This window comes from Anolis carolinensis, unplaced genomic scaffold, assembly GCF_035594765.1.
Source record: "Anolis carolinensis isolate JA03-04 unplaced genomic scaffold, rAnoCar3.1.pri scaffold_8, whole genome shotgun sequence".
NCBI classification, from domain to species: domain Eukaryota; kingdom Metazoa; phylum Chordata; class Lepidosauria; order Squamata; family Dactyloidae; genus Anolis; species Anolis carolinensis.
Window position 1 is genome coordinate 16,718,132 of NW_026943819.1, and position 136,999 is coordinate 16,855,130.

The 136,999-nt window shown below is 40.9% G+C and overlaps 7 protein-coding genes across 16 annotated transcripts; 2 read left to right on the forward strand and 5 right to left on the reverse strand.

The window, feature by feature from the left end:
- Nucleotides 1-6,734: 6,734 nt before the first annotated feature.
- nrgn (neurogranin) lies at nucleotides 6,735-61,474 on the reverse strand. The gene is made up of 3 exons (XM_003225703.4): nucleotides 61,209-61,474; nucleotides 26,626-26,842; nucleotides 6,735-11,000 (listed from the first exon to the last, which is right to left on the reverse strand). Exons 1-2 carry the CDS (start codon nucleotides 61,221-61,223, stop codon nucleotides 26,636-26,638), a joined length of 222 nt encoding a protein of 73 aa, XP_003225751.1. The 5' UTR covers nucleotides 61,224-61,474; the 3' UTR covers nucleotides 6,735-11,000; nucleotides 26,626-26,635.
- Nucleotides 61,475-83,790: 22,316 nt separating this feature from the next.
- spa17 (sperm autoantigenic protein 17) lies at nucleotides 83,791-94,209 on the reverse strand. 3 transcript variants are annotated; one of them, XM_016996449.2, is made up of 5 exons: nucleotides 93,983-94,209; nucleotides 92,417-92,635; nucleotides 89,622-89,692; nucleotides 88,056-88,121; nucleotides 83,791-86,468 (listed from the first exon to the last, which is right to left on the reverse strand). In XM_016996449.2, exons 2-5 carry the CDS (start codon nucleotides 92,568-92,570, stop codon nucleotides 86,214-86,216), a joined length of 546 nt encoding a protein of 181 aa, XP_016851938.1. In that variant the 5' UTR covers nucleotides 92,571-92,635; nucleotides 93,983-94,209; the 3' UTR covers nucleotides 83,791-86,213. The 3 variants fall into 3 exon arrangements, with proteins under 3 accessions (XP_016851938.1, XP_008116437.1, XP_003225752.1); XM_008118230.2 differs by having other exon boundaries at nucleotides 92,417-92,602; nucleotides 93,983-94,207; XM_003225704.3 differs by lacking the exon at nucleotides 93,983-94,209 and adding an exon at nucleotides 93,809-93,892 and having other exon boundaries at nucleotides 92,417-92,602.
- A 2,246-nt stretch (nucleotides 94,210-96,455) lies between these two features.
- On the forward strand, nucleotides 96,456-109,487 carry siae (sialic acid acetylesterase). 5 transcript variants are annotated; one of them, XM_008118228.3, is made up of 10 exons: nucleotides 96,456-97,088; nucleotides 98,690-98,851; nucleotides 100,952-101,124; nucleotides 102,471-102,609; nucleotides 103,827-104,010; nucleotides 106,215-106,324; nucleotides 106,534-106,667; nucleotides 106,999-107,153; nucleotides 108,025-108,220; nucleotides 108,499-109,487. In XM_008118228.3, the coding sequence occupies exons 1-10, from the start codon at nucleotides 97,037-97,039 to the stop codon at nucleotides 108,733-108,735; spliced, it is 1,542 nt and encodes a 513-aa protein (XP_008116435.2). In that variant the 5' UTR covers nucleotides 96,456-97,036; the 3' UTR covers nucleotides 108,736-109,487. The 5 variants fall into 5 exon arrangements, with proteins under 5 accessions (XP_008116435.2, XP_008116434.3, XP_062817519.1 ...); XM_008118227.3 differs by lacking the exon at nucleotides 96,456-97,088 and adding an exon at nucleotides 97,120-97,319; XM_062961449.1 differs by lacking the exon at nucleotides 96,456-97,088 and adding an exon at nucleotides 97,785-98,211 and having other exon boundaries at nucleotides 98,690-98,844.
- Nucleotides 109,488-109,646: 159 nt separating this feature from the next.
- Nucleotides 109,647-119,584, reverse strand: panx3 (pannexin 3). Of its 2 annotated transcripts, none has more exons than XM_003225705.4 (6): nucleotides 119,446-119,584; nucleotides 117,211-117,508; nucleotides 114,592-114,734; nucleotides 113,984-114,198; nucleotides 112,107-112,759; nucleotides 109,647-110,525 (listed from the first exon to the last, which is right to left on the reverse strand). In XM_003225705.4, exons 2-6 carry the CDS (start codon nucleotides 117,389-117,391, stop codon nucleotides 110,491-110,493), a joined length of 1,227 nt encoding a protein of 408 aa, XP_003225753.1. In that variant the 5' UTR covers nucleotides 117,392-117,508; nucleotides 119,446-119,584; the 3' UTR covers nucleotides 109,647-110,490. The 2 variants fall into 2 exon arrangements, with proteins under 2 accessions (XP_003225753.1, XP_062817521.1); XM_062961451.1 differs by having other exon boundaries at nucleotides 117,211-117,336; nucleotides 119,446-119,583.
- On the reverse strand, nucleotides 119,427-125,784 carry rpusd4 (RNA pseudouridine synthase D4). The gene is made up of 7 exons (XM_008118232.3): nucleotides 125,583-125,784; nucleotides 124,392-124,557; nucleotides 122,472-122,673; nucleotides 122,053-122,146; nucleotides 121,400-121,550; nucleotides 120,446-120,543; nucleotides 119,427-120,185 (listed from the first exon to the last, which is right to left on the reverse strand). Exons 1-7 carry the CDS (start codon nucleotides 125,736-125,738, stop codon nucleotides 119,979-119,981), a joined length of 1,074 nt encoding a protein of 357 aa, XP_008116439.2. The 5' UTR covers nucleotides 125,739-125,784; the 3' UTR covers nucleotides 119,427-119,978.
- Nucleotides 125,785-125,891: 107 nt separating this feature from the next.
- On the forward strand, nucleotides 125,892-132,109 carry hyls1 (HYLS1 centriolar and ciliogenesis associated). 3 transcript variants are annotated; one of them, XM_003225707.3, is made up of 2 exons: nucleotides 125,892-126,038; nucleotides 130,907-132,109. In XM_003225707.3, exon 2 carries the CDS (start codon nucleotides 130,938-130,940, stop codon nucleotides 131,835-131,837), a length of 900 nt encoding a protein of 299 aa, XP_003225755.1. In that variant the 5' UTR covers nucleotides 125,892-126,038; nucleotides 130,907-130,937; the 3' UTR covers nucleotides 131,838-132,109. The 3 variants fall into 3 exon arrangements, with proteins under 3 accessions (XP_003225755.1, XP_008116441.1, XP_062817523.1); XM_008118234.2 differs by having other exon boundaries at nucleotides 125,906-126,034; XM_062961453.1 differs by lacking the exon at nucleotides 125,892-126,038 and adding an exon at nucleotides 127,312-127,399.
- On the reverse strand, nucleotides 126,937-133,367 carry pus3 (pseudouridine synthase 3). Its single transcript, XM_008118233.3, has 5 exons — nucleotides 133,277-133,367; nucleotides 130,041-130,470; nucleotides 128,146-128,702; nucleotides 127,547-127,737; nucleotides 126,937-127,381 (listed from the first exon to the last, which is right to left on the reverse strand). Exons 2-5 carry the CDS (start codon nucleotides 130,419-130,421, stop codon nucleotides 127,143-127,145), a joined length of 1,368 nt encoding a protein of 455 aa, XP_008116440.1. The 5' UTR covers nucleotides 130,422-130,470; nucleotides 133,277-133,367; the 3' UTR covers nucleotides 126,937-127,142.
- Between the last annotated feature and the right edge of the window lie 3,632 nt (nucleotides 133,368-136,999).

Genomic DNA, 136,999 nt, shown 5'->3' on the forward strand with positions numbered 1-136,999 from the left:
TTTTCAGTATCCCATCCTTTCCTTTTCATTTCACCATTTGGTAAAACAACAACAATACATGATGATGGAGGAGGGGCCGGGCTGTGGTGCAGGCTGGTTAGCAGCCAGCTGTAATAAATCACTCTCACCAAGAGGTCATGAGTTCGAGGCCACAGGGTGAGCATCTGACAACTAAAAATAAAATATAGCCCCTGCTCGTTGCTGACCTAAGCAACCCGAAAGATAGTTGTATCTATCAAGTAGGAAACTTAGGTACCACTTATATGTGGGGAGGCTAATTTACTACACCATAAAAATCACCCAGCCGCCGTTGGAATGAGGAAGTGCCGTCGCAGTGGATGATGAAGCAGCTGCTCCCCCTGTGGCTGGAATCAAGCATATCCTCTGGAAGCTGGAAGCTGGAGAAGGTTTAAATTGCCTCTGTGTCTGTCTCTGTCTCTGTTCTATATTATATGGCATTGAATGTTTGCCTTATATGTGTACAATGTGATCCTGAGTCCCCTTTGGGGTGAGAAGGGCGGAATATAAATACTGTAAATAAATAAATAAAATAGACATTTAACAGAATGGTACTATTAGTCAAGGGCTGGGATCACTGGTTTCACCTTGGAACCTGCTGACAGAATTGGTTCTTGTGGCATCACTCTCTCGTGGCTTTTGGATTTACAATTGGATCTAATATTTCTTCTTTTGAAATTGTTTTATTAATTCTTTGACACAAACAATCTAATATACAATCAGAAAATATACTTTCAAAAATAATGAAATGTGTCTAGATCTGTATTCAAATGGCAACTTGTGCAAAAATAAGTATAGCTTACTTTAGCATTCACTCGAATTCAAGACATTTTCAAAGTAAAATCCATGCAAACTATTCCTAACTAGAATTATTGGTTATAGGTAAAACTGTTTCCATCTGGATAATAGCAATAGTGTCACCAGCTACTTCTCCCCCCTCCATATCAAATGCAAAAATCCTAATGTATTTTTAAAGAAACTCCTTGCAAGGCAGGGAATACATCTTCATGATCAAGAGAATTTCAGAATATGCCTAAACACATAATGATATCATTTATTTCTTGACACACCTCCAAATCTGGAGTAACAAATCTAACAAACAAAGGAACCTTTGTTGCTATGCAATGATGATACTATCTTAGTTAGAAGTGAATGGTTAGGTTTGGCTTAGTTTTGCAAATGAAACCACATTCTGACACAAGTGAGGCATGTAACTGCGTGGACTACTTTTGTGATTTCTATCAGAATTATGTTTTAAAAACTGTTCAAATTGTTGATAACTTTTTGGAATCTGTTACATTTTTACTCCCTGAGATCTCTTTAAGGTCCTGTGTTTTGTATGTTTCACTAAACAGGCACCGTGAATGCTGGAGCGATTGTAGGAGCTGTTATCGGCGTCCTCTTAGCTCTCCTTCTTCTTGGTGCCATCGTGATCTATGTCCTGCGCCAGAGAAAGCGGAAGATGAATAAGAAGTCCCGGTCAATATACAGTGGGAATGAAATCAGGTCAGACCAATCATCGTTTGATTCTTCTGATGCTTTCTAGCTGAGCAAATCTTGCCAAATGTAGTTTGTAAAAGATGCATTCCTAATGGCAGGACCTCCAGAAAGAATAACACAAGGTCTAAGTCAGTGGTTCTCAACCTGGGGTCCCCAGATGTTTTTGGCCTTCAACTCCCAGAAATCCTAACAGCTGGTAAACTGGCTGGGATTTCTGGAAGTTGTAGGCCAAAAACATCTGGAGACCCCAGGTTGAGAACCACTGGTCTAAGTCAACAGCTAGCCTGGTAGCGTTGCAAAGGTAACAGAAGGACTGAAAAAGATCCTAAATCCAAATGATTGTGTAAGAAATTGTAGTACCCCAACATTTTGTTTAACAGGGGTGATGATATCATCTTCATTTTATGGAAGTAAATCTTCATAAATGTCAATCAATATTTATTATCATATTAATATTAATATTAAGAGGGCCTTCTCTCTCGTGGCCCCTCAGCTTTGGAACCTGCTCCCTAGGGAGATTAGGCTGGCCCCCACCCTCCTCTCCTTCCGGAAGAATCTGAAAACCTGGCTTTTCCGGAAAGCCTTTGATGAGTGACTTTTGTTGGTGCCTGCCTACGTAATAATAGACCCACTGATCTGCCCTCTTATTGTCACTATTGTCATTTATAGTACTTCATTGACTATGTCAATTATGTAACTATCTCCCCCCGACTTGTCACATTCACCTTTTGGCCCAGACTTGTGTTTGATATACCTGTTTTAACATTTTATCTTGTAAGATTGTCCTTTTCGATTGTTTTACCGATATTGTTGATTTATTGTTGTAAATTTGTGTTTTTGTTTTGATTTTATATTGTGATGTTGGGCAAGGCCCCATGTGAGCCGCCCCGAGTCCCTTCGGGGAGATGGGGCGGGGTACAAGAATAAAATTATTATTATTATTATTATTATTATTATTATTATTATTATTATTATTATTATCATGCCAGAAATGAGTTGCGGGTACAGTTATAATTTAAAAAAACACAAAGTTAAAAACTTGACATTATATTAGATTTCCTTTGAGTAGAGACTGGCCGCTTGGAGTGCTTCTGGTGTCACTGTGAGAAGGTCCTTCATTGTGCATGTGGCAGGGCTCAGACTGCGTTGTAGTAAGTGGTCTGTGGTTTGCTCTTCTCCACACTCACGTGTCGTGGACTCCACTTTGTAGCTCCTTTTCTTAAGGTTAGTTCTGCATCTCGTGATGCCAGAGGACAGACTGTTCAGCACCTTCCAAGTCGCCCAGTCTTCTGTGTGCCCAGAGGGGAGTCTCTCATCTGGCGTCAGCCGCTGATTGTGGTTCTGGGTTTTAGCCTGCCACTTTTGGACTCATGCTTGCCGAGGTGTTCCTGTGAATATCTCTGTAGATCTTAGGAAGCTGTTTCTTCAATAATAATTGAAGAAATCAATAACCAATGCACCACCACTTCAAGAAAATTAACCAATTTAAAATTTTAATTTTCACCATGATGAAGAAGAAAAGAGCTAGAGTTCACAATTGCTGGTGGCTTGTGAACAGGTTGTGAAACAGTGAAAATAAGCAGATAATTCAGGTGTATTTCAAGGGATTCTGGACCTTGTGCAAAATAGAAAACTAACTGAGCATATTTATGGAGAAATTGTTATATTCCTGGGAATATCTGAATAAGCATGGCGATCTCTGGGATATCTTACTGGAGTGCTTTACTGGAAAAGCAGGGAGCTAGACTGTTTAATTGATGACCTCTGGAACAATAGATAGTACTAGCTGTGCCCGGCCACGTGTTGCTGTGGCGAAGTATTGTGGTATGGGAAATAAAGTATTGAGGAATTGGTGGTAGTTAAGGTAAAGGGTAAAGGTGTGGAGTCCAGATAATCCAGTTAAAGCAGATAATATAAGATAATATAAGATGTTATATTATCTAGCTTATATATAGGGTTATATAGATGTGGAAGGGCCTTGAGTCTACACTGCCATCTAATCCAGTTAAAATCTGATAATCTGTATTTTATAGGCAGTGTGGAAGAGGCCTAAGTGAGGCCTAACTGTGCCTGTCCCCTGGGCTGAGTGGGTTGCTAGGAGACCAAGTGGGCGGAGCTTAGCCTTCTAACTGGCAGCAATTGGATAAAAACAATTATTCCTCTCCCTCTAATTAGGACTTTATTTTTCTTTTCTTTTTGTTGTATCAACCAAGAGGTGTGGATGATGGGTTGTGTTGTCAATTTTCGAGGTTGTGGAGTATTTAGTTTTGTTGTTTTGGCGGACGCCAAGATTCCATCACTCTTTTATATATATAGATAATTAGAACGGGATGGATTCAACATTGGTATTTTCATAAAGACATCCTAGTCTATATATTTGCAGAAATGCCTGCATATTATAATTTATCATGCTTTATTTTATTTAATAAAAGAACATTCCTAAAATAATAATAATAATAAATTAACCAGAAATGTATTTAAGAAGCACATATCATCAGAGGTTAGCTGTTTCAATGTCTCCTTATTTCCCTCTGTCTTCGTCCAAAGGGAGGATGCCACAGCTCCAGGGATTGCGGAGACTTCCTTGCAGGGACCAGACAGCAAGTCAGAAGAAAGCCGTCCTCTGGAAAATATTCCCTCTCGGTCTGGCTCTCCCAGCACAACCAAATCTCAGCTCAACCATTTCCTAGTCTGAACGTAACTTTGTGTGACTGCAGTTTAGAAGAGAAACAGGACTCTGTTTTATTGCACTGAGAATGCATTTCACCTGAAGACACTGCAGCATAGATTTTAAGCCATCCCTTCATCCATTCATTGTTCCCAACCCGCCTGACACGTTGTTGTGTTGTCGTCGCTTACATTGTTCCTCTGATGTTTCGTTTCAAGGTTGAGCCAACCTGCATCCTTTGTCTTAATTTCCAAGGGAAAGTGGGATCAGCCCATAAGAGAGAAAGGGGTGACCACAAAGAGAGAGGCAGAAGGTGACATAAAGAACAAAGAAAGGGGGAAGTGTCAGAAACGAGAAAGGTGTCAGAAGGAGAGAGGAAAAGTGCCAGGGAGAGAGAAGGCCGTAAGAAAGATGGGAAAAGGTGTCAGAAAGAAGTAAGGTTGGGAAGTGACAGAAAGAGGGGGAAGAAGTGGAGGGGAGTGCGAAGAAGACGTGGGAGTCGTGTCAGAGAAAGAGTAGAGGAAGGTGTTAGAATGAGAGAGGGTGGGAAGTGGGTGTCAGAAGAAAAAGAGATTGAGAAAAGCTGTGTCAGGAAACAAGAAGACGGGGGCAATCTTCTTGCCTGCTTTTGGCTCTGACCACCCTGATGCACTCTACTGGCTTCATCCCTCTCCACCACTGGTGTGTGACCCACAACAGATTACACTCAATACAATGTGGACTTCAACAGATGAAGGTTTTGCAACCCCTGTTTTATTTGTCACTAGCTGTGCCCGACCACGCGTTGCTGTGGCGTTGTCTGGTGGTGTTGGTGAGAAATTGTTGAGGTAGTGGTGGTATTGAATGTCTGTTGTATGGTTGTCTTTATGTTTAGTATGCACACTGAAGTGGATTATATGGCAGTGTGGAGTCAAGATAATCCAGTTCAAAGCAGATAATATAAGATTCTAAATAGGTTATATAGCTGTGTGGAAGGGCCTTGAGTCTACATTGTCATATAATCCAATTAAAATCTGATAATCTGTGGAAGAGGCCTAAGTGAGGCCTAACTGTGCCTGTCCCCTGGGCTGAGTAGGTTGCTAGGAGACCAAGTGGGTGGAGCTTAGCCTTCAAACTGGCAGCAATTGGATAAAAACTATTATTCCTCTCCCTGTAATTAGGACTTTATTTTTCTTTCCTTTTTGTTGTATCAACCTAGAGCCATGAATGATGGGTTGTGTTGTCAAATTTTGAGGTTGGGGAGCCTTTAGTTTTGTTGTTTTGTGCGCTGCCCTGATGCCATCACTCTTTTATATATATAGATTTCTTAACCACTATGGCACAATTACTTTTGTTTTTAGAGAGAAATCTGATCTCTCCAAAACCGGACTATGTTGCCCAATGATTCCGGTCCCTGTCTCTGTACTGTAGATAATTCAAGATATGAGCTGTGAATATTTGTGAAGAAAATGGTAACATCCATGTCATTGTAACTTCCTAAGTAGACTACTGTAGCATGTTTTCAGTGGGACTTCCCTTTAAGTCTGTATAGAAACGACAGTTTTTCATCACTAAAGCTGGGCTTTATCACAGCAGGTTAAACCACCAGCTGCAGTAAATATTGTCAATTAAAAGGTTGTCAGTTCAAAGCCCAGGTCAGGATGAGCTCCTGGCCTTTAGCCCAGCTTCCGCCTACCTACTGGTTTGAAAGCAAAAAAAAGTGAATAGATAAATAGGTACTGCTTAAAAGCGGGGAGGTATTTTAAGGCACCCATAAGGAAATGCCAGAAAAACACCAGCCATTCAGTCAAGGAGGAAGTTTACAAACAAAGCTCTTCGGCAGGGAGATGGAGCAACATCTCCCCCACAATGGCTGGAACCGAGCACAAGCCTCCAAGATGCCGAAGATGGGAAATGCCTATATATACCTCTTTCTATGTATAATTGTCTGTCCTGTCAGTGTATAAATAGCATTGAATGTTTGCCACGTATGTATGTTCTGTGATCCGCCCTGAATCCCCTTCAGGGTGAGAAGGGCAGAATATAAATACTGTAAAAAAATAAATAAATTAGCCACCAGATTGGAAACAGAAATGCTACAGACCTACCCAACCACCTCTACTGTCTAGTCTAAGTCCACATTTGATCCTGGCACTGGTTGGAAAAAGTGTTGGTGGGTCTGGTTAGTATTTCTTTGGGGACTGGCAACAAATACTTGGTGATTTGGGCCATATTTCAGAGAAGGGACCTGGCAAAGCAGCCGGTGAGCATTCCTTGCGTATGAGCACCCTATGAAATTCATGGAGGGGGGGGGGGGTTCCATATATAGACAGGTGACTTGAAGGCATATCCAAATAGAGAGATCCATTACAAAAGCCATTGAAGAAAGAGATCAAGAAGACCTCATGTATGGAAAGCAATGGCCTGCGAGCCCAGTTTCTTCAGATGCTGAAATCTGCACCAGCCATTTCGAAATGATGTCATTGCAGCTTCCGTACCACGCTACTCATGTGCTCTCCTGCAATAGAAGTGGGTGCCTGTTTAGTGTGGAAAGAATCAGAATGCGCTATAGATTTTCATAACAACATTCCTTTATTAACATTCCATTGCAGTAGAAGAAATCACATGCAAAAAGAAAAAATGGGATGAGGGATATTAGGGAAGAAGAAGAATGCACCTGTTCCCGACTACTGTATAAATGTAAGGTAAGGGGAGAGAGATGGGAGGCGTGCTCCAGGGAAAGGCGAGGAGAGGAGAGCAGGAGTGTGAGGTGTTCACAAGGCAAAGGGAAAGCAAAGGACATGATTAGAAGGGAGCTCACAATCACAACCATTGGATATGCTACGAGATGACGTTTAAAATATCTAGAGGGCTAAAGGTTAAAAATTAGAGATTGAGCAAACCGGTATTCTAGGGCAGGCATTTAGCTAGATAATAACCTTACTTATGTAACTATGTAGCCTCTCCTAGTCCAGCCACCACCCCAATCCTGATCTACTGGGTAGAAGCAGTTGCAAGCAACAAGGCTTTGTTCTCCTATTGACTGGCATACAGTAGATTGATATTTCCACCTGCTTCTGTGAGTGATCTCTAGTACAACAGTCAGAAGCAGGATTGCTGTCATAGTTCTCATTTACACCAGGTAGAATCTGTCACAACTGGATACTTGTTGACAGAAATACAGACCCCTTTCGCTCCTAGTGGCTGCTACCCAGTAAGTCTAGATTCGGAGACCTTTAACGCTATCTACATGTTCCCTACCATGTTGAATATGTAGAGATGGTGTATATGAGTCATTTACAAATGTGTGACTCTATGTTATGTATTTGTAACTGCAATTATGAATGCCAGCCCTTATTGACAAAGAGAAGATGGTCTGATTTAGCAGAAAATTTGAATAACTCCAACAGCAAGGTTTTTGAAAAATTGGTACATCTAAAAACATTCCAAAGTTGGGACATGTCCTCATAGTCACCCCACGCCCAAATTTGTCCACTTTAGGAAAAAAAATCCCTCCACATGGGTCCTTCCTATTTAAAGAAGCAGATAAAGACTATTGTCCTAGTGGATAGGGAGATCTATATCAAAGAAGTGTACAGTCACTTCCAAGATTAGAAGTTATGGGCTACTCCTTACCCAGTCTACGAAACACATTGCCTCAATCATTATGGCTACAGTTAGTAGGGACAAAATGATTCAATAGGGCTACATAAACATTTTTGCAAACTTGGAGCAGAGGGTCAGGTAGCCAGTATGAACAGTGTGCATGGAGGGTGTGTTGAAATTAAATAGGTGATGACTGTCCTAGTAATTCCATGCAACTCCAAAACCTGAAGGCTGATAAAAAGAGGCAGATGATGGGATTAGAGCAACTAGGAGAGCTTTAGTGGACCAAAGAACCTAGGAATCAGTGCATGTCCTGACAGCTACCATTTTAGGATCATTTAAAAAGAGCTCACTGCACTACATTTGAAAAAAAAATTGTAACAATGGAGGACACTGAAAGAATTAATATCTCAGACTTGAGTCTCATATAGAAGAAAACAACCCAAAACAAGCCAGACAGATTGAAAGAAGGCTAGCAGCATGATATTTATGAAGGTGTGTCTAACACTCTTGAGCCCCAAGGAGTAAACCAGCATGCAACACGCAAACAAAGGGCTTTGTGGAACACCAGTCTACATGGGAGAGTATTACCATATCTGGTTAGAAACAGAATCTTCAGTGTATTAAAGAGCTGTCAGTGACTAACAGGCCTTTCATGGGGTTTCTGTGAAGTTTTCAAAGTTTAAGCATCTGTGGTGATGGACAGACACAGAGGCGGTTCAACCACCAGGTCAACTAGGCAGTTGCCTGTGGCGCCATCTTGTTTGGGGTGCCATCGAGGCAACTCCTGTCTCCTGCCGCCTGCCTCCGCAAGGTATTGAACTGCTTTTTCTGTTGATTTGTTGTAAAACATGATGTTTTAGTGCTTAATTTGTAAAATCTTAATGTAATTTGATGTTTAATAGGCTTTTCCTTAATCCCTCCTTATTATCAAACATTTTTGCTTATCCAACACTTTTATTTTTCAGTGATTGGTTGGGGGGGGGTGCCAAAATTCTGTTTGCCTACACTTGAAAAATACCTAGGGCTGGCTCTGGACAGACATAACACTTTTTTCCAGACATGGTCCATAAAGGTGTTCCATTTCATCCATGGATGTCTCCAAACAGCCCCGGTCACTGATTGGGAATGATAGAGATGCCCTTCCTAACTTTGTTCTGCCTCTCCATTGTTTTCGCAGGAAAAGAAGCTGGGATAAGATCAGCTGTGCTATCAGACAATACAATACCTGCAAGCATCAGTGTTCCTTCTTTTCTTTCTGGTCTGCCTGAGGAATGGAGAAAAGGGTCAAAGCTAGGTCTTTAGCCAATGTTGTGGATGGGAAAGCTACATGGGGTATGTGTTGTCGAAGGCTTTCATGGCCGGGATCACAGGGGTGTTGTATGTTTTTCGGGCTGTGTGGCCATGTTCCAGAAGTATTCTGGAAGTTTCGCCCACATCTATGGCAGGCATCCTCAGAGGTTATGAGGTATGTCCCAACCTCTGAGGATGCCTGCCATAGATGTGGGCGAAACGTCAGGAGAGAATATTTCTGGAACATGGCCACACAGCCCAAAAGACATACAACAACCCTACATGGGGTATTTTAGCTAGAGATCAAATGACACCAGGAACCAAGACCGTGTCCTTCAGCCTTCAGAAGTTTGTCCGTATCCAATTCAAGTTCCATTGCCTGACTTTGAGAGCTTGTGAATAGAGCTTTCATTCAAGTGAAAGCTCTATTCACTACAAGAAGCCTAGCACTCAAGTGAATAGATAAGAAGGTTGTCATTTTAGGAAAGGTGATTTGAATGCATCCTTATTTTCCCCAAAGCTTATTAACATTTTCTGTCTTGGCGTGTGGAGGAGCTAGGGAAAGGGGAAAGAAATGGATTGGTGGTCTTCCAGTGCTTGAGGGAGAAGCTAAAGCAAATGCAAACAAAGGCAGGTGATGTATATCTGGTACCTTCCTATGTCTCCACAGCTACATCTCTCAGTGCTACTCCCCCCCTTAACTCCACCTTTTAAGTTTCCACACCAAAACTGCCATTTCTGTGACATTGGAGTGGGGGAAGGTTTCAGTGGAGGTGTGTCCATCATTCTTAGGAGCCTCTAGGGGTCCTTGGAAGGTCTCTCCAGAGGACGTCCTTGTTGGAAGTACAACAAAGATGTCTCAAGGCAAGGCTCTTTCTATCAGTTCTTGGAGTGTGACTAGCTATGGCAAAATGTCTGGTAACATCTCCACCGATCCCCACACTTTTCATTCACATGGTAATTGCTATATAAACTGGGGCATTGTTTAAAAGTGAGCTTGGTGGTAATTCTGACCTCCACAATAACCAAAAAAAGTGGGTTATGATACTATATGTTGGTCCTATAATATTGTAACTCACTAAAATGACACCAACATAGTCTGCTAGTCAGTGGTAATGTCCAAAACATCCCAAACGTGTTTCTCTTCCCATTCTCAGAACCCTTTTCTCTTTGTTGTTAAAATGGTCTTCAGTTTAATTTTAGTAAGATAATTCCAACCTTCATGTATTCAAAGGCCTGGTAAAGAACACACATTGACTACCATTTGCAGTGTTATGTCTGTCTTCCAACCAAGTTAGCCAGAGGTTAATGGGGCAAAACACAATTTTCTGTTATATCACTTGAAACCAGGGGTTGGAATCATTACTATTTTGGATTTTAACTTCCAGAATTCTCCCATTTGTGAACTTGGGGATATGTAGTACCCTCAGTGTAAAATCTTCCAAAGCCTAAAAGTTGCAAACCCAGTGTTATCAGGCATGATATATTAAAGTTGATGGGAAAGAACACAAAGGATGTAACAGGTTATGCACCTGGTAAGATGTATATTTTCCATCACTATGTATAACACAGTATGGGTGAATGTATGTGTGTGTTACGTATTTAGTGTTCTTAAACTATGGGGATGGAGAAAAACCAACATGTGCGGAGGGAGGGGCACAGAATGAATGCCAGGAAGGGATGCATGATCTATACTACAAGAAAAAGCAGGGAGCGCCAACAGCGTATCTTGGACAGAAGTGAAAGAGGATGACACAGTTCTGAAAAGAAGGGCAATCCAAGAAAGAAATGGGAGAGCATTGTATCTTGTCTGTGATCAGACTCCTTGGGGCATCATGGGATGGGGATAGTTCTTCTGGAAGCAGAAGGGTGCTGTTCAAAGGACCAACTGGAAATCTATTTGGATGCTGCTCTTCCATCCATTTCTTCTTTGCTGCTGTAGGAAGAAAGAGACAGATTGAATCTGGCATTTGCAGACCTTGCACAACAGCTTCCTTCCTGCTGCCTACTACAGATGTTTCCAAAACATACCTACTCCAACATTTCTGGGGTCAGTTTGGAATCATAGAATAGTAGAGTTGGAAGAGACCTCATGGGCCATCCAGTCCAACCCCCTGTTAAGAAGCAGGAAATTGCATTCAAAGCACCCCCGACAGATGGCCATCCAGCCTCTGCTTAAAAGCCTCCAAAGAAGGAGCCTCCACCACAGTCCAGGGAAGAGAGTTCCACTGCCGAACAGCCCTCACTGTGAGGAAGTTCTCAGCGAATGAATCATACTTTGCATTCACTTTAAGAAGTTCAATAATTCAGATCAAATCATGCAGACTATTTTACATGATGAGGAGCATGTGGCCCTGATGTCGCTGAACTGTAACTCCCGCCATTCCTCACCATTTCCTTTGCTGGTTAGGGTTGATGGAGCTTAGAATCATAGAGTTGGAAGAGACCTCATGGGCCATCCAGTCCAACCCATTTCTGCCAAGAAGCAGGAAATCATGTTCAAAGCACCTCTGACAGATGGCCATCCAGCCTCTGCTTAAAAGCCTCCAGAAAAGGAACCTACATCACACTCCAGGGCAGAGAGTTACACTGCTGAACAGCTCTCACAGTGAGGAAGTTCTTCCTGATGTTCAGGTGGAATCTCCTTTCCTGTAGTTTGAAGCCATTGTTCCGCGTCCTAGTCTGCAGGGCAGCAGAAAACAAGCTTGCTCCCTCCTCCCTATGACTTCCCCTCACATATTTGTACATGGCTATCATGTCTCCTCTCAGCCTTCTCTTCTGCAGGCTAAACATGCCCAGCTCTTTAAGCCGCTCCTCATAGGGCTTGTTCTCCAGACCCTTTTTTAGTCGCCCTCCTCTGGACGCTTTCCAGCTTGTCAACATCTCCCTTCAACTGCGGTGCCGAAAATTGGACACAGTGTGATTCCAGGTGTGGTCTGACCAAGGCAGAATAGAGGGGAGCATGACTTCCCTGGATCTAGACGCTATTCCCCTATTGATGCAGGCCAGAATCCCGGAAGGACCACAATTTTGCTTTCTCTCTCTTGGATACATCCTTGCCAATGGGCTTTAAAGGTCTTGGAAAGCTCATACGGATACAAAAATAATGACATTTACGAATCAACGCTTGCAGCCTTGAGTACGCTTAATAGCTTCTCCTCTTGCTTCAAGAGCTGCACTTTATAGGGAAATCAGCAGGATATCTACAATATTAATGGCACTACTTATTTCTAAAGGGAAAAGACCACAGCCTGAGATAATCTCCCCTAATTAGCAAAAACGGTTATGCAGAGAAGGAAGGAAGGGTTATAGAAAGAAAAATGGACTGTTTTGAGTTTATCCAGATGTTTAGTTCAAAGGAAGCCTGGGACACAGTTTAGCATTTGTTGAACAGTTCTGCATGATCTAGAAGCAATTAAAAACATTCTTTTGCACATTGGCTTTCGGAGAAGAAGATTAGCTTCTTACTCCTTTTATCTTAACTGATGATCCTGACACAGACTACATTACCTCAATTTATTAGAGAACCACATTTTATCTTTGTGTGTGTATATATTATATACAGTGTTCCCTCACTACTTCGCGGTTCACTTTTCGTGGATTCGCTGTTTTGCGGTTTTTCAATAAACTCTAAAAGACTATTATAAATTTTTAAAAATTACAATTTACAGCCTAAGGAAGAGAGGAAGGAGAAGCCAAAGGGAGAGAAAAGGATACCAAGTGGCAACGGGCGGATTTATCAACACACGATTGGTTGATAAAGACTTAAAATAGTATATAACTATTAAAATATAAATATAATAAGTATAAGTATAAATATTAAAATAAATATAGTGTCTCTACTTCGCGGATTTTCACTTATTGCGGGTGGTCCTGGAACCTAACCCCAGCAATAAGTGAGGGAACACTGTATACACACACACTCACAGATTTTATTTATTTATTTACAGTATTTATATTCCGCCCTTCTCACCCCGAAGGGGACTCAGGGCGGATCGCATTATATACATATAGGGCAAACATTCAAGGCCCATCAACACATCGAACCGAGACAGAGACAGACAGACGCAGAAGCAATTTAACCTTCTCCTGAGGGGATGTTCGATTCTGGCCACGGGGGAGCAGCTGCTTCATCATCCACTCTGACGGCACTTCCTCATTCCAACGTCATAAATTAGTTAAACTTGCCTCCCCACTTTTATAAGTGGTACCTTATTTCCTACTTGATAGATGCAACTATCTTTCGGGTTGCTAGGTCAGCAACGAGCAGGAACTATTTTTTATTTTTAATTGACGGGTGCTCACCCCGCCACTGGCTGGCCTCGAACTCATGACCTCATGGTCAGAGTGATTTATTGCAGCAGGCTGCTCACCAGTCTGCGCCACAGCCCGGCCCCTGTTCTGTGATTTATGAGGTTGGTCAGCCACATGTTTAGCCTAAGTTAGTTTATTTGGTTTATTTTTTAACTGTTGTTTTTAACTGTCTCCTTGTTTTTGTTTTGTTCCTATCTTTGTTCCTATAGTGCATGGCATTGAATGCTTGCCATCTTTGTTTTCATTTTTGGAAGCCGCCTTGAGCCCCTTCGTGGGAAAGAGGGTGGGTTAAAAATAAAGTTACTCTGTTGTTGCAACAACTCCACTGAGCACAATTCAAAGTACTGATTTTGACCTAGTAAAGGTATTCCCCTGACATTAAGTCCAGTCGTGACCGACTCTGGGGGTTGATGCTCATCTCCATTTCTAAGCCGAAGAGCTGGTGTTGTCCGTAGACATCTCCACGGTCATGTGGCCAGCATGACTGCATGAAGCACCGTTACCTTCCCGCCGGAGCGGTACCTATTGATCTACTCACATTGACATGTTTTCGAACTGCTAGGTTAGCAGGAGCTGGGGCTAACAGCGGGGGCTCATTCCGCTCCCAGGATTTGAACCTGGGACCTTTTGGTCTGCAATTTCAGCAGCTCAGCGCTTTAACACACTGCGCCATCACCAGGGGCCCCTAAGGTTAATAATACTTCTTAGGAAAAATTCAGAGATGTTTGGAGCAGCCTGGCTGGATCAAGCTCAGGGGGTTGGTTACTGCTGTCTAATAAGAAATAATAATAAACTTTATTTTTATATCCCACCCCATCTCCCCAAAGGGACTCGGGGCGGCTCAGAACAGGGACAAGCCCGAAACAACAACACAACATATTTGACAAAAACTTAAAACATTCCAACAATACACAAAATAAAATAATGGACAATACAATAAAATCCAAGCAGATAAAATCAGAGCAATTAAAAGTAAACCAGTGGGGACAGGTTTCATAAAGTGCTGTATCATGGAAATAAGTAACAGTGATAAAGTGCCATATGCTTTTAAAACAGAAAGAAGTAGTATTCTGATGACAGCTCTATTGGGCCTATTCATCCAAACGCACTCTGGAACAAGCATGTTTTCAATTCCCGGCAGAAAATGGGCAGAGAAGGAGCTAACCTGATCCAGCAACCCTCAAATTTATTTATTTATTTATTTACAACATTTATACCCTGCCCTTCTCACCCGAAGGGACTCAGGGCGGCTTACAAAAATTGGCAAAATTTAATGCCCAAAATGCAATCATAAAAACAAAACAATATAAACAAATCACATTAAAACACATTATAAAAACCTTAAAAACGTATATATAATTAATTCCATTCGTCCGAGATCCTCATGCTTCATCCTTAAATCAGGCCATGTCAACTTTGTCATTTAGTCTGCTTGCTTTTGGAACAATCTGGGAGATTTTCCATCTGGAGAAGCACCATTCCCCTCCAGGCCCAGAGGACTGGCTGTGCCGAATCCGGAGTGGGAAGGAAGTCAGTGTTCTCTCTTGGAAAGGACAGTAGGAGAGAAGCAGGAAAGAGGCTGGACTCTGAGACAGGAAGCTGGGTAAAGCATTCAGAGAAGGACTTGCTGTCTCCATTTGCGTGAGGAAGTGTAGGAGAGAGGACTTTTGCTCAGAAAAACAGCTTTTGCAGAGGGTGTGGGGGCGTTGTGGGACTCTGGCTCCTGCTTGTTTTCTGCCAGATGGCTGCTGAGAACTACTCTCCTTCTCTCCGTTCAGGGCTCTTGTTTTTCGTATTCTTCTTACTACATCAAACCCTGGCACCTTGACACAGAAGGAGAGCTTCCGCACAACTGTGCTCAGCAGAGAGTAAAAATCATCATTAACCCCCATGAGTTTTTCAATGGGTGTTGATACCGCTTGACGCACCACCTGCCAAATCTGCTCCTTAAATGTGCCTTTAAAACAAGGTGCAAGCCCACATTCTGTTTACAGGTTTAATTCTACTACTGTGATTTTGTTTTGTATTGCATTGCATTGCTAGAAAAAGGGGTATTTATTGGATCGAATCAGGATTCCCTCGTATCAGCATCACAACTATTTTGATGCAGTGGTACGGTGTGGAGGGATGTAAACTTTTCACTATCTCAAGGATGAATATTTCGCTATTTTAATATTTTAATATTTCAGGCAGTTATTGCCCTTAGCTTCAAGTGACTTTTTAATAGCTACAGTAGAGTCTCACTTATCCAATAAACGGGCCAGCAGAATGTTGGATGAGCAAATATGTTGGATAATAAGGAGGGATTAAGGAAAAGCCTATTAAACATCAAATTAGGTTATGATTTTACAAATTAAGCATCAAAACATAATGTTATACAACACATTTGACAGAAAAAGCAGTTCAATATGCAGTAATGCTATGTAGTACAGTAGAGTCTCACTTATCCAACACTCGCTTATCCAACATTCTGGATTATCCAATGCATTTTTGTAGTCAATGTTTTCAATACAGCATGATATTTTGGTGCTAAATTCGTAAATACAGTAATTACTACATAGCATTACTGCGTATTGAACTGCTAAAAAATTAGGGGCTGGGCTGTGGTGCAGGCTGTTGAACAGCCTGCTGCAATAAGTCACACTGACCATGAGGTCATGAGTTCGAGGCCTTCCCGTAGCGGGGTGAGCACCCGTCAATTTAAAAAAAATAGCCCCTGCTCGTTGCTGACCTAGCAACCCGAAAGGTAATTGCATCTATCAAGTAGGAAATAAGGTACCACTTATAAAAGTGGGGAGGCAAGTTTAACTAATTTACGATGTTGGAATGAGGAAGTTCCATCAGAGTAGATGATGAAGCAGCTGCTGCCCCCTGTGGCCAGAATCGAACATCCCCTCAGGAGAAGGTTAAATTGCCTCTGCGTCTGTCTGTCTCTGTTTGATGTGTTTATGGGCATTGAATGTTTGCCCTATGTGTGTATAATGTGATCCCCCCTGAGTCCCCTTCGGGGTGAGAAGGGCGGAATATATGAGGTAAGTACCGTAAGTAAATAAATAAATAAATACGCACACCCTCGTCTTCTGCATAATAGTCTCTCAGTGTGAAGATGTACACACAAACACTGAGTTTCTTCCACTTTATCTGGCTTTCATTTACTTCATTTTATGTACCACTTCCTTGGCAGGAGATGGGGTTTAAAAATAGCATGTGCTGATGTGAGGCATGAAGCCTGGTGTTGCTAAGGAAGAAATTAAAATCAAATCCAGGTCCTTCATCTCCTTTGGGAAGTTACTCTTGGTTTCCATGCTAACATCCAGTGTGTAGGATTAAAAACTAGGACATACAGCTGTGAATCTTCCATAGTTTTATATTTGGGGAGCTTGAGGGAGGAAAAAAAAAGGTTGGGTCTAAAAGAACAGACCAAAGTCATCATTAAAAATAAAACTGTTCAGAGCGAGATTTGTATTTCTAGCAAGACCTCTTCCACAGGGATCAGGCCCAATTAGAAGAAAAATTGATTTTTGAAAGCTTTAAAATTAGAAATGCAAAACAAAAAACTAAAGTGAAGGAGAACAGATGTAATGGAGGACAGGTGCACAGAAATGTAAATGTTGACATATTCAATTTTATAAGAGTCCAGGTTCCAGATGGAGAGGACAAAGAAGCAGGTCATGAACAAGACATCTCTATCTATGACATTGGATTGCTAGTGTCAAAAAGGAACCCGAGAAGTTGTGTTGTTGAAGGCTTTCATGGCCGGAATCACTGGGTTGCTGTGAGTTTTCTGGGCTGTATGGCCATGTGCCTGAAGCATTCTCTCCTGACATTTAACCCATATCTCACAACCTCCGAGGATGCCTGCCATAGATGTGGGTGAAAAGTCCAGAGTTACATTGTTATATTGTTCAAGATAGTTTAAAAATTTCCCACAGCAAGTGACAAAACGCTCTCAATCTACCGTACTTTTGTTCCCTTGTGTATGTGCATCAACTCATTAGCAAATTTGGCTCTAGGAATTTTGAAAGGATGAAAGAAAACATACTCTGGTGCTTTTTTCCGTACATCAAATACAGTAATATCTTTAATTTGTCAGAAGGCGAATTCCCCCCCCCCCTTTAAATGTCTTTCCTCCCCCGCAAACCTGTACCCATAATTTGGTGTGCAAATGCTTTCAGGAGAAAGCTTTAAGTTGCATATGTAAATTATATTCATGTGAAGAAAAAACCGAAGCTCTGAGTGGCATGAGCCACTAAAATTTGCATAAGATAAACTTTGCAGGCACAGAATGGAAAAGATAATTTCAGACACCTTAAAAAAGAAATCTCAATCAGACATATTCATGGCATCGAATGTATAAGGATATTTCTCCTCGTTTCAGTAGTAACTGAAAAGTAATAATGAGATCCAGCCATTCTAGCTTATGGGGACGTTATCAAAACATGGCAGTATAGTCATGGTAGAGCCCTTGGTGGCACAGCGGGTTAAACCGCTGAGCTGCTGAACTTGCTGACCCATAGGTCGGTGGTTTGATTCCGGGGAGCAGAGTGAGCTCCTGCTGTTAGCCCCAGCTTCTGCCAACCTAGCAGTTCGAAAACATGTAAACGTGAGTAGATCAATAGGTACTGCCACTGACATCAGGAAAGAAAATAATAACCAAAATTTACAAAAAACTATTGGAGTGGGATAAGGAGAAAGAAAACACAAAGAAATATCAAGAAAAATGGTCTGAAAATATAGAGAGAACAATAAGAAAAGAAGAATGGGAGGAAATTTGGAAAAAGAAATTGAAATACAGTAGAGTCTCACTTATCCAAGCTAAACGGGCCGGCAGAAGCTTGGATAAGTTAATATCTTGGATAATAAGGAGGGATTAAGGAAAAGCCTATGAAACATTAAATTAGGTTATGATTTTACAAATTAAGCACCAAAACTTCATGTTATACAACAAATTTGACAGAAAAAAGTAGTTCAATACGCAGTAATGTTATGTTGTAATTACTGTATTTGTGAATTTAGCACCAAAATATTATGATATATTGAAAACATTGACTACAAAAATGGCTTGGATTATCCAGAGGCTTGGATAAGCGAGGCTTGGATAAGTGAGACTCTACTGTATACATATGCAACCGACCTAAAGGAAAATTGGATAAAGATAGCCCAAAAAGACTAAGAAATTATTTCAAAAATATAAACACAATGTGTTGGAAATGTGGAGAAAGAGAAGGATCGCTGTACCACATGTGGTGGACATGAAAAAAAGCGAAAAACTATTGGGGGGAAATCAGAAGGAGATTACAAGAAATGCTAGAAATAAGAATACCATTAAGACGAGAGACCTTCCTATTAGGTATAAATGACCAGAAATTAGGGGGAAAAACAAGGACAAACTCCTCTTCCTATTAACTATAGCAGCAAGGATATGCTTTGCAAAAAGATGGAAAGAAAAATCAATTCCAGAAGAATGGATAATAAGAATCTTGGAAATAAGAAACATGGATAGACTTACGTACCTCATATCAAAAAATAAAGGAGAAGCAATGAAAGAGACAGATTGGACCCAAATCACCAACTATCTGAACAAAGATTATGGAAAGACAGAATAAGAAGAAAAGAAAATATAGACACCAACTTAAACAACAGAAAGAAGATAGGAGAACGGAGAAGAAAGAGAAGACAATCAAGTAAAGGGAAAGGCCGGATCCTCAGGGAAGATGATCGGAAGTCGTTTTTTTTCTTTTTAATCTCTCTCTCTCTTTTTTTTTTTTTGCTTTTTCTCATCTGTCCCTCCCCTACTTTCCCTTATCTAACCCCCAATCCCATAACCTAGTATCTGATTTTAACATGTACAGTAGAGTCTCACTTATCCAACGTTCTGGATTATCCAACGCATTTTTGTAATCAATGTTTTCAATACATCGTGATATTTTGGTGCCTAATTCGTAAATACAGTAATTACTACATAGCATTACTGTGTATTGAACTACTTTTTCTGTCAAATTTGTTGTATAACATGATGTTTTGGTGCTTAATTTGTAAAATCATAACCTAATTTAATGTTTAATAGGCTTTTCCTTAATCCCTCCTTATTATCCAACATATTCGCTTATCCAACTTTCTGCTGGCCCGTTTACGTTGGATAAGCGAGACTCTACTGTATATAAAATCTAATAAAGATGGTTTAAAAAAAAAGGTACTGCTCCAGTGGGAAGGTAATGGTGCTCCATGCAGTCATGCCGGCCACGTGACCTTGGAGGTGTCTACGGACAATGTCGACTCTTCAGCTTAGAAATGGAGATGAGCAGCAACCCCCAGAGTCAGACATGACTAGATGTAATGTCGGGGGAAACCTTAATCTTTACCATAGTCATGGTAGTCCGAGGATATTTCTGCGCATCCTGAAACTTTCAGAGATTCTCCCTTTAGTTCCCCACAACTAGAGAAAAAGACCACTGAGACATCAAATGTCCAAGAAAAATGACACAATCGTGCATATTGCCCAGCTCACATTGTGCCTTTCGGTTTCCCTTCATGCAATTGCACACTTGAAGGAACTCAGTCTCCCAAGGTGCCTTCATGTCGCTAATTTTCTCTCTGAGTTTGATTCTCCAGCACAGCTTTCTTGAGGCAGTGAGTAGGAGAAAAGAAACCTCATCACCATTTGAAACAAATTGCTTCTAATGTGCATGCACACTATTTCAAAATATTGTTGCTTCACACAAACACTATGGGTGCACAAGCTCAAGCACTTGTGCAAAGGGCTACCAAACAAAGCTCAAGACTGATGTTTCTAAATGAGTGTAGAGAAAAATTTGCCCAGAAATGGCGAAAAATTTTCCATGACTTGCAAGGATTTGTAAGTAAGGAGACATTTGTGGGATGTTTCCACCACCTTAGCAATAAAGTAGTTGAAAAAGCAGCTCATTAGTTTCTCCCACCATGATATCAATCAAACAATAATTTTGCAGAATACAAAAGGTGACTTTCTTGGACCAGCCATGTAGTTATGCAGGAAAGCGATGCAACCCTTCACTATTACTTCCCTCGACACTATACTCCTATTGATGCCGCCTAGAATTGCACTGGCTTTGTTAGCTACCACATCACACTGCTGACTAATTTTCAGCTTGCACTCAATTTAAGTCTTCTAGATCCCTTTCACGTATACTTCTGGCAAAGCAGATGTCACCCATTCTATATGTCTGTTTTTCTTTTTTTTCTTTTCTTTTTTTTTGCCCTGTGTTGAAAATTATTTTGTTAATTTTGGTCCAGCTCTCCAATCTGTCAAAATTATTTTGAATTCTGATCGTGTCTTCTGCGGTATTAACTATCCCTCCTAATTTGGTCTCATATGCAAACTTGATAAGCATGCCCTCTATTATGTCATCCAAGTCATTGATAAAGATGTTGAATAGCAGTTCCTAATGTTTAGGTGGAATCTCTCAATTTTCTCAGTTCAATCCATTGGCTCAACTTCAAATTAGTAGAGCTCCAGAAAGAGGTTCATTCCATATTGTATATGACATCCCTTCAGAAACTCAAAAAAAAAACTGTGTTGTTGAAGGCTTTTATGGCTGGAGTCACTGGGGTACTGTGAGTTTTCTAGGCTTTATGGCCATGTTCCACAAGCATTCTCTCCTGATGTTTCACTCACATCTTTGGCAGACATCCTCAGAGGTTGTGAACTCAGGAAGCAGCCAGGCTTTGAAGCTACAACACTATTCAATGCTAATCAAGGTGGCTAATTGCAACAATCACACTTGCCTCAAACAGGCAAGAGTTCTTTCTCCCACCCTGGACACTCCACAGATACCATGTTTCCCTGAAAATAAGACAGTGTCTTATATTAATTTTTGCTCCCACAGATGTGCTAGGTCTTATTTTAGGGGATGTCTTATTTTTCCATGAAGAAGAATTCACATTTATTGTTGAACAAAAAAAAAATGAACATTTATTATGTACTGTACAGTAGCTGTTATCACAAACCAGCATGACCAGACAAACTGTGAATCCTATCAAGAATGTCTTGTTACTACCAATATTTCCATGTACAACACTCTATGGTACGTACATTTACCAGTCCTGCATGCTCTGGTGTTCTGTTCGTTGGCCATGCTTCCAAACAAAAGCTTTGCTAGGTCTTATTATATTTAGCAATTCAGCAAAACCTTTACTAGGTCTTATTTTCTGGGGATGTCTTATTTTAGGGGAAACAGGGTATATAAACCCTACTTGCCTAGTTTCCAACAGACCTCACAACCTCTGATGATGCCTGACATAGATGTGAGTGTAACGTCAGGAGAGAATGCTTCTGAAACATGGCCATACAGCCGAAAAACACTAAAGTATACAGAAATCTATAATACGTGTAAAGATACAGTTGTCCTATTACTAATATATCGAATAAAACAATGGTAACCGACAAATTATAATCCTTACAGGCGCATGAGTAATACACAAATACAAACTGTTTACAGCATTACATCAAACATTATATTCATGTTTGTATGTTTTTTCAGTAACAAATAAGTCTGTTCAATAACTGACTACAACACTTTAAATTCCAGTATTGTCCCACGTAGGGAAGCCTTTTGGATATTTAAATTTCATACAGTCCATCCACATGGCTTAAATGATAAATTAGATCTCTCTTGTTTTTTGTAATTACCCTTAATGAGTGCTCCAAGTAGCTAGCAATCCTTAAAAAGGGAGCTACCTCCATGAGCGAATTGCTCACAAATGGAAGGCAGTAGGATCATTATCCACAACTGAAGTGCTACAGCAGAGCCACAAACTCCTTAGTGGAAGTAAGTGTTTTTCTTTGTTTAAATGAGTGTTAAACCAATGAGAAATTGTTTAATGTTACTGGGTGCTGGCAACAGCAAATCTATTATGTTGTCTTTTTAAAATATAGTTTACAAAAGATGCAGAAAAGTCTACAACAAATGCTTGAAAGAACCTTCAGAAGCTACCTGAAGAAGGGATTTTGATCCAGAAACAAGGGTTAAAAAATACCCGGGAATCCTTGTTGTTTCTACATTCCTTTGTTTCTACATTCCTTTGTTCTACATTCCTTTATGGTTTATATTCCTTTTGCGCATCTCCAAAACATTAACTTACATGGGACTATGATAAAGTTATCTAAAGTGTGAACCACAGTACACGGTTGTTTACTCCTTTGAACAAGCATTTCTAAGACGTTTATCTACGTGGGACAATACTGGAATTTAAAGTGTTGTAGTCAGTTATTGAACAGACTTATTTGTTACTGAAAAAACATACAAACATGAATATAATGTTTGATGTAATGCTGTAAACAGTTTGTATTTGTGTATTACTCATGCGCCTGTAAGGATTATAATTTGTCGGTTACCATTGTTTTATTCTATATATTAGTTAGTAATAGGACAACTGTATCTTTACACATACAGCCGGAAAACTCACAGCAACCCACTCAAAAAAGACTATATGTTAGAGTGCATGCAGTGGTTAGAGATCTTGATCTAAGAAGCAAACACACCAATGACCTGGAGAAAGAAACTAAGCTTTACTGTAGGAACTCCATGTTAAGATTGTAAAGTTACTGCTCTATCCTCGCTACATCTTGGAAGGTCAAGAGAGGACTCATGAGAAGAAGAAGAGGTGGAGAAACATCCCTAAAAATATCGGGTTACATCACGTTCCAACACTATCATGTAACCTCTCAGTCTTCTCTTCTTCAAGCGAACATGCCATAACATGTGCAATTTTGCTCCGTGGCCCCAAAGGGCAAAGAGTGGCAGGGCACAGTTACTTTTTGGGAAGGCAACAGCTTGAATCGGTGGCCATGCTGGACGGAGGATTTGGAGGGGATGGTAACCCCGAACGTTGCCACGCTGTGTGCCAGGGACATGCTCTGACCCATTTCTTCCACGGCTATTTCTGTTCCGATCTCCTCTTGCTTTGCGCAGCCACCTCCTTCTACTCCCCTGCAGCCCATCAAGTAGGCAGGCAGCCTATCCTGCTCCCGCCTCAACAGGAGAAAATTCTCCAGGCAGCTGAAGAGAGACGACAGGCTGATGATAACTTGCTAAAAGCAGCAAAAGAACAGGGGCTGGTGGTGCGAGTGGCTGATCTAATTACACATCTAATTTTGGGCGTAAGGAAAGGACAACCAGTTCTTCATTATTTAATACCTTATTGTTATTCTACTTTTATTGCCAATTTTGAGAAGAGGTGGAGGTGGGCTTTTCTGGAGTTTTTTTAAACTCGGGATCCCAATCAGTGTGGTCTTGGTTTCTTCCCTCCCCTTTGAAGTAAGCGCTTCAAAGGACTTGATACCCTGTTTCCCCTAAAATAAGACATCCCCAGAAAATAAGACCTAGTCGTGGTTTTGCTGAATTGCTAAATATAAGGCCTCCCCCAAAAGTAAGACATAGCAAAGTTTTTGTTTGGAAGCATCCCCACCAAACAGAACACCAGAGTATGCGGGATTGGTAAATGTACATACCATAGAGTGTTGTACATGGAAATATTGGTAGTAACAAGAAATTATTTCTCCTTTTTTTTTTTTTTTTGACATTCCGTTTGCTTTATTTCAGTGATACGGCAGCTGTACCTTATAGTTTACAGTAGTTCTTTTTTTTAATAAATATTTTTATTGAAAATTTTGTATATAAGGTTAGAATGAGAATATAGGTTAGCAAGTAATAAAGCTTTCACATCGAAAGTGGGAGAACACTGATTGTTTATAGAAAAGTAGGAAATAAGATATAAAGAAGAGAAAAGACAGAAAAAAATTAATATATATATATATATATATATATATATAAATTGACTTCCATCTAACTTTAACTGGTTCATCATAAAGAAAAAGAAAATGTATATATGTGTGTGTGTGTGTGTGTGTGTGTGTGTGTAATTAAATGTTCGTAATGAATTTATAAATCACCACATCCCCTTCGCCCTCCAAAGTCTCAAAGATTGTGTCTAATTCAACAGATAGGGTCCAATTTCATTTGTTTTAAATAATCCTTTACCAGGTCCCGGTTGGTTTCTTTCTTTGGTAAACCTTGGCTTGGAGATAACCAATATGTAAGTTTATCCATGTTCATCACCTCCATGACTTTATTTAACCAGTCCTTCTTATTCGGTAATAAGAAATTCTTGATAGGATTCACAGTTTGACTGGTTATGCTGGTTTGTGATGACAACTACTGTACAATATATAATAAATGTTCATTTTTTTTTGTTCAACAATAAATGTGAATTCTTCATGGAAAAATAAGACATCCCCTGAAAATAAAACCTAGCGCATCTTTGGGAGCAAAAATTAATATAAGACATTGTCTTATTTTCGGGGAAACACGGTAGCAGACAGAGCTATACTCTGGCTCAATCCGTGACATCTCTTTCTCTGTTATAACCTTATCTTCTCCATGATAAACATACTCAGCTCCTTCAGCCACTCCTCATAGGGCTTGGCTTCCAAACCTTTAAACATTTGGGTTGCCTTTCTGTTGACATGTTCCAAATTGTCAATATCTTTCCTGAACTGTGGTGCCCAGAAGTGGACATGGTATTCTAGGTAAGGTTTGAGACTCTTAGATGGCCAACATGAAATGAAATATGGAATAATGTTATATGATCATGGCTGTATCCACAAAAAGTGGAAAGAGACAGAAATCCAGTTAATAGAAAATTGGCAGTTCAATATGAACAAATTGATGAAGAACGTTAGAACACAGAAATTTAACAAGCTTGGCAATCAGTGTTTACATGTTTCAAAGATCATTGGAGCAGATCATCTGTTATAATGATTGAAGAATAACAGACATGATTTTGAGCAGAAGTTAGCTTATGTTATTCATCTTGATAAATAATATGATAAAGTTGTTATTAGGAAAAGTAGGTTAAGAGTGCAAACATTACCATCATCTGTGGGGGATGGTTGGAGGGTCCTTTCCCCCTTTTTAGTACAGTAGAGTCTCACTTATCCAACATAAACGGGCTGACAGAATGTTGGATAAGCGAATATGTTGGATAATAAGGAGAGATTAAGGAAAAGCCTATTAAACATCAAATTAGGTTATGATTTTACAAATTAAGCACCAGAACATTATGCTATACAACAAATTTTACAGAAAAAGTAGTTCAATACGCAGTAATGCTATGTAGTAATTATTGTATTTATGAATTTAGCACCAAAATATCATGATATATTGAAAACATTGACTACAAAAATGCGTTGGATAATCCAGAACATTGGATAAGCGAGTGTTGGATAAGTGAGACTCTACTGTATTAATATATTAGAGTAGTTTATTGTTCGTTAGTATTAATTCTTAGGTGGGCTTTATATAGTTTTAGGTTTTCTCCTGACATTAAGTTTAGTCGTGTCCGACTCTGGGGGTTGGTGCTCATCTCCATTTCTAAGCTGAAAAGCCGGCGTTGTCCGTAGACACCTCCAAGGTCATGTGGCTGGCATGACTGCATGGAACGTCATTACCTTCCCTTTGGAGCGATACCTATTGATCTGCATGTTTTTGAACTACTAAGTTAGCAGGGGAGCCTCTGATGGCACAGTGGATTAAATCGCTGAGCTGCTGAATTTGCTGACGAAAGGATCAGTGGTTTGAATCCGGGGGTGGGGTGAGCTCCCGCTGTTAGCCCCAGCTTCTGCCAACCTAGCTTTTCGAAAGCATGCAAATGTGAGTAGATCAATAGGTACCTCTTCGGCAGGAAGGTAAGGGTGCTCCATGCAGTCATGCCGGCCACATGACCTTGGAGGTGTCTACGGACAACACCAGCTCTTCAGTTTAGAAATAGAGATGAGCACCAACCCCCAGAATCGGACATGACTAGACTTAACGCCAGGGGAAAACATTTGCCTTTATCTTAGGTTTGCCGGAGCTGGGGCTAACAGCAGGAGCTCACTCTGTTCCCCAGATTCAAATCATCACCCTTTCAGACAGCAAGTTCAGCAGCTCAGCGGCTTAACCCATTGCGCCAACTGGGGCAGTTGTTATTTCAGTATGTGTGTTTAATATTAAAATAACTTGTTTTTAAAAGAGAGACTCTGATATAGAAGTTACTCCATTAAAATTCCACGAACAACACAGAGAACTGTTTGCATTAAAAACAAACTCATCTGCATTTTCAAGTCTGTTAACCTTGAAGATGCCAAACAATCTTATTGTATCGAAATATGAACTAACCGTTCCATTTCACACCTGCCTGGCACAAGCAAGCATGCTCTGCATCCATACCTGGCCTTATTTAGTCTCCGTTGCGTAGGTCGCCTGCACGGGTGCTGCTCGTGCACTCTGCGTCCTTGCCTTTGCGGTCTATTTCCCCTCCTTTGATCTTCTTCCTGGTCATATGCCCACGGAAACTGGCCTGGATCTTGGCAGCCGCCGCGTTAGCATCAGGGTCATCCAGTGGAATGTCCAAGATGTCTTCATCGAGTTTAGTGCAAGCCCCTTCCTGAGACAAGAGGTAAGAAACCAAACATCAACACCCAGGGGTCTGCATCATATCACAGCAACCTTGATCAAAGGTAAATCAGATGAATTCCAGTAGACTTCCTCACCTATGTTTAGAGGATCAAGACCAGTGTGTCCACAAGTCATCATGGGTAGTGGCCTTAAACAATGAGATAGCTAAAATTGGCCTTCCTTTACAATTTTTGAATGATCTAGGACCTAGGGCAAAACAAGTGCTTATGCAACGCACTCATGATATCTATGCTCAATTGGACCTAGCAAGTATAGGTAGGTCTTCTGCCACAAAGTTTTTAGCCTCCCACAAAATGAATATTCATTTAGAACACTATTTGACTATTCCAGTTCCGTTGCCCTTAAGAAGAATATATACCAGGGCTAGGTTTGAACAACTCGGTATTATGATGCAAACTGGTCGCTACTGTAACATCCCAAGAAATGAGAGATTTTGTGTCTGGGGAGAACAAATAGTGGAAGATATCAAACATTTTTTGATTACCTGCCCAGCATATGCTGAACTTCGACACAGATATTTACATCCATTACTATCTAATTTTGGGTCCCCCAACAGAAATGATCTTCTGACAGTCCTCTTGCAAGGACAAGAAAGATCCACCATAATCAGAGTAAGCCATTTTATCCTGAAAGCTATCAAGAAAAGAGCACATTTCCTAAAGGAGAATCAGAAAAATAAGATTTTGACGGCAAACAGAAGTTCAGCTGCCTGTCCTCCCATCCTTTTTGCCTTGTTTTTATTTATGTTGCACTTTGAAATGGTCATATGGCTGGTCAAACAAATAAATTACTACTACTACTATTATTATTACTTTATTATGACACAGCAAACAAGATAGATATGCTGGATTTCTTATCACAAAATCACAAGTCGAACACTTCCCAAGTGTCTAGGACTGTGTGATGTATTTTCGGATGATGCGTGCAGATCCCAGCAGGGTGGCCTTTTGCAGTTGGCAGATCGTAATTTTGTCAATGTGTATTGTTTCCAAATGCCAGCTGAGATCTTTTGGCACGGCACCCAATGTGCCCATCACCACCGGGACCACCTGTACTGGTTTCTGCCAGAGTCTTTGAAGTTCAATCTTGAGGTCCTGATAGCGGCTGAGTTTTTCCTGTTGTTTTTCATCAATGCGACTGTCACCTGGGATGGCGACATCAATGATCCAAACCTTTTTCTTTTCCACAACTGTGATGTCTGGTGTGTTGTGTTCCAGAACTTTGTCAGTCTGGATTCGGAAGTTCCATAGTATCTTTGCATGCTCATTTTCCAATACTTTTGCAGGTTTGTGATCCCACCAGTTCTTTGCTGCTGGGAGGTGTTACTTGAGGCATAAGTTCCAATGAATCATTTGGGCCACATAGTTGTGCCTCTGTTGTTGTTATTATTATTATTATTATTATTATTATTATTATTATTATTATTATTATTATATCACAGCAATTTCAGCTTGATGCCTTCTTTACAAGCCTTAATAGTAAGACACAGCTATGTATCTGCTCATTCACACTACACAATTATAGTACTATGACTCCACTTTAACTTCCATGACAACTTCTGATGGAATTCTGCAATTTACCATTTAGGGAGATGTTTTTTTAGTATTTTTTTTTTTAGAAATTCCATACAATGAGACTAAGACAATTGGAATCATGGAATCATAGAAATAAAACCTTCATGCTATGGCTGTGTAGTGGGAATGGGCTGAAAGTACGGCCAACAATGGAGAGCATACAAGTGTCCTTTTTTAGAGGATCTAGTATTTGAGGGCGGGAAAGCTTGACATTTACAAGACATCTAAAACACTATATTTGAGTTGTGGGAGCGATGAAAGGAAGAGATTATCTGTAAACCTAAGCAATTTTGAGATTCAAGCTTGAATTTTAATCATAACTGTCAAGCAGTTTTGATGTGATTAAAAAGAAGTGGGGATTATTGATGCATGTCATAAAAAGAAGGAGGAGGAGGCAGCTTATAAAGTGCACCATAAAATAACTTATGTTTGAAGAGTGTGGGCAAAATGTTCATTTTACCAAGAAATGCATGGATAGGGAAACTTTAATACAGTAGAGTCTCACTTATCCAACATAAACGGGCCGGCAGAATGTTGTAAGCGAATATGTTGGATAATAAGGAGCGATCAAGCAGATGCCTATTAAACATCAAATTAGGTTATGATTTTACAAATTAGGCACCAAAACATGTTAATACAACAAATTTGGCAGAAAAAGTAGTTCAATATGCAGTAATGCTACATAGTAATTACTGTATTTACGAATTTAGCACCAAAATATCATGATGTATTGAAAACATTGACTACAAAAATGCATTGGATAATCCAGAACGTTGGATAAGCGAGACTCTACTGTACTTTTATATGGTATTAGGTAGGGGGGGAAACTTGTTAAAATGCTGCTTTCAGCTAGGCTTCGAGTTGGAGACACCAATATGAGTAAGATTCCATTATACGAGGAATACCCTTTTTGGACATGTGTGGGCATCATTCTTGGGATGTTATGGATATTCTCTTCCTCTTGCTGGACCAAAAATCCCCTTCCCAATTTATTGAAACCTCCCAAAGCTGCCCTGGGTTCTGTGCATCATAAGGAATGGGTAAGATTGTAGAAGCATGTTCACATAGCCAAACACAAAATGATGACATCTGTCTCAAGATGCAAGAGGTACTATAGATTGTTGTACATAGAAATAATGGTAGTAAATGGTTTTTGATTTATTAAATACAGTTATATATTACAATTATATATTTTTGTTATTTAAACTATACATATTGCGAAATTATGGTTTTTTTCTCAAAGTGACATACCACCCACGTCATGTTAGTTTTTTTTTGGTGAATTTTGACATACTAAGCACAAAAGGTTGCCCATCATTGATGTATGACATAAAATGGGCTGTACGTTGGCTGAAATGTTCATAAATACAGAGATACATTGTAGTTTCAACATGGCAAAACTGCATTGTATCTCTGAGATTGTAAACCCAATTACTGCTCATATTTAAAGTTGATCAATTGAGATAATGGTACTCCTACAGTATTTACTCATGATTTATCAATTGCTTGAATGCATTTACTCTGGTTGGAATGAGCAGTTGGATTTATAGCCAACTAGGCCTGATGAGAATGGCTATTGCTGTTCCTATGTGCTGTTTTCTGGAATTATGGGAGGTGCCATTCAATACATATGGAGGGCACCAGGCTAGCAGAAATTATCAGTGTATTAATTCACTTCATCATATGTCAAGAAGGCTCCAGTGGTGCAATGGGTTAAACCCTTGTGCTGGCTGGACTGCCAGCACAATGACAACAGCCCCTCACCTTGGTTTTCAGGTTCTTCATTTGGAAAACAATGTGTTTGAAGTTTCTGCTCACATCATGGTTCTTCACGTAAGGAAGAACTCTGAAGAGCCAGGGACCATATTTTAAGAAATAGTTTTCACAAGAAAAGGAACTTCTTTTCAAACATATTGCTCTTTATGCAAGGAAGGTGAAAACAGAAGAACAGAGTTATGGATTAGAAGTAATATCTAGACAGAATTCTTCTCTAAAATGTTGCATGGTTGTTCAATAGCACAGCACCAGCTATTTCTGCTTCCTTATTGGCATGATCAAATCAAATACGCTTACTTATGTAAGGTTCTCTGGACCACCAACTGCAAGTTGGAGCTCTCTGTAAATGTGTGAAATCATATTATATATGCCTTCTTCCTTTGATATGTGGTTGGTGATTCAAATTCGGGGAGAGTGAGTGAGCTCCCTCTGTCAGCTCCAGCTCCATGTGGGGACATGAGAGAAGTCACCCACAGGATGGTAAAACATCAAACATCTGGGCGTCCCCTGGGCAACATCCTTGCATACGGCCAATTCCCTCACACCAGAAGCTACTTGCAGTTTCTACTTCAACTGGGTGAAAAATGGAGGAGCCAACAATTACATCAAAGAAAAAATTCAAAGACTTTATCTGTGGCTGAACCTGCAAGATTAGTAGAAATATACTGTGGTTGAGGAGGGAGGGTGCAGGAGGGAGGGGAAAAAATAGATGATTTGGAAGACAAATGTTAAAGAAAGGGAAATACTACTGTTATGATTATGAATATAAAATACAACAAAAACATTTAAAAAGTTGCTTCTGACACATACACAAAAAATCATATGTCAAGCAGTTTCTTGTGGCCACAGTGTAACCTGGCATTCTATTATTTCACAACTTAAATTATGAAATCACGGAGTTGGGAAAACACACTGCTAATGCAATAATGCACTGATAGGAGGGAGTTCCAATCTAGGCAGTCAAAACTATGAATACATGATCCATGAGTCATGCTTGACAGCAATTTCCTCCTTTCCACTGGGATTCTGTTCATAGGAGGAATAACCATGACAATGAAGAAATTGTGGGGAATCCAATCCGTTTGAAGTTTTTGTCAGCAAAATCCAACAAAATCTAAAAGAGCAAAAACTATTAGCACAAAGTTCCAATGGTTTCTTCCTCAGCCAAAAGTTGTCAAAATCACACAGGAGAAGAAAGCTGTTGATGGTAGAGTCGCAAGGCTACAAGAAGAAGACACATCAAGCCAACCCTTGTCGGGACCTTCATCCATCTGGAAACTGATGTCCTCACTGCAAAAGAACATGTGGATCTAGAATAGGTCTCTACAGAAAGTCACCTACAGACCCACTGCCAAGACTCTACACTTGGAAGGCAATCATACTCTGCCACTAGTGATAGCCGATGATGATGATGACAAGCCCACATTTTGTATCAGAAGTTGTTTCTGTTGCAGTTTAGTTGGAGGGATCTCAATGCAGGCAAAGGCCATTCCCCTTCTTGGCCATGTTGGAACCAGGCACAAAGGGTAATGAAAGACATGTAATGAAATTTCAACTCCATTTGCAAGAGAAAAATAACTTCTTGAGACCCAGGTTGCTCTTGTCGTGTACAAAGCTAACTGCTCCTTTCTTAGGCAGAGGACATTGAACCCTTGGAGGGAAAGAGACACAAACCTTAGATGCAAGTAGTGATATCCACATCACCAGAACATTTGACTTGGTCCTACAAAGGAATTATTCTTTAAGATAGGTCCTTCTTTTCGTGTTGTTTGGATTGACTGGCCTTATATGGAAATAAATGGGAGTGGTTGGATGGAGATGGGAGTCCTGCAGCCCAGTATCATTTAGTTGCAACTCCCAACATTCATCAGCATTGGTTGTTACAGCTGTGGCTGCTAGGACTTGCAATCCAACAACGTCAAGAGGGCTACAGGATGGAAAGAGTTGAATTGAGTGTGTTCATACAAATGTTAATTGTCTAGGTTTTAAGGAATATTACAATGTTCTGAACACAGAGGATTAATTCTAATTGCTAAGCCCTTCTTACTCCGCTGCTGAATGGTATATTAACAAATGATGCAAATCCTATTGAATTAGTGAAATTCATGGAGCCATAATCAGTTGATAGGCAGCACAAAAGCACATATGTAGATTTACGTCTTGAGCATTCAAAATTGCAGCATTTTGTTACAAGATTCAATCATTTATATCCCCCCCCCCCAAAATTTACATAACAAAGCTATGGATCAATGGTTGCAATTTCACATTAAAGCAAGCATACAAAACCAGATATGAACTAATTCCTATCTTTTCCCCAGAGTTTCTGACAGTGGCTGAATTTGTATAATAATAATTACAGCTTGGAAGTGACTTCAACCCACCATAACTTCACACTGTGAACACTGATAGGTTTTCTGGAAGTGACTCGCTTTTGTTGTAGTTTTGTCAGACAAGTGTTTTCCCCTTTCAAAACAAAGGAAGCAGCCAAGACTGAGGTGACAGAAAAAGAAAGAACAATGAAAAGAAAGGGAAATGTCTGAAAAAGAAAAGTGTTTGACATACATGCATCTTAGTAGTCAGACCTGACGGGCTGGACTGTTTTCAGTGACGCAAGTAGCTTTTTGGAATGAGAGCTTTGAAAAGAAATATCAGCGAATGAATCATACTTTGCATTCACCTTAAGAAGTTCAATAATTCAGATCAAATCATGCAGACTATTTTACATGATGAGGAGCATGTGGCCCTGATGTTGCTGAACTGTAACTCCCACCATTCCTCACCATTTCCTTTGCCACTTAGGGCTGATGGAACTTAGAATCATAGAGATGGAAGAGACCTCAAGGGCCATCCAGTCCAATCCCATTCTGCCAAGAAGCAGGAAATCGTATTCAAAGCACCCCTGACAGATGGCCATCCAGCCTCTGCTTAAAAGCCTCCAAAGAAGGAACCTACATCACACTCCAGGGCAGAGAGTTCCACTGCTGAACAGCTCTCACAGTGAGGAAGTTCTTCCTGATGTTCAGATAGAATCTCCTTTCCTGTAGTTTGAAGCCATTGTTCCGCGTCCTAGTCTGCAGGGCAGCAGAAAACAAGTTTGCTCCCTCCTCCCTATAACTTCCCCTCACATATTTATGCATGGCCACATATCTCCTCTCAGCCTTCTCCTCTGCAAGCTAAACATGCCCAGCTCTTTAAGCCGCTCCTTATAGGGCTTGTTCTTCAGACCCTTGATCATTTGAGTTGCCCTCCAGCTTGTCAACATCTCCCTTCAACTGCAGTGCCCAGGATTGGACACAGTGTGATTCCAGGTGTGGTCTGACCAAGGCAGAATAAAGGGGTAGCATGACTTCCCTGGATCTAGATACTAGATTCCTATTGATGCAGGCCAAAATCCCATTGGCTTTTTTGGCTGCTGCATTACATTGTTGGCTCATGTTTACCTTCCTGTCCACGAGGACTCCAAGATCTTTTTCACACATACTGCAGTACAATACCGTCTCGGAGGGCCATGCTTTCCAAGATGTCCATGACAGATTCTTTCATAATAATTTAGGTGGTCAATGTGTATGAATATATTTGTTTCATATGGGAAAACCCAGAGGCAAGAGGACAATACTATGCTTCCTGCTTAGCTCTTGTGTTTTATAGAGCATGAGAGTGACAAGCTACGAAAATCTGGCTTTTCCGATCATCCAGAAAGGCTCTTGGTCCCCAAATTATTCACATTATACTTCATTTTGGAGAAGGAAAATGTGATTCTGCCAAAGCTGCTAAAACATTGTAATGAGATAATTGGTTACCTGCCAGAACAGCTTGCTGACAGAAAACTGTGCTTGCGTGTACCAGGATATGTGTGCCATTCTTTGACAGATATATATTGTATGCACCTTAACATTGTGTATGAAATGACGCTTTCTCTTCCTCCTGCTCTTATTCCTAGAAACCCAGTGCTAAAATTGGATGTATCTGTGTGCATTTAAAACAACTTACTGGTTGCGATCTACCCTAAAGGTTTAATTAATCTAGAAGCCTGCTTTGCCAACAAGATGGTAGTGTGGGAATGTAATCTATGCATTGAGTGTTGCCTAGCTGCATAAGCAAACGTATCCTGTTCTAAAAAGATTAGGCGTCTACTTTTCTTGGCTGCACAATAACCTGATTGTTGTCTCAAAAACACTTTCCTGTTCATAACTGAATCTCTTCATACTGCTTAATCCATATTATTGTTACAATCTTGGCAGGAGACCAAGTGAATAGAAAAAAGTCCACATAACTGGAGTTCATGGATTCTTTTCATTTAGAACAGTAGAAATAGCAAACATCTTATTTGTCAAGCATCTCGCACAGATTTCTATCTCCTTAACTGCCAGCACATACATTGGTACCATATAGCCAATTTTATTTACCAGCATATGTGATGTGATATTAGCAGTTAAGAAGATAGAAATCTATATGAGGATTGCTGTGGCATGTGGAGCGGCTGGAACGGGTCTTTCACAGAAAGAAAGAGACAAAAAGAGAGAGAAAGATCCTGAAATAAGCTGTTATTTTCCTGCTGACATTAGTAGTAGCTGGCAGTGGAGAACAATAGCTACAAAAGGCTGCGCAAACAGTGGGCTATACTCTAATAGAATGATCAACTAAATACTTCCACCCCAAGAAATCCAGAATCTAAATCACATTTATTCTTGAGAAAACCTCAGTAAACAAAATGAGTCTTTCATTTGACATAGGGTTATGCTATGCTATAGTATATTTGAGGTTGATTGCAGTGGCGCAATGGGGTAAACCCTTATGCTGCTGAACTGCCAACCTGAAGGTTGGCAGTTCAAATCCGTGGGACAGGTGAGCTCCTTCTATTAGCTCTAGCTCCTGCCAACCTTGCAGTTCAAAAATATGCAAACGTGAGTAGATAAATAGGCACTGCTTCAGTGGGAAAGGCATAAGATACTCCAAGCAGTCATGCTGGTCACATGACCAGGAGGTGACAATGCAGGCTTCTAGGCTTGAAAAACAGCCAGAGATTAGCACTGCCTCCAAAGCCAGAAATGAAAAGAGAAGGCTTTGCCTTTGTTTGCATATGTGTGTCTCATTGTATTGTAACAAGACATTGAATGTTTGCCTGTCTCTGTTTATACTGTAATCTGCTCTGAATCTCCATGGGGGGGGAAGGGTGGAATATAAATAAAGTATTATTATTATTATTATTCATTACCATGTATATTTGGGAGGACCCCACTCCCTGAAATAACTGGACCACTAAGACTCATGTAATTGAGCCCCATCGGCTGTTATCAATCAAAAGTAGACTAAGTGATAAAGGACTAAACAACATCAAAGCAACTGTCATTGAGCTCTCCTTGGAATAATAAAGGCAGCCCGATATCTTCCCTATCCACACTTACTTGGGAGTAAGCTGCACTGAACGCATAGAGAGTACTTCTAAGTGTACGCCATGATGGTCTGCATATCTAAGAATGATCAAATGAAGAAGAATGAGGAAAGTTACTTCCATCTCCAAGCACCAATAGGAGCCTTGGTGGTGCAATGGGTTAAACCCTCGTGCCAGCTGGACTGCTGACCTGAAAGTTGGGTTGCTGACCTGAAGATTGGCAGTTCAAATCTGCAAGATGGGGTAGCTCCCGTCTGTCAGCTCTAGTTTGTGGGGACATGACAGAGGCCTCCCAGCAGGATGGTAACACATCCGGGAGTCCCCTGAGCAACGTCTCTGTAGACGGCCAATTCTCTAACACCAGAAACAACTCGCAGTATGTTCTCAAGTCACTTGTGACACAATATAAAAAAGCACCTGCAATGAGGCAAATTTTCTAACATGTCTATGTTGAGCCTCCAACTTTAAAAACAAGTCTTAGTTTCTTCTAAACACAGTTCTCAACAATTAAAAATCAAGTATGAATACACTCCAGATTTAAGGTAAAGGTAAAGGTTTCCCCTGATGTTAAGTCCAGTCATGTCTGACTCTGGGGGTTGGTGCTCATCTCTATTTCTAAACCGAAGAGCCGGCATTGTCCATAGACACCTCCAAGGTCATGTGGCCGGCATGACTGCATGGAGCGCCGTTATCTTCCTGCCGGAGTGGTACCTATTGATCTACTCACATTGGCATGTTTTCAAACTGCTAGGTTGACAGAAGCTGGAGCTAACAGCGGGTGCTCACTCCGCTCCCGGGATTTGAACCTGGGACCTTTCAGTCTGCAAGTTCAGCAGCTTAGTGCTTTAACACACTTTGCCACCGGGGTTCCTTACTCCAGATTTAGGCTCCTTACCATCAGCACCAGGAACCATTGATCACATAGCAGGTACATTTATCCTTGTCAAAGTATTCTGGAAGTAGGTGTGCTTTGTTCTAATATTATTTACAGCCCTGTCATCCATCCCCTCTAAGGAATTAATCCACTTCTTGGGGGTCAACAGTGGGTGAATAGATTACTTCCTCAAAATGCTTTCTATTGCAGTATGCAAACACTGTTGAATCATAAACACCTCCAGAGTCTTCTGTTATCTTGTTAAATTGCATGAAGCTAAGTAGTGTCTCTTTGAGTTTAATTGACCTATATGCTAGCAGCAGGGCCGGTTATAATATTGTAAATGCAGTTTACAAGAAGCTCTTTGTCCTCCTCCCTTAAAGTAATTTCTGGTTCTGAGTAATTGGGATGCAATTGTAATCTTCTGTTTTAAGGGTACCTTGGATCCAGCAGATACCCCCAGACGTAAAAGAAGAAGGAATCATAGAATTATGGATGCAAAGAGGTACTACAAAATCCTTTTGTATCAGGGTTGTCTAGTTCGATCCCGTCATGAAAAACATTCAAATAAAATACCTGAAAGATTCCCATAAATTTCTCCTCCACCATACAATGCAATTGATTCAATTTTATGAGCACCTCTTATAATCAATACTTAAGTGGAATTTATTTTCTTGTAATTTGAATCCATTAGTTTGTGTCCTAGTCTCTGGAGCAGCAGAAAATAAGATCACTGCATCTTCTACATGACATCTCTTCAAATATTTAGAGATGGCGATCACATTGCTTCTCAGCCTACTCTTCTCCATGCAGAACTCTCTAAAATGTTCCTCCTAGGGCTTGGTTTCCATCCTGTGTACAGACTGCAGTTTGACATCTCTTCAAATATTTAGAAATGGCTATCGTGTTGCTTCTTAGTCTTTTCCATGCAAACCTCACTAAGATGTTTCTCCCGGGGGTTGGTTTCCAGAGCTATGACCGTTGCGGCCTTTCTCCTTTGTACAGACTGCAGCTTATCAATATGCTTTTTGGGAGAATATCTGTCCATTCTTTTTCAATTGCAGTCCCTCTTATATCAAACTCAGAGGGTTGGGGAGAACATGGAAAGTCACAGGCAAAGGGGACCAATAGGACCTCTCCTTCCTTCCTCTTCCACTAACAGATTCATCTTCTAAATCCAAAGCCCTTCTGTAAATTGAAAGCCATAGCTATGTTAACCCTATGTAAACATCCCTAGTTCAGTGTATCTTTATATTCTGGAGAGGACATTTTGGGGCCCTGTGAATTGTATGTTTTCACACATTTTCAACTCAAAGGGCTCCCAAAACAGGCGAAAATGATCAGAAATTAGTACCATAATCCCTGTAAGCCTTTTCAGCTTGCACGGGGAAGAAGCCAAGTGGCCACAGCTCACTTGTCAAGAGTCCCTTTGTACCTGCCACCTCCTTGCCTTTTCTTTCTAACAGGTTCCTCCCTGAGCCCTTTCTTGGTTGGAAAACCTCAACAATACAGAATGTTCCTGGCTATTTTGTCCTTGCCACCGGCCAAAAAAGGCATTAGCTTCCTACCTGCTGCTGCCTTTTGTAATGACATTTGGCAATGCAACATATTATAAATGACAGATGCTAAGCAACTGAAAAGAATTCTGCCTGTGCTTTTTTTTTTCTTCTGTCATTGCAACCGAAGGGGCTAGAAACTGTTATGGCACAGGGCAGGAAAGAAAATCTTAAGGTGACCTCAAAAAGAATCTGAAACATTCTAAATATGCCCAAGATGAATTGGCTCCTACAGTCCTCCTTTGTGCTACAGACCAGTTTGGAAGTGAGATCTTTGAATGCTAACAAACACCTAGAACACTGTTGGGCAACCTTTTGCGCTTGGTGTGTCAAAATTCACCAAAAAACTGAGTATGATTTGGGTGGTGTGTCACTTCGAGAAAAAAACCATAACTTCGCAATATGTATAGTTTAAATAACAAAAATATATAATTGTAATATATAACTGTATTCAATAAATCAAAAACTATTTACTACCATTATTTCCATGTACAACAATCTATGGTACCTCTTGCAGTTTCCATGCTGATTTCTCTCTATTCTAGTTTCAATGTAGTCATGAGCAATGAATAATATAATAATAATATAATAGTAATAATAAGGCCGAGCGAAGGAAGATAGACGCTTTTGAACTCTGGTGCTGGAGGAAAATCCTGAGAGTGCCTTGGACCTTTTGCAAGAAGATCCAACCAGTCCATCCTCCAGGAAATAATGCCCGGCTGCTCACTGGAGGGAAGGATATTAGAAGCAAAGCTGAAGTATTTTGGCCACATCATGAGGAGACAGGAAAGCTTGGAGAAGATCACGATGCTGGGGAAAATGGAAGGAAAAAGGAAGAGAGGCCGGCCAAGGGCGAGATGGATGGACGGTATCCTTGAAGTGACTGGCTTGACCTTGAAGGAACTGGAGGCGGTGACAGCCGACAGGGAGCTCTGGCGTGGACTGGTCCATGCGGTCACAAAGAGTCGGAGATGACTGAACGAGTGAGACGACGATGAGTAATAATATGATAATATACTACAATAATAATAGAATAATAATATAAATTATATATACACACACACACACACACACACACACACACACACACACACCCTGTTTCCCCTAAAATAAGACCTAGTAGAGATTTTGCTGAATTGCTAAATATAAGGCCTCCCCTGAAAGTAAGACCTAGCAAAGTTTTTGTTTGGAAGCATGCCAGCCAAACAGAATACCCGAGCATGCAGGCTTTGAAAATGTATGTACCATAGATTGCTCTACATGAAAATAATGGTAGTAACAAGAAATTCTTGATAGGATTTAGTTTATCTGGTTATGCTGGTTTGTGATGATATCTACTGTACAGTGTATAATAAATGTTCATTTTTTTGTTCAACATTAAAAATGAATTCTTCTTTGTGGAAAAATAAGACATTCCCTGAAAATAAGACCTAGCACATCTTTGGGAGCAAAAAATAATATAAGGCACTGTCTTATTTTCGGGGAAACATTATATATATGTGTGTGTGTGTGTGTGTGTGTGTGTGTGTAAATGTAATGTGTATAATTCCCATGGAGTAAACAACAAAACCACTGAACCAAATCACACCAAATTTGGCCACAAAAAGACATAGTCATGCAATCAATTTGCATGCAGCAGTGTGTCAGCAAAAATGGCTAGGCGTGTCAGTGCTGACATGCGTGTCATAGGTTGGCCATCACTGACCTAGAATAAACCCCTCCCTTCCCTTCCCTCCTCTGTTGACAGCTGATGTACTAGTACTGCAAATCCAACAACTTCAATGGCACTCCATTGGTGTAAAACTTTTGCTGCTCTGAAAACTGTTTGCATGTTAGATGTGCCAAGTTTGTATTTAAAACTTATCGCACCTTTGAAGGTGTGATATTTTGGAGAGGAGCTATTTTGAGATGCCTTTAAAACCAAAGAGTGCCATATGCATTTCTATTGAGTGTTTGGCACATTAAAATTTCAGTCAGGAATTATTGTATACTCCCATCTCTTTTGGTGAGTAACAATCATTCAAATGCCCTGCTATTTACACTCCCTTGTAAATGCGAATGCGATTTCCTGCTTCTTGGCAGGGGGTTGGACTGGATGGCCCAGGAGGTCTCTTCCAAGTCTACTATTCTATGATTCTATGATTCCTTGTTCCCCCCTGTGTTCAGAGTTCATCTGATTTTTGCTTTATCCATGAAGAGTGGAAGTAGGCAGTCAACATCAAGTTGAATTACCAAATTCGATCCAGGTGAGGTAGATAAGGACCAACCCAGCCATTCAGTGACTCATCAAGGAGACAAAGTTGTTTATTGATTGGTTGATGATTCAGGAAAGCTATTTGTCATCCAGTACTGAATTTATTTTTCTAGGATTTGTTATCAGAAGACAATGGTGCTGGCCATTTTTCTTGGCTAGCCTTACACAAAGATTTGAAAAAACAATGCAAGCTCAATCTTGTCAGCTGTTTACTAGGATTGTTTATCCATTTTTCAGCCTCTCTTGACCTGTCACCTTTCCAATGATAACTTCGAACCACAACATGTCAAAGTGCAGTATTATTTGCTGGGGGTGATGAGAATTCTATATAGATACGGTACAATATCGAAATTTATTACCAGTATTGTACTATGCTAATATAATATTGTATGTAAATTTAATTTGTAAGCCGCTCTGAGTCCCCTTCGGGGTGAGTAGGGCAGCATATAAATGTAGCAAATAAATAAATAAATAAATTCTTGCCCAACTCATCTCAACAGTGCCAAGTTTGAGGAAGTTGGCATATCCCAATGACATCAATATATATGTGTCAGCTCACCACAGCCGCTCCTGAATGAACACACGAGACTCTCTGTGGTATCACCAGGAACTTTTACTGTAGGAAACATGAACATCAGAAAAGCCAAGAATGGGAGGCTCCGGCCAACCCTCCTTTATATACCCTCCCCCTCATTTGAACAGTCTCTTCCCGCTCAGTAAAACCCCGCGCAAATTCCCCGCCAAGTCCATCAGCCGTTTCTCCTCCGAGTCCTGGGACGCAGGTGTCTTATCACTGTCAGTGACCCTGAAACTCAGAGCCACATCCAGGCTCTAGTAGCAGGGTTCTGACATATATGTAGGCTTAAAAACCCTAAAATCACCAATTCCTGCCCAATCTTGAAAGCTAAGCATGGTAGGTCCTTGCTAGTATTTAGATGCAAGGCCACCAATGACTACCAGGTGCTGTAGATTGTAAATTTCAGAAGAAAGAATTAGCCAACCAACTTTGAGCATTCCTCATCTAAAAAAAACTCTATGAAATGCATAGAGGTGCTGTCATATGGCATGAAACTTACACACAAATGGATGTAGTTTAAATAATGGCACCTCTGTAGGTGGGACCATGTGTTCTACTTTACAGATGCTAGCCCTCTTTTTGGAAGATGCCTCTTGCTTGAAGGATTGTCAGGTCCAAGTCCAATGGAAAGATAAAGAGACATAAGAAAAGAAAATGTGTGAAGGGAGGAGCTGAGCAAGCTGGGTTGGTTCCAGAGGACAAAAAATGGAGGCTAACAAAAGCCAGGTTTAGGAAACGGTGAACCTGCATCTTCAGATGGAGTGTAATCTATCTAGCAATGACTGGACCCCTATTCCCTGGTCTGCCTTCTGACCAACTAAGAACACCTTTGTCTTGTCTGAATTAGGTTTCAAACTTTGTTCTTATCAAGTACATTGACAACCTCCATGACTTGGGATGGAAAGTAATAGTAGTGTTGGGTATTGTAAAGATGCAACCACCAAAGACGCAGGGAGATGTTTACTTTTACTTTAAGGGTAGCGTAACTTGGTTTAGAATATATGCGACAGAGGCTTAGATGTTGGAAGAACAATAACAAGTTTATTCAGGCACAGAGCTTTGTGGTTACAATGTTGTTTCTCACTTAGAGGTATTCTTATTAACAGTTACAATACTAGAATGAGATGAATCAACTCTCTAAAGTATCACTTCTTTTACTTAAAGTAGTTAAATCCTATTTCTCTGCTTCTTTCTAACTGTTACTTCAATGGATCTCTGTGAGTCCAGCTGGGATTGGTTCCCAAAGTCTGAAACTTGGACTATCCAGTGACTTCAAACCACAGTCACCCTTGTGATATACTATCACAGATTCTCTGTGCCTTTCCAGGACAGACTACATTAAATAAGTCACCAAACTTATTTAAAACCGACTCAAAATGAACAATTGCGTCTCCTTGATCCCATCAACCTAGAATCAATCTTCCCTGTGCCTCATCAGAGCACAGACTGACTTTCTTTTTTAAACTCTGCACTTTCTTCAACTAAACGGCAGTTGGCTCCGCCTACTTCTCCATGGCAACCAGCCTCTGAGTGCTGAGATGCAATAACTGTAATACCCTTTTAAAACATAAACACACAATTAAACATAACATCTGTAAACCAAAATTCATACTTCATTACAGGTATCATCTGGATATAGATGGCACCTCATTCCAAAACTCTAGGCTGTTTAGACTTACCCCACAGAAACTGTACATAAAATATTAATTCCTCTAATTAAAAAGGACTTAACTAGGGGTAAGCAGTGAGGGTCTTCATGGGGAACAGCAGGTACCATAGTCAGCTGCTAAGAGGTCCAGCAGAATCAAAGGGAAATACTCTTTGGGGCCAGGCTGTGGCACAGCTGGTTAATAGTCAGCAGCAATAAAGCACCACTGATTGAGAGATTATTAGTTCAAAGCCCAGGTCAGGGTTAAGCTCCTGACCATTAATAGCCTAGCTTGCTGCCCACCTAAGCAGCTTGAAAACAGCTGTGTCTGTAAGTAGAGAATTCTAGGTACCGCTTAATGCGGGGAGGCTAATTTAACTTAATTTATGATACCATAAAACTGCTGGTGGCATGCGAAGAACATGAGGAAGTACTACCATCAAAAAGGACTCCGCTTCACAGAGGATGATGAAGCGGCAGCTCCCCCTGTGGCCAGAATCGAGCATACCCTCATGAAGCCAGAAGCTGGAAAATGGGCATTGTAATCTGCCCCGGTGGCAAAGTGTGTTAAAGCACTGAGCTGCTGAACTTGCAGACCAAAAGGTTGCAGGTTCAAATCCTGGGAGTGGCTTGAGCACCCGCTGTTAGCTCCAGCTCCTGCCAACCTAGCAGTTCGAAAACATGCAAATGTGAGTAGATCAATAGGCAGGAAGGTAACGGCGCTCCATGCAGTCATGCTGGCCACATGATCTTGGAGGTGTCTACGGACAACGCCGGCTCTTCGGCTTAGAAATGGAGATGAGCACCAACCACCAGAGTCAGACATGACTGGACTTAACATCAGGGGAAACCTTTACCTTTACTTAATCTGCCCTGACTTGCAACTGCTTAACAAAAACAAAAGCAACTCGAAACTCATCCTTTATCTTTAACTTCCTTTGCACTGGCTGGTTAATCTAGGCCGGTCTTGAACAGAAATGCTCCAAACCATTCCCCAAGGCAAGTCCACACCTGAACCCATGATGATGTTGAATCATTTGGTCTAGCTAGACCGAGACGGGTTCCTCTTGTGTCATTATTAGAAAGTGCAGTTCAATAACATCTGGAAACTCTGCTGGCACTATTTGGATGTGCATCTAATAACATCTGGAGACTCTCATGATCCTTACATCTGTTCTGTTTTGTGGCTCTTTGCATCTATTATCACACATACACCAGGTGTCTGTCAATCCCAGAAAATAAAGGCATAGGGAAAAGGTGAGAAGAAAGTGACTAATAAACATACGTGCTGTATAGATTTTCACTGTTGAAGAGAAACTTGTAGTCTCCCTTGCTTTAAAAGCGATTGAATTTCTTGAAGTTGTGTTATTAGTTGCCTCTGACAAAGTGTCGTTATACTTGGGAGTGCATTAAGCACAAGAATGGAAAACTAGAGTGCTTTTGTAAATAATTCACACAATTTCCTTCAGCGCCACTTAGGCTTTTGCTGGTTTTCTTTTCCCTGTGTCCTTGGACACGGTTGCAGCAGGGAATTCAACCTTCTTCCTGACTCAGCTATATAAAGTCAAGCCATCTCTTCTCTGCATGGTGCCATCATTTAATTTGCTTAACCACATACTGAGTCCTTCTGCTGGCCACACTGGATTGTGAGAGAATATTGGGAAGTGATGCAGAGAGGCTCAAATAGACACAAATTTTCTGGACTTTTGTGGCTAAACAAAGCACAATAAGAAGGTAAAAAGAGTCTTGTTGGGCCAGACCAAAGGCCTAAAAAGTCTAGCATTCTACAATGGCCAACTAGATGCCCATAGGAAGTTCTGGAGCATGACATGAGAGCAATAGAACTGTTTCTGGGAAACATATTGCCTCTGATTGTGGAGACAGTCTATATAGCAGTGATGGCCAACCTATGACACACGTGTCAGCACTGACACGCCTAGCTATTTTTGCTGACACGCTCCTGCATGCAGATTGATTGGATGACTAATGTCTTTTGTGGGCAAATTTGGTGTGATTTGGTCCAGTGGTTTTGTTGTTTACTCCATGGGAATTATGCACATTACACATACACACACACACACACATATATATAAAATCATTTTATTATTCTATTATTATTGTAGTATATTATTATATTATTACTATTATATTATTATTATATTATTCATTATTCATGACTACATTGAAACTACAATAGAGAGAAATCAGCGTGGAAATTGCAAGAGGTACCATAGATTGTTGTACATGGAAATAATGGTAAATTTATTAAATACAGTTACAGTAGAGTCTCACTTATCCAACATAAACGGGCCGGCAGAATGTTGGATAAGCGAATATGTTGGATAATAAGGAGGGTTTAAGGAAAAACCTATTAAACATCAAATTAGGTTATGATTTTACAAATTAAGCACCAAAACATCATGTTTTACAACAAATTTGACAGAAAAAGTAGTTCAATACAAAATAATGCTATGTAGTAATTACTGTATTTACGAATTTAGCACCCAAATATTACGATATATTGAAAACATAGACTACAAAAATGCGTTGGATAATCCAGAACGTTGGATAAGTGAGACTCTACTGTATATATTACAATTATATATTTTTGTTATTTAAACTATATATATTGTGAAATTATGGGTTTTTTCTCAAAGTGACACACCACCCAAGTCATGCTGGGGTTTTTGGTGAATTTTGACACACCAAGTGCAAAAGGTTGCCCATCATTGGTCTATAGCCATCATGACTAGTAGCTACTAAGAGCCTGGTCTTCCAGAAACCGGAGAATGCAAAGGAATACACCTTGGCAGCTATTACTGACAGTTACAAATTCTGTAAGTTAGACTTTGTTTAAAGAACTACTACCTTGTCATTGTGTTGACATTCTGTTTGCACCATTACAAGAATTCCAATGTGTCTGGCCATGTGTGGGAATTGTTTCCTGCCAGAGACACTCAAAAATCAAACAGAAAAAAACAGGATTTGCATAGAGATGTGAATATGTCTGTGTTTTTACAGACCACCCTTCCTCCAATCCTGGGAAATAAGCCATTTTACTCCCAATGGTTACAGTTTCTCTACAGGAAATACATTTCTATTTTGAAACAACCACAAGAAAAGTTGTCTGCATTTTCATGAGCATTTTTTAAAATATTCATTTTCTCTTCGCAGTATTTCCTTTGCAAGATGTTTTCCCTGATGTAATATACTTTCGTAAGTTAGTTTAAGGAATTGACTCATTTTATACACATGTTGCTCTGCGACACAGAAAGGAAACTGGCAGATCGAGGGGTTCCTCTGGAAGCAAACACAGGCTACCGTGTTTCCCCAAAAATAAGACAGTGTCTTATATTAATTTTTGCTCCCACAGATGTGCTAGGTCTTATTTTCAGGGGATGTCTTATTTTTCCATGAAGAAGAATTCACATTTATTATTGAACAAAAAAATGAACATTTTATATATACTGTACAGTAGTTGTCATCACAAACCAGCATAACCAGACAAACTGTGAATCCTATCAAGAATTTCTTGTTACTACCATTATTTCCATGTACAACACTCTATGGTACGTACATTTACCAATCCTGCATGCTCTGGTGTTCTGTTCGGTAGGCATGCTTCCAAACACAAACGGTGCTAGATCTTACTTTCAGGGGAGGCCTTATATTTAGAAATTCAGCAAAACCTCTACTAGGTCTTATTTTCTGAAGATGTCTTATTTTAGGGGAAACAGGGTATGAATGTGCACATTTAGACGCCACATTTCTATTTCAGTTCAGGGGCGAATGGAGGAAAGGGATTTACATAGCTGCCAAAATTCACACTAAAACAACAACCACTTTAAATCAAGCACATTCTGTTTGCTTTAAAAGCCTTTGGAATAGTTTGTCCACAAAATTCAATGTCAGGGTCTTCTTGGGCTGTGTGTAAAAGAACAGGTGCAAGGCCTTTGAGTAATGAGTTGACAACCTCCTTTTAGTATATGCATATTATTTTCTTTTGTTTTCTAAAAAAAAAAATAGAGAACTGGATTGCTGTGAGTTTTCCGGGCTGTATGGCCATGTTCCAGAAGTATTTTCTCCTGATGTTCCATCCACATCTATGGCAGGCATCCTTACAACCTCTGAGGATGCCTGCCATAGATGTTAGTGAAACCTCAGGAGAGAATGCTTCTCAAACATGCCCATACAGCCTGTAAATCTCACAGCACCCAAGTGTTTCCAGCCACGAAAGTTTTGACAACAGAAAGAGAACTGTGTCATAAAGCTCTGACATCTGTGACTACCTGAAACTATTTTTGTATATTGGCTTGGAAAGTAAAAATTACATTGGTTCAATTTAAACTGAAAGCCAAACAAATTTCCTCTCCATCTTTAACAGTTCCAACTAGCACTTAAAATTTCTATTTTCCTTGCAGGAGCCTCTGGTAGCTGCTGAGCCAATAAAGTTATTTACTCACTCTAGGTTTTAATCCAGATGTTAAACAACAACAACAACGTATCTGTTACCCGCCTCTCCTCACAGCTTGAGGCAGGACACAACACAATCAAAACACATATCATAAAATACATATTATAAAATACATAAAGAATCAATCCATGAGATTGGAATTAGTTTGCAGATAAGTTCAGCACCTTGGATAACTCTTTTAAAGCGCTTCACACAGAGAGAGGGGATTTAAATGTCTGAGTGCGTATTGGGATCATGCTATGTTTTGTTTTGTGTTAAATTAAAATAGTGTCCCGCAGATGCAAATACTAAAGGGGGCCAACTTTCTCAGAAATATCTAATTTTGAACATGCAAAAGCGGGATGCTATTTGGGAGATCACTTAAACGTGAACTATTTTGAGTGTTGGTGCCATGAATGCATATTACCTGGGAACTGAGAACTTCCCAATGAGAGTCATATCCTCCAACTTTCTACAGATTCTTTAAAAATAGTGTCAGAAGCAACTTGAGAACATACTGCAAGTCGCTTCTCGTGTGAGAGAATGGGCCGTATGCAGAGAAGTTGCTCGGGGACACTCGGATGTGTCACCATCCTGCTGGGAGGCTTCTCTCATGTCCCTGCAAGCTAGAGCTGACGGATGGGAGCTCATCACCATCTTGCGGATTTGAACTGGCAACCTTTAGGTCAGCAACCCAACTTTCAGGTCAGTGGTCCAACCGGCACAGGGTTTAACCATTGCACCACTGCAAACGAAAGGGCCTGAGGGATTGTGGGAGTTGAAGTTCAAAACACCTGAAGGGCCAAAGTTTGCCCATGCCTGTACCAGAGCATTCTAGTGGAATCACAACTGTTAACGTGTGATCATAGTGCTATAACAGTGTGGTTAAATCACCCTTCCCGCTGATTTCTGGGCCTGAATATATTGCACAAGATTTTCCTAGCCTAAAATTATACATTTTAATATATTGGGTTTATGGTTCCCATCCCCTTGATCTGGTCATGTAAGTGTTATTTATTGTTATAATTCTATTATTTTACTTTGTTTAATAATGTATTATTACGTTGTTATGTAATGTTTGTGTTGCTTTTATGACTGTAAACCGCCCTGAGTCCCATCCGGGAGATAGGGCAGTATATAAATAAAGTTTTATTATTATTATTATTATTCCCATAACTAATGGAGAATCATAACAAGCAATAGAGCCAGAACAGACAAGATGATGCTACAGAGTGAATTTTCTGGAATGCCAGCAACAGCACTAGAAAATACTAGTTGCACTGCAGAGAATATAACTCGCCAATGCAAAGGTCAGCCTTCTGCGAGCCTCCGCTATTCAACATTTGTAAACAAAACTCTTTCCACCAATGAACATGAATGCCTGAACATTTCTATGCCCTTTCTTCTAGGGTCGTTTGAGTGTTTCTTTCAGTCTGGTTGACTCCCCTGTAGCAGCCACAGAGCATACAAGCTAGGAGTGGCAGCTTTTCTTCTCCTCCAGAAGAGCTCTTTAGCCTGAAATAGCTTTGTAATAACATGAATTCAGCCAACAACACTTTTCATGCCAGCAACATTGTGTGCCAGTAAAAAAAAAAAGTCCCTTGTAAGATTTCTTTTTTGTCATACAGACACACAGCTTCCTTGGCAGGAGCGAAGCAGGACTTGTTGGTCTGATAAGACTTGACGTCAACTCTGACTTATGGCGAACCTCTCCTTTTGCCCCGCTTAGTTACTTGAGTTCAAACTGTTTTTACACAGTTTACAGCAATGGAAGCAAGCTGAGGACAACGAGGGAAAGTGAGACGAGGAGATAAAAACTGGGACATTGTCAAAGATGATGAGAAAAGGTGGAACATTGCGGGAGTTATTTAGATTGTCACTGCTGCAAAAGGACACTTGGAAAATATGATACTGTGAGTACTGACCCTGGTCAGGTTTAGTTGCTGTGTTACGACTCTGCCAAAGTAAAAAAAACTGGGACCATAGATATCTTCGGAGCTGAATTGGAGGAGACTTCTCTCATTATTATTATTATTATTATTATTATTATTATTATTATTATTATTATTATTATTATTATTTTATTATGACACAGCAAACAAGATAGATATGCTGGATTTAATAATAATAATTATTATATAATTATTATTATTAATTATTATTATTATTATTATTATTATTATTATTATTATTATTATTATTATTATTATTATTATTATTATTATTGTGTTCCTGTGAGTTTTCTGGGCTGTATGGCCATGTTCCAGAAGCATTCTCTCCTGATGTTTCACCCACATCTATGGCAGACATCCTCAGAATTGGACACAGTGTGATTCCAGGTGTGATTTGACCAAAGCAGAATAGAAGTAGCATGACTTCCCTGGATCTAAGCACTATACTCCTATTTATGCAAGCCAAAATCCCATTGGCTTTTTAAGCTGTCGCATCACATTGTTGGCTCATGTTTAACTTGTTGTCCACAAGGACATACTTCTGTCAAGCCAGGCGTCCAACATTCTGGAATACATAGAAGACTTTCTAGGCATGAACAGTTTTTATTTTCACTGGCTGTGATGCTAAATAAATAGGATCTAAGAAAATTTCATTTGCTGAGGACAGCAATTGATTTGGCATGTCCTCATCCCCCCCACCTGCATAACTCCACCTATGTAAATTTGTGTATGTGTGCACACATGTGTCCTTGCATACTTATATAGTTTCATGATGCTGCATGGCAGGTGACAACAGATTGTGGTGATCCAGAGAAGGCAGCCTGAAATCTGCCATGGAGGAAGCAACCAAGGGAGTGAGAAGAAGATCAACAGGCATGGAACAGAAGGGCACATTTCCAAATATCTAAATAAAAACCAAGCTTGAAAAAATAACCTTCCAGAAGTCCATAAAAGTAACTTCTAAAGCTTTGCATAAAAAGCTTAGAAAAGTGCTGAAATTTACTTGGAACAGAAAGTTCTCTAACAAAAAAGTTTCCTTTTACCTGCTATTGAAACTGGAAATGAAGGAACTGATATCTATCTGTCTGTCTATCCATCCACCCATCCCGCCTTTCGTCCAGCATGGGATCCAATGTGGTGTAAAACATTTTAAGAGCATGATGCAATTTTAAAACTCAATAGAAAACAAGTTAAAAACAGCATTAAAAGAAACGGCACTAAAATTTAAACAGCATTAAAATTCAATAAGATAAACACACTGGAGGCCTTTAGGCATAAAAAGCCAGCACTTTACTTTTGTGTTAAAAAGTGTTTCCTGCAAATTAGTCATTTTGATTTCAGCATGGATGAATATTCAAAGACAAATCTTTAAACATGATTTATTACAATGGATTCCAAGTTTGGTCATCCAGGAGTGTTGGACTTCTGCTCCAAGAAACTAGCTAACTTGGCCAGCAATCACAAATTCTGGGAGCTGAACTCCACAACAACCAAAGGACTAAAACTGGGGAACCTCTGCTATATGGGAAAGACTGGTTTTGAGATGAGCATTTGTCTCCTAAGGAAGACATTATATTCATCTGAGTACTCTTCCAAACGACAAATATTTCAGGGGGTTGCAGTATTTGTGACTGTGGTTTGGTTTCTTGATTTGTTTTTAATATCCAGTTACAGATATATAAACCTCACTTGTCTAGTTTCCAACAGACCTCACAACCTCTGAGGATGCCTGCCATAGATGTGGGCGAAACGTCAGGAGATAATGCTTCTGGAACATGGCCATACAGCCCGGAAACTCACAGCAACCCAGTGATTCCAGCCATGAAAGCCTTCAACAACATATCTAATCAATGTTTCTGTAGTCTTGGGTTGTTTTCTGGCAAATTCAGAAATATTGCACCAGTTACATTTCATTCCCACCCCAAATGCATTTCTGTTTCATTCACTGGAACCAAAATGTCTTTTCCTCCCTTCTCTTCCTTTCTTTATGCTTTTGAAGTTATAGTGAGGCTTTTGCGCTACCATACAATAATTCTAAGAACAAAAATAAAAGAAAGGAGATATTTTGCCCTTCAAACCATGGCATCGTCTCAGCCAACCACACCCCACCATCATTGTTCTCTTTTTTAAAAATCCTTTGGAAGAGCTAAGTTTACATCTAAGCAATCACTACAGTCATCCCCCCCCCCCTCCAAAAATGGGAATGGAGCGAATGGACATAAAAATGACAAGCTGCAAAACCCAAGGTGTGATCTTGTGAGAACTCATGCTCTTGAGACCAATTTGGAAGAACCCGCCATGATTCATCCCCTGAGGTCCCCGTGACAACAAAGCAGAGTTGCTTGAAGATTCTGAAAGATTCTTCCTTTCTTTGAGGGAGGTGGACTGACTATAAGATATGGCTGACCTGTTTTCTGACTGTATTTAATAATTAAGAGGATGGATCCAGTACCCATAATTACACTGCAGATACAGTAACCCTCCTGATATCCTATGACTTTTGGCCCATGAATGGAACAAACAGATAAGTTGTCTGTAACATACCAGGCCAGAAGCTAGTAAGTTATCTGCCTTTTTGCTCTATTTCTACCTCTTTATGTCAAACACCTCTGACTACAGTCATCTTATCTAGGCTGCCATTACTTTTAACCCTGATCCTATAAGTTCTTTTGATCATGCTTCATTCTCCGCCATGGGAAAGTATGGCTTCCTGATTTCTGGAGATCTCTCCTTTTTTTATTCTGGAGCTGGCCAAAAATTATTTATTTATTTATTTATTTATTTATTTACAGCATTTATATTCCGCCCTTCTCACCCCAAAGGTGACTCAGGGCGGATCACATTACACATATAGGCAAACATTCAATGCCTTTTAACATACAACAAAGACAAGACAAACATAGGCTCCGAGCGGGCCTCGAATTCATGACCTCCTGGTCAGAATGATTCATTGCAGTGATTCATTGCAGCTGCTCTCCAGCCTGCGCCACAGCCCAAGCCTAATGGCATTTCTGTTCGGTTAGCTCAGCGTTTCTCAACCTGGGGCGTTGGGACCACTGGAGGGTGTCAGAGGGATCGACAAAGAACATCAGAAAACACATATTTCTGATGGTCTTAGGAACCCCTTTGGAAGAGAAGGCTGGACGTAGGTGAACTACAATTCCAAAACACAAGGTCAATGCCCACCAAACCTTTCCAGAATTTTCTGTTAGTCGTGGGAGTTCTGTGTGCCAAGTTTGGTTCAATTCTATTGTTGGTGGAATTCAGAATGCTCTTTGATTGTAGGTTAACTATAAATCCCAGCAACTACAACTCCCAAATGAAAAAAAATCAATCCCTCCCTCAGGGTCCGGGCTGTGGCGCAGGCTGTTGAGAAGCTGCAATAAATCACTCTGACCATGAGATCATGAGTTCGAGGCCAGCCCGTGGCGGGGTGAGCACCCGTCAATTAAAAATAAAAAATAGCCCCTGCTCGTTGCTGACCTGGCAACCTGAAAGATAGTTGCATCTATCAAGTAGGAAATAAGGTACCATTTATAAAAAAAAAAGTGGGGAGGCAAGTTTAACTAATTTACCACCTGGAATGAGGAAATGCCGTCAGAGTGGATGATGAAGCAGCTCCTCCCCCCTGTGGCCAGAATCAAACATCCCCTCAGGAGAAGGTTAAATTGCCTCTGCGTCTGTCTGTCTCGGTCTCCGTTTGATGTGTTTATGGGCATTGAATGTTTGCCCTATGTGTGTATAATGTGATCCGCCCTGAGTCCCCTTCGGGGTGAGAAGGGCGGAATATAAATACTGTAAATAAATAAATAAATAAACCCCACCAGTATTCAAATTTGGGTGTATTGGGTATTTGGGCCAATTTTGGTCCAGTGAATGAAAATACACCCTGCATATCAGATATTTACGTCACAACATGAGGAACTGTATTAAGGGATCACAAGGCCCTTCCACACAGCTATATAACCCATTTATAATGGAATTAATGTAAGGTAAAACCTTTACCCTTTACCTTAACTACCACCAATTCCACAATACTTTATTTCCCATACCACCATACTTCGCCACAGCAACGCGTGGCCGGGCACAGCTAGTTAGATATATTAGATTCCACCTCCTATCATGCCCAGCCAGCAGTGGCCTATGATGGCAGGGTCTGGTAGGAATTGTAGTCCAACCCCTTTGTAATGTGTGTGCATCAGACTGAGAAAGGCTAATCTCGACCAGAACTACCAGAGAAGCCCAGAGAAGCGGGGCATGTGGTGGCAACTTACTGCCAAGAGCCGCTGCCAAAGATATTATGAGGTGGTTAGAGAATAGGGTTGGCTCTGTTAGGTAGTCCTTCTTCTTGGCATGTCTAAGGGTGCATTTACATTGTAGAATTAATGCAGTTTGACACCACTCTCACTGCCATGGCCCAGTGCTATGGAATCCTGAGATTTGTAGTTTGGCGAGACACCAGCACTCTTTGGCAGAGAAAGCTTGTGAATATGCAACTGCCATGATTCCATACCAGTTAAAGTGGTGTCAAACTTCATTAATTCTAAAGTATAGATGTACCCAAGGACAAAAGAAGAAGAATGAAACTGGGACATCTGTAAAAGTGGGGCAACAGAAAATTAATAAGGATTGTCTTTGTCAAATTGGGACAGTTGGAAGGTTGCATCTTTCTGTCTTATTTTTTGGCAACCTGTGTGGTCCGTGTTAGGTTTTGAGGGCAGCAAATAGGGCCCTGGATTCACTGCATTGCCCAGCCTGGCAGCCTCTATGCTTGGCCATAACCTGCCCTTGAAGGAGAGATGCAGAAGAAGTGGCACAAGGTTCTGCTTTCTGCAAAAAGGGAGCTTGGTTTTGATCCCACTTAATGCAATGTAATATGACTCTGAGATCTCTTAATTGAAGTTGCTGAAAACAAACTCAAGTCCTCTGGGAACCACCAACAAGCAGATCAGTGGGAACGTCTCATGGCTTGGCAAAGCGGATTATAGGGAAAGTCCAAGCTCTGTGCTCAGTACAGTAGGCATGTCACCTGCTTCCTCATCCACTTCTGTGGAGAAGGGAGGGGAGGGCTTGGGGTCAAGCCATTAGAAAACCATTCAGGCTTCCTCTTGACTGGTGTGGTTACTTACTCTGCTTTTGACATTACACTGTAACTACAATTAGCTGTTGGTTTTTGGCAAAATGAGGACATGGCCTTCCCAATAAGCACTCTGCCTCAACAAATGACATTTTCCATAAGTAATAATAATAATAATAATAATAATAATAATAATAATAATAATAATAATACTTTATTTATACCCCGCCACCATCTCCCCAATAGGGCCTCGGGGCGGCTTACATGGGGCCATGCCCAGAACAATACAATATCACAGAATATAAATAGAACAACAAATCATAATACATTAAACAATACAATAAAAGATAATATACACTACATTAAGCAAAATCAAAAGAACAATAAAACCACAAGAACACTAGATTAAAAACTCGGGGTGAGAAAGGGAATAGGAATAAACCACAGAAGTACACAAATTTCTATCCTTGCAGTAATTTAAAAGTTAGGTGAGCATTTAGAAATATAGTTGAGGTAACCAAAGAAAGGGGCAGGTAAAGTTAGGAGCCCCCGGTGTCATAGTGGGTAAAACCACTGAGCTGCTGAACTTGCTGACTGAAAGGTTGGTGGTTTGAATCCGGGGGGGGGGGGGGGGTGAGCTCCCGTTGTTAGCCCCAGCTTCTGACAACCTAGCAGTTTGAAAACATGCAAATGTGATAGCTTAATAGGTACCGCTCCAGCAGAAAGGTAATGGTGCTCCATGCAGTCATGCCAGCCCCATGACCTTGCAGGTGTCTATGGACAACGCTGGCTCTTCGGCTTAGAAATGGAGATGAGCACCAACCTCCAGAGTTGGACCCGATGTCAGGGGGAAACCTTTACTTTTACCTTAAAGTTACCAAGGGAATGCAAACACAGCAAATCAAAGCTGTGAACGTTGTCGTACTTCATTGTCTTACTCTCTGCAATCTGAAAAATGTGGGGACTGAAGGACGATTTTGTGGGGGTGATACCATCACTCTTGGGAATCCGCAAATGTGCATTACGTAATCCTGCAGCCAGACTGGAAAACAAAGGTAGATCCTTGTCTTTTCCCAAAGCAAGGCCCATGCAAAAACGGGACACTATCACTCACAATAACCTCCAGGACCTGCAGATTCTTGCTGTCGCCCTCCTTGAGGAGAGCAGAGCTTCAGGGATGGAAAAGGGCAAGGAGTCCTCTACGAACATAGAATAAAATCATAGGAGTTGGAAGAGGCCACAAAGAACATCATCTAGTCCAACACTCCCAACAGATCACCATTTAGTTTTTGTTCAAAAATCTCCAGAAAGGGATACCCACTGCACCATGAAGCAGCATATTCCGTTGCCAAATAGATCTTACCATCAAAAAGTTCCTTCTAATCTCTTTTCCTGTAGTTTGAATCTGATCACAGAATACAAGCTTGTTCCCACATCAGTAGGGCATCCTGGGGCCTTTCGCGCTACACAGTTATAAGCACTGCAATTCCACTTTTAACTATGCTATATAAAATCTTGGCACATGCAGTTTGGTGAGGAATTGGAGTTCTCTGGCAGAGACTTTGCATAGCCCTCTGTAAACTACAAACAAAACGATTGTTTGGATGCAAGAGCAGAAATCCAGACGATAGCGGGGGATATTTCTTTATTTACAGTATTTATATTCCGCCCTTCTCACCCCGAAGGGGACTCAGGGCGGATCACATTATACACACATAGAGCAAACATTCAATGCCCATAAACACATCAAACAGAGACAGACGGACGCAGAGGCAATTTAATCTTCTCCTGAGGGGATGTTCGATTCTGGCCACAGGGGGGAGCAGCTGCTTCATCATCCACTCTGATGGCACTTCCTCATTCCAAGTCGTAAATTAGTTAAACTTGCCTCCCCACTTTTATAAGTGGTACCTTATTTCCTACTTGATAGATGCAACTTGGGTTGATAGGTCAGCGATGAGCAGGGGCTATTTTTTATTTTTTAATTGACAGGTGCTCACCCCGCCATGGGCTGGCCTCGAATTCATGACCTCGTGGTCAGAGTGATTTATTGCAGCAGGCTGCTCAACAGCCTGCGTCACAGCCCGGCCACAGATCATGGCTAATCTGGCATGGGGAACCCATCACCTCATGTCCCGCATTATCTGCACCACCCCTCACTTCATCCCACAAGGAAAAGCATCGCCGCCCGGCTTCTCCCTATTGTAATCTATGCAACACAGGAAGCTTCTCATGTTGCCAGCACTGCCTTTTGAGACACTTGGACTTCACTTCAGGCACGGAGCCCCTCTGGAAGTAGATCGGCATCATGTGATGGGATCCAGCAGGCCCCGTGCTTGAAGAGAGGTCCAAATGTCACAGAACAGGCAATTTTGCCCATCTGATGAGGTCCTAAATCCCTGCTCAGCGATGGAAGAACACAGGGTGATCTTGGGCAAGTCACACTCTCTCAGCTTCAAAGGAAGGCAATGGCAAAACCCCTCCGAATAAGTCTTGCTGAGAAACCCCATGATAGAACTTTGGTTTGCTTTAAAGTCACAAAAGGACTTGAAAGCACACAATGACAATGATAACAACAGGCAACACAAACTCCAGGATTCCATAATAAAAAACAATATACCATATATACTCGAGTATAAGCCGACCCGAATATAAGCTGAGGCACCTAATTTTACCACAAAAAACTGGGAAAACATTGACTCAAGTATAAGCCGAGGGTGGTAAATTTCAGAAATAAAAATAGATACCAATCAAATTGCATTAATTGAGGCATCAGTAGGTTAAATGTTTTTGAATATTTACATAAAGCTGAAATTTAAGATAAGACTGTCCAAGTCTGATCAAATCATTATTCTCATCTTCAATGTAAATGTGCTTATGTATCCTTTTAATAATAATAGAGTAAAATAATACATGTAATAATAATAATAATAAATAAGGAAAATAATACATGTAATAATAAATACAGTAAAATAATAAATGCAATAATAATAATAAGATCAGATTGAAATAATAAATGTATTAATAATGATAATAAAAATAGAGTAAAATAAATGTAATAGTAGCAACAATAATAGAGAAAAATAATAAATGTACCATATATTCTCGAGTATAAGCTGACCCAAATATAAGCCAACCAGGACCCTCACCCAAGTATAAGCCGAGGGGGCCTTTTTCAGTCTTAAAAAAGGGGCTGAAAAACTAGGCTTATACTCGAATATATACAGTAATCATTTAGTTTGAATGGGCCCCTGGAAACCTACTGATGCTTTTGCTCTTTGCTGTAGTAGCCTTCTCTTCCCATCTCCATGAAAGAAGTAGCAAGAAATGTAGGAAAAAGAAATGGATACTTCCATGGCACTTGCCTTTTTTTGGTCTCTGGGAAGAGACAGTGGCAAAATGGCAATAGTGGCTAATAATAATAATAATAATAATAATAATAATAATAATAATAATAATTGTGCGGTTTTCTGGCATTGTATATTTCTGCCGCTTCTGTGATTGATCATTTGTATTTTGATTCCGTAGCCCACTTGTCGATGGATGTCCCGAATCAGCAGCATCCACCGCAGTCCTTTTTATCCTGGGTGACAACCGAGCCAGTATAGACTTCATTTTGGTTTGATTTTCCATAATGCTAATGGGTTAGGTGCTCTTAGTTCTACTCCTCAGCTGAGACCTCTCTGGCTTACACTACTGCCAGCACAGCCCTCAGTCATCATTGGAGTAGTTAAGCCCCCCCACCACGTCAAGGTGGCACCTACGGGGGGTGGTGCCCCATGACATCACATTTGTGGAAAAGAAAAAGGTTTTGATCATTGATGTCGCTATACCAGGTGACAGTCACATTGATGAAAAACAACAGGAAAAACTCAGCCGCTGTCAGGACCTCAAGATTGAACTTCAAAGACTCTGGCAGAAACCAGTACAGGTGGTCCCGGTGGTGATCGGCACATTGGATGCTGTGCCAAAAGATCTCAGCCAGCATTTGGAAACAATAGACATTGACAAAATCATGATCTGCCAACTGCAAAAGGCCACCCTATTGGGATCTGCACGCATTATCCGAAAATACATCACACAGTCCTAGACACTTGGGAAGTGTTCGACTTGTGATTTTGTGATACGAAATCAAGCATATCTATTCTGTTTGCTGTGTCATACAATAATAATAATAATAATAATAATAATAATAATAATAATAATAATCAACTGATGACCCAAAATGCAGACTGTGCAAGGAAGCTGATGAAATCATTGATCATATCCTCAGCTGCTGTAAGAAAATCGCACAGACAGACTACAAACAGAGGCACAACTATGTGGCTCAAATGATTCACTGGAACTTATGCCTCAAGTACACCTGCCAGCAGCAAAGAACTGGTGGGATCACAAACCTGCAAAAGTATTGGAAAATGAGCACGCAAATATACTGTGGGACTACCGAATCCAGACTGACAAAGTTCTGGAACACAACACACCAGACATCACAGTTGTGGAAAAGAAAAAGGTTTGGATCATTGATGTCGCCATCCCAGGTGACAGTCGCATTGACAAAAAACAACAGGAAAAACTAAGCTGCTATCAGGACCTCAAGATTGAACTTCAAAGACTCTGGCAGAAACCAGTACAGGTGGTCCCGCTGGTGATCGGCACATTGGGTGCTGTGCCAAAAGATCTCAGCCAGCATTTGGAAACAATAGACATTGACAAAATCATGATCTGTCAACTGCAAAAGGCCACCCTACTGGGATCTGCACACATCATCTGAAAATACATCACACAGTCCTAAACGCTTGGGAAGTGTTCGACTTGTGATTTTGTGATACGAAATCCAGCATATCTATCTTGTTTGCTGTGTCAGACTATGTCGTTGTGTCAATAATAATAATAATAATAATAATAATAATAATAATAATAATAATTATTTCTAGACCGCCCTCTCTCCTCCAAGAGGCACAGCGGTTTACAGACACAATAGGCAAACATTCAATGTCTCAAATGATTACAAACAAATGAAAAATAATACAGGATAATGCACAATAACCAACAACAGTAAATTTAAAGCTGAATTTAGAAGTGGGGTACATTCCAAAGAAATATGAAACCCCAAGGAATGCCCAAAAACTTGGAACTGGCATGTGTACTACAACTCCCAGAATCTTGCTAACTGGGGAATCCCGGTGGCTGTAGTCCAAAACGAACTTGGGCGCATTCAAGTTATAGGGATAGCAGGACAAAGAAAAACACTGTGTCTTTATTGTCCTATTGTGTCCTTCACGGTTAGAAATGAACCTCCATGGCTGCTGAATGTGAAATGAAAAAAAAATGCATATTAAGCATATTAAGCTTAATATGCTTAATATGCTTAAGCGGCTGAGGGGGAAAAGGAAAGGGCCTGAGGCTGTTAGGAATGGTGGGAGTTGCAGTCCAAAACACCTGAAGGGCCAAAGTTTGTCCATGCCTGCTCTAGAGGAGTGTATGATTCCCACCCTACTCTGGTGCTATAATCATATTTATTACCCGCCTCTTTTGATGGCTCAAGGTGGGGTACAACAAAGTCAAAAACATATGAATATAAAATATATGCAATTCATTAAAAAAGGTAAAGGTTTCCCTGACGTTAAGTCCAGTCGTGACCGACTATGGGGGTTGGTGCTCATCTCCATTTCTAAGCTGAAAAGCCGGCGTTGTCCGTAGACACCTCCAAGGTCATGTGGCCGGCATGACTGCATGGAGCACCGTTACCTTCCTGCCGGAGCGGTACCTATTGATCTACTCACATTTGCATGTTTTCGAACTGCTAGGTTGGCAGGAGCTGGGGCTAACAGCGGGCGCTCACTCCGCTCCCAGACTTTTGGTCCGCAAGTTCAGCAGCTCAGCGCTTTAACACACTGTACCACCAGGGGCCCCATACAATTCATTACATAGATAAAAATAACAAAAATTCAAAAATCTGCACCAAACACATACAGAATTAGCATATACAGTAGAGTCTCACTTATCCAACATCAACGGACCGGCAGAATGTTGGATAAGCGAATGTGTTGGATAATAAGGAGGGATTAAGGAAAAGCCTATTAAACATCAAATTAGGTTATGATTTTACAAATTAAGCACCAAAACATCATGTTCGACAGAAAAAGTAGTTCAATACGAAATAATGCTATGTAGTAATTACTGTATTTACGAATTTAGCACCCAAATATTACGATATATTGAAAACACAGACTACAAACATGCGTTGGATAATCCAGAACGTTGGATAAGTGAGTGTTGGATAAGTGAGACTCTACTGTAGTTACAATAGAATGTAAATAGAATTCAAATCAAAACTCATGATGGGGAGACCTGCAATAGGGAAGGCTGCAATAAAGACGTTAGAGTGGAATAGCATGGTGTGTTTGTGTGTTAAATCACACAAAACATGTTTATCTCCCTTCTATATGCAAAATTAGGTTCCTTTGCCTTTCAAAAGTACAAATCTGATTATAGTCCAAAGTTCAACATTTCCGTGACTTGTAATGGGTGGAGGTGGAGGTGGGATGAAAGCCTTGCTCTTTGCCTTTAGGTACCAATTTCTGTCTGTTCTTCCCTCTCAGCCCCTTCAATAAAAAGCCGTTGTTTTCCTTCCTCTCTTTTTTCTCTTCAGCACGGCAACAGAAATAAGCAGCAACTCCCACACAGAAACTAACAGTTAGGCTGGTCCTATTATTTCCTACTCAGCAACTAGAAATTGCGGTGCCACGCAGAGAAGCTGCCTTAGATATGTTAAAATGCAACCTTTTTAAACAATTAAAAATCTACTTAAAACTGAATTTTAAGTTTCAATCAAGGTGGAGAAGTGAGTACAGCGTTCACATTCGTTCAATGTAAAGCTAAGTCCAAAATGCTACTGAATTTAGGTAAACGGTGGCTCTGTGTTAAAGCCAGTCCTTTCCTTGCTTGCTCCTAATACACTCTCCACACCTATAGAAAACCTAAAGTGTCTTGTTCCCTTCATTATATCATAAAAGCAGAGAATTTCAATACTGTTCAAATAGTCCACTAGAATATCAGGTTGTTCAGAGCTACAAGACAATCCCTTTTCTACCACTTGAGTTCGGACTTTCTCTCCAGCTTCTTACATTGATGTGCAGGTTCTCAGTAACACACAAACACATGTATATATGGAAATACAAAATTGCAAGCATGTACGTACATTACAGCAGTCCATCTTGGGTGCTAACAGGAGGTTGAGAGAGGCTTTCTGCTCCACTTGGTGAGAAGTTGCTGTCCTTTTCCCCCTCCTGCCTTTGGATCCGTGCTTTCTGCAGGTGATGAAGTTGAGCGCAGCTCCTTGCCTACGCAACCCAGTTACTCTCCACTGGGGAGAGCCTATCAGACCTACTCGAGCAGCTCGAGTCCTTCTTGTGCTTTCCAATTTCTCTCTTCCTCGCTCCAGCTTATTTTACAGCAACCCCCCTTGCTTCTAACTAACACATTTTAATACTTAAAGAGACAGGCAGTCTGGCATGAGATCCTTCCTGTGCTGCTCTTACATGCACACTGTACACAGCACTGCATGGCCAATCTACAGGTTTCTTTCATTAGAGTTCAGGCCTGCAGTTTATCCTCAGTTTACTCTCACTTATTTTTTATTTATTTATTTATTTGCTACATTTATATGCCGCCCTTCTCACCCCGAAGGGGACTCAGAGCAGCTTACAAATTCAATTTACATACAATATTATATTATTAGCATAGTACAATACTGGCAATGAATTACTATATTGTACTATATCAATATATGGTAATACTATTAGTAATATTTGCATCAGCTGGAGGGCCCTCCCCGCAATAACATGCTATGCTAGTTTTATTTATTTATTTATTTATTTATTTCCAACATTTATATCCCGCCCTTCTCACCCGAAGAGACTCAGGGCGGCGTACAAAATTGGCAACAATTCGATGCCTACACATAATTAAAACAGCAATAAAAATCCAATAAAACAATTAAAACAATATAAAGTAGTTCATTACACATTAATGCTATGTAGTAATTACTGTATTTACGAATTTAGCACCAAAATATCATGATATATTGAAAACATTGACTACAAACCTGTGCTGGACGGGGTCGCACTCCCCCTGAAATCACAGGTCCGCAGTTTGGGGGTCCTCCTGGACTCAGCGCTGACGCTTGAGGCGCAGGTGTCGGCGGTGGCCGGGAGGGCCTTCGCACAACTCAAGCTTGTGTACCAACTGCGACCATACCTCGTGAAGTCTGACTTGACCATGGTGGTGCATGCCTTAGTTACCTCTAGACTGGACTACTGTAATGCGCTCTACGTGGGGCTTCCCTTGAAGACGGCCCGGAAACTACAATTGGTCCAGCACTCGGCTGCCAGGTTAATTACGGGGGCGAGTTACAGGGAGAGATCTACTCCCCTGTTCAAGGAGCTCCACTGGCTGCCTTTTATTTTCCGGTCCCAATTCAAGGTGTATACCATCACATATAAAGCCCTAAACGGTTTGGGACCCACCTACCTTCGTGACCGTATCTCCTATCACAAGCCTACACGTTCCCTTCGTTCATCAGGGGAAGCTTTTCTGTCCCCACTCCCGATATCCCAGACCCGCCTTGTGGGAACAAGGGAGAGGGCCTTTTCTGCTGTGGCCCCCCGATTGTAGAATTCTCTGCCTGCGGAGATTAGGCAAGCCCCCACACTAGCAGCCTTCAAGAAAGACTTGAAAACATGGCTCTTTCGCTGCGCTTTTGGAGAGTAACCATTTTATATTTCTTTTCCGTTGCTCCCCCTAATATCTATCCTCCAGAATACCCCACTCCCTTATGACCCTGTTCGCTGTGGTTTTTATTTTTATGTCTTTCTCACCCAGAGTTTTAACTTAATGTCCATGTGGTCTGCCCTTGTTTTTATTGTCTCCTTGTTTTATTTTGTAATGGATATTATTTACTGTATTGTTTATTGTATTGTATTGTGTTGTGCTGTTCTTTTATATGCTGTTTACATTGTATTGTTTTAGGAGTGGCCCCATGTAAGCCGCCCCGAGTCCCCATTGGGGAGATGGTGGCGGGGTATAAATAAAGTTTTTTTATTATTATTATTACAAAAATGCCTTGGATAAGCGAGTGTTGGATAAATGAGACTCTACTGTATATGGTAATATTATTAGTAATATTTGCATCAGCTGGAGGACCCTCCCCGCAATAACATGCTATGGTAGTTTTATATATATATATATATATATATATACTAGCTGTGCCCGGCCACGCGTTGCTGTGGCGAAGTATGGTGGTATGGGAAATAAAGTACAGTAGAGTCTCACTTATCCAACATAAACGGGCCGGCAGAATGTTGGATAAGTGAATATGTTGGATAATAAGGAGAGATTAAGAAAAAGCCTATTAAACATCAAAATAGGTTATGATTTTACAAATTAAGCACCAAAACATCATGTTATACAACAAATTTGACAGAAAAAGTAGTTCATTACACATTCATGCTATGTAGTAATTACTGTATTTACGAATTTAGCACCAAAATATCATGATATATTGAAAACATTGACTACAAAAATGCCTTGGATAATCCAGAACGTTGGATAAGTGAGACTCTACTCTATTGAGGAACTGGTGGTAGTTAAGGTAAAAGGTAAAGGTTTTATGTTACATTAAGTCCATTATAAATGGGTTATATAGCTGTGTGGAAGGGCCTTGAGCCCACACTGCCATATAATCCAGTTCAAATTTTCTAATCTGTATTTTATAGGCAGTGTGGAAGAGGCCTAAGTGAGGCCTAACTCTGCCTGTCCCCTGAGCTGAGTGAGTTGCTAGGAGACCAAGTGGGTGGAGCTTAGCCTTCTAACTGGCAGCAATTGGATAAAAACAATTATTCCTCTCCCTCTAATTAGGACTTTATTTTTCTTTTCTTTTTGTTGTATGAACGTAGAGGCATGGATGAGGGGTTGTGCTGCCACGTTTAGTGTTTCTGGGATGTGTAGTTTTGTTGTTTTGTCCTAGGCCGAAATTTCATTACCCTTTTATATATATATATATACACACACACACACACACACACACACACACACGTGTGTGTGTGTTTATATATATGTATGTATGTATGTGTGTGTATATATATATATATATATAAAATTTACAATAATATATAATAATTATAACATATTATATATACATATAATATTCATATTGTATTGTAATACGATATAATACTAATAATACAATTTAATATTTATGTATTATATTTTACATGTAATATTACTAATAATATTACAAAATATTGATACAGTACAATATAGTAATTTATTACCAGTATTGTACTATGCTAATATAATATTGTATGTAAATTTAATTTGTAAGCCGCTCTGAGTCCCCTGTTTGATGGGGATGTTAAACCAACAATACAGACACATACAAATAATTATAACGAAATGTATGGGGACATATCTAATGTCTTATTTCTTATTTTACCTAGACTCGTTATGTTTGTGTGACACACCTACGCACTAACATGTCACAGCAAGCAGTTCAGAAAGTCTGCTGAAACATCATCCTTGCTGAGTCTAAGTCAGTGGTTCCCAACCTTTTATTCTCTACCAGGGACCATTTTGACCAGGACCACTTTGACTCTCCAAAATTAGTTTTTGGTCAACTTTAGATTCGGTGTGGTTATTTGGTGTGCTGATTCAGAAAACTACATTGGACCAAGCACATCAGCTTTAGTTTCTGATACAGAACATAAGCCACCCAGTAATCACCATCTGCTTGCCCATAGAAAACCATAATTTAATAATCTAGAGCTCACAACCTCTGAGGATGCCTGCCATAGATGTGGGCGAAACGTCAGGAGAGAATACTTCTGGAACATGGCCGTACAGCCTGAAAAACATACAACAACCCTATCATCTGATGTACTTCCCCACCTGCCTTTTCTGTTATTTCCCTCATTCTGAGCAGTTAAAATGCCTCTCCTAAAGTATAGTGAATCACAGTAAGAGCTTTCAACTAAAATACACTGGTATCTTTGATCCCACCCTTTTTGCCTCTAGACCTGGAATTCAGCCCTAAGATTTCCCCTAAAATTGAATTTGGCACACTGTGTGACAAAGTGCTTTGAGTGTGATTTTCCTGCTTCTTGGCAGGAGGTTGGATTGGATGGCTCGTGAGGTGTCTTCTGACTCTATGATTCTATGATTCTATCATGGGGCTTCTGGTGTAAAATTATGCCAAATTTGCTACCGTGTTTCCCCGAAAATAAAACAGTCTCTTATAATAATAATAATAATAATAATAATAATAATAATAATAATAATAATAATAATAATAATAATAAAACTTTATTTATACCCCGCCACCATCTCCCCAATGGGGACTCGGGGCAGCTTACATGGGGCCATGCCCAGGACAATACAATATAACCATATCATAATGCAATTAAATAATACAATACATAAAATAAACAGTACAACATAAGATCAAAACAGCAATATAACAAGGGCGGGCCGCATGAACACTACATTTAAAAACTAGATTAAAAAATATATTTATATTACATTATATTATTTAGATTATATTAATTTTTGTTCCCAAAGATGCTCTAGGTCTTATTTTCAGGGGATGTCTTATTCTTCCATGAAGAAGAATTCACATTTATTGTTGAACAAAAAAATGAACATTTATTATTGTACAGTAGTTGTCACCACAAACCAGCATAACCAGACAAACTGTGAATCCTATCAAGAATTTCTTGTTACTACCATTATTTCCATGTACAACAATCTATGGTACGTACATTTACCAATCCTGCAAGCTCTGGTGTTCTGTTCGGCAGGCATGCTTCCAAATAAAACCTTTGCTAGGTCTTACTTTCAGGGGAGGCCTTATATTTAGCAATTCAGCAAAACTTCTACTAGGTCTTATTTTCTGAGGATGTCTTATTTTAGGGGAAACAGGGTATATATCAAAGTAATTTGTTTAGGTATGCATTGTGTATAAGGTGAAAAGGACAAAGAGCTGTCAGGATGAGATGAGAGAATGGAATACCTATCAGCTAACACCTCCCAACAAAGGATTTCCCCAGGCAGAAAGCAATCAGGCTTTGAAGCAAGGCCATTCAATGCTAATCAAGCTGGCCAATTGCAACAGTCTCACTTTCCCCCAACAGACAAGAATTCTTTCTCCCATCCTGGACGTTCTACAGATATATAAACCCCACTTGCCTAATTTCCAACAGACCTCACAACCTTTGAGGATGTCTGCATAGATGTGGGTGAAACGTCAGGAGAGAATGCTTCTGGAGCATGGCCATACAGCTCAGAAAACTCACAGTAACCCAGAACCTATTTTGTCTGTAAAGTTGAAAGTGGAAGCACCCCCAATCTTTTAATTTTATTAAAGTTTCCTTATATTAAAATTGCACCAACACTCCTATAAGCAACAAGCTGCTAACAAACTACTTACACATACAAAATAATTACTAACAAAGTTACAACAATTCCAATTTGCCCTGTCTTGAGTTGCTGGCACAGGGCAGATTTCTTTAGATAGCTTCAAACCGAGCCATTTATGGTGTCTCGTTAGAACTTAAGTCAGCATCAGTGCAAGGAGTTCAGCTTCATCTCCCTTCCTGACATGAGACCTTATTGCTAAGATGCCAATTAAACCCATTCAGAGAAAGTGTGAGTGTTGTTTGTGCTTGTCTGCGAGTGTAGCAAGAGAGTGAGAATTAGCACAACCCAACAGTGTGTGTGTGTTTCCCCATCTGAGCGCTCTGCCTACATTTAAAATATTACTTCTATAACATAATGGCTTGGAGGTTGCTAAGCAACTTTACAATGCTCCCACTCTTTTTGCAGCTTTTCCATAGCTTGTCTTTTCTTATTGCCAAGGGACTTGTGTCGCCAAAATCTTTGCATTACCAGGTGTTGGAATTTGTGGGGTTTTTTAAAAAAAAAGAAATCTGACACATTTGCCTGGAAATCATACAAAAAGAACCAAAAGATACTATTTATTTTGTAAAGAGCTACCGTGTTTCCCCGAAAATAAGACAGTGTCTTATATTCATTTTTGCTACCAAAGATGTGCTAGGTCTTATTTTCAGGTGATGTCTTATTTTTCCATGAAGAAGAATTCACATTAATTGTTGAACAAAAAATGAACATTTACATTTACATGTTTCTGCAGGCCTTTGGTGAGACAGTCACTGGATGACCAGTCTCAGTTGGCATTATAACTCTATCCTAAAGTTTATTAGGTCCCTTTTATTCTGGTATTTTAACTGATGATGTTATTTTTATATTGCTGCTGCAGTCCCCCACCACCAATGAAGTCGACTGAATTTTACTTGGTGGTTGATTGATATTATTAACTCTTGTTTTATTGTCTTACTGTGTTTCCTTTTTTTTGTATATTGTTCAATGTATTTATGCTGTTGTTTTTGTAAATTGTGCTAGTCGGGCCTTGCCCCATGTGAGCCGCCCCGAGTCCCCATGGGGAGATGGTGGCGGGGTATAAACAAAGTGTTATTATTATTATTTATTGTATGACACAGCAAACAAGATAGACATGCTGGATTTCGTATCACAAAATCACAAGTCGAACACTTCCCAAGTGTCTAGGACTGTGTGATGTATTTTCGGATGATGCGCGCAGATCCCAGCAGGGTGGCCTTTTGCAGTTGGCAGATCGTGATTTTGTCAATGTCTATTGTTTCCAAATGCCGGCTGAAATCTTTTGGCACGGCACCCAGTGTGCCCATCACCACCGGGACCACCTGCACTGGTTTCTGCCAGAGTCTTTGAAGTTCAATCTTGAGGTCCTGATAGCGGCTGAGTTTTTCCTGTTGTTTTTCGTCAATGCGACTGTCACCTGGGATCCAAACCTTTTTCTTTTCCACAACTGTGATGTCTGGTGTGTTGTGTTCCAGAACTTTGTCAGTCTGGATTTGGAAGTCCCACAGTATCTTTGCGTGCTCATTTTCCAATACTTTTGCAGGTTCGTGATCCCACCAGTTCTGTGCTGCTGGAAGGTGGTACTTGAGGCATAAGTTCCAATGAATCATTTGGGCCACATAGTTGTGCCTCTGTTTGTAGTCTGTCTGTGCAATTTTCTTACAGCAGCTGAGGATATGATCAATGGTTTCGTCAGTTTCCTTGCACAGTCTGCATTTTGGGTCATCAGCTGATTTTTCGATCTTGACCTTAATTGCATTTGTTCTGATGGCTTGCTCCTGGGCTGCAAGGATCAGGCCTTTTGTATTATTATTATTATTATTATTATTATTATTATTATTATTATTACTATATACTATACAGTAGTTGTCATCACAAACCAACATAACCAAACAGACTGTGAATCCTATCAAGAACTTCTTGTGATTACCATTTACAACAATCTATGGTATGTACATTTACCGATCCTGCATGCTCTGGCATTCTGTTTGGCGGGCATGCTTCCAAATAAAAACTTTGCTAGGTCTTACTTTCGGGGGAGGCCTTATATTTAGCAATTCAGCAAAAGCCCTACTAGGTCTTATTTTCTGGGGATGTCTTATTTTCGGGAAAACAGGGTATGCAAACTAGGAAATGTATTTAGTTTATTGAGACACATCTAAGTAAGCAGAAGTATGATTTTTATGTGTGTTTAGAAGCTGGTTATTGCATTTGTCACCCATGCTTTATCATATGTTTTAAACATATGTTGTTAGTCTTGAAGATTGTTTTATTCTGAGAAGCAGAACAGAGATCTGTTTAATAGATACGCAAATAAATGAGAACATATGAAGATCTATGCATTATATCTGGTTTATAAATATTTTCTCCACCCCCAGCTTGTTTGTCTGGTTGATGTTCTGCTTTTCTCCTGAATGGGATTCAAAGCAGCTTACAATATACATTACGTAAAACGGAACATCTCAAATAATATGGAGCACAAATGTTAAAAAAGCAATGAAACATATGCCCAATTAAAATACTACATTTAAAAAATGAACTTTGAAACAACTGAAACACTTGGATTGAAGGATTTAAATTCCTGTTTGCCTTGTTGACACATATCAGAATCGAATCAGATATATGAAGAGATGCAGTGCTATGGCAATGGTGAGCAGGCAGGATAGGGCTGGATGCATCATCTCTCACAATTGCTACAGCTCTTGGTATGTCTGCCTATATTTTAACATGGATTTTGGGGGATCAGATCAGGAGCTGAGCCATAGTCAGGTGTTCATAGCTATATGTCCAGTGCAGGATCTCAGCCACTTTTGGGGCCGGGCTGTGGCACAGGCTGGTCAGTAGCCAACTGCAATAAATCACTCTGACGAAGAGGTCATGAGTTTGAGGCCAGCCCATCGGAGCGAGCACCCAACCATTAAAATAAAAATAGCCCTGCTCGTTGTTGACCTAAGCAACCCGAAAGATAGTTGCATTTATCAAGTAGGAAATTTAGGTATCACTTATGTGGCGAGGCTAATTTAACTACCGTATATACTCAAGTATAAGCCGACCTGAATATAAGCCGAGGCACCTAATTTTACCACAAAAAAACGGGAAAACATTGACTCCAGTATAAGCCGAGATACCAATAAAATTACATTAATTGAGGCATCAAGTAGTTTAAATGTTTTTGAATCTTTACATCAAACTGTAATTTATGTCTGTTCAACTCTGATCAAATCATTATTTTCATCTTCTTCAATGTAAATGTGCTTATGTATCCTTTTAATAATAATAGAGTAAAATAATAAATGTAATAATAATAATAAATGCAGTAAAATAATAAATAGAGTAAAATATTAAATGTATTAATAATAATAATAATAATAATAATAATAATAATAATAATAATAATAATAGAGTAAAATAAATGTAAAAGTAACTGTGGCGCAGGCTGGTAAACAGCTGCTGCAATAAATCACTCTGACCATGAGGTCATGAGTTTGAGGCCAGCCCGTGGCGGGGTGAGCACCCGTCAATTAAAAATAAAATATAGCCCCTGCTCGTTGCTGACCTAGCAATCCGAAAGATAGTTGCATCTATCAAGTAGGAAATAAGGTACCACTTATAAAAAGTGGGGAGGCAAGTTTAACTAATTTACAACGTTGGAATGAGGAAGTGCCATCAGAGTGGATGATGAAGCAGCTGCTCCCCCCTGTGGCCAGAATGGAACATCCCCTCAGGAGAAGGTTAAATTGCCTCTGTGTCTGTCTGTCTGTTGTCTCTGTCTCGGTTCGATGTGTTTATGGGCATTGAATGTTTGCCTTATATGTGTAATGTGATCCGCCCTGAGTCCCCTTCGGGGTGAGAAGGGCGGAATATAAATGCTGTAAATAAATAAATAAATAAATAAATAAATAAATAAATAAATAAATAACAACAATAATAGAGTAAATAAATAAATGTAATAATAATAATAATTAATAGAGTAAAATAATAAATGTAACAATACCAATAATAATAGAGAAAATTAATAAATATACCATATATACTTGAGGAAAGCTGACCTGAATATAAGCCCACCAGGACCCTCACCCGAGTATAAGCCGAGGATGTTTTTTTTTCAGTCCTAAAAAAGGGCTGAAAAACTAGGCTTATACTCAAGTATATACAGTAATTTACAACAGCATAAAAATCGTCCAGTAGCGTTTAGAATGAGAAAATATCCAAGGACTCAACATCACAGTGGATAATGAAGCAGCTGCTCCTCCTGTGGCTGGAATCAAGCATATCCTCAGGAAGCTGGAGAAGGTTAAATTGCCTCTGTGTCTCTGTCTTTGTCTCTGTTTCTAGGTTCATATTTCATTGAATGTTTGCCATGTATGTGTACATTGTGATCCACCCTGAGTCCCCTTCGGGTTGAGAAGGGCAGAATATAAATACTGTAAATAAATAAATAATACTTTTACTAAGGCTATGATCCTGTGCATGCTTCTTCTTCTTCTTCTTCTTCTTCTTCTTCTTCTTATTATTATTATTATTATTATTATGTTTATTTATATCCCGCTTTTTCCCTCCATAAGGAGACTTAATACAGAGGAGGTTACTTCTGCGTGAAAATGCACACAATTAGGCGGCACACCATATGCTTTTAGGCATATGTGTGTGCGGGCTCCTTTGTGTGTTACTCGGGCTCCCTTTCCAAACAGCCAAACCTGTGTGCAGGATTGCAGCTGTCATAAACACTTGTGTAATTACTGTCATGTTCATCCACTCCTTGGCAAGTTCCATCTGTATTTATGTATAATGCCCCTGAGTAGCATGATGTGCTGAAAATGTGATGATGTTTTAAGAATTAGTGTTATCTCCCCCCATATATATATATATATATATATATATATATATATATATATATATATAAAAGAGTGATGGCATCACGGCAATTCACAAAACAACAAAAGTACAGGCCCCCCAACCTCAAAATTTGACAACACAACCCATCATCCACGCCTCAAGGTTGATACAACAAAAAGAAAAGAAAAATAAAATCCTAATTAGAGGGAGAGCAATAATTTTTTTTATCCAATTGCTGCCAGTTTAGAGGGCTAATCTGTGCCCACTTGGTTGCCTAGCAACCAAGGGACAGCCAGGTTTCAGTTAGGGGACAGGCCGATTTAGGCCTCACTTAGACTTCTTCCACAGATTATCTAATTTGCACTGGATTATATGGCAGTGTAGACTCAAGGCCCTTCCACACAGCTATATAACCCATTTATAATCTTATATTATCTGCTTTGCACTGGATTATCTTGACTCCACACTGCCATATAATCCACTTCAGTGGGCATTTTATACAGCTGTGAAGAAGGAGCCTCATATAATCCAGTTCTGAGCAGATAATATAAGATTAGAAATATACAGTAGAGTCTCACTTATCCAACGTAAACAGGCCGGCAGGATCAGTGAATATGTTGGATAATAAGAAGGGATTCAGGAAAAGCCAATTAAACATCAAATTAGGTAATCGTTATACAAATTAAGCACCAAAACATCATATTATACAACAAATTTGACAGAAAAAGTAGTTCCATGCACAGTAATGCTATGTAGTATTTACAGTAGAGTCTCACTTATCCAACACTCGCTTATCCAATGTTCTGGATTATCCAACACATTTTTGTAGTCAATGCTTTCAATATATCGTGATATTTTGGTGCTAAATTCATAAATACAGTAATTACTATATAGCATTACTGTGTACTGAACTACTTTTTCTGACAAATTTGTTGTCTTAACATGATGTTTTGGTGCTTAATTTGTAAAATCATAACTTAATTTGATGTTTAATAGGGTTATCCTTAATTCCTCATTATCCAACATATTCGCTTATCCAACGTTCTGCCGGCCCGTTTATGTTGGATAAGTGAGACTCTACTGTACTGTATTTACAAATTATCACTAAAATATCACAATGAATTTAAAACACTGACTACAAAAACATTGATTATGAAAAGGCAGACTGCGTTGGATAATCCAGAACATTGTATAAGCGAATGTTGGATAAGTGAGATTCTTCTTTAATATGAAATAATTACTGGGATAGAATAATGCAGAACAATATAATCTCTAAAACCAGGACAGTAAATAAACAGGGGAATTCCAGACAGGAAACAATCAGGGCCAGCTAACACCTCCCAACAAAGTATTCCCATCATCAAAGTCTGGCAAATCCTCTGTTTTCTCAGGGCCACAGACAGTAGAAGCACATAAAATATCGCAAACAATACCACTCTGAAAACAAGGGAATTCCAGACAGGAAACAATCAGGGCAAGCTAACACCTCCCAACAAAAAATTCACTCAGGGAGGAAACAGCCAGGCTTTAAAGCTGCAAGGCCATTTCATCCTAATCATTTTTCCTAATTGCAGCATTCATACTTGCCTCCAACAAACAAAAAAAACCAATCAGAAATATTGTATATTCACAACCTTTAGGAAATAATATCCCCTGATGCCGCAGCGTGTTAAAGCGCTGAGCTGCTGAACTTCTGGACCGAAAGGCTTGAATTGGGGATCAGAGTGAGCCCTCACTGTTAGCCCCAGCTTCTGCCAACCCAGAAGTTTGAAAACATGCAAATGTGAGTGCATCAATAGGTACTGCTCTGGCGGGAAGGTAACGCCGCTCCATGCAGTCATCCCACATGACTTTGGAGGAGTCTACGGACAACGCCGGCTCTTCGGCTTAGAAATGGAGATGAGCACCAACCTCCAGAGTCAGACAAGACTGGACTTAATGTCTGGGGAAAACCTTTACCCTTGACCTTAACTACCACCAATTCCTCAATACTTTATTTCCCATACCACCAGACTTCGCCACAGCAACGCGTGGCCGGGCACAGCTAGTATATATATATATATATCTGTGCCCGGCCACGCGTTGCTGTGGCGAAATATGGTGGTATGGGAAATAAAGTATTGAGGATTTGGTGGTAGTTAAAGTAAAGAGTAAAGGTTTTCCCCTGTAGAGTAAAATCTCACTTATTCAACATTCGCTTATCCAATATTCTGGATTATCCAAAGCAGTCTGTCTTTTAGTAGGCAATGTTTTTGTAGTCAGTGTTTTAAATTCATTGTGATATTTTGGTGGTAAATTTGTAAATACAGTAATTACTACATAGCATTACTGCACATGGAACTACTTTTTCTGTCAAATTTGTTGTATAACATGATGTTTGGTGCTTAATTTGTATAATGATTACCTAATTTGATGTTTAATTGGCTTTTCCTGAATCCCTTCTTATTATCCAACATATTCACTTATCTAACTTTCTGCTGGCCTGTTTATGTTGGATGAGTGAGACTCTTCTGTATATTTATAATCTTATATTATCTGCTTAGAACTGAATTATATGAGGCCCCTTCTACACAGCTGGATAAAATGCACACTGAAGTGGATTATATGGCAGTGTGGAGTCAAGATAATCCAGTTCAAAGCAGATAATATAAGACTATATATAGCTGTGTGAAAGGGCCTTGAGTCTATACTGCTATATAATCCAGTTCAAATTTTCTAATCTGTAGTTTATAGGCAGTGGGGAAGAGGCCTAAGTGAGGCCTAACTCTGCCTGTCCCCTGGGCTGAGTGGGTTGCTGGGAGATCAAATGGGCGGAGTTTAGCCTTCTAACTGGCAGCAATTGGATAAAAACAATTATTCCTCTCCCTCTAATTAGGACTTTATTTTTCTTTTCTTTTTGTTGTATGAACACAGAGGCATGGATGAGGGGTTGTGATGCCAAGTTTAGTGTTTCTGGGATGTGTAGTTTTGTTGTTTTGTCCTAGGCCGAAATTTCATTACCCTTTTATATATATAGATATATATATGGCAATTATTACTGTGTATACTCAAGCAAAAGGTGGTCTCACACCAGTTTTGCTGTCATAATGGTAGATTTTGATAAGATGATGATGATGATGATACTTTATTTTTCTATCTCCCTCAAAGGGACTCGGGGCGGCTAACATGGGGCCAAGTCCAAAGAAGAAACAAAATATGACAAGTTAAAACGAATATAAACAACTAGCTGTGCCCGGCCACGCGTTGCTGTGGCTAGGACTTACTTTTTCTTTTCTTTTTGTTGTATGAACGTAGAGGCATGGATGAGAGGTTGTGCTGTCAATTTTTGAGGTTGTGGGGCATTTAGTTTAGTTGTTTTGTCCGGTGCCGTGATTCCATTGCCCTTTTATATATATAGATATCATCATAACATAAGATCAGGGATAAGACACAGTTGATTGCTGCTTGGATTGATGATCGCAACCCATTGAAAAGCATTTCTCAACCAAGTTGCTCTGTGATTCTTTTTTATATATAATATCTTTATTAAGAATTTTATGTTTGGAAAATAAAAAAAAAGAAATATATATTAGTAAAAGATAATATTTTCACATCAAAAGTGGGGGAACACTTTTTGTTATTAATAACAAACAAAAAGTGCTCTGTGATTCTTTGAACAGCGAGGAATTTTGGAGAAGATAAAACACCAGAGGCTTATAATGAGTATATTTGACGTGAGAGCCAGTGTGGTATAGTCAAAGTTAACCTGTTAACAACATGTGTTTTGGTCTATTTGTAACCATAGTCCCAAGGGGTCTAGCAGCTTAGTTTTTATTTATTCCCTTGTTAATCAAATGCCTTGGGGATGAAAATCCCTTGGTAACTTAGCTTATAAAGCTCCATGTTCTAGTGTTTGAAGGCCATAGGTCCCTCCACACACTGTTTTAAAAAGAAATTCAGTATCGCCTCTTTTCACACTTTCATAAATAATTTTAGATACCAGGCAAGAGATAAAATTGAGTTTCTTAGGTTGTCTACATGCCCTTGCAGAGAGAAAAAAATACACCACCATCTTGGAATGGTCAATATGCTGGCAGACTCACTTGGCATTCATTCTGGAGATAGCAATGATCTTAAAATCTTTCAGCTATATTCTTGTTTTTCTTCTCAGTTACGAATTGATCCAAAGGTTAAAATTCCCCTTGGTACCAATTACAGTTTTGAAGCTATTTGCTTGATGAACACTTAGAAAAGCAACATCATAGAAAAGTACTGTTCTCTATTAATCTTGTGGGAAAAGGCAGTGATTAGAAGGCAAATGTGGGTTTTGTGGACTGGGATGAGGAGCAGCAGTATGGATCTTCTTGTGAACTCAGGATGGAATGCTATACAACTAGACTTAGAGTTGGCTCCTATTTAGGGATACTTCGGGATTTTATGTAAAGTGTTGCATAACGGCAGAGAACGTGAGATTCAGCTATGTACACGAGCCTTAGTTTTGGTTTTGAATGGTCTTGCTTCGATGCAGGATATTTGGCTTCTTGAAGTCATCAACTAGATCAGGGGTCCTCAAACTTTTGAAGCAGAGGGCCATTCCACAATCCTTCAGACTGTTGAGGGGCCAAATTATCATTTGAAAAAAAAATACAAATTCCTATGCATACTGCACATGTCTTATTTGTAATGTAACAACAACAACAAACAACATAAACCTATCAGGATTTCAATGGAAAGTGTGGGCCTGCTCCTGCCCAATGAGATAGTCAAGTTAATTAGGATTGTTGTTGTTGTTGTTGTTGTGTGCCTTCAAGTCATTTTAGACTTTGGGCGAGCCTAAGTCTAAAATTATTTATTTACTGCATTTATTTACTACATTTATATCCCACCTTTCTCACGCCGAAGGGGACTCAAGCAGCTGTATGTACATACAATATATTATATTATTAGCATAGCACAATATTAGCACTATATATTACTATATTGAACTATACCACTATAGTATTATATAATATTAATTAAATAATTAATTTTATTATATGGTATTATTATTAGTATTATATTGTATAACATAATATTATTATCAATAGTATATGTATATACAATATATTATATTATTAAAAGTGATGTAAAAATATATTATAAAACTGAGGGCGGGGGCCAGGTAAATGACCTTGGAGGGCCGCATCCGGCCCCCAGGCGTTAGTTTGGGGACCCCTGAATTAGATACTGGGGAGTATCCAATGAAATCCACAGAAGAAACTGGCAACAGTGAGTTGCTGTGAGTTTTCCGGGCTTTATGGCCATGTTCCAGTAGCATTCACTCCTGACATTTCACCCACATCTATGGCAGACATCCTCAGAGGTTGTGAGGTGTGCTGGAAACTAGGCAAGTGGGGTTTATATATCTGTGGAATATCCAGGGTCGTAGAAAGAACTCTTGTCTGTTGGAGGCAAGTGGGAATGGTCTAATTGGCCACATTTGTTTTATGTCAGGAGCAACTGGAGTTGCTTCTGGAGTGAGAGAATTGGCCATCTGCAAGGACGTTGCCCAGGGGATGCCCAGATGTTTTGATGTTTTATCACCCTTGCGGGAGGCTTCTCTCATGTCCCCGCATGGAGCTGGAGCTGATAGAGGGAGCTCATCCGTGCTCTCCCCGGGTGGGATTCGAACCTGGCAGCCTTCAGGTCAGCAACCCAACCTTCAAGACACGAGGCTTTTATCCCCTAGGCCACCGGAGGCATTAAATGGCCTTGCAGCTTCAAAGCCTGACTGCTTCCTGCATGGGGGAATCCTTTGTTGGGAGGTGCTAGCTGGCCCTGGTTGTTTCTTGTCTGGAATTCCCATGATTTCTGAGTGTTGTTCTATATTTCCTGTCCTGATTTTGGAGTTTTTTTAAAAAATACTGATAGCTAGATTTTGTTCATTTTCATAGTTTCCTCCTTTCTGTTGAAATTGTCTAACACAGGGTACCTTAACCATTTTAGTAATATTTGACTTTTTACAAATTTCTCCACAAAGATGTGGCCCCTACAAAAAGCGTTGTTCTTCCGATGGGTCTGACCAAACACATCTTGCTACTTGAGGAAAGGGCACGAGGGCACCAGCTCTTTGGTGAATGTACAGGGACTGACAGGATGGAAGCGATAATATTATCAACAGAGCACAATGCAGGCTTTTGCAAAGGTCGAAGTGCAATGGAATGTTTTGTTCCTTTTGTTAACGAAATTAAATCCATACGGAGACATTCTAGAAGTCCGTTTGCCATCTTTAATAGTTTAATTCAGCAAAAAGGACCCATCTTTGATAGCCATTAATAACATGAGAAGATCTTATTTTGGTTAATCAAAAATCTATCTTTCAAAGAATGTTATCAAGGTACGAGTGGGATTAAATGTGAAACTCACAGAGGGCAGACTGCCGGGCACCCGTTTTGATGATAAAATGAGTAAGAAAATGCATTTAAAAGCCATCAAATTAGTTAGTATTTATAAAAAGGCTGAGTTTCATAGCTGAATGGGAACTTGAACCTGGATCTTCCAAAAGCCAATTGGTGGAATTTCTTGCAACTGTGGTCCCATCTACACTGCCATATAAAATCCAGATGATCTGCTTTGAATTGGATTGTAAGGCAGTGTAGACAAATATAATCCAGTTCAAAGCAGATAGTTTGGATTTTATATGGCTGTATAAATGAAGCCTCTGAGGTTTTTATTGTTTCAGAAGCGACTTGAGAACATGCTGCAAGTCGCTTCTGGTGTGAGAGAATTGGCCGTCAACAGAGACGTTGCCCAGGGGACGCCCGGATGCTTTACCATCCTGTTGGGAGGCTTCTCTCATATCTCCACAAGGTAGAGCTGACAAGACAGGAGCTCACCCCTTTTCATGGATTCGAACCAGCAACCTTCAGTTCAGCAACCCAACCTTAAGATCAGCAGTCCAGCTGGCACAAAGTTTCAACCCATTGCGCCACCGTGGCTCCCATTGCCTTAGAATGATTGGATGGGCACAGATTAATCCAAATTACAACATTTATGGTGAAATTGCACATACCTAATCTACCTATGGGGCCCCTGGTGGCGAAGTGTGTTAAAGTGCTGAGCTGCTGAACTTGTGGGCCAAAAGGTGCCAGGTTCAAATCCCGGGAGCGGAATGAGCGCCCGTTGTTAGCCTCAGCTCCTGCCAACCTAGCAGTTCGAAAACATGAAAATGTGAGTAGATTAATAGGTACCGCTCCGGCAGGAAGGTAACGGCGCTCCATGCAGTCATGCTGGCCACATGACCTTGGAGGTGTCTACGGACAACGACGGCTCTTTGGCTTAGAAATGGAGATGAGCACCAACCCCCAGAGTCGGTCACGACTGGACTTAACGTCAGGGGAAAACCTTTACCTTTTAATCCACCTAGATCATTGTTTGTCCAATTAACTAAACTGATTTGGCAAGATACAGGGCATAATGCATGGCCCTTTCTAGGGTTTTGAAATTGTTTTTTATTGCTAGGGAAAGAAAGTCAAATATCAGCGTGTTCCACCATGGAAATGCTCTGCTTGCTAGTTCCAAAGCTAGCCTCTTTCTTCCGGCTGTGTTCCTCACTGTGATTAAGTGAATTCCCACAGAGCCCCTCATTGTTGTTTTGTAGTGAGAGGAGGCACAACAGAGCTCCCCATTGAGCCCCTAATCCAAATCCCAAATCTGTTCTTAAATTAATTCCCGTTTTCTTGCCTACCAGAGAACCACAGGTCCTTCCCCCCCTTTACTTACAAACTAATCCCAAACAAAGCATATGCCCTTAACACATTTCATCTCCTCTTGAATATACATCAGAGCATACAGTTGCACATGACTTGTAAATAATACCCGGGACATTTTGAATTATGTTATCATCCGTAAGATGACAAGCTTTTCACTTTTAATTTTCATCTCCAACAAAGCTCAGCACATTTGTTTACATCTGGGAAGGGGCTGTCGTTCCACAGGAAGGCTTGTACCTGGGATGAAGATGGTACCAGGCAAATAAATCTTTCTTCCATTCTAACATGCAAGAAGATAGAAGAGCAGTTCAAGGGATGCAGCGCAAGCCATCTGCTTCCCTTCATCCTCCAACATCGGGATGTTGTCTCCTGTATTTCTCTTTCTAGTGGATGGGTTTGCTTGCCCCATGATCACCTGAGATGGGGACAAACGTGAGATTTTCATGCTCAGAGGTCTTGTAGGACACACTCTCTGTAAGTGTTGTGGAATTGCAACTTCCAGCAGCTCTAGAACCAGTGATAAGGAATACTGGGAGCTACACCATTCTTATTCCTGTCATTTATATGTTACTAGCTGTGCCCGGCCACGCGTTGCTGTGGCAAAGTATGGTGCTATGGGAAATAAAGTATTGGGGAATTGGTGGTAGTTAAGGTAAAGGGTAAAAGTTTTCTCCTGACATTAAGTCCAGTTGTGTCCAACTGCACACTGAAGTGGATTATATGACAGTGTGGAGTCAGGATAATCCAGTTCAAAGCAGATAATATAAGATTATAAATGGGTTATATAGCTGTGTGGAAGGGCCTTGAGTCTACACTGCCATATAATCCAGTTCAAATCTGATAATCTGTATTTTATAGGCAATGTGGAAGAGGCCTAAGTGAGGCCTAACTCTGCCTGTCCCCTGGGCTGAGTGGGTTGCTAGGAGACCAAGTGGGCTGCCTTTTAACTGGCAGCAATTGGATAAAAACAATTAGTCCTCTCTCTCTAATTAGGACTTTATTTTTCTTTTCTTTTTTTGTTGTATGAACGTAGAGGCATGGATGAGGGGTTGTGCTGCCAAGTTTAGTGTTTCTGGGATGTGTAGTTTTGTTGTTTTGTCCTAGGCCAAAATTTCACTACCCTTTTATATATATATAGAAGATCTGTGCCCTGTTTTATATTCAGCTAAATGGGAAATGCTTTGGACTGGAGAAGAATATCTGATGCAGTACATAGACTGTGATCTCCACCTGCTGAATATCCCTTTGTGCCAACCTCCTACCAGTATGGGCTATTGCCTCCTGTTCCCACGTCTGTAAACTGACTTTAATAACAAAAGTGGTATCAGGCTGTCTCCTTTTTGACAAACTCTTTTGGTTACTTTGAAACACATTCATGCATACCGTTCCTGAGTGCAATTTCCCAAAACAAGCAAAGTCCTGCTAATAAACCCAAATATACCCTTGTAATTGGTTGCTATACTGTCTATTAGTTAGATCTGGATTCATTTTAAAAGGAAGTTTTAAAAAATCCAAAAATGTTGCTGCCAGATGCCCAGGATGAAAAGGTCATTCTTCCTCCCATTCTATATGCAAAGGCCAACCAGACTGAGTACTGAAATGCTGTTATTTGCATGTTGTTATTGCAGAGATATCATTGTCCACCACAGATGAAAACAGCAGGTTGCATGATACACACAATTCTTATCACCCAACAAATGGATACGGCTTGATGTCTTATTTTTCCATGAGGAAGAATTCACATTTATTGTTGAACAAAAAATGAACATTATGTACTGTACAGTAGTTGTCATCACAAACCAGCATAACCAGACAAACTGTGAATCCTACCAAGAATTTCTTGTTACTACCATTATTTCCATGTACAACACTCTATGGTATGTAAATTTACCAATACCGCATACTCTGGTGTTCTGTTTGGCGGGCATGCTTCCAAACAAAAACTTTGCTAGGTCTTACTTTCAGGGGAGGCCTTATATTTAGCAATTCAGCAAAACCTCTACTAGGTCTTATTTTCTGGGGATGTCTTATTTTCAGGGAAACAGGGTAGATAAAGTAGCTTCTTCACTATATCTAATGGTAGGTCACCCCTACATAGAATAAAGTAAAGGTAAAGGTTTCCCCTTGACATTAAGTCTAGTCGAGTCCAAATCTGGGGGGTGGTGCTCATCTCACTTTCTAAGCTAAAGAGCCGGCGTTGTTCGCAGACACCTCCTAAGTCATGTGGCCAACATGACTGCATGGAGTGCCATTACCTTCCCGGCAAAGAGGTACCTATTGATCTACTCACATTTGCATGTTTTTGAATTGCTAGGTTGGCAGAAGCTGGGGCTAATAACAGGTGCTCACTCTGTCTTGCAGATTTCTGATCTCCTCCATTTTAACCCTTTTTAAAATTCTTCTTTTTCCTATAATATTCATGATGCTTGTGATAATAGCAGATGCCACATGCCTCCCTAATAAAGAGAACTGTGACTGCCTCCTGGGAAGCGGTGAAACTAAAATTAGAAGTATTAGCTGGGGAGAGAAGCACATGTAGATCACTTTCCTCTCTCCTTAAGATATGTCGCAGCAGGACAAGGGCCCTTTGAGGCCACCGCATGAATGTTCTTATCCTTCGAAGAAAAAAAGGAACAAGAAAGGTATGAATCAGAAATCTCAGCTGATCGTGTGTAATAATTGCAGAGACCTTGGGGATATATCTCATTATTGGTGGCAATTTATTAAGTTTTCATTAAACAAACGCCTTGATGAGCTAATATTCCTCCCCAAGAGCACAAGAAGGAGGGAAAGAGCTCTTTTGTTCTTCTGTCATTGTTTTAGATAGAGCTGTTAAGAGAGGATGGAAAGGGAAGTGTTGCTCAAAGAAAAACCGCCACCCTGTTGGCTCAGTTTTGGCAGGTTGTGCCTTTCACAAGGCAGACACAGAAGAAGCTGAAAACATTTAACACACTTCGTATGATTAGGAAAAGTCCCCAGCTTGTTACTTCAAACTGAAAGGATATATCACTCTTCCAGCTGAAAATGTTTGTGTTTTAGTAATAACTGCCCATCTCTAAGGAGCCCCGGTGGCGAAGTGGGTTAAAGCGCTGAGCTGCTGAACTTGCAGACCGAAAGGTCCCAGGTTCAAACCCCGGGAGCGGAATGAGCGCTCGCTGTTAGCTCCAGCTTCTGCCAACCTAGCAGTTTGAAAACATGCCAATGTGAGTAGATCAATAGGTACCGCTCCAGGGGGAAAGGTAATGGCGCTCCATGCAGTCATGCTGGCCACATGACCTTGGAGGTGTCTATGGACAATGCTGGTTCTTCAGCTTAGAAATGGAGATGAGCACCAACCCCCAGAGTCAGACATGACTGGACTTAACGTCAGGGGAAACCTTTACCTTTACCTTTGCCCATCTCTAGCCTGGTCCCCACATATCTTAAGGTGAAGTAACTGTTGGGCAGAAGTCCTTCTCAGCCAAGAGGTTCACTGGGCACCTTTGGGTCAACCACAATCTCTCACAGCCTAACCAATACCACAAGATTGTTGTGAGGCTAAAAGATGGGATATGTGTAATGGCATGGATGATATACATTGTGTCTTAAACTCTCTGGAAGAAAGGTGATGTACATATCACAAATAATGATAGGTACATTATTTGGGGGTGCTTTGAATACGATTTTCCTGCTTCTTAGCAGGGGGTTGGACTGGATGGCCCACGAGGTCTCTTCCAACAGTGATTCTATGAATAGGACATTGTTACATGAATTCCAGTTGTCTCTTTCGGAGACTCTAGTATAAGGATTTCATTAGCAAGATTTATTCAGAAGAGGTTTGATACTAGCTTCCTCTGAACTTCTAAGCAACAAAATATTTTTCTACAACTGACACATCCTCAAAACTACTATTGAGCTGAAAAGTAGCACATAATAAATGAGTCAAGGAGCATATGTAATTCTTAAAGTAGAATGCCTAGTGTTCCAAGTCATGAAGGTTGACCTTTGTCAGAGCTCAAGAACACCCAAAAGTGGTGGTCAGTCAGTACTCCAAACCCCTCAGATAAGCTCATTTATGACACATCTCCTTGTGTTTCTTTGTGAGTCACTGTTCTTGTCTTCACTGCAGTCAGTCAGCTCTGTATTGCCTTTACATTAGGAGGGACTGATACAAATATTCCTTATGTCCAAATGTGGAATGATATCCTGCTTTCAGCCATGGCCAGCTTCAGGTTTCCTTAGCAAGGTACCTTCTGATGGAGCTCTTACAATGCTGGATGTATCTGGGATTGGGAATAAGAGCATGAGAAAAATGGGAGGGGACAGGTTTCCAGGTCATAATTATTCGTGAGCTTGGACACACCACAGTAGCTCTCAAGGCTGGCAAAACACATCTGGACCATGCAGCTGAGGACTGTCTTAGGGCACCACATTTTAGTTGATAGAAACTAGCCCAACAGAATAATTGCATTGCATTAGGCTGTATCCTCTGTTGGCAGATAACTTTTGTCTGGTAGCAGGACCTTTGAGTTATTTTGTGCAACTCACAAGTATTCTGTAACAGCCTGCAATTTGCAAATGACTGAATAAAGAATTTATGGAAGTCTGTAAGCCTCTTTATACAGGTTGGAAACTTAAAGGGGAAATAATAGGCTCACATCGTACCAAGAGCTTTTTGCTTCTCTGTTGAAAGATAGCACAAAGCCTGGAAAGGGCAGTAAGAGCCGATGAATAATATTCCACACTGTATTTGGAAGAAGAGCATTCATGTAAAGAGGATCTTTATTACCGCTTTGGATTGATAGTCTGCTCCAACCCTGAAAGTTTAAGGAACAAGAGAAGACTAGAATAGTATGCAAATTACAAAAAAGCAACATTTGTAGGTTTCTTAAAAATATGGCTAGAGAATACACACTCCATCGGCAACAGAGAAGCCCTTGACAATGCCTCCCACCTCAAGTGCCCCATATCATGGCTGTAATCATGTATAGGAGAATTCACAGATTTGCATGGAGTTTTGACATCCTTTTGGGGGCATTTTGTAAGGAAATTATTTTAGAAAAGGAGACAATCCACCCAAGATAATATGTATGTAGCATATATATTGTTTTGGAGAAGTATGCAGCATACATATTTTCTTGGGTGGATTGTCTCATTTTCTGAGATAATTTCCTCCCCAAATACCCCGAAAGAAAGCCAAGACTCCATGCAAATCTGCACATCTGGGAATTGTGCTAATTCTCCTTTTTCTGCAGAGTGCATCCCATGATGCAAGTCTAGCTTAATTCTTCCCTCAAACAACTGTAACACAACACCGGAAACAATTTGGTCTACAAAATTGTAGCTCTTGTATGCTACTTTGGGGGATTAATAACAAGTTTGAATGCTTTATAGTGGTGTTTGAGACCATTAATGCAACCAGATGAATTGCGATTATAATTAAACTTACACAATCTGTTCTGGTTCCATGTGGAGTTTAGAGAAAGGCAGGATACCATATTGGAGGTAACAAAGTGCTTTCTTCCTGCTTGCAGAGACCAAACTCTATGACAAGCACCATCTGCTGGTTGCAGTTTTATCAACAGCTAATATCACAGTTTTATCTAGGATATTCCTAACACAAAAGCATTAAAGGGCTTTGGTACAGAACGAGATACATAAAACCAAGACAACAAAATCATATACACAATAATATAATCAGTGGGTGTGAGGTTTACAAAATTACATGGCAAAAGTAAAGCATTTCGAAAACATGAAATCAAAACCTACACTGTAGGAGGGAGATGTGATGGCAGGAAGAGAAACTGAGGGGAATTGTGTTGTCGCAGAGGGAAAACAATACAATCCTGTGGATCCTATCCAACTTTGGTTGTGGTTCTGCCCATCATCGACTGCCGCTCCTGACTGACTTTTTCCAAGGATCCAAACCGTTCAGAGGAAAAAGCTTCTGCATTCCTGAAGCTGTTCATTAGCTTGGGAGGAAGATGGGAGGGCACAAAGCAAGTTTTTTGTATGATAAATGACATGAGGGTCCTCCCTGCCTGTCAGCGTGGCCACTGTTCATGCTAGTTGTGAAATTTTGGAAACTCGTCTTCAAATACAGCTTTTCCAATCTTACATAGGCAAAAGCTTCTGCTTGTTTTTTGGTTTATGGAAATGGAAATTCAACCATGCCTCACTCTTATCTTGTTTGTGAAATACCAACAGCATTTTATCATCCTATGGCAATGTCATTAGCCACATACTCCACCTAGATGATACCTCCCTATAAATTAATCTTGTAACCGAGATTGAGGCTACACTCTTAAACACAACTACAGAGTGTGTACCTCCAAGGAAGCATACACAAAATGGACCTCCGTCTTGTCAAAAATAAATCAACAGACTTCACAGGTCACATGGATTGGCCTTTCAAAAGGAACCTAGAATACAAATTCTGCCATGGAACAGGACAGGAAGATAAAGCAGAAACTGGGATTGGGAAGAAACCAGTGATAATAACTGAGACAAAAGGAAACATATGTGCCTCTTCAGAGCAGAGGTCATCACATTCCTTCTGATCTGACTGCTGTGAAAATCAAGGCTAATATTGTATGTAAATACTTTACCAGCCCTATATATTAGGGATAGAAGGTACAGTATTAACATTCAAAATCAATATAAATAATCTTGGATGTTTTTAAAGGCAGATAGCAAAACCCCTGACTCTGGGAGTGGGGATCTTTGTTGTTTAGATTTCATGGCTTCAAAGAAACTGAAACGCATATGGAAATGTGTAATAACTTCTGCACAACACTTCCCCCATTTCAATCCCAATAAATCCAACCAAAAAGAGGTCAAGAATATGGAACACATGGGCATAACAAGGGAGGGAGATCACAAAAAGAATAATCTAAGTGGGTCTTTGATATCCAGAATACCAAGAACATCAAATATCCTTTTCTTCTTTATCACACTTAAAATAAAGGAATGGTATGAATCCCAGTATAGGTAGTCACCCAAAATGGCATGTTAATCCAATTCAGTTTATTGATCTGCCGGCAAGCACCAAGAATGACATGATGCATTTTTTTAAGTCTGTGGTTTATATCATAAACTTGGGACACGCTTCTAAAGCAGACCAATGGGGCTTTTGGCTTCAGACAATTTTAAAACTTGACTGGTGGCAGAATTGCTGTATCCGATTACTATTGCACTTTATTGTCAGGTTCGCTGGCCTCTTTCTCCTCTCCAGTTTCTCTTCCAGCTTCTTGCCCAGTTTCCTTTTTTTCCTCCTTTCCTTCTTCCTTTCCTTCCTCCTTTCCTTCTTCCTCTCCTTCTTTCAAATCTTGTTTTGGGAATTTCACATCTTTCCGAGTTTTGAACCCTCTGTAAGTTGCCTGGATTTTTACAGCAGCTTGTTCTTCTGTTAAATTGACTCCGCTTGCCTTAGTTCCCGCCTCCTTTACAATTAAAAAACAAAGTTGCACATTCAAAACTTTGAATTTCATCAGTAACAGTATTGAAGTGTGTGTGTGTAATAAATACACTTATATTTTCACTAGTCAAATGCCTTTTAGAAATTGGCTTATGACAAATGGCTGTGGTCCAAATTCAGCCCACTATGTCATTTTACATGGCCCTCCAGATGCTGGATTACAACTCCTATATTCCTCATCATTAGACATTATGACTAGATAGGATGGGAGATGTGATACAGTAACATCTAGAGGTTGTAGTTTGCTCTGTTTAGTTGGGATAATGGGGTTAGGATTCAGACACAGGTCCTGTTGGATTGCAATTCCCATTACCCCAGGCCACATGGAAGATATGGATGTAAGAACTATAACACACACACATATATAATCTCCCCAAACCCCTTCCTCTTCTTCAGTGATACAGCAGATATTTATACAACTCTAATTTACTAACTTGAGCTCCACAACCCCCATCCCCGTTTTTATTTTTATCTTCTTTTTGTGTGTGTGAACAATATTATATGTTTCTTTTTTAAAGGTATAATAATAAAAACTATTATTTAAAAAGTGATGGGATCAAAACTGGGTAAAAACTAAAGATCAGTGACCACTATGTAAAATATTATAGTTGGTGCTTTGTTTTTATGGATTCTCTGTCCATGGATTCAGTGGCCCTTTGAAGGACACTATAAGGCCCCGGTGGCGAAATGTGTTAAAGTGCTGAGCTGCTGAATTTGCAGACCAAAAGGTCCCAGGTTCAAACCCCGGGAGCGGCGTGAGCGGCCACTGTTAGCTCCAGCTCCTGCCAACCGAGCAGTTTGAAAACATGCAAATGTGAGTAGATCAGTAGGTCAGATCTGGCGGGAAGGTAACGGCGCTCCATGCAGTCATGCTGGCCACATGACCTTGGAGGTGTCTACGGACAACGCCGGCTCTTTGGCTTAAAAATGGAGATGAGCACCAACCCCCAGAGTCAAACATGACTGGACTTAACAGGGGAAACCTTTACCTTTTATAAGGCTGATGTGGCCATTGAGGAAAATGAGTTTGAAAATGAGTTTGGTTTATGATATCCAGGGTGGGTGGAAAAACAAATTGCATCTTGTTTTGTCACATTTAAAAATACATATTTCCTACAAGAAACCAGTAGGGCTATTTTTAATACTGGATCTTGTGAATGTCACTTGGACAGCATTCAGTCATCCTTCAGAAGGACATTTTGCCTGCTAAGAATTTTTGAATTTAGCACTTAAAATAATGCCAATGGGATGCAATGTATTGGTGACACTGCACTCCCAAATTGCAGATGACCTCTCCCAGTGGTTTTGTGTAGATGTTAAGCAGTGTGGAGAATGAAATAGAACCCCGAGGGACCTCACAGATAAATCACCAGCGCCACCTTTTGATTCATTCTCCTCAGAAAGACTGAAGCTACTGTACAATAATGGCCCCAAATCCCATCCCAAAGGGATATCAAGATCAATGGCATTGAAAGCTGCCGAGATGTCCATCAAAACCAACAAGGACACAGTCAGGAAAAATATGTAATACATATTTGGAAAGATTCCTTACTGGCTCTGCCGCAGACTTTTCCCCACTATCCTCCAGTTTATCACCACCACCTGGTGGTGCAAGTTCCTGCAAAGACAAAGGCCACCTGTGTTTTATATCATGCTATAAGAACGCTAGATGTAGATAATGCAAATGGTACTTTATTTAAAATCTTTTTCCAATGAAGACATTCGCTGAGCAGGTCAGGGCAATGTTAAATAGAAATCACAGATAAATGGCTGAGGGCAGGTAATATGTAGCCCTCTAAATGTTGTTGAACTGCAACATTTATAATTCACCAGCACTAGCTAATATAGATAGAAATTGTGATGAATCCTGACATTTTGATAACTCTGACCATTGCAAAGCAAACACATAATTTGCTTTTTCTCTTCTTCACCTTCATGGTGTTATAGCAATCTCTTAAGAGAGCCTCATATATTACTCATGACATAGCTTCAATTATTTTTCAGCTTAAAGCTGAAATCATAGATGCTGCAAAAGATTGCAGGAACTCTAACTTTAATTTGATATGAGACATCTAATCTGATTAGCCAATGAATTGAAACCCCACATTGACCAAACAGATTTGAAAGCCACCACTGGTTTGAAGTGATCAACAGTGTTTATAAACTGTTACTTCACCTCAGGAAGGAACAGCATCATAGACAAAGAAGTGCAGAGTGGACAGACAATAAAAACAGATAAACAACACTAAATGACAGGTTGCCTGAACATTTAAGACCCACAATTGTTTGGTGGAGCGACTGAACAAAGTTTGCATATAAAATCATCCTTAGATGATTGGGCACAGGAGGCTAAAGACTTCATCAGACAGAATGGGAGGGGGGGGGACAGGGAAAGTGGAGGGAACCACCTTACCCCGTTGTCTCCCGTCTTTCCCCACCTTCTGAGATGGCCAGCCATCTCATGTGCTTATCGCAACTTTCTCTACCTTTCCCTCCCCTTACTAAGCCTTGAAGTCGGGTAACACCTCTATAAGACAGCTGATAGGCTTCACTTTCATGCACTGTAAAAACAGAGCCCCGGGGTCCCACCGGAAGTGCCTGATGTCATGTGATGTCCTCCATGGGATGCCTGTTCCACAGTGCATAGAAATGGAGCCTAGCAGTTGTCTGATGAGATACTAAGTCTAGCTACACTATGTCCCATGCAGAATTCCACCTGATGCAAAATGTAATCTGACAAAGAAGGAAACTGCCAGAAAAATCCACAAGTGAAATAATTAGATATGACAGGAAAGATTCTCAGTGCCACACTCCTGACTATCGGGTCTCCCAACACAGCATTGTTGCCACTGAAATTGTTTTCCATGCAGACCTCATTCCTGTTCCAATTTATATCTGCCTCCCATTCCAAGCTGCTAATGACCATGTAGCTTCAATAAGATAACTTACAGTGAGAAAAGGGACATTCTCAATCTCATGACATTCCCTATGCACTCAGCTCACTTTCTCGTCACTACCAGAAACCTTTTTCTTGATCATTGATGTACAATGTCAAGTTCAGTTTTGTCAAGTCTGCAGAGTAAAGGGAAATAAATGCCCCCAACACAGTAATACTTACATTAAAAGCATGATTGTTGTAGTATCTATCATCTAGCTTTGCTCCCCATTCACTTGGATCATATCCAGTTTCTGAAAAATATATATATATATATATTACAAAATTAACTACACATAAAAAATAAAACCAGTTTCCTGGTCAAGATGTGCTTATTTGAAGGGGCAGCTGCAACAAAATACACTTATGTACCACCAAATATCTGATGGTACATTGGATGTACCAAAATAAATCCGAAGGCCTGTTAAAACCAAGGAGGGAAAGAAGCAATCTTACTCCAAGCAAAAAAAAAAGTAGATTTCCACCTAGAACAGGCAGAGCTGATTGACTCAGTTGGGAAAATGAAAAAAAAATGTGTATACTGTATGTTATGCAGAGGGATGCTCTCTTGCATTTCCCAGTAATTTGCATATTGCAGACTACCATTCTCTAGATGCCTCTACTATACTTTTCAAAGCACACAAAAAATAGCCAAGCCATGTTGAGCTGCCTGTCAAGAAAATAACTTCTGTCTGAGTAAAGTCAGAATGATATAATAGATTGTTTGCCAAAGACTGGCGAACCTGAGCTCAATTCTCCTCTCACCTATGCAATTGCCTTAGCTCACTTGTGCGGGTCACCAATTCTCATCCTAACTTATGCAACAGTATTATTATGATAATACAATTGGTAGGGGAGAGAAGAATATTCTTCTCAGCTGAAGCCCAGCTTTAAGGACCATGGGCCCGCCATTTCCTGTGCTGCATTACAAACTCCAGTAATAGTCTGCAAGGGAAAGGAGGAAGCAAAGGCAAGACAATAAATCAGGGGGCCTCAAACTTTTTAAATGGAGGGGCGGTTCACGGTCCCTCAGACTGTTGGGGGGCCGGACTATGATGAAATAGTCCAAAATTAGGATTATTGTTGTGTGCCTTCAAGTCGTTTCAGACTTAGGTCAACTCTAAGTCTAAAGTTTAGGACAGGGGCCAGGTAAATGACCTTGGAGAGCCGCTTCCAGCTCAGGGGCCTTAGTTTGGGGACCCCTGCACTAAACAGTAAAGGACATATTAAAAACCACATACTCCTTTCGAAGGAATAGCAGAGGAAACAAAAGGCAGGGGTGGACAGCCTCTAAGTTTGTGAGATATTCCAATTCAGTAAAATTCTTCACCAAAACAAAAAGGTAAAAAAAGATGCAATATGACTTTTAAAATGTTTAACACATACAACTGCTGTAGTGAAAAAAGTCAAGAAAAGTCAGAACTGCATACAAGATCATGTATTTGCCTGTTTCCTGTTCTTACCTATGCTCCCACTAATGCTTGCTGGCCTCTTTTTAAAATTATGTATGAGCGTGCACGCGCATACAGGGGAACAATTCGTCCTAGCACTGGAAATATTCTTGCCCTGCTATTTTTCTAGAATCTGCACACTGTTCTTAAATGGTATAATATATGCTCAGGCTTCAAAATTTGGATTTTGGGGCAAGAAGAATTTATTTTGGTGCCGAATTCATAGAACTCTGTTATGTAAGAGCTGCTACTGTGCCCTATGCAATTAAAATCATTCCCTTCGATGTCAATCTGCTTAGCAACATCTTCACATAACAAAAACCAAAATAAATCCGAAGGCCTGTTAAAACCAAGGAGGGAAAGAAGCAATCTTACTGCAAGCAAAAAAAAAAAAGTAGATTTCCACCTAGAACAGGCAGAGCTGATTGACTCAGTTGGGAAAATGAAAAAAAAATGTGTATACTGTATGTTATGCAGAGGGATGCTCTCTTGCATTTCCCAGTAATTTGCATATTGCAGACTACCATTCTCTAGACGCCTCTACTATACTTTTCAAAGCACACAAAAAATAGCCAAGCCATGTTGAGCTGCCTGTCAAGAAAATAACTTCTGTCTAAGTAAAGTCAGAATGATATAATAGATTGTTTGCCAAAGACCGGCGAACCTGAGCTCAATTCTCCTCTCACCTATGCAATTGCCTTAGCTCACTTGTGCCAGTCACCAATTCTCATCCTAACTTATGCAACAGTATTATTATGATAATACAATTGGTAGGGAAGAGAAAAATATTTGGTATCTCATTCTAAGAGTGTTTAAGCCAATATAGGACACGAAACAGATAAAAAGAGGCTATGGACTTGGAAGTAAAGCAAATACATTCCAAAAGGATAAACTTCTACTACAAATGCATAAGACTAAGCTGACCCAATATTATCTCATAATTGACATCAGGCCTATGTCTTATTATATCATCCTCAAATAATGACTATCCACCAGTTAATACTTTGATTGGCTATTCTCCACAATTATGAGAGTCCAGAACTTTTGCAAACAAAATGAGAATGGGACTTTTAAAGATACCAGATTTTATACCAGACAGCAGACTGTGTCTTTGATTTTATAGATCGGACAATCAAATGCTGCGTCATAAGAGATCCAGTCGCATTTCAAATTAAAAACAAAGGTTATGCCTTTCAGACTACAGTCTTTTGCACAGTTTACATGGCAGACTAAGCCCCAGTACAGCAATGGGAAAACTTCAGTTCTCCAGGTGTTTTGGACTCCAGCTCTCACAATTCCTAATAGCAGGTAGGCTGTTGTGGGAGTTGAATGTGGGAATTGTGGGAGTTGAAGTCTGAAACATCTGGAAGGCGGAAGTTTGCCCATGCCTGCCCCAGTGACATACTTCTGAGTAAACATACATAGAGATACTCTCTTAAGACCTCAGAGTCTCTCTTAGGTCTGGCCGAAGATTTACATGTGTTAATTTCATGAACTTCTTAAGAAGCTAACTCAATTGATGCTCACTTTCTCTTTCGATGAGAAGAGTTTCAAAGTACTTGGCTGCAAAGCTTGGAATATCTTCAGGCTGGCTTCTCAAGACTTCCCTGGCAAGGCCTTCGAGCAGATTTGCAAACCCTGGAGGAATGCGTTGTGTGGTATTGGAGAATGGAATCGACATTGCAGCTCAGTAGGCTTCCGTCTCACCTGCAGCTTCATTTATAAGACCAATGGAAGAATCATAATCTGAAAATTGGGAGTATTCTTTATTTTATTTATTTATTTATATCCCGCTTTATCTCTCCATACGGAGACTCAAAGCGGCTCACAATCAAAAACATTACAACTTAAAATATACAAATATACAATAATAAAATGATATATCATTATATATTATCAGTAGTAATTATATTTAATTTATTAGTATTACAATATTATTATATTGTATTATTATTAGCATTATATTATATTATCAATATCATAAGTATATGTAATATATTATTACCATAGCACAATATTAGCATTATATATTACTATAATGTAGTATACCACTATACTCATAGAATCATAGCGTTGGAAGAGACATTGTGGGCCATCCAGTCCAACCCCCTGCTAAGAAGCAGGAAAATCATATTCATAGCACCCCCGACAGATGGCCATCCAGCCTCTGTTTAAAATCCTCCAAAAAAAGGAGACTCCACCACACTCTGGGGTAGAAAGAGAGTTCCACTGCTAAACACTTCTCACAGTTAGGAACATTAAGAAGTTCTTCCTAATGTTCAAATGGAATCTCCTTTCCTGTAGTTTGAAGCCGTTGTTCCGCGTCCTAGTCTCCAGGGCAGCAGAAAACATGTTTGCTCCCTCCTCCCTATGACTTCCCTTCATATCTTGATACATGGTCCTCATCATGCCTCCTCTCGGCCTTCTCTTTTGCAGGTTAAACATGTCTAGCTCTTTAAGCCGCTCCTCATGGGGCTTGTTCTCCAGATCAATGTTCTCCAAAGCCTAGATGCAATATTATCAGTAATATAACATGTAATATATAATATACAATTGTTATTATATATTTAAGCCTGCCTGAGTGGACTTGGGGCAAGTCGCAAGGTGCATCTTCACTGTAGAACTGATGCAGTTTGGCACCACTTTGGGCCCTTCCACATAGCCATGTAACCCAGAATATCAAGGCAGATAACCCACATTATCTGCATTGAACTGGGTTATCTGAGGCGCTGAATAAAATCCCACATTATCTGCATTGAACTGGGTTATATGGCTGTGTACAAGGGCCCTGAGTCCACACAGCCATATAATCCAGGGCCCTTCCATACAGCCATATAATCCAACTCATCCTTCTGGGCCTTGGTTCCCCAACTTGGCCTGGCCCGGCGGCGACAGGCAGCAGCGCAGGCCCCGCTTTACCTCTTCAGCATAGAATGGGAAACAAGGGAAGGAGCTTGGCCTTTGTTGCCAGTTGCCTTAGCAACGGCGTCGGGGAGGGACAAAACTCTCACCGGTTAGATTCGCCTTTCCAAGCGTGGCCCCGCCCTTTCACCAACCTATTGGCCGAAGCCCCCGCTATTCAGTGACGCTCACCCAATCGCGCTGCCGCTCGGCTTTTGTTTCCGCCTGCCTTGAATCCTTGGCCTCTGCTCACCTCCCGAGGCCCGGCTCGAGTTGTTCGGGGGACGAAGCTGTGGAGGCTCGAGGCGGGATGTAGCAGTCAGGCTAGGCCCTTTGGACTCAGGGGCGGAGCTCGGGCCCCAAGCGCGACTACTCCGGGGCCATTGGCTTGGGACTAAGGGGCGCCGAGGGAGGGAGGGGAAGGCGACGCCATAGAAGACCGTGTTGACGTCACAGGCCCGGCGTATGACGTCATCGCTAGCTTTAATGGCGTCGCCCAGGGCTAAGCCACACAAGTACAAACTGGTAGGACTAAGCCAGTCCAATGGGGCGCATCTAGGATGATTATTGCTATTATTTTTATTATTTTATTATGACACAGCAAACAAGATAGATATGCTGGATTTCATATCACAAAATCACAAGTCGAACACTTCCCAAGTGTCTGGGACTGTGTGATGTATGTTCGGATGATGCGTGCAGAGTCCAGCAGGATGGCCTTTTGCAGTTGGCAGATCGTAATTTTGTCAATGTCTATTGTTTCCAAATGCCGGCTGAGATCTTTTGGCACGGCACCCAATGTGCCGATCACCACCGGGACCACCTGCTCTGGTTTCTGCCAGGGTCTTTGAAGTTCAATCTTGAGGTCCTGAGTTTTTCCTGTTGTTTTTCGTCAGTGCGACTGTCACCTGGGATGGCAACATCAATGATCCAAACCTTTTTCTTTTCCACAACTGTGATGTCTGGTGTGTTGTGTTCCAGAACTTTGTCAGTCTGGATTCGGAAGTCCCACAGTATCTTTGCGTGTTCATTTCCCATGACCTTTGCAGGTTTGTGATCCCGCCAGTTCTTTACTGCTGGGAGGTGGTACTTGAGGCATAACTTCCGATGAATCATTTGGGCCACATAGTTGTGCCTCTGTTTGTAGTCTGTCTGTGCAATTTTCTTACAGCAGCTGAGGATATGATCAATGGTTTCGTCGGTTTCCTTGCACAGTCTGCATTTCGGGTCATCAGCTGATTTTTCGATCTTGGCCTTAATTGCATTTGTTCTGATGGCTTGCTCCTGGGCTGCAAAGATCAGGGCTTCTGTCTCCTTCTTCAGGGTCCCATTCGTGAGCCAGAGCCAGGTCTTCTCCTTATCAGCTTTTCCTTCAATTTTGTCAAGGAACTTTCCATGCAGTGTTTTGTTGTGCCAGCTGTCTGCTCTAGTTTGTAGTGTGGTTTTCTTGTACTGGTTTTTTGTCTGCTGTGCTTTGAGGAGTTTCTGATTTTTGACTTCAATCAAAGCAGGTTCTTCACTTTGCTTTACATTTTCTGCCAGGACATGTTCTTCTTCTTTGACTGCTTGTTTACTATTATTACTATTTGTGTTGTCGAAGGCTTTCATGGGCGAAATTACTGGGTTGTTCGTGGCCTTGCAGTTCTTCCGATACAGTAGAGTCTCACTTATCCAAGCTAAATGGGCCAGCAGAAGCTTGGATAAGCGAATATCTTGGATAATAAGGAGGGATTAAGGAAAAGCCTATTAAACATCAAATTAGGTTATGATTTTACAAATTAAGCACCAAAACATCATGTTATACAACAAATTTGACAGAAAGAGCAGTTCAATATGCAGTAATGTTATGTTGTAATTACTGGATTTACGAATTTAGCACCAAAATATCACGATATATTGAAAACATTAACTACAAAAATGGCTTGGATAATCCAGAAACTTGGATAAGCGAGGCTTGGATAAGTGAGACTCTACTGTAGGGGTCCCCAAACTAAGGCCCGGGGGCCACATGCGGCCCATCCAAGCCATTTATCCGGCCCCCGCTGCGGCAGCTCCCTCCTCCTTCACTTGGTGCGTGCCTTCCAAAGCTTTGCTTATTTATAATGGCATTTTTATTATTATTTAATTAATTATTAATTATTAAGGGGTGCTTTGCTAGTGTTTTTGGTGCACAAAAGCAGAAGGGGGTTGGACTAAATAGCACAAGGGGTCTCTTCCAACTCTCTTTGTTGTTGTTGTTGTTGTTGTTGTTGTTGGTACAAAGACATAGTATAACACAGGAAATGAGATCCATATGCTGGATTTCGAATCACAAAATCACAAGTCGAATGCTTCCCAAGCGTTTAGGACTCTGTGATATTATTATTATTATTATTATTATTATTATTATTATTATTATTATTATTATCAACAACATCGAGGCTGGGTGGCCATCTGTCAGGGGTGCTTTGTTTGTGCTTTTGGTGCACAAAGGCAGAAGGGGTTGAACTAAATGGCCCAAAGGGTCTCTTCCAACCCCCTTTATTATTTTGATGATGATGATGATTAACATTGACGCTGTATTTGTTCCCATTTTGTTTTTTTTGGTTTCAAAATAATATATGTGCAATGTGCATATGAATTTGTTCATAGTTTTTTTAAAAACTATAATCCGGCCCTCCAACGGTTTGAGAGACCGTGAACTGGCCCCGTTTAAAAGGTTTGGGGACCCCTGCTCTACTGTATCTGTAGTGGAGTCTCCATTAAACTATAGAGCTCAGTTTAGGTGGTTCAGCTTAATAAACGTTTTCCTTGTTTTGATGACAGAATGGATTCGGAAATGATATTTATAACCCTGGAACAGAATCGTGTTGCATAGTGCAAACTGGATTATATGGCAGTGTAGATCCAGCCTAAACTATAGCGCTCACAGCACCTAATATTCACGGGTGACTTCCCATCCATGCACTAACCAGGGCCAGCGCTTTTGAGGTCCCAAGAGCAGATGGGCTCTGCTGTCTGTGGGCAGTGATTGCCATTCTCTCGCCCTGGACTTCATTTCCCAGAAGCCTCGGCTGCTGTAGCCAATGGCCAGGGCTCCTGGGAGCTGAAGTCCAGAGCCGCGGGCGCTTCTGTCTGCTTCCTTCCCTCCGGGCTTGCTCCAGCCCAGTGTGAGGTCACACAAGGCGGCTCCTCCCTCCCAGCCGCGCGTCAACCCTCGGAGGATTGTCCCGGGCTCTTGGAAGCGTTGGCTGGATCGTGAGGGCCATGGTGGTCCCGTGGCTCTTCCTCGCCCCCGTCCTCCTCGCTTGGAGCGCAGGTGAGGGCAGAGCGACTGCGCATGTGCAGAGGGCGCCCCCATAGAGCCTAATGCTTGAGAGGACTCCATCTCCCAGAATCCCTGGTCGCTCACCAAGGTGGCTGGGATTTCTGGGAGTTGAAGTCTCCAAAACCTAGAAGACCAAGCTTTGGGAACCACTGATTGAATGAATGCCGTTTGAGAGCATTGAGAACATGGCTCGAGGCAATGAATTCCTGGATCTGGGCTGCTGTGAGTGTTCTGGGCTGTCTGGCCATGTTCCAGAAGCATTCTCTCCTGACGTTTTGCCCACATCTATGGCAGGCATCCTCAGAGGTTGTGAGATCTATTGGAAACTAGACAAGTGGGAATAATGTTCCGGGAGGAAGAAAGGACCCTTGTCTGTTGGAGGCAGGTGTGAATGTTGCAATTGTCTAACTTGATTAGCATTTAATAGCCTTGCAGCTTCAAGCCTGGCTGCTTCCTGCCTGGGGGAATCCTTTGTTGGGAGGTGTTAGCAGGCCCTGATTGTTTCTTGTCTGGAATTCCCCTGTTTTCCGAGTGTTGTTCTTTATTTACTGTCCTGATTTTAGAGCTAATCACCTCCCAACAAAGGATTCCCCCAGGCAAGAAGCAGCCAGGCCTTAAAGCTGCCAGGCTATTCAATGCTAATTTCCCAGGACATTATTCCCACTTGCCTAGTTTCCAACAGACCTCAAAATCGCTCAGGATGCCTGCCATAGATGTGGGTGAAACTTCAGGAGAGAATGCTTCTGGAACATGCCCGGATAACTCACAGCAACCCAGTGATTCCGGCTAGGAAAGCCTTCGACAACACCTCCTGGGATCTGTCATTTTTGCAAGGTCTTTGGCCTACTCTGCCAAAGTGTGTTGGTGCCTCACCAAACTATAACTCCCAGGATTCCATAGCATTGAGCAATGGCTGTTAAAGTGCTGTCAAACTGCATTATTTTTTATAAGAGTTAAGATGTGGTACTCACAATGACCCCTGGAGAAATCGACCCAGATTTTTGTGTTGACTCAAATGTCTCTAGACTTATACATGAGCGTATAGGATAATATGTCTGGCGATAGTTTTTTCCTTGCATTATATAGGCGGTCCTCATGTTATGAACAAGATCGGGTCCGTAAGTTTGTTCTTAAGTTGAATTTGTATGTAATTCAGAACAGGTAGATTTTTAAGTGTAACACCAGCCATATATAATACTAGCTGTGCCCAGCCACGCGTTGCTGTGGCGAAGTATGGTGGTATGGGAAATTGAGTATTAAGGAATTGGTGGTAGTTAAGTTTAGTGTTTCTGGGATGTGTAGTTTTGTTGTTTTGTCCTAGGCCGAAATTTCATTACCCTTTTATATATATAGATGGCTGGTGTTACACTTTAAAATGGCCATCACACACACACACACGCATACACACACACACACACACACACACACACATATATATATATATATATATCAGATTTGGATAGCATAGAGAAGGGTTAACACCCCTGTGGGGTTTGTTTTGCAGTCTGTGTCCCTGTTCAGAAGAATTGACCTCACTTTCTGTCCCTGTGAAAATTGGATTTTGCAAAATATTTCTCTTTTGTGCCTTCCAGGTGCCCAGTTTCGCTTTGCAAACTATTATGGCGATCACATGGTGCTGCAGAAGGAACCCAGCTGTGCAATCCTCTGGGGCTATGGAACCCCCGGGGCCAATGTTACCGTGACTGTTTCCCTGGAGCAGAACTTTACTATGAAAGAAATTGCAGAAGTGCGCGGTAATCAATCAAAGAAATGACATGACTCTGTTTTCCACCCTTTGAATTGCACGTAGGGCTGATAACATTATTAGTTCAGTAGCTCTCATTCCAGAATCTCTGATCACTGGCCATTGTTTAGGACTTGGAGCCAAGGTTCAAAACAATGAAGGACTAAAGGTTAAGAGCAATTGCTCAATAGATGGCTATTACCTAAGTCATCAACCAGCGGAGTACAAAGAAGTAGGGAAAAAAAGCATAATGGTAATAAGTAACAAATAGTAACAAGTAATAAGTAACAAATAGTACTCCACTTAGGCAGAAAAAATGAAATGCAAAGATACAGAATGCGGGATGCCTGGCTTGACAACAGTACGTGTGAAAAAGATATTGGAGTCCTCGTGGACAGGAAGGTGTACATGAGCCAAAATGTCATGTGGCATCTTAAAAAGCCAATAGGATTCTGGCCTGCATAAATAAGAGTCTAGTGTCTAGATCCAGTTAAGTCATGCTCCCCCTCTATTCTGCCTTGGTCAGACCACACCTGGAATCACACTGTGTCCAATTCTAGGCACTGCAATTGAAGGGAGATATTGACTAGCTGGAAAGCGTCCAGAGGAGGGCAACTAAAATGATCAAAGGTCTGGAGAACAAGCCCTATGAGGAGTGGCTGGAGAGCTGGGCATGTTTAGCCTGCAGAAGAGAAGGCTGAGAGGAGGCATGATGAGGGCCATGTATCAATATGTGAGGGGAAGTCATAGGGAGGAGGGAGAAAGCTTGTTTTCTGCTGCCCTGGAGACTACGATTTAGAACAATGGCTTCAAATTACAGGGAAGGAGATTATTTCCACCTGAACATTAGGAAGAACTTCCTAACTGTGACACCTATTCAGCAGTGGAACTCTCTGCCCCAGAGTGTGGTGGAGGCTCCTTCTTTGGAGGCTTTTAAGCAAAGGCTGGATGGCCATCTGTCAGGGGTGCTTTGAATGTGTTTTTCCTGCATCTTAACATAATGGAGTTGGCTTGGATGGCCCACGAGGTCTCTTCCAACTCTCTGATTCTATTATTCTACTACTATTAATAATAATAATAACACTATATAACATGATTTTTGAGTTATAAATGTCATTTCCTGATTGGTCCTATCATAAAAACATGGGAAAAGTTTATTAAACTCCAAAAATGTTTTTGGTGGAACATCCTGAAATACATTTTGTTCTAGTTTTTTTAATGACTATCTCATCGAGTCTCAACCAATTAAACATAAGTTTGTGGCAGCCACAAAAACAAATTTTCTGGAGTAGAATAATTACTTTCAAAGTAAGGGCTGCACATTTAAACATAAAATAACGCTTTAAACAGGAACAGATTTTTCCCCCAAATTTTGTTACATAATGTAGTAGTTATTATTTTATTTGTTACCTACCTCTCCTCACAACCTGAGCCAAGGTACAGCAGAGTCCAAATACATCGGTATAAAACATCAAATGCATACATTAAAACAGATTGCTCTTAAATAAACATATTAAAATATGTCTTCTGGACAGATTCAACTTTGGATGAACTCCAGATAACATACTGAAATTGTTTATATTCTAATGGGGGAAGGATCTTTATTCTTTATAAGTGGGGTAGCTTTTCATTTGGTCCATCCGATCCAATATTGTTGAAACTGGCTGGTAGGTGTTCTCTAGGATTCCAAGCAGGTTCCTTTCCAGCCCTGTTTGAAGATGTCAGGGTCTTAAAGGACTAAGTTATCTGAGAAGTTACCTGGTTACAAATCTTGGAGAGGCAGGTAAGAAATAAAATTGTTGTTGTTGTTGTTGTTGGCATCATCCTAGCTGATTGTGCTTGACCATATGTAAGATCAGGTGGCTGCATGAAAAAATATACTTTCTCAGTCACGGAGCCATGATCTCCTGGTAGAGTTATGCATCTTCGTGGCATTTCCTGACAACCTGAACTGTATACAAAATATGTTCATTTTGGGGTATTTATAATGACCAGTATATTTTTGCAAATAAAACTTGGCTTGACCTAGATCTGTCTTATCACTTTAAATGGCTTTCAAGCTGATAGCAAAACTTGAAATCTTAAAGTTTTTGTTTTCAATGCTTCTCAGCAGACTCTAAGTGGAAAGTTATCCTGAGACCCATAGCCCCCGGTGGCCCTTACAGGATAGAGGCCAGGCAGTGCTACGAACAAGAGGTATCAAATGTGACCCTGAACGATGTCTATTTCGGAGACGTCTGGCTTTGCAGTGGACAAAGTAACATGGAGATGACCGTTTCCCAGGTGGGTGATTTGTATACAGTTTACAAAGATGTTGTGACTGAGTAGAGAATAGGGAGCATTACCAGGTTTTCAGCGCATCAGTAAATGATAGGTAGAATTCAGGACTGCAGAATCAATAATGAGGAAGTAGCTATTGACAAGTTTGTGTTCTATTTGAATACCAAGTGAAAGCATTTATTTTACTTAACCTAGCCATGTATTTCCCTATAAAAACTAACATATTGTCCAGATTCATGAATTATGTAGTGCACACATTTTATAAAAAGACCAGCACCCCCAAATCAGGACTTCTGTCTTCTCAATAAACCCTTGTGCCGGCAGGATTGTTGACCGAAAGGTCAGCGGTTCAAATCCAGGGAGTGGGGTGAGTTCCCATCTGTCAGCTCCAGCTTCCCATGTGGGGCCATGAGAGAAGCCTCCCACAGGATGGTAAAACATCAAATGTCTGGGCAATGTCTCCTGGGCAACATCCTTGCAGACAGCCAATTCTCTCACACCAGAAGCAACTTGCAGTTTCTCAAGTCGCTCCTGACACGGAAAAAAAAAATCAATATAGAAGGAAAAGCTTTCTAATCCTCAAATAGTGGTTAGTCTTGTTTTTGTAAACCTCCTATGATTTCTTGCTTCTTGTCTATATATATAAAAGAGTGATGGCATCAGGGCAGCGGACAAAACAACAAAACTACAGGCCCCCCAAACTCGAAATTTGACAACACAACCCATCATTCACGGCACTAGGTTGATATAACAAAAAAGAAAAGAAAAATAAAGTCCTAATTACAGGGAGAGGAATAATAGTTTTTATCCAATTGCTGCCAGTTTGAAGGCTAAGCTCTACCCACTTGGTCTCCTAGCAACCTACTCAGCCAAGGGGACAGGCAATGTTAGGCCTCACTTAGGCCTCTTCCACAGATTATCAGATTTTAACTGGATTATATGGCAGTGTAGACTCAAGGCCCTTCCACACAGCTATATAACCCATTTAGAATCTTATATTATCTGCTTTGAACTTGACTCCACACTGCCATATAATCCACTTCAGTGTGCATACTAAACATAAAGACAACCATACAACAGACATTCAATACCACCACTACCTCAACAATTTCTCACCAACACCACCAGACAATGCCACAGCAACGCATGGCCGGGCACAGCTAGTTATATATAAACTAGGAATTAGATAAAATGCATCCTAAGGATGCGCTATTTCATTATTTGTCTTAAGAAACCAGAATTTGTTTCAAACTACAATTATTTTGTGCATTCATGGACTAAACTCTCATTGAAATGAACCCCAGTTTAGTTTAGTTTTGAACTAAGTGGTGTTTTGTCCCATTTCCTAGATATTCAATGCCAGTCAGGAGCTTGCAGAGGCCAAACAATATCCCCTTGTGCGAGTTTTTGCAGCTGGTCTTGTCGAATCTGATGCAGAACTAGAGGAACTGGGAGCTATCGACTTGCCATGGTCTGTCCCAACAGCTGGTAAGAGAGTTTGTCACGAAGCATGTCTAACACACTTATCTGCAAAAATTGGCACCTTGGTTTGGCTGTTGGGGGTAAAAGATTCAAAATGTTGGTTTTCTAAAAAGTTAGGGTAGGACCGGGGAAATTTGTGTATTTCATCTGTTGATAAACTACTGGCTTCTATCATGCCTCAGCACTGAAACAGGCTGGCTAGTTGTGTTAAATTGGTTATTGGTTTTCACCAAATCTGAAGAGCTGCTTATTTCCCAGTCCTGCCTCAGTATATCTAGAGAATTGGAGTGATTATCATAGCCCAACCAAAAAAAATATGTTGGTGGGTTGCTGCGAGTTTTCTGGGCTGTATGGCCATGTTCCAGAAACATTCTCTCCTGACGTTTCGTCAACATCTGTGGCAGGCATCCTCAGAGGTTGTGAGGTCTGTTGGAAATTAGGCAAATGGGGTTTATATATCTGTGGAATAATGTCCAGGGTGGGAGAAAGAACTCTTGTCTGTTGAAGGCAAGTGTGAATGCTGCAATTGACCACCTTGATTAGCATTGAATAGCCTTGCAGATTCAAAGCCTGGTTGCTTCTTGCCTGGGGGAATCCTTTGTTGGGAGGTGTTAGCTGTCCCTGATTGTTTCCTGTCCAGAATACCTCTCAACAAAGGATTTTCTCAGGAAAATCAGCCAGGCTTCTACTCTGAAAGGCCATTAAAAGCTAATATATCTTTAAATGAATTAATCTTACTACAGTAGTCAATTATTATGTGTGTATGTGCCTTTGAGTCACCTTTTGACTCATGGTGACCCCATGAATTTCAAAGTGTTTCCTTAGGCAAGGAATACTCAGAGAGGTGGGTTTGCCTGTTCCTTCCTCTGAAATATAGTCTGCTTAGCTTCCAAGTTCAGATTTGATGTCTTTGGGATATTTAGGTCAGAGTCAAATATTATAGTGTCAGTGGCCAAAATATGTTTGAGCACAATTCTTTTCAGTGTAAAACAATGACACTCTGTATTCAATTCAACACAGCATTGACATACAGTTTTCAAAAGTCAACAAAATGCTGTGGCAGAAGTATGTGTTACCGACATATAGCAGTACTCTGTACTAGATATCTGTAGAACAGCTGAAAATTCATCAGAAGTAGGAATTTTGTCTCACTGCAGTTAGATTGCTTTATGTCTCAACCTTATACATGTTCTTACTTTATAAACAAAATCTCAATTGAACAGAAAACCTTGGCCATGGAGACTTCCGCTACTTCTCTGCCGTGTGCTGGCTTTTTGGCCGACATTTGTTTGATGCGCTGCAGCATCCTATAGGACTAATAGACTCCACTTGGGGAGGGACTCCAATTGAAGCCTGGTCTTCTAATAGAGTACTGCATGAATGTGGACTCTCAAAAGACACCCAAAGGTAAGGAGGACTGAGAGTAATAACAGTAGGCATCCTTCACTCCCCTGCATTTCTTTCATAGCTGCTCTTCCAAGCTTCTAACAATTCCACATACAGTACTTCATTATCCACTTTAAACATTATATAAATCTGTCGTCATTTCTCCTTTGCATTCAGCCATAACTCTGCTTTTGCACTTTCTTCCTTAGCTTTCATTAGATGCTCTAAAGACTGCATTTGCAGGTAAGAGGGAGAAAGTACCTTTTAATGAGTTGATGCTTTTGTTGTCTCCATTTGGCGATCTAGGAAAGTTTGTGGGTTTTTTCCCTAAGCGTTTTCTTATTTAGCTGCTTCTGAAACCCACTTTATGTTAACTTCCTCCAGATGAGATGTTATCCTCCAATTAAAATAACATCAAAGTGTTAGTATTAGTTTTTACGACAAGTTCCCAGACGTTCCTTGTAATTCAGAGTTTTAAAGTTGCCTCTTCACATTTTCAACTTGATGGGCATTTGAGGTGCGCTTGTGGGACCGTTGCACCTTAAAGTACCACTAAAACGCACAATAAGCATTGCTTCTGTGCATTGCCTTTGTACATTTAGCATTGTACAGTACTTATGCAATTGGTTGTCAACAGGGCACATTTTTCCATTTCTCCACATACCTTGTGCTGCAGTAGTATCCGTTATAGGGTTTGCTGGTGGATATTTTTGTAATTCTGGAGCAATAATGTGCTCAGCCATAATATGTCTTGTAAAATATAGAAGACACTTGTTGAAATTATGGTCTGAAGTTGTGTTGTATTGTCTTGTTTTTGTTTGGCCATTACTGAAAAGGTTTTCCATAATTTTCATAAGTCCTCCAGATTGTATAGATGGGACACAATGTCTGGTTTTAGTTGAATGATTCCTTCATTCCATATTGTAAATGAGACAAGAGGAAGATCAGTTATTGAGTCTTGTGATGCTTAGCCATTCCTTAACCCAGTGTATTTCACTGGGATTACTTTTGAGTAAGAGTTTGGGACTCATGACCTAAATCTTGTAATTCCACAAGGCTGAAAGAGCAGCAAAACGTAAAAAGTTGTTTTGCATCAATCCCAGGAGCTGGGCTTTTGGTATAAGACCAAGTGAGGTACTTAGCACACCAGTCAATTGTTTTGAGATGTTCCATTTGACAGCTGCTTCTCCTATACACAGAAATGTACTGGAATAAGAATGCACTCTTTTGCAGCATCTCTGCATGTGGCCTTCAGTAGTGTTCCTTGTCATACCTGTTTCCTTTCACTTAAACTATAACAACACGACTGGCACTGTTCTGTTTGTTCCATGATTACTTTTTAAAGGCAACCCCAATTTTGCAATTAAACCATTACAATACTATTATGGAACCACCTCTTGCCCTGACTGGTAACATCGTCACTTCCATCATTTTCCCTATGCTTTTCCCCATGGACCAACACTTGCCTGGTTTTCGATTTGTATAGTACTCTTTGTGTATTTACTCATTCTTTACTCTTCAAACTTCGCCATTTCTCTATGCATTAATCCTTCATAGAATTCCATTGGGAATACGCTATTGAGTGACTCCCCTTGGTTTTTTTTTGGTTTTTTTAAAAAAACATGTGAAATAGTGTTAAAATGCATGCTAGAGAGCCAATATACAGACAGTGATTCTCTTGGGAATCCTGATATCCCTGCAGCTCAACCAAAAGAAGTTTCTTTGCAGGAGATTGCTGGGAAATCTGCAAAGGAGGAGCCATAAAATCATGCTCATGCTATGCCCACTATGTTCCCAATATTGCAGTGAAGCTGAATGAGACATTTGCAGACAAAGTGGTTGTTAAACCGCAACAGGCTTGTACTTGGAGGCTATTAATGGATTAGTCCAAGGAGGAAAAGAATCCGTTTCCAAAGTACAGCACATTATCATGTGATGACGATACTAACGCAGTGCAATTGTGGTATAACAGTGTTGTGTGATAAGCTCCTGGTTGATATAAAATGTGTTCTCTCTTTCTCCCTGGAGCTCATTGAATTAATTGTTTCGTTAACCACTTTTTTCTGGAGAAATATTCAGCTTGATCACTTTTGTTTAGAAATAAATCTAATGAATTAATTAACTCCTTTTTGTTAGATAATTCCCGACAACTCATACATTTCATCCGTTGGTTCATGTCGCTGGCTTTGCTGCCAGACATAAGTGTCCCGTGTGTTATGTTGCAGAAATCTTTCCTTGGTTCCTAATGGCGGCCCCAAAAGTCCATCTGTGCTCTGGAATGCCATGATCCATCCTTTTGCCGACATGACCCTCCGAGGGGCTATTTGGTATCAAGGTAGGTCCATCCAGAACTCGTCAGCATTACTTGTTTGGAATACAACTCCCAGAATCCACTAGCCAGCATAGCCACTCAGAATGCTGGGAGCTGCCATCCAAAAAGTAACCTTTTCAAGCTGTGAGTAAACCCCATAGTGCGACTGGGCACACAGATACCAATACTTCTATATTTTTTTACTGTTTTTCGTCTCTCTGTGCATATACCAGGTGAAGAAAACACACACATGAACACAGATCTGTACAACTGTACATTCCCTACCCTCATTGAAGACTGGCGGAGGACCTTCCACGAAGGCTCCATGAGACAAACTCAACTGTATTTTCCCTTTGGTTTTGTCCAGGTAAGTAATTATAGCACAAAGCTATGAGTGCTAGATGGGTTAGTGGACTCTGTTAATAACAGGACAATTGGGGAAAGACAACCAGTCAAGTGGATCCCGCAACAAATGGAAAAATTTACATCATCAACCCGTGTAAAGATAGAAAGTACTTTGCTTGTGTGTCAGAAGGATCCCTATCATGGTCCATCGCATTCTTCAATACAAGCTAAATGGTCAATGTAGATGGAGCCTATAAGGTCAATTCAAGAAAGAAAAACGGCACTATAGACCTTGTTTTCCTGATCCAAAATCTACAGCTGCACCAACTGTTGTTCCCCATTTTGTATTGCAGTTATGCACAAATCACCACATAGCACCCGATGACAACTTCGCACGTATCCGGTGGCATCAAACTGCAGACTTTGGCTATGCTCCTAATAAGAAAATGCCCAATACCTTTATGGCTGTGACCATAGATCTTGGTGATAATAGTTCTCCCTATGGCAGGTAATAAAATTGCCATTTGCTTTAACCAGCCTATATTTGCTTGGTGGTCTAGTAAGATTAAGGCTGGACTAAGGTGCTTGGGAGCCTGGAGCAACCGCAAAAGCAGGGCTGCTATTGTGCAGGTGTGCAAACTTCACTATTGGAGCCCCTACACTTATGCTCCAATTCCTTGAGGGGGTTGGATCCAATTGGAGTATTATCATTTGCTCTACGTATGGATGCGTGTATATATGTACTAGCTGTGCCCGGCCACGTGTTGCTGTGGCGTTGTCTGGTGGTGTTGGTGAGAAATTGTTGAGGTAGTGGTGGTATTGAATGTCTGTTGTATGGTTGTCTTTATGTTTAGTATGCACACTGAAGTGGATTATATGGTAGTGTGGAGTCAAGATAATCCAATTCAAAGCAGATAAGATTATAAATGGGTTATATAGCTGTTTGGAAGGGCCTTGAGTTTATACTGCCATATAATCCAGTTAAAATCTGATAATCTGTGGAAGAGACCTAAGTGAGGCCTAACTGTGCCTGTCCCCTGAGTTGAGTAGGTTGCTAGGAGACCAAGTGGGTGGAGCTTAGCCTTCAAACTGGCAGCAATTGGATAAAAACTATTATTCCTCTCCCTGTAATTAGGACTTTATTTTTCTTTTCTTTTTGTTGTATCAACCTAGAGCCGTGAATGATGGGTTGTGTTGTCAAATTTCGAGGTTGGGAGGTCTGTAGTTTTGTTGTTTTGTCCGCTGCCCTGATGCCATCACTCTTTTATATATATAGATATATTGAGGTGATTTTCTTGATTTACACTAGATACCTATGAACCAGTAGAGATGTGGTCTACATATTGCCCCAGTGATAATCCTCCCCTTCTATTTCCCAGCATCCACCCCAGAGATAAGCAGTCTGTGGCCTATAGATTATACCTTGGGGCACTGGCAGTTGCTTATGGTAAGAAAAGCCTGGTCTTCCAAGGGCCTTACCCTCAGACGGTGGAGGTGAACGCACAGCTTGGACTCATCAAAGTCACCTACAATGAGCCCATTGAGCTTCGGCAATTGAATGATAACATATTTGAGGTAGGTTTTGCAGTGGTTGAGGTATTCCTTTGCCTGAGAAGGATATGAACTCTGTTACTCAGTGGAAAAAAATCAACAATGCCATCTTGTTTGTTCCCTATGAAGAAGGGGCCGGACAGCTACCTGCTGGGCATGCTCTTGCTAAAGATCCTGCATTGACTTGATGGGGCCCCTTCCAGTTGAATCTTATCTAGTTGGTGGGCCATGAGTTCCCTATTGATATTTTATTTTCCAGGACTCCTAGTTGGAGTAAATGTTAACTTTTCTCTCTCTGGCAGGTGTGTTGCTCAGATCAACCTGTGTGCAAGTGGAGCCCAGTGTCGATGAAGGTATCCATGTACTACTCAGTGTTTCTACTCAATACAGTTTGCCCCAAAACTGTGGGTGGCCTGCGCTATGCATGGATGGAGTGGCCCTGCGAATACATGCTGTGTCCCTTGTACAACGTACAGAACTTGCCAGCCCCTCCATTTATTACGTTTGCCAAAGATAACCCTGCCTGGATTATATGGTAAACAGGGCAATCCCAGGAGGTCTCTTGGATCAGAGTGCCAAGGAAGGCAGAACAGAGACAGAGATTATTTTTTAACGAATGTAGCAAACTTCTCAGGTCAGTAACTGCAGAGCCAAAAATCTTCAGATTGCGAAGAATGGCTGTTTGCGCATCAGAAAAGGGAAAAATCGAATCAGTTGATTTTGCAAGCAGTTTCTTGCACTTTGCACCCCCCCTGAACTTTCGCCCTTAACTTTTGTGATAACGTAACATTTTTTAGCAACTTCACTGGGAATCAACCAAGCCACTTAGCAAACTATAACTACTACCTCTACTTGGTTACTTCCTTGTTTCAATGTCAATCATGTTGGTGTTGGTATATAAAGCAGGAAAATATTTCAAATGTAAGTTTTATTAGGTAACCCATTGGTCTTGGCCTGGCGTCAGAGATCCTTCCGGCAACCTATCATAGTGCAATAAACGTGTCTTTTGGTAGTGGCACAAAAACTGGTGAAATCCCACCAAAGAAAGATCTGTTGGTAGAGATCTCCAATTGTAAATAGTGCTAATCAGCATTTAGTATGTGATCTGTTATAAGGGTTTTGTAGCCTGCTGTTCTTCATATCATGTTTTAGTATCTTTCACTGTTTACAATTTACATGGTTCCATGTTTGCATTCTTCCTGAAAGCCATTTTCCTTGTTTATTGGCACGAATGAGAAATAAATGTTGATTTTAAAACAAAGGAATAAAATGAGCTGTCGGTACCTGGAAACAGTTGTATGGTAAATTATTAAAATCCATTTATAGATTATATTAAAGCAGAACTGACTGTGGACTAGCATTCAATTGAATACTTATGGAGTATATGCTGATATTTGCAGTGAAGGTCTCACTTCAAAACCAACTGAAACAGGACCATGTCACAAACATATTACTTTAACATTAAATTTAATAGAGTCTAATCAGCAGAATTAACATAAGTCCATCGTATACAGTTAACCAATTAGATGCAATGTAAGTTGCCACTTTTTCCCACTCTGGCAAGACACATAAAACAGTTCTCTTAACAGCTAATTTAATTTAATGCTGTTGAACTGTTTTGCCCATCAGTTTTAGCTAATGCTGAAGATTGATGGGATGAACAAGGCACTTTTAAAGTAAGAATATTGTATCTGAATGGACACAAATTTCAACCAATGATCTATGGAAACAGAGATTGGAAGTGCCACCTTTAAAATAGCATATAACATGAGTAAAGATGTTAGTATATCTGTATTTAATATCTGGCTTTTGAAGTCATTTTCTTCTTAATCTGAATGTCAGGACCGTATGAAACAAAGAAGCATCATTCCATGCCTGTGAATATGGACATCCAGCAAGAAACTCTTTAAAATGTCTTGACTAAGATGCTGCCTCTCTCTGTATTGAGATTCCCAAGACCTTGCAAAGAATGAATGCCTGTTTAACTTATCAAAAGAGCCATAAAACAATGCAATAGCATCTGATCAAAAACTTATAGGCATCACAACTTAATTAAATTCATTATGCACTGTAAATGTAATGAACTTGGGACATATTAAATAAGCATTTAGGATAAAATATGCACATTGTGCCACATGTTACTATTTGGAAAGACCATGAGGACCCCATGCACTTCAATGACTGGGTACAACAATAAATGACTTGGTGACTTTATTGGTAACTTTCCAAGGATTCCACACCATTCATTAACTGTGTTTCCTCTGCTTTTTGCCATTCCATCAAGTTGACCACGGTCAATCTTCTTTTGATTCCACGGCTGGTTTCATTTCTAAAAACAGGAAAGAAAATAACATTGTGATTCACTGATGACCCGTCAATTGCATGGATGTTACTCTATTAATATAGCTGGAAGAAGTGCATGCCTTGGCTGAACTCATAGTAGCGAGTAAGCTTACAAGCTGTAGTTGTTCAGGAAAACTATAATTGTAGAAGTTAGAGAAATACTTTTAAGCAAATCACAGTGACTCTTTGGGGAAAACCTTCCCAAGATACGAGTATTTTAAATACTGTCATAGCACAATTCTATTTTTTTTCTTAAAAACATCACTATGTTTGCAAATCCATTACAACTTGTACCCTCAGTTCGCTTTTGACACAAGAAATAAATAAATAACTATTCTATATATTTTATTTCCATTGCCTATTCACCAACACATAACTCATGGACATTAAAGCACCACGTAGAACAGTCTTCGCGAAACGGATGCTCTGTCAGATACTTAAGCTTACATCCTTGCCATGCTTCTTTGAGATATATTATTACTATATTGTATCAGTTCCTCAATATGTATTCTGGATAATACATGTTTGGCCAGGTGTTATTCTAGAGTTAATACTCTATTGAAGAGAGACTTTTAACCAGTATCAGGTTTTCTAAAAGTTGTTTGATGTTGCTTTAAAAAGCAAAAGCTTCAGAGGAAGCTTCTTGTCGGCCAAGATTCTCCTGAGGCAGAGTTTGCCATGTTGGCGGCAGAATCACACCTTCAACATAGCAGCAGATGATACATATTTTCATGATGCTTATGTCACACTTTGCTTGTTCATAAACAACATGGATTTTTTCCACCCACAGAAACGGACACCATTCCCTTCAGGCCATTTTCACTGGTGATTGCTATCAATGATGACCAGCCTTGGTGGGGCACCATTTGACATCTCTTATATTTTGTATGGGATTTGATCTTCAGAAGATTGGGTATGATATGTAATTATGATTGCTATGAGGTAACACTAAGAAAAACCCAGAAGGGGCTAATCTGTTGAATGTCTAATGGGATCCTGTATAATTTTTAAAAACTTAATGTGGAAGCATCCAGTGCTTAGACATAGGACTAGAATGGCTGTACATTAGTGCTTTGCAAATAAATTTGCCAGAAAAGGAACAAAATAATGCCTGCTCTGAGATACTTAGAGTATAAAGGAAAGAAGACAATGTGCAATGAGTCTAACAAAGTTTTAAGGCAGTCCAAAGCATTATCCATAGGGGATAAGGCTATCAATAGCTGCTAGTCACAATGGCTGTATACATCATATAGCAGGAGTAGTAATCTTCTCAGTACCGTTTGCTGGGGAACGTGCAAATAAAGTACCAAGTTTGTTCCTAAACCAAGTAACTCTTCATATGTTCTTAAAAACTAACACATTCTTAAAGCATTAGTATCTGGAACAGGATGGATACAAGTAGGACTGAGCAGACACAGTCCAGAAAAATTAGAAAACCTTCATTCTGAGTCACTACAGTTAGTGTGTTGAAATGGGATTTGGGAGAACCCAAAAAACAAAAGCCCATTGGACAAAAGGTGTGGTCAAATGTAACTATCAAAGAATGTTTTCTGTTAATACCACCTACCAATAATCTCACTGTTGGGATGCAATGAATTTCCCTCTGTGCCAAAGGGCCTTGGCTTGGACATCTCCAAGCCAGCCAGGAGGGTCATGAAATCCACCACGGTGTCAATGTTTTCCTTGTCTGCTGTAACGTCCCTCAGTGTGCACAGGACACTCAGCCGGCTGAAGGATTTGATTTCTGAGATGTTGGCTCTCAGGAACAACAAGATGATATTCAGGTCATTCATAGGGCAAGTCAGCATCTTCCTGCTGAGAAGGTCGAAAGCTGGGAGCATCTCATAGATGGACAAAAGTCGCTTATCCCAATGGAAGAGGTGGAGCAAATGGTAGATCACAACAGGGCCCAGGAGGACATACATGGTCCCAAGGCAGATACTGGTCATTTGGAAGACTGAGAAAAATAGGAGCTTGCAGGGAACTGAATCTGGGATATGCGGTTCATTCCGTAGAAGTCCTGCTTTGATTGCGCAACCAAATTCATCTTGGAAGAAGACACTCACGTGGCAGTAACCGAGGTAGATACAAGTGGCAACCATGAGGGAGAGGAGAACAAGGTTCCTCAAAATGTAGATGCCCACGAGGTAGTGAGAGCGCTGCTTGCAAGTCAAGTACCTCTCCAGTAGAGGGAATTCGAAGTATCGTTCCCGACGAGCTCTTTATAGCAAACACACACAAATAAGGGCTGTTAATATGGCACTCTGACCTTTCCACATGACCACTTCCAATACTAGACAGATCCAACTATTTGCCACCAGTGCTAAACTCATCTTCACTGGAGGACAGCCTAGTGTCCTGGAATGGTTAGGGTGGGAATCTCATGGCTCTCTAGATGTTATCGAATTCCAACTCTTGGGCTTCTTTATGTTTGATAGGGCAGTTGGGAGTTAACATCTGAGGGAATGTGCAATTCCTATTCCTGGGTTGAATGGTGGTAGTAGGGCTTCTATGCAGAGAACATGGTTGAGGGGAGAGGGAACTACACGGCGCATATGGACAGGGGTGGCATAAGTATTTTGCTGCTTAAATACCCAGATCCATCAACAACGTAAAGTGCTAAGGATTCAAGGCCAACCATGTTATTTTGCAAGTACCTTTGCTCTCTTCCTAGGAGTACAAATTATAACAATAAAGAAAATAAACTAACCATATGGTGCGTTGTTGTGGCACCAAAAAATAAGCTACCCGAGGCAAACATGATATCAAAAACAGGCTGTTCAGTCTCTGTCTAAAAGTGGGGACAATTCTGTCAACATAGATGGTTGGGGGGATCCATGAGACATTATCCTAAATGCCCAGCATTCTTTATCTCAACCCCCACCCCCACCCCGGCTCCATGGTATGTCTTGGGCTTTGCTATAAGAACCCTAGCTTCTGTTCTTGGAAAACACTACATATACATTCACTCCATCTGTTAAAACACCTTTCTTCATGCAAATCAAATGAATAGACCCTGCAGAAAGAAAGCTAGACACCATCTTATGCAAGTGTATGGATATGTTACTTCTTGGACTAAAACATCCTGGCAGAGTCAGAAGTCAAAGGGGTAATTTTCCATTTCTGTTTCATTACCAGAGCCATGCCACTCATCCATCTGGCTTAGTGATGAGTATTTCAGACCCACCAAAGTGATAGCTCACTATTCCCTAATGGCAAATAGACTGGTGATGATAGGATAATACAATACAGGATGACAAAAGATAGCACCCTGGGATGGTATCAGTTCAAGAAAGGTGGCTGAACTTTGCTTGGTATTGGCTTTGGAAAAGAGGTTCTTCCCCATAACTCCAGATATTGTAACTGGAAATCAGTAATGAATGAAATCTTCTGTATTCTGCTCTGCCACAGAACTATGCCGCCCCACATCCAGTTTGAGCTTACTTGTCATACTCCTCCCAGAGTTCCTCTGGGTCAGTTCCAGACTGCTGGAGTTTCACCATGTGCTGCACCAGCCTGATGGAACGGTTATACGATTTATCCAGCTCATCAATGATGAAGAACAAATCACAGTTAAGGGATGGGGCAGCAGCGTATCTCCAGATCAGATAAGGTATGTACATGGCAACAGCAATCACTAGTAAAGAATATGGAAATACCTGTTGAGAGAGAGAGAATGTAAAATACAGGTTGTGGAGGCAATTATGATCATGGAATTGGAAGACAGAACATGTTTTGCTCGAGGCCCTTAAGGTGAGAGGGCAGAATCAACAAGAGACATACCCTTATAAAGAAATACCTTTGAAAGAATACCTACCTGTGGTGGTCAATGAATATATAATATATGCATTCCATTGCTTGGGAGGACTCATGGACTTTGTGCAAAACCACCCCATGTCTCCTCATTTGTGCAGATTTTTATAATCTTTGTTTTCTAACCTTCCCAACCCATTCCTGTTTTAGCCAGTGGTCCAAGTAAATGTTGGGGCACCTGCCAAAAAGGCATCAGATTCATGGTCAAGTGCATGTCCTTCTTTTGAAACATGCTGTACCTTCAGAACCCAGAGGGGCTTGGGTCTCAAGTCTTCCACAAGGTCCGCATCATAGTGAAGCAAGGAATCCCAGCACAAAGCATCCACATAGGCAGCCTGCTTTCCTGTAAAGTTGCTAGGAGAGAAGCAGCTGATCTGGGTGCCTAGAAAGGAGAACAGGGAAGAAACATTGGCCTCAAGTACCAATCCCACTTTCCCAACATTGACTACTTGTTCCATTGACTAAAGTACTTCATTGCCACAGTTCTGCAGCATGGACTAATTGATGGTTCTCCTTCACAAAGAGCAGAGCTATTTTGATACCGTAGGAGTTGCACCCTGCTCTCAAGAACTAACTTCAAAGCATTTGCAGGTTCCCCCAGTCTCTCATTTGCCATCAGACATAGTAACCATTCATGTGCAGAGCTTCAATAGAAATGTAAATCCAATTGCTGTTCCCAGCTAAATCAAACCCATTGAGTGAATGAGATTTTTCACAGTTAATTCAGTCAGAAAATACAGTATTAGCTCTCTTCAAAAGACAGTAAAGGAACCAGGGTAATTAGAAGATGTTTTTGCTCCTGACACAAAATACAAGACGACACCCACTTCTTCCTTTTACATATAGAAACTTCCTGGATGGTATCAATGCTGCTTAAGGGATATTGGGAGCAGTAATTAAAACACTGAACTTTTCTAAGCTTTGGTTGAAATCTACTCCCAACAGTGACAATCAGGTAATGTCCTCCATGACACCAGAAGCAGCAGATTACAGTCTGCCCTCCACATTTGCAGGTTTCACTTTTGAGGATGTGCTTATTTACAAATTGGATTATTATGTTATCTCTGTTAATCTCTCACTGATCCAACTCAACTTTATGGGCAACATCTGGTGGAAACTTACCCTAGAGTTGCCCTGGAGAACCTAGAGATTTCTAGAGAGGGGTTTTTCATGTATTAAAAACACAGTTTTATAAAAAAAAACTGGGTAAAATCACAACTGATCTAGGATTGCAAAAGATATTTCTTTAGGGATTAAAAAAAGATTGGTTTGTAATAATTTCCGGAAGGCATTAAAATAGAGTTGGGAACTACACCATTCATTGATTAAATTGCATGTGTACTTTTGCCTCAACCAAGTATCCAAAAGCCAGGAGCGGGAGTCTGTTTGGACACACAAGCCTCTTTTAAAAATGCTTTGCATACCAACAAGAGAAGCGTTCCACAGTTTGTTTTTAAAATACTGTGCATATACTCTGGGTGCTATCTAAATAAATGTACCACTAATCATCTATCTTGAAGGTATGCTCAAACCCCACAAATGGTTCTGTATGAGTCAGGACAGGCTAGAGGGAAGATATTTTTATTTATTCCCCCAGGTCTGTCCAACCTCACATAGGCATTCCCTACCTTAAAAAAAATCCAGAAGTAGGCTGGGAATAGCAAGCAACTATGCAACCTCAGCTAAATTACTGCCAGGCTTCTGCAAAGTTACATTTAGATTGCTACATAGCCTTTGCACATTGGTGCAACCCAGATTGTACACTGGAGATATTATACCAGATGTGGTTACTACTGCAGCTTCTTTCTTGTACATAGGCAGTCATATACTTCACAGCTTCTTAAAGTGTGGGTCCTGAACTCAAATGGGATTTCCTTAGTTCAGTGATATGGTCCCAAAAATTTGGCAACAGTAAAAGTTTTCTGAAGGTCACCTAGTAGCTATTTTAGACATTTACACAAATCTGTTGTGCATAGTTTACAGTGGACTCTGAAGAAGCTGCTCCCGCTGGACTTCATAAAAAGGGAAATCAGCCTGTTTAGCAAACCTTGCAAATGCCAATTTGCTATCAGTAAATTTTAGATGTTTATACTTATTGATATACCTATATACTGAGGGTCGCGTAAACTTTTATTTGGCCAAAAGGAGTTGCAAGTGGTCTATGCTGTGTAAGCCGCCCTGAGTCCCCCCGGGTGAGAAGGGCGGGGTATAAATTCTGGAAATAAATAAATAAATATGCTGGCCATATAACGCAGTTCATTATATGGAAGGTAGATACAGCCTGAATGACAGAAACTTTTAATAATACTGTCATAGATAAAATCCTAGCAATATGACTACAAAATAGCAGAACTACTTGGAACAGGTAACATTAATCTAGGGATACCTCACTGTTTCCTAGGTTATTGGATAAAACCTAAATAACAGACAAGAATTCCAGCCTGGTAGACTATGAAACCAAAAATAACAATACATTGGTAAGTGTTCCTTTCCTCCATTGGGCTAAAGGCAGCATATGTGATTCTCTTCTTCTTAACTTTACCCATGCAACAACACTAAGATACATTAAATTGTTACTTAACCCAAAATCATCCAATAATCTCATAATACACTGGGAACTACATCCTCTTTCTCCCCATTTCCAATCAAATACTCTTTACTATTATACTACACTAAAGATCCTTAACCAATTGATTTCAGTCTTCTCCAAGTATCACTATGCCTTTATCTAACCCATTGTAAGAATACCGAATTAACTTAATCTGGATCCATTTTACTGATTTAAATAAAAGGTTTTCCCACAACAAATAATACAAAAACAGCAGCCTTGAAGTACCTCAGACACATTTAAAGCCTACCTGCAGAAAACTCCCGAGCAAACGCCAAAGACATCAACACTAGAGGCAATCCCACTGTCACAAACTTCACCATGCGGTCGCAAGGTAATTCTAGGCGAAGTCCTTTAGCCCTGGAGCCATTTGGATCTGGAAGCAGAGCATCTGAGAGCATATACTGACCAGCTGTGTGGGCGATCGACATGATTACTTAGGATGGGGAGCGTGCAAAACACAGGAAAGGTCAAGGCAGTGCTGCTGCTACTGCTCCAGGCAGCTCTCAAATGGCATCTCAAGCCCTTTACTGCTTTCCCCTTTGTGCCTGTTGAATGGAAATGTGTTATATGTAGAAAATTAAGTCCTGGGCAGTTGTCAATAAGAGCCTTGGCTGCCTGCTAAACAAAATTACAGGGCTTGCCTATAAACTAGCCCGTCCCAGAAATAGCGCAAAATGAAGAGCAACATCTTTTGATTGCTGGGGACAACACGTCCTGCAGTTTTCCATAAGGCTGGGTCTTTGTGGTTTTTCCTTCCCCTTTCATAAACAGAAGTTATTTTCAGCAGGCCTTGGCAGGATTGTGGGTTTGGTTTTACGTTTGAGAACATCCAGGAATGGGCTTAGGGGATGGATAGATGGCTGATGGGTAAGCCTGGGCCAGGCTTTCATTTTCAGAGAAGCATGGGTGGAGGGAAGCTCTGAACACCTGTGTTTGGAAGATATTTTGAGCCCTGTGGTACATGGCCACACTATGGGGCAAAATGAACAGAACCTTTTCCAGATTTGATGTTAAATGCTTTGCAAACGTCAGAAGTCCACAAGTATATTGAATTCACCACCAAGACCCCTGCCATGCAAGAATATACAAATCACTCATGACAGATGGCTATTTAGTCTGTTTGAAATCCTCCAGGGGAGACTCCATCACAATCTGATTTAAGTTAAAGACAGCTTTCAGGATTCTCCCCTTACTATCCTGTTATAATATAAAGGAAGCAGTACTATGATAAAACCTTACACAAGGCCATACAAGGGCTGTGTGTGTAGATGCCAACACCTTCAAATTGACTGTTGACTTGAAGTGACCCCATGAGTTTCATAGGGCTTTCTCAGAAAAGGATTACTAAAGCAACGGGTTTGCCATTGCCTTCCTATAGCTTGGTATTTTTTGGTAGTGCTCCACTAACTGGGTCTGATTCTGCTTAATTTACAAAAAGAAATCTTGGTGCCTTTAAGGTATTTATGCCATGTGTACCTTCAGGTTTTGCTAAGTGTTTGCACTAAAATACCGTGGATGCTCCAAAACCTCGCAACATATCCTTAAATGAATTAATCTAAGTTTGTGGTCAACTGTTGTGTGTAATCAAGTCATCTATCAACTTATGGTGAGACAATAAATTTAAGTTACTCAGAGGTGTTTTTGCCAATTCATTCCTTTCAAATACAGCCTCGTAGTTGTTGGTGATCTCCTATTCAAGTATTAAAAGCACATCTCTTGGACTTTCTATCCAAAACACATTCCAGGTATTCCGTACCTACTGAATGGCACATCTGTTCTAGTTTGTCTGCTATTTATTTTTAAATAAATGAATCAATTTTAAAATAACCTTTTAAAAGCCCAGCGCCGGCAATAAAAAAGCCAAATAAAATGAATAGTGATAATAAAAACAAAATAAAAACCAACAGCAAGGCTAAAACAGCACAAATGTCTTGATAAATGAAACAGCTGCTAAAAAATCTGGTACAGTAGGGTATTTATGTAGTACTGAAGGAAATCTCATGTTGGTATAAGGTGGCATTCTACAAAAAGGGCACTGTCACTGAAAAAAGTTCTATGCCTAGCTGTCTTGCTGCATTTGGCAGGAACATTTTGAGCTGGATCTCACATCTTCTAAGAAGATAAGGAGGAAGTTTAGCAGCCTGAGGCCAAGTTAAGGATTTCAAGCTTAAAACCAGCGCTTTCAATTGACCACAAAACAAGAATGGCAGCAGCTGAAAATGATAAAAGCACCGGCATAATGTGAAAATGAGGAGTCTCCGTTTGCTCAGATCTGACTACAGGCATACCTCTGTTAACATGCAAGTCTCAATTTGTATTGCTCCAAATTATATTTTAAATGCATATTTTCCTAAATGTATTGGACAAGATGGCCCAATTCCATGTTATTGTTTTGGGTGAAAAGAGGCATACAAATTAATTAAATAAATCGCCAGCACCAATGATATATAATGACTTCAACTATTAGCTTTGCATATATTACCTTTTAATCCTTGCAACAGTTTATTCAAATTAACTGCCTGATGTGTGAAGTATATACTGTTGACTGAAAGAATAAACAGGCTTCAAATCAGCAATACTTTTCTCCACAGCTCAAAGTCTGAGTCACTTTCTTCCAAAAGTAAATCAATCCTTATCTAGTTTAAGTATAGATCAAGTTATTTGTAAACAGATGTTGATAGGGTTATATTTCAGATGTCCCAGATCCTAACCCATAGCATTTTCACATGAGTAACTGTTGTTTCAGGAACCATTAGGTGACACAAGGTCTGCTAAATCCTTCAAACAATTCCTTTGCTTCCGATCTAGAATGTAGGCCTTGGAATCACCAACTTCTCCCCTCAGGGCTGCTTTCCATTGTTGGAGGTACACACACCTCTGGGGAGGTTATATGTTTCTTGGAGAAGCAAATCTCCCAATTTTAGCTTGTGCTGCAATTTGTAGAACCCACACAAAGTACCAGCAGTTCAAAATGCAGTGCTTCACTGAAGCAAGAGGCTATTACAACTCGGTCGTTTATTTTTCTGATTCAGGAAACTCCAGTTTCAAACGCTTTAAGGAGCGACTGAAGAAGAGGGGTGGCTTGCAGACCAAGTGAATTTTCTTCTCCCCGCTGCCATTTATCTCAGGTAGGATGAGCGTGTAGGCATGGAGGTGGAGTGGAAGGTAGCGGGCTTTGACTTGTTCCAAGCCCAGTCTCTTTAAGGCACTCTGGGGAAGCTTCTGCAAAAGAGAAATCACACTTACTTATAACGAAAGTACAAAACCCAAATGTAACAGTGACTATTAAAAGAAAAAGGCTGTTGTATAAGCAGCAAATTACACCTCATAAACATCATAGAATAATGACAACAGACAACTGACTGCTATGCCAATCTTACTTTAAAGCATGAATATACAGAATGGCATTAGAAATTTGAGAAATAAAAACCAAAAATGTGCACATTAAACTCATTCAACAGCTTCTTTCACTATGACTTCACCTGTGGTGCCAACTTGTTCCAGTGGGAATATTTATGATCCCCAAGGATTGGACAGCCCAAGCCAAAGGCCATGTGGACTCTGAGTTGGTGCTTCACTCCTGCATAGAAGGGAAAGAATCACTCTGTAAACAGAACAGCCAAATATACCTACTTGCACATTCTTTGTAATGTTATGTCAAGACTAAACTTCATATGCAGCATATCTCTGATGAAGGTTTTATCACAGTAAGGCAATACAAATACCACACAGTATTGTGAACCTAAGCAGAAAGTTGGAAGGGAAGGTAGATGAAAGTGTCTTGGTGGGAAATAATGGGAGGGTCAGGGGCAGTTGCCTCTCAGGCCATCCTGGAGAATGTCTTCAGAAACGTATTGATACAGACATCTCAGCAAGATGGTGAAGCATAGGGAAGCCACTACTTGCAGAGATCAACAGTTCTGTGGCATCTTTGGTCTGCTGGAGGCACTCTCCTGGAACAGGAGTCTGGGGCTTTCGTAAGGCCTCCAATGCTCTCATAAGGCAACTGTCTCAGCATTTACCTTGGCAGCATGAGGGACAGTTAGAGACCTACCACAGTTGTGGCTGATGTGAACTCACAGCACAAGCAATGCCAAATTTGCTTGCTTCACTGAGAGATTGATCAGTTTTAATATCCATCTTTAATATCTAACAGGTAACCACATGAGAGACAGAGTAAGGTTTCTTTGTAATGCTGTCAGGATAGAAAGCTCAAGCAATTCAAATTATAATAAAAATATTGGAACTAAAAACTAGATTTCAGCCTAATAGTACACGCCACTTGCCAGTGGAATGAATTACTTCTGAGCTCATGTTCATTAAAAAAAACTAAGATGTCATTAGGTGTGTGGATTCCTGCACTGACAAATCATTGTATTAGAAGACACCTAGTCAAATTACTGAGAAAAACTGACCCTCAAAAGGGAAGACCTTACCTGTAATGGGGTGCAGCTCCAAAAAGCTACAGGAAGAACAGCTGCTGAGCACACGGTATCGGGTCACTGCCGAATGTGCATCTCTGTGCTGGCGCACTTTAAATGTCTTCCCATCCTCATGGGACATGTAATAGTTTGGAGCAAGTGCCATCTGAGCAAAACAGACACTTTAATGTATCACTGTGAAAGTGTGCATAATTCAAGAATAACAGATAGGTAAATAGAAAAGTGAGGATAGCAGCCACATTCCTCAGTTAGCAAAGCAGCCTGTAGCAGCCTAGACATGTTTCTGTTTTCATTGTGACTACATTTCATGAGTTGGGCAAAGTGTTTTAACAGAATAGCCCAACCATGCCGATAGAAACAGTTATAGGACTTTGCAACAGAATTGTCTGCTCCCCTTGCTAAATTGATGGTGGCACAGTCCAGAGTGAGCAAAGGATACTATAGTAAGCATGGTGCAGTTTTAATTGGAAAGCCCTCAAGGGTGAAACATTTTTTTAAAGCTCAGTTGCTCAGTCTGTAAAGCTGTCAGATATATGAGGTTTAAAGGTTACGTTTCAAGCTTTGATGCAATGGGAAGTGTCTGAACAGACTTCAGAGGTTTGGATGTCTGGAAGAGGTAAGACATAACTGATAGGAAGCAAACTCACTTTAAAATGTGACTGATGGCTCTCCACTTCTTTTTCCACAATGGGAATATCCACCAGTCCTTCCGTTGGCTTTGGGTGCCCAACACAGACTGCCCTATTGGAGTAACCACAATGAACAGCACAACGTTATATGTTTCTGCTATGATCAACAGCAATCTTTGTGAGATCAACAGAAGATGATCTCTTCAGTGCACGGCTATAATTCTATAGGGCTTATTGATGTATATCAAGGATTTAGAAAATAGGTGGGATTGCGATTCCTTTCATTTCTCACCACTGGCTATCCAGTTGGACCATTATTATTACAGTTAAACAGTGACTAGAGGATTATAGCTCCCTACTCTAGTGCACAGGAGATCAGAACTTCTTATAAGTGACAACAAAATAAGATGGTTGAATGGCAGTTAGACTTCACACACCAGTATTTCTTCTCCACCTGCCGGGTCTTGAATAACTCCTGGACCTTGTGTGCTATGTCCTGATCCCGTGCCAGCACCATAACCCCAGTTGTTTCTTTGTCTAGCCGGTGACACAAGTGGAGGGGTTCAGCCTTCATGCCGTACAACATCTTTGCCAGTGTTGGGAGAACATCTGTAATACAAGTCTTCACTTTGGGACCACCTAGTGGGAAAACAGAAACAATACTAAATAGGCCAGGGATTACAGGGGTTCTAGGGCCACAATGGCTGCCCCCAGGAGAAATGGGAGGCTTGCACACCACTGCACCATGCCACAAAAACAAACAATATGATCTAGGAAAGAAATGAGCATTTCTACAGTTTTGCTAGGCCACTTCCTTTAAAAAAACTGTATCTTATGAGTCTAAAATGGCCCATAGAGACTCAAACCATAGAAACATTACCCTGCACAGAACCTAGAGAGGGATATTTATTTTTGAGGGGGGGGAATTAAACACTGAAATCTACAATGTCTTTGGTGACTACATGCAGCATTGGATTGCATTTGGTCAACCTGGGTTATAGGTCAGTATGCAGAAAGAGTAGTTATGAAGAAATTAATCAATGTGTTCTCTTCTTGGTTTCCTCTATACCTCTAGTGCAGGCATGGGCAATTTTTTTGCCTTGGACTGGATGGCCCCTGGGGTCTTCTACAGAAATACTTTTATGTTTATGTTGGTGAAAATGTTTGTCCATGTCTGATATATATACAGTATATGTCTGGCTCAATAGCAGTACGTGTGAAAAAGATCTTGAAGTCCTCATGGACAACAAATTAAACATGAGCCAACAATGCCATGCTGTGCCTAAAAAAGCCAACTGCATTTTGGCCTGCAGAAATAGGAATCTAGTATCTAGATCAGGGGTCCCCAAACTACGGCCCGGGGGCCACATGTGGCCCATCAAAGCCTTTTATTCACCCCCCTCCTCCTCCGCCGAGGAAGGTGTGTGAGGCGCGAAGTAGGGAAATGCACAGGCCTTTCCTTCCAACCCTCTTTATTATTATTATTATCTGAGGCTGGGTGGCCATCTGTCAGGGGTGCTTTGCTTGTGCTTTTGGAGCACAAAGGCAGAAGGGGGTTGGACTAAATGGCTGAAGGGGTCTCTTCCAACCTTCTTTATTATTATTATTATTGTTAACATTAAGAATGATTTTTTCCTGTTTTGTTTTTCTACTTCAAAATAAGATATGTGCAGTGTGCATAGGAATTTGTTCATAGTTTTTTAAACTCTAGTCCAGCTCTCCAATGGTCTGAGGGACCATGAACTGGCTGCCTGTTTAAAAAGTTTGGGGACCCCTGATCTAGATCCAGGGAAGTCATGTTACCCCTCTATTCTGCCTTGGTCATACCACAACTGGAATTACACTGTATTCAATTCTGGGCAGCACAATTTAAGGGAGATGTTGGCATGCTTGAATGTGTCCAGAGGATGGTGACTAAAATGAACAAGGGCCTGCAAAACAAGCCCTATGAGGAACGGCTTAAAGAGCTGGGCATGTTTAGCCTAAGGAAGAGAAGGATGAGAGGATACATGATGTATCCTTGTATAAATATGTATGGGGAAGTCATAGGGAGGAGGGAACAAGCTTGTTTTCTGCTACCCTGGAGACTAGGATTCAGAACAGCTTTAAACTACAGGAAAGGAGATTCCACCTGAACATTAGGAAGAACTTCCTCACTATGAGAGCTGTTCAGCAGTGGAACTCTCTTGTCCCGGGGTGTGGTGGAGGCTCCTTCTTTGGAGGCTTTTAAACAGAGGCAGGATGGCCATCTGTCAAATGTGCTTTGAATGAGATTTTCCTGCTTCTTAGCACGGAGTTGGACTGGATGGCCCATGAGGTCTCTTCCAACTATGATTCTATTAATGCATTCCCCTCACCGTGAACAGGGAGGCCGTAGGGCTTGTTAATCACGACGATCTCACTATTCTGGAAGAGGACCCCTTTCTTGAGGGCTTTGGCCAGGACATTAGGGTGGACACGCTGCAGCTGCCGGGTGAGTTCTGTAAGCTCTCGCACACGCCTTCGGACGGGGTCTTTTGGAAGCTGTGGAAGAGGAATGAGGATATCTATTAGTTGATCCCTTTGCTGCGTGGCTTCTGTGGACCCAACACTGTAGGGCAGGTATGGGCAAACCCAGGCCAGGATGCAGTCCCTTGGGATCTTTTCTCAGGCCCTCCTCTCTCTCTCAATCCTTTCCTTCCATCCTTCCTTACCTCCCTCTTTCTCCTTCCCTCCCTCCTTCCTTATTATTATTATTATTTTATTCTTGTACCCCGCCTCTATCTCCCCGCAGGGACTCAGGGCGGCTTACAAATGCAAAAGAGTATACATACAAAAACATCAAATACCGAAAACGCACAAATGAAAAATTAAAACATACGATTAAATCAAATGATATTTTGATATACAAAGTTTAGTTTCCTGAATGATGTGGTTCGGCAGAGTGATTTTCAAGCTTTCTACTTTCCAGAAAGTATTTCTTCACCCTTACCTTTTGTCTTTCCTTCCTTTCCTCCCTCCTTCCTTTTCTCTCTCTATCTCCTTCCATCCTTCCTTTCCTCCCTTTCGTTCTTCCTTCCTTCTCTCTTTCTTTCCTTCCTCCTTCCCTTCCTTTCTTCCTTTCATCACTGGGCAGCCAGTCCTCTTAGCAGGGAGTGTTAGCGTGCGGACCCCAAGTTAGAAAGTTTGCCCACGCCTTCTGTGGCATGTGTCCACATCAGAGGCTGTTAGGAATTGTGAGAGTTGTAGTCCAAAACACCTGGAAAGCTGAAGTTTGCCCATGCCTGTAGAATTAATGCAGTTTGATCCCACTTTAGCTGCCAGGGCTCAATGCTATGGAAGCCTGGGAGTTCTAGTTTGGTGTGGTCCCTGCCTTTTTTTGGTAGAGAAGGCCTTGTAAAATCACAACTCCCAGGATCAGATAGGATTGGCTGTTGGGAATTATGGGAGTTGAAGTCCAAAACACCTGCAGGGAAGGCCAGTGAGGGTGAAGGCCTCCTCAAACGACAACTCTCGGGGTTACACAGCATCGAGCCTTTCCCTTCACTTGCCCCATCCGCTGGGCTCACCTCCTTAACAGGTTTTTCCTGCTCCCGCTTCTGAGCCCGAAGTTTTTCCGCCAGCTGCTCGGCGCTGACAGGGCTGGCGGCGCCCTGAGTCCGAGAAAAGGCCCGCTGCCCAGCAAAGCAGACCATAAAACGAGATGAGGCCTTCTGAGCCGCCATTTTTTTTCCTGCTAGGAAAGGAAACAGGAAGGGGCGTGGCTCCGAGTGTTTTCCCCTCCTCTCCTGTCCTCCGCGGGCTGCCCTCGCGCCGCTTCCCCTCCAATGGCATGTCGTTACGGGACTCCCCCGGCATCCAATGAGCGTCAAGCTGGGATGAAAGAAAGCTGCAACACCAATAGAAAAGAGGAAAATAAAGAGGGGGCGGGCCTAACCGGATGTCGGTTTGGAATAACGGCTGTTCAGAGACAGAGTAACGGCCGCGTCGCGAGGGCAGGAAGCAGCTGAGCTGGAGACAGGCAGGTATTGGTAGAGCTCACGGTATTCGCCTCTCAACACGTCACAGCAGCCATGGAGGCCCCGAAAGAAATGTTACCCTCACAATTTAATCCGAGTTAACATTCTATCTGAGGGTGCATGTAGAAATAATGCAGTTTGGCACCACTTTAACTACCGTGGCTCAATGCTCTGGGATCCTGGGAGTTGTGATTTTGCCTCACCAAACTAGAACTCCCAGGATTCCATAGCACTGAGCCCTGGAAGCTAAAGTGGGATCAAACTGCATTAATTGTAGTGTGGATCAGGCATGGGCCAGCCTGGGCCCTCCAGGTGTTTTGGAAGGAGAGAAGAGTCGGCTGAGGGGGAAAAGGAAGGGGTCTGAGGCTGTTAGAGTCCAGAACACCTGATTTGAGGGCCCAAGTTGGCCCATGCCTGGAGTAGATGTACCCTGAAATGAGTTTCACATCTCACTGTATTTGCGCCATTTCTGACCCTCTTTCTCACTTGGAAACAATAATGTGAGAAAGATCCTGAGTCGTTGTAGACCGCAAGCTGAACTTGAGCCAACAGTGTGATGTGGCAGCTGTACAGTCAGTGTGATTCTAGGATGTATACAATCCAGTGTGATTCTGCCAGGTTGGCAGGGGAGCTAGGGCTGACAGATGGGAGCTCACCCCATCTCTCAGATTCAAAGCTGCAACCTTTTGGCCAGCAGTGCAGCCAGCACAAGGGTTTAACCCACTGCGCCACCACGGCCCCTGCAACTCCTCTCTACCCTCCTCATCTATAGGATATTGCTATAGATTACCTTAGAAGTGGCAAAACATTGTAATTGTTTTTATCATGCAGCAGTAGGAAGAAAGCCGAGATAATAATGGGCTGCCAATTCCAATGAAACAATACTTAAACGTCTGCTTTACAATGCTGTATAATAAAATGTTTATTTTTCAATGAAGCCTCTAGTGGGATGTTTGTATCCTTAAAAAAGACATCTCATTATTTTGGTTATTTATGGAAGAGCATTGTATCTGCTTAAAAACTACCAGATGCTATACTTGTGCAAAAAAACCCTTTGCAGCTTGTCCTGGAATATCACTATCTGCCTCTCTGGGGCCCCTATGGCTCTTCTTATGGTTCCATCTGTTCATTTCCTTCCATTTCAGCATGCTTTGCTTTTTTCAGGTGTGGAGGTTCAATGCGTCCTCTTCGCACAAAGTGACTAATGCGAGACTCCAAAGCTTCACATTTGGGGCGATCCATTAATCGTTTGTACTTGCGAGCTTTCACTCCTTCTATTAAGGCACTGATTTGATTGTGAATTGGGGGTGTTACCTCTCTCCAAAGAACTGCTGTGTTGTTTTCTGTACCTGTAAACAATAATCATGGTAATTATACTTGTATATAACACGTTATCCATCAGTTGCTTCTATTCTTTGAAATTCTTGTCAACACTTAATTGGAACAACCTGTTAGAGCCACTCTGACCTAGCAAAAATGAATATTTATTTAAATGTATAGAATTGTTTGCTTACCTGACTCTGTATGTATCTTGGCAAAATCCAGCCCTTTTAACATGCTGTGCAACATATGACTTTTAACAGCATGGTTGGTCCAAAGCTGCTGTAGGTGTGTAACATTAAATTCCTGTACTTTTTGGTCATAGATCCACTGAAGGTTTTCAAAGTCACAATCATACAGAACCAAAGGAAACTCCACTGCCATGCTACAAGCAAAAAGGGGAAATAAGTGTTAAAATGAAAGCTTAAGTTAGACATACATGAGTTAATAGATCCAAGAAGTATATGCAAACTCAAGCATCCCTGAGTGATTCATTTCATATGGTTGGAGCTGCCATAATTTGGGTATAGTTGTATATATCATGTTGATTTGTGTCATGTTTCCTGGCTAGGAGCAGTATATTATGTAGAGATCAAAGCTATCAAATTGTATCAAATCACTTTGCTACAGGGCTTGGAAAATGGCATTCTATAACAAAATAATGCATATTCCCAACACATTTCTTCAATTACTATAAAACTTGTTCAGATGGATTTGCTACTTGTTGGAAACAAGCTTCACATTTGTCTGCAGAGCTTTTATTTTAAGTTTTGTTTTTTAAACTGAGTCATACCTGTATTGTGGTTTCCTAGGGTTTTTCTCAATATCCAACAACTCATCAATAATCTCTGGCCTCTCCATCCTTTGTCCGATCAGGAACAGAATGGCCATCATGCAGCGGACCTGGTGGTACAGGAATGCTTGGCCTGTCACCTCAAAGTAGTACATCCGGAAAGGGTTCTGTTGCTCAGTCTCACTTTCTCCATCCACAGGCTGCACCTCTGCAGCAAGAATGGTTCTGTGAAAGCTAGTAACACCATTTGCAACATCCATTTTGCACAGATTACGGAAATCATGGGTCCCCACAAATTTTTGAGCCGCCCTATTCATGAGGGCTACATCAAGCGTAGCGCAAGGGAAAAAGTAGCGATAGGTTCTCTTCAAACAATTAAATCTAGCACTGAAGTTGGGTTCTACTGGGGCCCAGGCCAGGACCCGTATGTCAGGAGGGAGAACTTGATTCAAGATGTGGGTGTAGTGGATCTCCTCTGAAGCCTTAGTTGCTTTGTTGGTTGCCGTATCCCCTGGTTTATTCTCTGGAAGATTTGAACGGAGATCCAAGGAAATCACCTGAAACATTAGGGAAGGGTGATATTCTAGAGTTAAGCATACAAAACAAAAGTTTGGTTGTATTAGTTGGCTCATTCCAATTAGACTCTTATGTAAGAGATTACCTTGGTTACTAATCCTTAACTAATTTTCTAGAGACTTAACTTGTGATCCTCCTTGGCTTTGTAGGTAAACTAATGGCAGTTCCTTTGAATGTGGATGGCAACTTACGTGGTTACTCGTTACTTGTTTCTGCAGTGAGGAAAAAGCTTCCAGTATAATATAATAATTTTGTTTTATTTCAATTAGCACATAACAAAGAAGGACCACACAAGTTTCTCTGTGTATATGCATGAATTAAATACTGCTCTATCAAATAAAGAGATACGTTGTGGAAACCTTTTTTTTTAATCAACCCTTTTTTCACATTAGATTTACAAGATTTTACTCTGTCATTAATGAACTGTACTATTTTGCTAGGGAAAAACCCTCAAATCTTGATGTGCTTAATGCCATACAATCATTTCTACAGATAGATGAAGACTTGTAAAAGAAATGGAAACAGGGGGAAAGTTTCTTTCAAACATATTTTTTCCCATAGATTATGGTATAATTTCTTTTAGAATGATAGATGAAATGTTGCTGGTGTTCACATACTTATGTTCCATATCTTCTGTTTTAAAAACTACACAAAAGGAAGAGTATGTACAGCAACAGTCCATTACAGTTTCAATTCTGTTCTTAGTTTTTTTTTAAATATAGGAAGGGGCCTATTATTTCTATGGATAAGTAGTAGAGCCAATTAATTTTGTGACACAGGCAGTCCCCACGTTATGAACAAGAGAAGTTCTGTAGGTTTGTTCTTAAGATGAATTTGTTTGTTAGTTGGCACAGGGACATTTTTAATTGCACCAGCCATACATACATATATATAGCACAAGGAAGAGTGAACATCTCTGAGGGGTTTGTTTTGCTGTCTGTACCCATTTAGATAATGTCACCTCTTTTTCTAGCCCTGTGATAATTGAATTTTGAAAAATTTGGTCAGAAAACTTCAGTGGAGACATCTTTTCCCCCTGATAACACTTTCAGGAGTGAAATTCCTTCCAACGGGTAGACTGCATTTGCAAGAAAAACATTAAAATTAAAAGAAGCTCTGCTCGTAATTATATTCTGATTATTTATGTTCCTAAAAGAAGTGGGAAAGGCTTAATTGAATTTATACGCCTCGTTGATTTTTACTGGACAACCCTTGCAATGCCTTCTAGATACTAAAGTGAATGGAGCCTTCACGAAATCAATATACAGACCCTCTAGTTCCAGGTTCTGCTACCAAAGTCAGACAGGTGTTGGACTCACCTGCCCAAAGGCACTGACTCCTTTATCTGTGCGCCCACAGCGGTGATAGTTGGAGGTCTGCCTATTCTTGACCAGCCGGGTTTTGCCAAGAGCTTCAAAGAGCTTTTCTTCAATGGTATTGTTGGTGTTCTCCTGGCTTGCAAAGCCCTGGTATTCCCAGCCCAGGTAGGCGATTTTCAGTGCCACATGTCTTCGTCCATAAGCATCAAAATCAAATGGCCGCTGCTGATGTCTCTTAGTTTTTCCTAATGTTGGCTGGTTGATTGCTGTGCTGGGAGCCTCCTTATGGTTTGCAAGCCTTTCCTCCAGCCTTTGCACAGTCTCCTCAAGTTCCTGGATCTTCTTCAGCAGCTTCTCTGTTTCACTCCCATCTTTGGCCATAGTGAGAATCCCTCTTTTAAAAACAAACCGACATGAGAACTCCAGCAGTCTGTATACAGACAGAAAAAGAACGTTTGCTGGGATTATTCAAGCTATTTAATTCGATTTTCACACTGTATTCCCTGCTGGAGACTATACACTTATGGGATATTAACTTTCTAACTATTTTTCCACAGATATGCTTGTGTTTACTGATACATTTCAGGAAATTGTGAGGGGGAAAACAATCTAACAACTCCTTTATATTTTACTAGTATATTCTAGTGCAAGCTTTCTTGGATTTCAATCTGCTGCTTCAGTCACACTGATAGAATTAATATCAAAGCATTGGCTTTATAGAAGTAACATGTTTGGGAGGGTGGGATCAAAGTGTAATATGATGCCAAAAGATAGTAATTGTGTAAGTGGATGTTACAAAGCATGTGAAACAATGAGTAGTATCTCCCATCCCTCGCTGTATGATAAATACTTTGTTTTTCTTGCAGAACTGACAACGGCAACCATACAAAATAAGCAATGGAAGCCCTGATGGGACCCGATCGCTACCGATGGACCTCTATGAGCCATGAGGAGCAACTCAAAGAAGCTGCAATGGCCTTTATTCGCCTTTGTGCGGAACAGGGAGACGGCGATAGTCCCAGGCAGCCTCGCCTCATGCCCCAGAAAGACCCCTATGCAAGAGCTTCAGTGGCTGCTTTGGCCAGACCCAGCCATCATCCTCTGATGATGAGGCATCTTCAGGCAGAGCCTATGCTGCAGTCAGGGAGTCCTAAGAATTCCAGGGCTTCTAGGAAGCCTGCAATGAAAAGGAAGGTTTTAAGACGAACGCCGGATGGAAAGGTACAAGTGACAGATGAATCCATCGTGAGTGAAACTGACTCCGCTCCAAGTGACCCTGAGTACAGTGAGCTGAGTCAAAGGATGTCCAATCTGAAAACCCACCAGGAGGAAGAGTCTGAAGAGGAGTGTGAACTGAATAGTTCTCCGGAGTCAGAAACTCCCTATTCCTGGAGAGCTACAGGAACGAGCCAGAGCTCCAGTTCCGCAAGAGAGAGTCAGAGCCGAAGCGTATATGAGCAGGATCTGATCTTTTCCAGCCAGCCAAAGTCTTTCATTCTACCCAGAATGGATCAGCTCAACCGGAAGAGGATGAAGACTGACCGAGTGGCCCGCTACTTGGCACATAAGCACGACTGGGGGTTGCTGCGTCTACCAGGGGAAGACCCCAGGAAAGGTGTGCGCTGGAGCATCCGGGAGCAGATGCTTTACAAGTCAGAATTCCCTCCAAAAGCGCAACACGTTTATATCCCCAACAATTACCTTGTGCCGACGGAGAAGAAGAGATCTGCCCTGCGCTGGGGGATACGCTGCGACCTGGCCAACGGTGTTATACCTCGGAATTCCTATTCCTCCTAGAAATCCAGATATCTTTACAGCTCCGGCCATAGGGACGAGCATTGCTTAGCATTGCCAAAGATATGGCCACTCAGAGCTCAAGTGCTCCATTGAGAGGCAGGCAGACAGACAGACGATGAACTGTCTGAAGAATAACTTTTATTCTGGACTGTGAGATCTTGAAAACCAGTCTCCCTTTTCCTAAAACTGTGGATGTTCTCTATGATTTCACTGTTTTTATAAAAATTTAACTCCTGGATGTATGGATTCAATTAAAAAGTGTGACGTGAAAAGATTGTCTCTGTGGAGTCATTGATTCTATCGGAAAGGGTCTGGGCCATCTTCAGCCCTCCAGGTGTTTTGGACTTCAACTCCCACTGGCTGATAGGAATTGTGGGAGCTGAAGTCCAAAACACGTGGGCAGCTGAAGTTGGCCCATGCCTCCACATAGTCAGTTGGTGCCTTGCAAACTACAATTCCCAGGATCCCCTAGCCTTGAACAGTTAAAGTCGTATCACGCTGAGTTGCTGTGAGTTTTCCAGGCTGTATGGCCATGTTCCAAAAGCAGTCTCTCAGAATGTTTCATCCACATTTATGGCAGGTATCCTCAGAGGTTATGGGGTCTGTTGGACAGTAGAAAAATGGGGTTTATATATCTCTGGAATGTTCAACCTGGACACAGCATATTATTTAAGAATACAGAAATGCTGGAGCACTCTAACAAACACTATGTTCTTATTGTTATTTTAAAGCTAATTGTTCTGTAAACTGCTCCGAGCCAAATTGGGAGTAGCGGTATACAAGTCAAATAAATAAATGTCAGACTACATGGAGAAGCCACTGAAATCTACAAGCATGTAGACAATTTCAACAGAAAGGAGGAAACCATGAAAATGAACAAAATCTGGCTACCAGTATTTTTAAAAAAAACTCTCAGGACAGGACAGTAAATAAAGAGCAACACTCAGAAGACGGGAATTCCAGACACGAAACAATCAGGGCCAGTTAACGCCTCCCAACAAAGGATTCCCCCAAACAGGAAGCAGCCAGCCTTTGAAGGTGCAAGGCTATTCAATGCTAATCAAGGTGGCCAATTCCAATATTCACACCTGCCTCCAACAGACAAGGTTTTTTCCGCCCTGAACATCCAACATGTATAAACCGCAATTGCCTACTTTCCAGCAGACCTCTCAGCCTCTGAGGATGCCTGCCATTGATGTGGGCGAAACGTCAGGAGAGAATGCTTCTGGAACATGGCTATTCAGCTCGAAAAATTCACAACAACCCAGTGATTCCGGTCTTAAAAGCTTTCGACAACTCATACTCAGTGGGTGCCTCGCAAACTACAACTCCCAGGATCCCTTGGCTTTGAGCAGTTTAAGCAGTATCACACTGCATTCACTGTCCAGTGTGGATGCGCCCTCTACGCCCCCCCCCCCCCCGGGCTCCTATAGGCTTGCCTTAAGTTCCAACGGCGATTTCCAGCCACCGCTTCGCTCCTTCCTCTGCAGAAACAGGCGCCGATTTGCAGTACAGGAACTGACCCTTCACCTTTCCCCTCCGCTCCGTAACACGTGGCACAAAGATTTATGGGAAATGTAGTTCTTTTCCCCATGCACATATTGGAAGCTTGAAAGACTTTTGGAGTGCAATTGGTTTTGCATAGCAGCTCAGTAGCTGTGGCTCAGCCAAATCAACAGCTCTGAGAAATCAAGGTTTTTATTAAATTTATTATATTACTAGCTTGGGTACCCGGCGTTGCCCAGGTTACAGTAGAGTCTCACTTATCCAACATTCTGGATTATCCAACACATTTTTGTAGCCAATGTTCTCAATATATCATGATATTTTGGTGCTAAATTCATAAATACAGTAATTACAACATAACATTACTGCACATTAAACTACTTTTTCTGCCAAATTTGTTGTCTAACATGATGTTTTGGTGCTTAATTTGTAAAGTCATAACCTAATTTGATGTTTAATAGGCTTTTCCTTAATGCCTCCTTATTATCCAACATATTCACTTATCCAACATTCTGCCAGCCCGTTTATGTTGGATAAGTGAGACTCTACTGTATTTGAAAACGTCCATGTTTTAATTGTTCAGAAGGCGTAAGGTTGTGGATTAACTACAACTGACATCATGCTAGGTTAACCCCGGGAAACTCAATCAGTACTTAAGTTTGTTATGTGGGCAAGTTTGCTCTGGATGCATCATGGGTGGGGGTTCAGTGTGCTCTCTCTGGTTGTAGGGGAAACTACAAATCTCACTATGGTGGGTCAGTCCCCTCAAACCCCTCCAGTAGGTTGAGTTAGTCATGGGGGTTCTATATGCCAAGTTTGGTCCAGGTCCATCATCGGTGGAGATCACCGTTTCCCTGGTTGTGGGTGAACTACAACTCCCAGAAAGGAAGGTCAGTTCCCCCCAAACCCCTCCAGTAATCAAATTTGAACATATCAGGTATGTGTGCCAAGTTTGGTTCAGATCCATCAGTGTTTCGGTTCACAGTGCTCTCTGGATGTAGGTGAACTACAACTCCCCCAAATCAAAGTGAATTTTCCCCAAAGACCTTCAGTGTTTTTTGCTGGTCATGGGGGCTCTGTGTGCCAAGTTTGGTTCAATTCCATTTTTGGTGGAGTGCAGAGTCCTCATTGATTGCAGGTGAGCTATTATTATTAATAATAATAATAATAATAATAATAATAATAATAATTGTGCGGTTTTCTGGCATTGTATATTTTTGCCGCTTCTGTGACTGTTCATTTGGGTTTTGATGATTCCGTAGCCCACTTGTCGATGGATGTCCAGAATCAGCAGCATCCACCACGGTCCTTTTTATCCTGGGCGACGACCGAGCCAGTATAGGCTTCGTTTGGGTTTGATTCTCCATAATGCTAATGGGTTAGGTGCTCTTGGTTGTGCTCCTCAGCTGAGGCCTCTCTGGCTTGGTTGGACCTGCCGGTAGTTACACTACCGCCAGCACAGCCCTCAGTCATCATTGGAGCAGCTAAGCCCCCCCCCCCCCACCACGTCAAGGTGGCACCTGCGGGGGGGCTTTTGCAATTAAGGCCAAGATTGAAAAATCAGCTGATGACCCAAAATGCAGACTGTGCAGACTGTGCAAGGAAACCGACGAAACCATTGATCATATCCTCAGCTGCTGTAAGAAAATCGCACAGACAGACTACAAACAGAGGCACAACTGTCCTGCTCACTTCAAAGGATCAGTCTGAACGCAGATCAGAGATGGCTGCTCTCAAATCCAATCTTTATTGAAGAACACATGACTTTGGAAAAGTCAGGAATGACTCAATGTTTACATACAACTATTTTTATAACTTTTAATGCTACGTAACACCACACGTAAATATCATCATCAAGTCCCACCCCCAATATCACATTACTACCATTTTCACACACTAGACCAATTATAATTGTTTATACTTTCGGCCCCAAGTTCCCAGGCATATTCTATCTTCTTCTGCCAGGTGCTCCTGGGATTGTTTATGTTATGACTCCCAGTTACAGGGCTGAATTACCAAAGCCCTGTAACTGGGTTCCATGACATGGTGCCCTCCTTTTCTTCGTCCTCCTCTTCGGTTCTTCTTTCATCACAAGCCTGAAACAAAACAATAATTCTATGTGTCCATTTTGTCCAAAGTACCCATATATTTTTTCAGTAAGCTACGATGGAATACAGGGTGTATTTTCCCTAAACTTTTTGGCAATGCCAACTGGAAAGTCACCTCGTTGATAACACCCTGTATTCTAAATGGTCCAATATATTTAGGGCCCAATTTTTTCGAAGGTTTGATGTTTTGGGTACTTAGCCACACTAAATCTCCTTTCTCCAATTTATCACCTTCCACCCTCTTTCTGTCTGCGAATACTTTATACTTTTTATGTGCTTCTTTTAAGGATGCAGTCACTTGACTCCAGCATTCCATCATTTGCGCTTTCCATTTCCCTGCCTCTGTTCCCTCATTCTCTGTCCATCTTGGCAGCTGGGGCAGAGGCTGTATTTCATACCCGTAAACTACTTCAAAGGGGGTTTTATTTGTTGCTGAATGTATAGTCGAATTAAAAGCTAGTTCTGCAAAAGCCAACCACCGAGACCAGTCATTTTGTCTCATGTTAGAGTACATTCGAAGGAACTGCCCAAGTGTCTGCTGAGTACGTTCTACCGCCCCATTTGTCATGGGGTGAAAAGCAGAACTTAAACTCCTTTCTGCTCCTAGCATTTCCAGGAATTTTTCCCAAAATTTTGCTGTGAATTGTACTCCTCTGTCACTGACCACTCTACTGGGACATCCATGCAGTTTGTAAATGTGGTTTATGTACAATTCAGCTAGTTTCTCGGCTGATGGTAGTTTCGTCAGTGCTATAAAGTGGGCCTGTTTAGAAAACAGGTCCAATACTGTCCAAATATAACGATGTCCTTTGCTAACCGGTAGTTCCCCCACAAAGTCCATAGCTACACATTCCCAAGGTCTGGTAGGTTCTGCTACTGTTTGTAATAATCCCATTGGCTTCCCTCCTCTCGATTTATTTCTGGCACAATCATCACATTGAACAACATAATTTTTTATGTCCTTCCTCATCCCTGGCCACCAGCAATGTTTTGCTATTGCTTTTGTTGTTTTTGTAATTCCTGTATGACCAGCGCTCTGGTTGTTGTGAAAACGATGCAAAATCTTGATCCTTAATGTTGCTGGGATATACAGTTTCTTGTTCACAAACCAAAATCCCCCCTTCTGCTCCCCCTGTTCTGCATTGGATGCGATCCACTGGTCTCCTTCATAAGACTGTTTCAGCTCGTTTCCCCAATTATCTTTTCCGTCGAGTTCAACCATAGCAGTGTTCTCCTTTTGGGTTTGTGCTCTTGTTCTGACAGCTAAGCCCCATTGTTTGTCAGAGAATATTGTTCCCTCTTTTGCTGTGGGTATTCCTTCGTGTTGAGGCATGCGTGAAAGAGCATCTGCCAAGACATTCTGCTTCCCTTGAAAAAACTTTAATTGGAAATCGAACCTGCTGAAGTATTGTGCCCATCTAATCTGTTTGGGGGACAATTTTCGAGGGGACTTTAAATACTGGAGGTTCTTATGGTCAGACCAAATTTCAAATGGGATTCCGCTTCCTTCGAGAAAGTGTCGCCAGCATTCTAAGGCTTTCAATATGG

Coding starts and splice junctions, on each gene's coding strand:
- hyls1 (XM_003225707.3), top strand. CDS start 130,938: ATGGAAGCCCTGATGGGACCCGATCGCTACCGATGGACCTCTATGAGC.
- panx3 (XM_003225705.4), bottom strand. CDS start 117,391: ATGTCGATCGCCCACACAGCTGGTCAGTATATGCTCTCAGATGCTCTG. Junction 112,760..113,983: donor CTCTGGGAGGAGTATGACAA/GTAAGCTCAAAC, acceptor TTTGCTATAAAG/AGCTCGTCGGGAACGATACT. Junction 110,526..112,106: donor TCCCAACAGTGAGATTATTG/GTAGGTGGTATT, acceptor TCCTGTTTTTAG/AAATGAAACCAGCCGTGGAA.
- pus3 (XM_008118233.3), bottom strand. CDS start 130,421: ATGGCCAAAGATGGGAGTGAAACAGAGAAGCTGCTGAAGAAGATCCAG. Junction 128,703..130,040: donor GAGTCAGTGCCTTTGGGCAG/GTGAGTCCAACA, acceptor CTAATGTTTCAG/GTGATTTCCTTGGATCTCCG. Junction 127,382..127,546: donor CAAGATACATACAGAGTCAG/GTAAGCAAACAA, acceptor TATTGTTTACAG/GTACAGAAAACAACACAGCA.
- spa17 (XM_016996449.2), bottom strand. CDS start 92,570: ATGTCGATTCCATTCTCCAATACCACACAACGCATTCCTCCAGGGTTT. Junction 89,693..92,416: donor TCTTCTCATCGAAAGAGAAA/GTGAGCATCAAT, acceptor TATATTTTTCAG/AAACTGGATATGATCCAAGT. Junction 86,469..88,055: donor AAAAGTCTGCGGCAGAGCCA/GTAAGGAATCTT, acceptor TTAATTGTAAAG/GAGGCGGGAACTAAGGCAAG.
- rpusd4 (XM_008118232.3), bottom strand. CDS start 125,738: ATGGCGGCTCAGAAGGCCTCATCTCGTTTTATGGTCTGCTTTGCTGGG. Junction 122,147..122,471: donor CAGGTGGAGAAGAAATACTG/GTGTGTGAAGTC, acceptor TTACTCCAATAG/GGCAGTCTGTGTTGGGCACC. Junction 120,544..121,399: donor GGAGCTGCACCCCATTACAG/GTAAGGTCTTCC, acceptor CCTTCTATGCAG/GAGTGAAGCACCAACTCAGA.
- siae (XM_008118227.3), top strand. CDS start 97,259: ATGCCGTTTGAGAGCATTGAGAACATGGCTCGAGGCAATGAATTCCTG. Junction 104,011..106,214: donor CTCTCAAAAGACACCCAAAG/GTAAGGAGGACT, acceptor GTTATGTTGCAG/AAATCTTTCCTTGGTTCCTA. Junction 106,668..106,998: donor TTCCCTTTGGTTTTGTCCAG/GTAAGTAATTAT, acceptor TTTGTATTGCAG/TTATGCACAAATCACCACAT.